This window comes from Drosophila tropicalis, unplaced genomic scaffold, assembly GCF_018151085.1.
Source record: "Drosophila tropicalis isolate 14030-0801.00 unplaced genomic scaffold, ASM1815108v1 contig_1187, whole genome shotgun sequence".
Classification (NCBI taxonomy): Eukaryota; Metazoa; Arthropoda; class Insecta; order Diptera; family Drosophilidae; genus Drosophila; species Drosophila tropicalis.
The window spans coordinates 1,832,562-1,955,093 of record NW_027172559.1 but is presented as its reverse complement, the minus strand read 5'-3'; the positions used below and the strand labels follow the sequence as shown (position 1 = coordinate 1,955,093).

General features: G+C 36.1%; 8 protein-coding genes across 13 annotated transcripts; 3 read left to right on the top strand and 5 right to left on the bottom strand.

The window, feature by feature from the left end:
* Positions 1 to 13,750: 13,750 nt before the first annotated feature.
* Positions 13,751 to 18,767, bottom strand: LOC137575651 (uncharacterized). The gene is given in 6 exon segments (XM_068288289.1): positions 13,751 to 14,221; positions 14,223 to 16,001; positions 16,437 to 17,039; positions 17,478 to 17,622; positions 17,681 to 17,898; positions 17,958 to 18,767. Coding segments are annotated over 6 exon segments (3,723 nt in total). The 5' UTR covers positions 18,621 to 18,767; the 3' UTR covers positions 13,751 to 13,906.
* A 4,396-nt stretch (positions 18,768 to 23,163) lies between these two features.
* qtc (quick-to-court) lies at positions 23,164 to 36,693 on the bottom strand. Of its 4 annotated transcripts, XM_068290334.1 has the most exons (7): positions 36,536 to 36,692; positions 33,218 to 33,670; positions 27,136 to 27,440; positions 26,169 to 27,072; positions 26,004 to 26,102; positions 24,561 to 24,656; positions 23,164 to 23,803 (listed from the first exon to the last, which is right to left on the bottom strand). In XM_068290334.1, the coding sequence occupies exons 2-7, from the start codon at positions 33,668 to 33,670 to the stop codon at positions 23,600 to 23,602; spliced, it is 2,061 nt and encodes a 686-aa protein (XP_068146435.1). In that variant the 5' UTR covers positions 36,536 to 36,692; the 3' UTR covers positions 23,164 to 23,599. The 4 variants fall into 4 exon arrangements, with proteins under 4 accessions (XP_068146435.1, XP_068146444.1, XP_068146458.1 ...); XM_068290343.1 differs by lacking the exon at positions 24,561 to 24,656 and having other exon boundaries at positions 36,536 to 36,693; XM_068290357.1 differs by lacking the exons at positions 33,218 to 33,670; positions 36,536 to 36,692 and adding an exon at positions 30,746 to 31,001.
* Positions 36,694 to 37,952: 1,259 nt separating this feature from the next.
* Rpn11 (regulatory particle non-ATPase 11) lies at positions 37,953 to 39,245 on the top strand. The gene is made up of 2 exons (XM_068288324.1): positions 37,953 to 38,115; positions 38,181 to 39,245. The coding sequence occupies exon 2, from the start codon at positions 38,194 to 38,196 to the stop codon at positions 39,118 to 39,120; it is 927 nt and encodes a 308-aa protein (XP_068144425.1). The 5' UTR covers positions 37,953 to 38,115; positions 38,181 to 38,193; the 3' UTR covers positions 39,121 to 39,245.
* A 1,389-nt stretch (positions 39,246 to 40,634) lies between these two features.
* His3.3A (Histone H3.3A) lies at positions 40,635 to 41,577 on the bottom strand. Its single transcript, XM_068287597.1, has 2 exons — positions 41,185 to 41,577; positions 40,635 to 41,058 (listed from the first exon to the last, which is right to left on the bottom strand). The coding sequence occupies exons 1-2, from the start codon at positions 41,464 to 41,466 to the stop codon at positions 40,930 to 40,932; spliced, it is 411 nt and encodes a 136-aa protein (XP_068143698.1). The 5' UTR covers positions 41,467 to 41,577; the 3' UTR covers positions 40,635 to 40,929.
* A 1,150-nt stretch (positions 41,578 to 42,727) lies between these two features.
* On the top strand, positions 42,728 to 43,249 carry LOC137575895 (gametocyte-specific factor 1). The gene is made up of 2 exons (XM_068288665.1): positions 42,728 to 42,746; positions 42,837 to 43,249. Exon 2 carries the CDS (start codon positions 42,877 to 42,879, stop codon positions 43,135 to 43,137), a length of 261 nt encoding a protein of 86 aa, XP_068144766.1. The 5' UTR covers positions 42,728 to 42,746; positions 42,837 to 42,876; the 3' UTR covers positions 43,138 to 43,249.
* On the bottom strand, positions 43,156 to 45,022 carry senju (UDP-galactose transporter senju). The gene is made up of 3 exons (XM_068288654.1): positions 44,727 to 45,022; positions 44,544 to 44,661; positions 43,156 to 44,480 (listed from the first exon to the last, which is right to left on the bottom strand). The coding sequence occupies exons 1-3, from the start codon at positions 44,818 to 44,820 to the stop codon at positions 43,547 to 43,549; spliced, it is 1,146 nt and encodes a 381-aa protein (XP_068144755.1). The 5' UTR covers positions 44,821 to 45,022; the 3' UTR covers positions 43,156 to 43,546.
* Positions 45,023 to 45,525: 503 nt separating this feature from the next.
* On the top strand, positions 45,526 to 71,960 carry tweek (transmembrane protein KIAA1109 homolog tweek). 3 transcript variants are annotated; one of them, XM_068290537.1, is made up of 19 exons: positions 45,526 to 46,148; positions 50,955 to 51,234; positions 51,291 to 54,492; positions 54,617 to 54,820; positions 54,890 to 55,439; positions 55,497 to 55,777; positions 55,834 to 55,957; positions 57,028 to 57,608; positions 59,606 to 61,100; positions 61,160 to 61,526; positions 62,349 to 62,463; positions 62,643 to 62,755; positions 62,841 to 63,632; positions 63,699 to 64,563; positions 64,630 to 66,247; positions 66,308 to 70,010; positions 70,070 to 70,273; positions 70,470 to 70,600; positions 70,668 to 71,960. In XM_068290537.1, the coding sequence occupies exons 1-19, from the start codon at positions 46,035 to 46,037 to the stop codon at positions 71,355 to 71,357; spliced, it is 15,429 nt and encodes a 5,142-aa protein (XP_068146638.1). In that variant the 5' UTR covers positions 45,526 to 46,034; the 3' UTR covers positions 71,358 to 71,960. The 3 variants fall into 3 exon arrangements, with proteins under 3 accessions (XP_068146638.1, XP_068146645.1, XP_068146630.1); XM_068290544.1 differs by having other exon boundaries at positions 61,160 to 61,577; positions 62,703 to 62,755; positions 70,668 to 71,959; XM_068290529.1 differs by having other exon boundaries at positions 61,160 to 61,577; positions 70,668 to 71,959.
* LOC137577157 (high mobility group nucleosome-binding domain-containing protein 5) lies at positions 57,627 to 59,549 on the bottom strand. The gene is made up of 5 exons (XM_068290555.1): positions 59,433 to 59,549; positions 59,203 to 59,374; positions 58,222 to 59,143; positions 57,889 to 58,117; positions 57,627 to 57,831 (listed from the first exon to the last, which is right to left on the bottom strand). Exons 1-5 carry the CDS (start codon positions 59,496 to 59,498, stop codon positions 57,706 to 57,708), a joined length of 1,515 nt encoding a protein of 504 aa, XP_068146656.1. The 5' UTR covers positions 59,499 to 59,549; the 3' UTR covers positions 57,627 to 57,705.
* Positions 71,961 to 122,532: the final 50,572 nt, after the last annotated feature.

Sequence of the window (122,532 nt, the reverse complement as noted above, 5' to 3'; positions counted from 1 at the left end):
TGCTACAAATATAAATTTATGAATAAATTAGAAACAAATTAAGTATGTTAATGAGAATGACCAACCAAATGAACGTTCGTTCGACCAAGCCAGCAAACTTCCACGATCGAAAAACAAACTTCCAAAAAAAAGACAGAAAAATACCAAAAAAAAATTGCCGCCGCTTGGCGATTTCTCTCTTTTGCTCTTGCTTTTTCGATTATTGTAGAGTTGTGGTGGTTGTTGTTGTCGTTGTGGCTGGTGCTTTGAATTATGCGCGGTAATTAATAAAATGGAATATTTATGATAACATTTATAAAACACGAAGTTGCTTAATTCGATTACCAGATTTTTTAGACATTTTTTACCGATTTCACGCACACACGAATGAAAAATAAAGAGGAAAGAACACAAAAGGCACAAAAAAAAACACAAACCAACAAAAAAAAAGTGAATAATAAGGATGGAACCGCCTCGCAATGCAGTCAATGGTAATTGTGATGAGGTGGAAACTGTGATAATCATGTTTAACAGAAAGATAACTGAAGGTAAACTCCGCCTTCCCCACCTCCACCTCCTCATAGTCTTTCGCTCTTTTAACCACATATGCTCTTGTACATTTTATGCATTTCAATGAGTTCCAGTTCGTCAAAGACAAGCAAGATGAACATGAAGCAGAAGAAGCAGAAAGACGCCAAAACAATTAATTTGCATAATAATCAAATCAAGCTTTTTATATGAAGGTATATTGGATGAGGTAGAATGAAAGGGGAGGACCCACCTTCGGGGCCAATAACCATATTAATAATCATTAATTAAGGCGACTAATTAACGCTGACATTAAAAGGCTGCATTTTAATTACTTGACCTGTACGATTTGATTTGTGATTAGTTTTTTTTTCTCTCTCTCTTAGCCTTTTTGTAGAATTCTTAATGAAATGCATTTTATTTGTGAACACAAAAAAAGGTTTTTGCAAAAAAAAATACAAAAAAAAAGCGAACTAAAAACGATTAAAGTGTTATTTAATTCAATTTAACTTCAACACAAATTTAATTACATTTCATGAGTAGCAAACTGCAACCGCAAGAAACATGAACAACTAGCCAGATTTTAAATTTTAGTTGCCCGGCAAAATGCAGGCGCATTTATTTGTATTTGTGTTTGTGTGTATGTGTGTAATTGCATGTGTATATTTGTATATGTATATGTGTGTTTCGTGTGTCGGTGCAATTAACTTTGCGTTTAATTTGCAATTATCCAAACGACTCAAACTAATTAGCGCCACTTTGATTAAACTTGGCAACAAATGAAAAACAACTACGAAAAACAGAAAACAAAAAACGGAAACTTGATAACAAAAATGGAAGGAATTTTCTAAATGAAAAACCGCAAAAATGTAAATGAAAATTCCAAAGAATTCAATTCGGTTCTTGTGAACCCATGAGCGTAAACAAAAACCAACAAATTCCTTGCAGAAAAACGAAAGACTTAGGCAACAAACTTGTAAATTAAAGTTAATACAAACATAAACATGTTCATTTTAATCTAGCTAATACACTGAATGAATTCAAATTTAATATAGTAAAAGCTCTATAAATCTATTAATTAATTGACCTCAAAGGAAATTCTCAATAACTTCCAATTCCAAAGTGCATAGTGCTTTATTCATGCTTAGATTTGGATGAAATAAAAGTGCGAGTCTAGGTGGAAAATATCCAATCGGATTTTCCCAATACCCATAAACATGTAAAATTATATAATAAGATACATATACATGAATATTGTCCTAAACCTAGTCGGTGACTCAGTGACGACATACTAAATTCTGTTGCTCTCTAATTCGAGCCCCGGCTTATTCCCCCCGATGAAGCAATACTGAAAGCTAGTTCCGTCGGGGATAATGGATGCGATTATGGTTGACATATACTGTCCTTACAAAAAACATAAAAATAAAATCAAATTCAAGTTTTTCGCTTTACCAACATTCTCTTTCATTATTTTTCGCACTATTCAATCTCATTCAATATGCTTTCAATGAATATTGACATATATTACTACTCATACACATTCATTCATTGTGTGTTTTTCACTCACTCAATGTCATTCCATTTGAATAAAACCATGCAGAAATTTATTAAACATCGCATTTCCTTATAAAGCTATGTAAAAGAGATTTGCAGAAAATTTTGAAATTGGGTCAGTTGGCAAGAAAATTTGAATATTTTTAACTTCTACCAAAAGTTAGCCCCCTGCTTTAATATCAGGGAGTTAATTAACCAAAAGTATTAAAAATTTAACTTTAAATTTAACTAACTAAATTTATTGGTAGGTACTCAATTCTTTGGGCCAATGACATGAACATTAAAAGTTCGACATTTGTATACTTTGTAATGGAATATGTCTTAGATTGAAATGACAGTTTTAGAACCAATTTGATAGTTTTGTTCAATTAAATCTCTATCAAATTATACAAAAAAAAATTCGATTTGCCTTCAACTTGTTGCTTGATCACTTCACTCTTTAATTGGCCAAATTTGTGGTTTTTGTAAAATGAATAAATTTATTTTTTTGGTTTTTGCTTTGATTTCAGTTCAAATGATTTATTCAGTGTGCGGTAAAACTGCATAAATTAATTCAATATCCAGTTGAGTTGATCAATTTTGCTGGAAAATTCGTTTTCGAATTGAACTTGTTTTGTGAACAATGAGAATGTCTCACTATAGAGAGAGAGACAGAGAAAAAGAGAGTGATGAAATGCACCTGTTTGGTTTTGGAACTAGGCCCTTATAAGCCCCATACACTTATGGAACGATACAATGATGTGATTTTTATTATTCACATACGAATGTGAGACACAAAGAGAAACAACCGACAGAAGCGAATGAATGTATTGAAAAGGAAATGAGAAACATTTGGCGCCGCCGCAATTAGTTATCAAAGACGTCGTCCATTGACAAGCAGAAGTCAAAGCACTCGAAGACTCCAAAAAACCACATTCACACACACACACACACACACACACACACACACACACACACATAACTGACAAGGAACAAGGAAAGCTATATAAAGTGCATATTTGTATATGAAATAAAAATGAGTCATTGAAGACAAAAGCAACTTACAACTTGTAAAGTACGAGAGATTCAGAAAAAAGAGAGTTTATATATGTAGTACAAGCAGCTCGAATCATCATCCTATCTAAAGTGCCGGGTTATGTTTCAGGCAACGCCCCGAATCATGGCAACGTGTGCCTTTTCCCAGAGAGACAATATTAAAACGTAGCCCAGCTAAACATTGATCCTTATCGACATGTCAGTAGAAGGTAGACACGGAGTCAGAACTTGCACTCGCTTTCTGCAATTGGTAGCCAGAACAGCAGCAGCAACAACTTAGCACGAGGCACAACCATTCCGACCACGCATCACGCAATGCAGCCAAATGGATGCCAAGATTTCCTGCCACAAAGAAGCACAAAGAGTGTTCGCATAGCGTGTGTGTGTGTGCGACAGTGTGTGTGTTGTGTCTGGGTACATGAATTTATGTCAAAAGATACAAACTTGTAAAGCATAAAAAATAAAACGAAAATTTAATTGTTATTTCCTTTCGACTGGCATGGCAACTTTTCACTGGCTTCATCGCTGAAAATTGAAATCAAATTATTTACTTATACATTTTTTAACTTACAATATATGTGTATATATAACTCCATTAAATAACAATTTGGAACTCGTATTGAAACCAGTTTCTTTTGATTGTTAACATAAAATAAAATAAAGGTATCTATGTTAAGCTCATATGGGACACCGTGGAATATTATTTAATTTTTATGGATTCTGTAACAAACTTTAACAAAGAGTGAAACAATAAACAAGTTTCTTATAAAGGCTTCTTTAAATATAAACTTATTTTATTTAAATTTTTCAATCAAATTTCTATTAACCAAATCCAATTTGAATAATATATAACAAGTCATTGATGTAGGATGTTAATTGGCAACTTTATGACGTATTTTCATAGAGTTATTGATTTCGCATTACACTAAGCTACATACAACTAGTTTAAAGAGTTAGTTAAAGGAACTCTCAGAATGTTTTTACAAGGAATATGGACTTAAAACCCTCTCTAAAAAATGTTTTTATAACCAAAAAATTGTGCAGAAATTTTAGAAAAAATAAACCTTAATGAGATTAATCATACATCACCTCTGAAAGATAGTCTTCCGATTCCTTCCTTAACTTTATTCCATTTGATATTTTTTTCTCCTTTACATATTTCTCCTTTTTCAAATTTATATTTTGCTCTCTTCTTTGTAGGAGAAAAAGTCGTTCAAGATACCCCAACAAGAATTTGTATATATAAATTTGAAAGTGATTTCATTACATTTGTTTTTTATGTAGTTTCCTATATGTCGACAAAATACACTATACTTCATAGCCCAACACGGATTAGGCTTACCTTACACAATTTCGAATTTACTTTTTTCTAAATCTATCAATAATTAATAATTAATTTGTCTTAATACGAAGACAATGTATTTTAAGAAAATCTCTTATAAATAACGTTGAATCTGACATCTTAGACACCGAGCCCAAGTACTTTCAGCTAACGAGGGACGTGTACTAGGAAAAAAACTATAAAAAAAACTTTTTCTAGAAGATGTCAATTTCTATAATAAATTTTACATTTAGTTTAAAAAATTAACAAAGATCCTATTAATAAATTATAATTAATCAACAAATTAACATAGAAACTGTAGCTCATTTTGATTTTTATCTTAAAAAAGGAGAATAGTCGATAAAGGTTATCTTTGTTTTATTTACTACTCTCTGATTACAACCTTCTATTCACTTATAACTGCTCAATTAATGTACATTAAATGTGCTTTCATATTTTAAAAAATTTTAATAAATTTATAATAAATCTTTCATATTAACGAAAGATTTAAAAAATTGCTAGATAAGAAACTAAGTTAATATTAATGCAAATTTAAAATAAATCAATTTTATACCCACATCAAAGAATGGTAGTTATTGGCATTTCTGTCTTAATTTCTTAAACATTTAAGTTTGAATTAAACTTTTAATTAAACATATTTTTTGTTTTGTTTACGAAACCCAAACATATGGAGCCCACTCAAAAATCGAATCAGATAAAAGTAATTATTGCCTAACAGCAATCGTTTTACCTACAAGTTGCCCTTAAACGATTTCATTTTCTTTACCCTTACTACATATATACTTTATATACCATAATTTTATAGTCTTTGGGTCAGTGAATAGAATTCATAATTCGAATTATATATGCGCTAATTAAATAAACATAAAAAACTCTAACCGAGACATTATCTACGCCTCCTTAAGTTATCCATCTACATATGTTAGATCCCAAATCTTTGGTTTTTTTTTTTTGGGCATCTCCATGAGTTTTGGGCATTAGCATATATATAGAAGAAGGCGGAGTAGGAGGAGAAGGGGAACCTACACAGTTAATGAGTTTTCGTGTAGGTGTTTAGCGTGTAAGATTAGATTAGGCTAATCAGCCGTTTAAGATCTCAAGAGAAATAAGCTACAAGAGATCTTCAAATTGAGGCCGCCGACTGGAGTGGAGAATCGCATTGAATGCCAAGACGTGCCGCTAGATGGCGCGCACTTATAGAGAGCAGTTGCCGCGCTAATTGCCCACTAATTAACTTGAATCGAAATGCAATTTATAATTTCAGCTTGCAGCAAATTAAAATTGCCAACAAGCAAGAATTTATGGCATTCGAAAGCCGTCCAATAGAGCAAAAGAGATAGAACTATAAATATGCAAGGCAAGAGAGAGAGTTTTCGACATGGCGAAAACATTGCGTAAAATCTGTCAAGCAAGAATAACATATTTAAAAAAATATTTGTAAATTTATGTGTACGTGAAAATTAAATAGGACGCCAAAAAACCAGCAGCAGCTGCTTGAGAGTACACTCAACAAAATCATTGGCTTATTTACATGATTTATATCTTGATACGGGCCAAACGAAAACTAACAAACAACTTAAACCGAAATCAAATCAAAATTTTGTTAAAAAATGACTGAAATTCTCAAAATCAAAATAATTTCATATCAAATTTATGTTTTTTTTATTTAAATCTTTAGCTAAAAAGTTTTCAAAGTTCGTTCAAATATATTTCTTTAAAACTAGACTCAAACGGTCTAAATTAAGACGAATTAATCAATTGAGGTAAATTTTTGGATAAAGTAAGATTTTTCAATTGCAATGGAAATGTCAGTTAAATCAGATTATTCTTTTTAAAATTGCAAAACGCATTCTAAAAATCTTTCATATTTGTCTTATTTTGATATCTAATAAGCTGCTTTAAAATGCATTCCAAATAATTTTCCATATCAAAATAAAAATTTATTAAGGGTTTCCATCTTCAATACAAAAAACTGCATTGTATTTTAAATGATATTTAGCTCGAACTATCTTTACTGAAAGCAAAACTAAGTAACTAATAGGTTAATTTATTTTTCGAAAAATCTTCCACCAAAATAGGCTTTAAATATTTTCACTAAGAAAGTAAAGTTAATTACTATGCCGCGCTGATAAGCTAATGTAAAATACATAAGCCTTTAGTCTTTTTAGAGTATTATTAAATTTGTGGTTAAAAATTTGATTAAAATAATCTTTTTTATTTGCAAGAATGTTCGCTAAAAGTCGCAAAACATAAACAAATTTATTTCTAGCAGCACGGCCTAGGATATCTAGCACTTCTTAGTCAATCTTAGTCAAATCCGATTTTAGTTCCATGCACTTTATACCACCCTAATCTGTAGATATATTTCAAATTAAATTATATGTTAAATTGTAATGTTAAAAAATGTATTATCATTTTAAAACAAATTTGAAAGGTTAAACTTTGAATTTTTTGAGCCAATTTTTCAATAGATGTGATGAAAATTTTTTAACAATAGAGTAAATTCAAATTCTTAACAAAAACAATTTTTTAACAAATAATATTCTTCTTTGTGGATTCTTCTTATTTATTGATATAAATATGTATCTTTTCTAACTTTATACTCTAAAAAGTTCATTCATTATCAGATTATTAAGGTTCTATTACTCTTTCCGACTAATAAACATGAGCCTATTTTTGAAATCTTTCCCACATTCAAAGCAAAAACTTTGTACTCTTTTTGTTTGACATTTTGTCAATGTGTATCTAAAACAAGGAATTGAGATACTTTCGTTGACATTTTCAGGCGTGCAAATATGCCGAAAAAAGAGCAACAAGTCTGGCTGCTAATTTACCATTTAAGCAAACATTTGAAGAATTTATGTGACAGACCAAAAGGTTCCAACTTAATAACTTAATGTGGCCTAAAAATTGCAAAATGTCAATTCCTTGTTTTTGTTTTTTTTTTTTGGTTTCAGGGTTCGGCTCTTTGAGTTTTTATCAACTGCTTTTTCCTTTTATTTCGCTTTTTGGTTTAATTCCATTTTTGTTGATCTTGTTGATTTTTGCGAGAATAATATTCAATCACAATTTCGCAATTACCCGATACACACAAAATCTTATTAAGTTTTGTTTGTTTTCATCATTATTTTCACGGCCGAGGCCCATTTTGCGACCATTAAGAGTGAAAATCTTGTGTAAATCGAATTATTTGTAATTTATGGTGTGGCAGTTGTTGAATAAATGGAGGATTATTACCAGTGCCAGTGCCAGTGCCCGAACTGGCAACAAGCCACAGCCAAAGAGTCCACAGTGAATGTCTATCTCTTTCGCTCGATAGCCATAGCTAAACCAATAACCATTAAGCGTGCTAAAATCAATCGCAATTGCCCCCTACTCCATGTCTCAACTAAAGATAGAGGCAGAAACACGGAGAAAGAGAGTAAGAGAGAGAGAGAGAGGACTTGATCATGGACTCCTCTTTGTTGGCCATCACCATCCTCATCCACCTCCTCATGCTCTGTTAGCTGCGGTTGCAATTTACAGACGATTTGCGGTTCAACATTTTTTTCTGCGGTTGTTTGGCTAAGAAGACTGACAACTTGGCTGCCAGATCTCTTGGACTATGGTCAAGCCACAGAGCAACCGAGCAACAACAACTGGTTCAAAAAGATTATCGATTTTCAATTACTGTGGCGAGTGTGCGGCTAAGTAGTTTGGTTTTTGTTTGGTCTAGCAATTTTCGTAACTGCAGCTGGCAAAAAGGCATCATTTAGTAAGGCAATGAAAAAAAAAAAGAACAAAATCAAAAAAAAAAAAAGAAGAAAACCAGGAACAACAGTGACTAAGACAAATAGTTTTGTATATTTCAAAGTTCTTTGGCAACGTTTAGTAAATTGAAAATTTAAGGTCCAAATACTGATTGTCCAGACTTTGGATCTCAAGAGTTATTTATTAAATCAAATTTAAGTGTAATGTATAGTAATTTTAATTTTAAATGAATAATAAATATTCTTTGCAAGGAAAAAGTATCCACATTTGAACTAAAACGGTTCATTAACTTTTAGAAAACGGAGTTCATAATCAGCAATAACAACAAAATGAAAACTATTTAGAAATTTAAATATTCTTAAACCTTCCAAAAATACCAATCTGTTAACAAATTGAATATCCTATCTATAGAAAACGCCATGATAAATTTTTCCTACTTAGATTACGTTTTTTTTAAACTGTCTTCAATGTAATCGAAATTTAAGTATAACGAATCGTTTTCTAATCAATTCAATTTAATTCATGGAATTCAGATAAAAAATATTTTATTTTAAATTCAAAAGATACCACTAAGAGAGGTTGAGAGAGTTCAATTATTTACTTTCTCAGCATACATTTAATACATCATTTAGTTTACTGAGGATTCGTTTTATTATTATTTATTTTTGGGCTAAGTCAGGTCTTAAATTTGTTCGATAAACGTGATAAATGTGTAGTTAAATGTTATTTGCCATTTATTTGAGTTTGATTCTCTTTTTTGGTCTTCTATGTGAAATTTCAGTTAATTTATTTTCTAATTCAGTGTTTCCTTTCTCTGCGAACCTCGTAAATTGCGATAAGAAGGAACGTCAAGGAAATTAAACAAATTAAGTGCGACACTCGGCAACGTGTTCCCATCGTATCTAAGCAGCTGATCATATATCTTATCTATCGAATCGTTTAACATTTTATAACCAGTTTTTGTTGTTTTGTATTTTTTTTTTTTTTTTTTTTTTTGCTATCCAGTTCGTGTGACTTGAAACTCGAGAGATCTATGAATGAAAGGCAATGCCAGTTAGAGTGTGTGTGTATGTGTGTTAGCTGTGTGAGACACGATGAAAGCCAAGTCGGAGTCTATGCTAATCGCTTGGATTATAATTAATTAATTAGTTACTCTCATCCACTGTGTTGGCATGTGCATGTTGCAAGTTCGTTGCCTAAGTCTTTTGTTTTTCTTTTGCTGTTTTCTCATTCCCGGTTGTGTTGTTTAGTTGTTTCTGTTGCCATCGAAGCGTCAGAAATTTAATCAAAAAATTTCATAAACGCTCCTCGCCAAATTGCACATTTAATGACAATAATTTGCGTAATGGATTTTCATGTTTTCGTAATTGAATTTATTTTAATTTAAACTAAATTGCACTACGCGTTACACGGATCCCAAGGTGGAGGAACACAAAGAGGCCAAGAGGGCCCAATCTCTCGGGGTAAAGTTATCAAAGGATGGGGATGTATAATTTTATGCGCTCACGCGGTCGCAACACTAATTGATTATAATTCTGTCAGTCGCCACCGTTGGGATGTTGATGGGTGACTCTCTCTTTCTCTCTCTCTGTGACTCTGGAGTGGCGTGACTGTGATGCTTCTGCTCTACATTTCGCGCATTATTTTCGCGCTCGTTAAGCGGCATTCTGGCAGGCAGCATCATCATCATCCTCGATCGACCGATCGATCGGGTTTTATTCATAGCTTTCGCTAGAGGTGGCAGCGTGATAAGCCTTTTGCATAAATTAGGAGTCGGACTAGCAAATTGAAAATGGCTATAGCCAAAACACGGAAACAATGACTATAGTGTTCATTTTCACGCTGCCATCTCTCATCATGTCGAGCCTTGTAAGTCTGGCTACCTTGGCAGGTGTGTTTTCTGCCTTTTTTTCTTTGCCTCCCCTTTTAGTGTTTTTTTTTTTTTTGGCATCGATCGATCGTTGAATCGCGATGGTTTTCAAGCTGTTAATAAATACTCATCTCATCGTGTACTTGCCAGCAGAAGGTGTTCTGTAAAATTGTTGATGAATTTTATAATACCCGGGCATTATATTTGCTTCCGCTGACTGGGCCGTCTGGTTCTTACCTCTTACCTGTTACCTGTTGCCGTTGGGTTTCGTTTCGTTGCTGTTGCCACAATTTACTTTTTATGAATGTCAATGGCTTTTTAATTAATTGCAGGCAATTTTCATGTTTCGGTTTCGCTTGATATACCTGTATTTTTTTTATGATCTATGCCATATGAAGTAGTATGCGTTTTTATCTCTCTCTATCTCTCTCTCTCTCTCTCTTGAGTATGCAAAATCTCTCTTTACGTTTTGCGATCGTTTAAATCTTTAATTAATTGCTTTCAAATCGAATCGTTAGAGATTTTTGTTTTTTTTTTTATTGTATCACAAAATAAAAAATGAAGAAAATTTAACTACATTTCTTTATGGGCCATCTCTCTAAACATAAACTATTTGAAATTTAAGTCTTAGGCTCATAATTTAAGATTGCTTTGAATATTAATTTTGTAATTTTTCCAGAACCTAATTTCCATCATCATAAAATGATTTCATTTAAAAATTATTATTGTTGTTTCTTTTCTCTGTTCATTCTCACCCATTTTCATGAATATACTCACACTCACACTTGCAGTTCATTAGAGGCGCTTAAATTGTATTTTATTGTTGTCCAACCGACCAGCCAACCGACCACTTCGCTTCGCTCTGTTCACTTGCATTCTGTGGATCGGTGAAGATCTCTTCCAGAAGCGCACAAATCCAATTTTAATGCAGAGAAGAAGAGCGCCACCAGGCCAAACAAAAAATCGACCCCCTATGGGAGTCATTGTCGTAAATCACACATTAAAATATTTATTTGTATTTTTACTTGTTTAAAAATTAGCTAAGAGCCCCCCAAGCCGAGTGCCAATGACTGGGCCCTTAGGGCCTCCGCGCCACAGATGAGATGAACCTGGTCCTCAGTTCGGTTCAGTACGGTTCGGTTCGCTTGTGTGCTTTGTGAGTGAATTTTTAATTTCCTTTTTATGATATTTTAATTTATTTCAGCGTAAATCAAAACCCAAACGAGACTTGGAATCCCTTCAAGCCGGAGGCTGCACTTTTAATAAATTAGATTACTCTTCGTATTTCAGTCGATGGGCGATGGACAACGGTTGAGGACGGCGCTTCTTCTACTCAAGCAGCCGCGCGAACTGCATAAATCTTTTTTTCTTTTTTGCTTTTTTGGTAGGAAGATGGAAGGCAGGACTCGTCTCTTGTTCCTCTCTTTCTTTCTAGGGACTTACAATTTGGGAAACACTCGGGCTGGCTGGCATGCAGAAAAAGATTGCTTTTTCACAGCTTGTGGTACGTCCGGCAGGTTATTAATTTGACGTTTCCAGTTGCTCTTGCTGTCGCTCTTTTGGCCAGATCTTCAAGACCAGTTAACGGGGTGCAACAATTTGTATACAAAATTTAATCTTGAGCCTTCTGTGTTCTTCTGCATCTTCCTCATAGTCTTCTTGTTCATTTGGTTGTTGGGGTGGGCGTAACAAAACTCCCACATTAATTACAAGACAAAAGTTCGGTTCACAAACATCCAAAGCTTTCATTGTAAGTCCAAACGCAGTGGCTCTCTAGATGGCGCCAATGAGTTTAACCCTCTTATACACTGTAAAATGAACTGAATTACTAGGGGTTGCTGGGGTAAAAGTGCAAACAGAATGAATACCTTTACTGCTAACGTTCTCAGACATGTTGCTGCCCCTGGAACCTGTTGTAAGTCTCGACTGGAAGTGTTCATTTCTGTTAAGGGGAAAACTTACCCTCTAATTGAACAGAATGAAAATGAACTTTAACAGAGCTTAAGCCACTGTGAAGACAGAACAAACACTATGAACGTCACGATAATTGGTTAAAAGGAAGAGCTACTTCCCTTTTTCAGTTAAAACGAAAGACGGCGGATAAGTTAATGTACAATCTCTGTACGCTTTTAAAAGCATATGAGGCAATGTTGTTTTTATGCCTCACTGCAAAATCTTCAACCCTTAAACCCCAACCTCAACCCCAACCCAAACCCAAATTGCAACCCCACATGAGGTCGAGGACAAGCGGCATTTGCATAAAGTACTACGATGAGAATGACGATGACTATGACGATGACGATGCCGCCAACTTGTTAGCGGACGCTTGCATTTTTACTTGCATACACATACACATATATACATATGAGAAGATAATGCAGCGACGCCCATTGACGCCCAACGGCCACGTCCTTGTCTTCATCTCCACATGTCACTGCCAGTCTCAGTCTCAGTCGTTGGTAAACTTCATCCTTCTAACCAAGCCCACTCCCCACACAATGTCATGGCTGCATGCGTGTCTAAGAGAGCACATAAGTCCACCAGAAATCTATGCTAGTTCGTGTCCTCTGTTTGCGTATGTAGAAGAATGTATTAAGGAACTAGGACAGATATTGCGACTTTCCTTCTTTTTTTTTTTTTTTTGCTGATTAATGGATATAGATGGATGGATAAATTAGGCCGTGTACTGTGGATAAAATCCGAGACTTTTTCACAAGATTGAGTCATCTTAAGGTATGAGTAAAATGTTAATTAGTGCTTAATAGTGTAGGTACTCAATGAATTCCAAATGCTCCAAAAAAAATTCAGAGGTCAAAATGCATGAAGCCGATTTACCATTTAGTAAATGCCTCTCAAAACTCCGTTTTGAGTTATACTTTTTGAGTTGTGAAAAGCCATTGAAAAAGTCTGCTAACAAAGAATGACTGTTTCGAATCAACCAAATATCTCTTTTTATATCTTTTAAAACGTAAAAAATAAGGTACTCGTAGAAAACAACGTAACTATCAACTCTTTACAATGTAAGGGATTTTTACTAAGCTTCTTAAATTTTATTCATGTCTAATTTGTTCGACTTTGCTCCTTGTTGACTAAAAAATATGTTAAAGGTGTAAGTGGCTTAATATTAACCTTCTGACATAACTAGTTGGTAAACAACTTGCAAAAGGATATTTATTTTGAAACAAATGCAAAATAGACACCAAAGAAGTTGAAAGGGGTGGGAGTGTAGATATTTTTTTCTATGTAAATCTGTTCATCAATTTTGTTTACATCAAGTCTACAAATATGCAGTTTTTATCTGGGGAGAACTTTCCTTGTAAAAACTTGTGTCAAAGCTTATTATTATTATTCTTATTATTATTCCTGTTTCTTTATGTGGACTCATGCCCTTTTCCAGTGAGTTTGTTTTTGTACTATTTAGAATAATATAAATAATTTACTTACTTGTTTACTTTCTTCACATTTTCAGTCTCTTATTTCATATATCACCCATTGTGCAGCGTGTAGGAATCAATTCAAAAGAAAGTTAAGAAAAAAGCTTGACATGTCGTCTTTGAAATTTGCTCTTTTTTTTAAACACCGCAAAAAGGATAAAGAGTACGTGAGGTTATATGCAGTTCAGTTAAGATAATTAAGGCCGTTCTTAGAGTAGCTTTTATCAGATATTTGAGAAGTATTTAGCCTTAACTATATTGTTTTAGATTAAACACTTTATTTTTAATAGATATTGAAACACATTAAATGGCATAATAGATACATTGGATATAGTTTTTCATGAGCGAGTATATGTAAATGAATGGGTATATATATAAAGTCGGTAGTTCTAATGAACATTAAAGATTTCATTGCTATTCCTTATCGTTGGAATCCTCCGAAGTCTTTTCTTCTGTTTCCGGAAAGGGTAAGTCCCGCAGACGCTGCACCATGTCCTCCAGGGTCTCTGAAGTCTTCTCGGAATTCTCGTTGCCTTGACTTGTTGTGCGCTTTCTCGCAGCATCATTTTGTCGGGTGGCAGCGCATAGATGAGCCATTGGTTTGCTGTTGTTTTTATTGTCACCTAGATTCGATTTGGTTGGCGGTTTCTTGGGTATGGCTCCGGTAGACTGTTGCTGGATGGCCAACTGACTGGATGTAGTGGTAACTGTAACGCAACAAGCAGCCCCCCTCGGTTTCGTCTTCTGCACCCACAATTCTGCTGCTGGCGATGTTGTTGGCCAAACTTGTACTGGTGGCCACCTCAGTGGCTTGAGTTTGTTCAACCAATTCGGCTTCCTGCCGCCGGCTGGCCTCCCGTTCGGCTATGCGATTAATTAAAGTGGTGCCCCGCTCTGAGGTGTGGCTGAGACGAGCAATTAGCTCATTGCCCTGGGCTTCCATTAGTCGCAAGCGCTCTGCCCGATTGGCCGACACTCGCTCAATATCTTCTAGACGCTGCTCCACTGTCTGCGAGATGCTTGCCGAGTTGTTGGCTCTTTCTCGCTCTGTGGGCTCGTTTCCATGGCGTTCGTGTAGAGTGTCCAGTTTATTAGAAATCTTCTCACCACGTTCATTGTTCTTGGAGAGCTGAGACAAAAGCTGTTGACTTTCCTGTTCCAAACGCTGAAGCCTTGCAGCTCGTCGCGATGTATAGGCCTCCTCTTCGGCGGTTAGGGGCGATTTGCCCTGAGAGACTTCCTCTTCAGTGTTACTTTCAAAGCTTCCCTCACGACTTGGTGCTCGTCTTAGGCGATCAAGAGATTTTTTTAGGTAATTGCCACGGTCTGTGGTCCTCATGATGCGCGATATTAATTGGCGAGACTCTTCCTCTAGGCGTCCCAGACGTTCGGAACGCTTTCGGGTATACTCCTCCTCTCTGGGTGTTAATGAACCCGAGGCTGGGGCTGAACTGGCTCTGGTCATTCTCTCCAAGCGCTTACGATTAATGAACTCATCCAGTGGCACTGCATGTTGAGCGGGTGAAATCTCATCTTGAAAATCGCAAAGCTGAATCTCCAAACGCTCTCGATTATCAGAGGTTTCCAAGACCTGTTGGATTAAGGATTTGCATTGCTCTTCCAGCTTTTGGATGCGGCTGGCCGTGCCCGAAGATGATGACGATGGCGATGATCCAGCGGTATCTACATGGCCGCGTAGTCGAGAGCGAGATGTATGCAATATTTTGGGAATGGCGCCACGAGATGATGATGTACCGGCAGCCGCTTCATTCCCATCCATATTATTATCGTCGATGTCGTCGTCGTCGTCATAGTCATCCGGTTCATCTACACCTTTCCGCCAACCGCAAGTCGGTGGTGCACTATTCCAACGTAAAACTATATCTTCAGCATTCTCATCAGAAGCAGCAGTTGAAACCGCAGCCGCTTGTCGTCCTGGCGATGTACTTTGCATGCGTTTTATCCTGCGTGTATGTTCAAATTGATCCCTTAGGTGCTTGCGGCGACAATTGACGGCTGCGGATGAAGATGAAGCTTCAACAACAGTGGCCGCCATCACCTCATCCACATGCACATTAGCAACGGTTAACGTTTCACGTTCTTCATCAGATTGTGGCCCCGAATCGCTATAACCGCTCTCCGCCGAATGATTGGCATCCTCGAGTTTCCTTCTAGCGAATTCACGTCGCCACGCATCACATTGCTCTTGACTCTCATCATTTTTGGCCCGTGCCACCGCCCACTTTCGCCTGCAGTACTCCAGTTCGTCCTTTAGTTCACTAAGCAAACGACGCTTCTGCTGCAGTTGGTAGCGTAATATCTGCTCTTGAGTATGCAATTGGCGATGTTGTCGTTGCATTTTTCCTACCAAATGCCAGGTTTTAGTCAACTCCAAACTAACAGCACTCAAACGTTTTTCCTGCTCATTCAGACGATAGTCCAGATGGCTGTTGAGAGTCTTCAAGCGATTGGTTTCCTTAACCAAAGACTTTTTCTCCAATATAAGATCCTGAAAAGAAAAGCAAAAGTTAGGGTTAGTTGCTCAGCCTTCCTTTTTGGCGTTTGTCTAAAAATATTGAACATGTTTTGTGTGTCAGGCAACTGACCGATAAATTCAATTATGCAGACTACAACTGGCGTCGAACCACCAGCCAATGGTTCAGCTCTCCCTCTCCATGCCACACAGAACAAGGCTCTGCAGGACGTCAGCCATAATGAAGCTTCTCCTGCTTTGGCGTGCACTTTACTAAATAAAGCGCTTAAGTGAATAATGCAAAACTTTGCAACAGCCCAAGCCAAAACACAGGAACAGAGAGAGAGAGAGGCAGACACAGTAGTAGTTGCTGGGGCGGCATGGACAGAGTCTGGGCAGCAATTCATCAGGCAACCGGATACGACAACTAACAAGCCCGATTGTCCGCAGCACTTGAACAGCAGGACTCACCTTCAATTTGATATAGGTCTTACTGACGCTTAGCTCACTGGCTTTCCCTCCAGCTGCAGTTGCTCCTGCTCCTGCTCCGGCTTCCGTTCGCCCAGTTCCAGATGGTAGCTCTTCAAGCTGCACGCGCTCAATTTTGTGGTGACTCAAGAGCTCCATCAACACTTTCCAAACTTTTGGCAAGTTGCCAATGATTTCTTGGGCTGTTGCAACTTTTCCCATAATTTCGGGCTCATGGCCTTTTAACGAAGCCACAGCAGAGTTGGAGCTTCTACGCCTCGGCTTCCTAATGGCGCCTAAAGCCTCTAGCTTGACACTATCTGTGATGTCACCAACCTCGCCGGTTTCGGTTGAGCTTTGAGTGGGTGTGGGTGTGGTACTGCGGCTTTTATCCTGCTCCTGCTGCGGTAAGTCAACTTCATTCGACTGTGCTGCCTGTTCGACCAGTTCAAAGAGCAATTTGGGCAGTGTGGCTCCATCGCTGCAACTGCCCTCGGCTTGAGTCATTTGATTGAGCAACTGGCGATTTTCCTCAAGCATTTTGGTTAGACGATCAATATCCAAATTGTTTTTACCATTAAAGCCCATCACCAGTTGACTAAAAAGCTGTAAATAAATAATAAAAGAATTAATTTCTGTACAATAAACGAATTGTCGTTATAAACTCAATACCCAAATGGTAAAAGTAGAAAAAATCTCATTTAAATTTCTGACTTTCATTTGTGTCAAATGAATTTCAAGAAAATAAATAAATTCGCTGAATTAATTAAGTATGCCGAATTTGTCTTTTATCAACAGACGTTTTGTGACTGACATTTATAACTGAATCATTTCTTATTTTTTCCTTACTATCTTATGATTCGCAACTGGTTAAAGCGTAAGCACAATTATATACCTTTGGTTTTTTTAATAAAATGTAAGATTAAATAGAATAGAACTGATTGATAAGTTTTAAATTCCTTAACTAACCTCATTATCATGCATAAGCAATGGGTCACTAAATTGATTTTTGCTACCTCTAGGTCAATATTTTATTAGTCTTACCAAATTTACAGCTCCCACTTGATCTTTGAGGGTCCGTTTCTCATACTTGTGTTCAAAGCATTCTTCACGTAGCTTGGCCAACTCCTCATTGGCAGTTTCCAGTTCCTTTATTAAGCCCTGATTACGTTCCTCAAAGCTTTTAGATCTAAAAGTAAACCACTTTAATTAGTTATAATTTCAGTGTGGTGTTAGAATTTAATTACTTTTCTTGTTCGGCTACGAGTTCATCTTTCTTAATCGATATGAGACGCTGCAAGTTTTCATATTCAGCAGCTGCCACACGTTGGCGTTCCTCATAGAGCTGACGCAGTTGCCGTATATTAACCAATTGACGTTCGTATTCTTGTCGCAGATTATTCGACATTATTTTCATTTCCCGTTCACTGAAGGAGTTCTCTATCTGCTGTAGTTTCATCTTGAGCTGTAATTAAATGAATGTTAACAGCCATCCAAAGGAGAAAAGAAAGAGTCAACTCTAACCTGGGCACATTGTTCTTCCTTGACACTTAGCATTTGCTTGCAACAGGATATCACCTCCTTGAGGGTGCCCACTTGACGCTGCACTACATCTACTTCGCCACGTAATGTCAGATTATCAGCATTGGCCTGCTGGAGAGCCAATTGGGCATTGGCCAGCTCGATATTGGCATGACGACTACGACTCGTGGGGTTATCATCATCTGGATCGGTTTCCTCACTAGCTGGACTTGATTCTTTGGTATCCTCCTTGCCCTGCTCCTTGCGCAAACGTTGATTTTCCTTCTCGGCAGCTGATAATTGTTTCCTTAATTGATGAATTTCATCACGCAAATCCTGCACAGCCGTTTGACGTGCTTCACGTTTGTGGCGCAGTTCTTCACGGAACTCTTCAAAAGTCTTTTCGACCGGTCGACTCGACGAAGGCGTAGGCGTGGGCGTCACTGAAGAAGATTTCTCTCGAGATTCTTCTATGGAACTTATTTGCTTATTTTCCATGGCAGTCGTTGCAGTGGGTAATGTTGATTGCTCTAGCAGCAGATTATCATGTTCGATCTCATGCCACCAGGGCTCGTCATCGTCTGTGACGTTCTGGTTCTGGGTCTGGGGCTGCGACTGCGATGGCAATTCATTTGCAGATGGCTGTGTCGAATCGGTATTTCCCATTCTTGTGTATAGAAACAAAGAAAATTTCTTCTTGGTATGCAATCGGTTTATTGTTCTTGTTTACTTTTGGATGCACATACGTTTTATTTACGTTCAAGTTAATGCGACTTTTCTTCTTGAAAAATGAACAAATGAAACATACACACCACACACACACACAAAAAAACGAGAAGAAGAAAAACTTACGATACGATTCGATACGCTCCGAACCGATACGATATAGTCAATAGCACACGCGAGTTTTTTTCCCCCCCGATTTCGCAATTTTTTGATTGACTTTTACTTTTTTTTAACAAGAACTGAATTCGTGTTGGGCCTTATACATATATTCCACCTTATATTTGTATATCTATATCTAGGCCGTGGAAAATAAGATTCTAACTAGAGGAAAATGTCGTTTAAAATGTTTCGTTTCGTGGAGTTTCAAGTAAATATCTAGTATACACATATGATAAAAATCTATATGTATTGCCTAAGGTGGAAAATTTAAAAAAAATTTTCTCTATCCGTTCTACACAACTTTTCGTTTGGCCTGCTCGTGAAAAACTGAGAAATATGTTTGAAAATGTTTCTTTTCTTCTATTTTTAAAATCAAATATGTTTCTCTCTAACAAATGCCTCTCGCTCTTGCTCAGCATCTCTGTTGTAGCTTTCTTCTGACATTGAGTAGCACACTATAGTTTGGTTTAATTTTTGTTTTTGGGAGTGTAATAGAGTGCAGGACTGTGTACACGGTTGATTTTCTTCCCCTCCACCCTCAACAAAGTTGCTTAATTAATTTTCATCTAAATCTTAGCATTTTGATGCATTTTAATTGGATTTCTTCTTAAATGTGTCACATGAAAGATGTTTAAATTTAGCTTGACACGTCACATTCATTAATGGTAAACAAAAGAATATTGAAACAGTTGCCCAGATTTGATCAAAGACAAGAAAAGATAGATCAAGCAATCAAAGAAATATTTCAAAGATTCATTTGATAAATATTTTCAAGAAGCAAAAACAGTTTTGAATGCAAAATCTCGTAAATGATCAAGTTGTTTTCGGGTAAAACATAATTATTGAGTGAAAAATTGATGAAACAAGTTTAAGAGAAGTTCTCTTCACTCTCTTAGTTCATTTCAAAAGAATATTATTTTATACAACATTTCAAAGCAGCTATTTTGAGAAACTTATATACTTTGCAAGGAACCCAAGTTGTCGAATTAGTCTTTCGTCCTTTTATTCAATTTTGACATTCGATTTCCATCAGGATTTCCCCTGACTTCAACGTGATCAGTCAAAGTTCAATACTCATTCGTGTCAGTTTCAACTTTACGCTATCAATCAAACTAACTAACTAAGAAATTTAATTGAGATCGATTTTGTGAATTCGTTGAAATTTAAAAAACCTACTTTATTGAAAAATCTTGTTAAATTTGGGCTTACAATTCGAAAATATAGAATATAGAAATAAGAAAAATAGAATAAAAAGTTAGAAAAATGTCTACAAAAACATTTGTAAGATAAAACTTATTCGTAATACTTGAAACTTTGTTTCAATAGTTTAATTTAGTTTCAACTTCTCTTAATTAGTTGAATTCACTCCGACCTTAAACCAGGATACCAAACTTTTCATTAAAATATTTTTATCATTTCTGTGGTATTTCGAGTTCCATCAAAATGAAAATGTGACTTGGGAAAAATCTTCACATTTATTTAGTTTTTTTATCTTTAATCGAGAATTTGTGACATAAATTTATTTTGTTGTCAATTGGTTTATAAGCACAAATAAAATTGACTGTGCCCACCCCCACACCGAAGACTGGTACAATGGGTGTGTTGGAGTGCCTAATAGCTTCTGCTTTGCTTTCGAAATGGTTTTTGTGAGGGGAAAAAGTTTTGAAATGAAAATGCATTTTGTTCTACTGCTAGTTTTGGCAATTTCTTTTTTTTTTTTTTTTTTGTCTTTTGAGTTCTTTTTCTCACACTCATTTGAAAAACGCGGGGAAATACGCAGCAATGAGTTTGAAGCGGATAAGAAGGAAGGAGCAGCAGGATGTGCACATTTGGCAAAGTGTCGCCACTGTGAGAATGCTGAGCAGCTCAGCTCAGGCTTGAAAATGAAAATCAACAATGCAATTTGCCATGTTGCCTCTTTGTTGTCCGCACAGACAAAGCGCAAGGAGAAAAAAAAAAAAAAAAACAAAATTCAAAAACAAAAAAAAAAATAGAAGAAAAACTTGAAGCGCCTGGCAAAAGTTGTAACCAGCCACCAGTCCACCGCCCACCATTGCCAGAGCCTTTGCTCTCAACTTTACCAGAGATTGCACCACGCAAATGTGCAGCAGCGAAAGTAACAAGGACCAAGGACAGTGACTGCAAAAAAGTTGTGCATTGTGTTCATTATAATGGAATAATAAACCGAAGCGGCAGGCTTCGGGTTCAGATTGAAATACCCCGTCTACTCCACCGCGTCGCAACCACGCAATGTAGAGTGGCCCCATCTCCCATCTCCACTATATCCTTTTGCTGCTTGCTGCTATTTGTGTCCTGTTGTTGTTATTGCTGTTCCTTGTCTTCATCTTTCTCAAGTTTCAGCAGTTTTTCTTTGGCTTTGGCTGAGTTAATAACCAAAATGGAACTTTTCGGCTTCATTATCCTCGCAGCGGGGAAAAGTGCATTCCCATATAGACAGATATGTAAGTACATATATGTAAATATATATACATATATGTACATATATGTCATCTACTCGGCATTCCTGTGGTTAATTAGAAGCAACTTTTGAGCCAAAGTCAAAGTAAACCTGAACAGGCAGCAGGACAAAGTAAAGACATACATTCCATTCTTATGCATCACTGAGAATAATTATATGCAAATTTATTTAAATTTAATGACCACAAATATTTCCTGTAATACCCTACCAATACAACTTTGCCAGCACAAAATGTGGAAATCTAAAACAAAAAAAGAAACAAATGTCGATAAACCAAATTTATTCATAATTTTTCCTCAGTGCATCTTATCAAGATGCAAGCTGAGACTTCAAATCATAAATAATGCAACAAACTTGCACATATTTTGCGGCTGAGAAGGCTAAGCAACACAACACAACACAATATACCAAGGGTGGTGGCTTGATTCGTCGGTGGGGGGAAGGGGGACAACTTCATTAGACAGCAACACGTTGACACTTCCGCCTGAGCTTTTATTTCCGGACGATGCCAGCGGACCAGTGTGTGTTGCTACAAAATAGACTTACAGGACTTACGTGCACATCCGTTACAGCAAGGAGATGGGGTCGAAGCGTATGCAGAATAAATGCAGCAACTTTGTTGTTGGCACTTTTAAATTTTGGCGGCAATTTCAGTGTTTGTTAAGCCGCAGAAAAGTAGGCAACACTTCTTGGAAATTGTTCTAACAGTGCACTGTTAATTTGGCTATGTTAACTTACAGCTAATTCATAACGGTTTTTTAAATTTAGACTTTTGTGCTTTTTGTCACACTAAAGAGAATATACATATGATAAAATTCTGGACAAAATATGACATTTTTGGATATATATAAGAGTATATGATATAAAATATACGGTATCTTAAATGTTTTTAAAGACTGCAGTATAGCCCAGACAAGGACTCCCAAATTTAAATAGCCATCGAGCTGGATGATTTCAAAGACTTTGATTTGAACACATTCTCCACACACATGGGTTCCTGTTTAAGAGATAACTTTCTCTACAATCCTGCACATAATTAAAGAAATTACGAGATACAACACAACCAAAAGGAAAAAGGACAGAAGCCACGTCAGATGCTCCAGATCAAGATAAAGTGTATAAAGGGAAAAAGAGAACAATAGAAATCTCAATCTAATTCAATCGAGAAACCAAGTAACAAAAAGACGAAATTCGATAGCGAAAAGACCCAGCAATCAGTAAAAACTTTTGAATATTATACTGAGATTGTTAATAAAAGAGTGACAATAACGTCACTAAAACGACTAAATCCGATAAAATACAAAAGATTACTACTAAAACTGTGCCTACATTATTTTAAGGATCCTTTTAAATCCAATTATCCTTATTTAGGGTTCCAAAGTAGTTTAGTTCCTGCTTTTGTGGTTAATCGTAGTTTTTTGGTTTAGTTTTCATACTGTTAGTTCAACATTTAATTGACTTGGAAAACGATCAAAACATCAAGCAGGTTCCCACACTTGATTCATGAAAGGTTCAAAAAAGTTACTTAAAAGGTCAATAAGTAATTTCTAGAATTATCTTTAATATTCAATACTTGTTATATTCCAAAAATATAATTTGAAGGATAACAAATCAAGTTAATCTTTCTCTAGCATCATAGCTTATTATGCCGAACTCTTGGATTTATATACCAAACAATTATCTGTTTCATATAAAAAGCCCAGTCTATCGTCTATAAAATATGTTGTAATAAATTTAAAGACACATTTATTTTTATTTTCAACTAATTCATTTTTTAAAATATTTATTTAATTAAATTTTTATTGAAACTCAATTTAGATGGATTCCTTTTGTACATCCATCATATCAGATTTAAATTTTTATTACTTACTCTCATCATTTGGTTAACTACATACAACTACGAAAAATATAATATGTAAATTTTTTTCATTCATATCATTTGTAAAATTGTATTTTCTTTTTACACATAGAGGACGTTCTATTTTCTGTCTTAAGCCTTAAAATCGAAACATAGGGGATAAATAAATAAGTAAAACACATACAAACCAAGAAAAAAATATACATAGCATAATTTTTACATGATTGAAATTTTCATTTCTGTTTTTTTGTCGCTTTTAAAAATTTAACAGAATTATTTTGTTGACAAAATAATAATGCAAATAAAATTCGTTAAATTAGGATTACAAATACAAAACAATGCATTTTAGCACAAATACTAAAGAACATAAAACATTATTTCGCGTTTCTACGTATCAATCTTTCTGCCTCTCGTTTTTTCTGTTCACTTGGGCGATCGGGCCTGATTGATCTTTTGTTTCTCCTCATCGGTGAATTCCAGGATACTTTCGATGGCCTGCAGATGACCTTGGGAGTTCTCTTTATCCGTTAGGAAATAGAAAATGGCGCTTTTAAGGAATTGTAGCGTGACTTCCGGATCAACATGAGTGCGATTCTTTTGGGCATCCAGCAAGCGGCGATAGATGGTCTATATAATAACAAGTTATAAATATATATACACATTGGAAAGCATAATTCGTGTATATGTATTGGGTTAATTGTGTACGAAAAAAGAGAGTGCAAGGGGTAAAACAAAAAAAGAGTAAAAAAAGTTATGGGGATTAACTAAACTTACTAAACAAAACGTGTGATTAGTTTATGGAAAAACAAATTAAATGGATGTATTTTATGTACAGAATCATTTGGGGGTGAACATTTAAATAATGCTTGAAATATGTAACATTGGGTATATATATATACATATATGTATGTAGATGTAAGGGCAAAAGTTTAATGGATTTACTTGGAATATAATGAACCACATGCTATATGTATGTATTAATGTACGTTTAATGTTGATTTTAGTAGGCAACGAAAATCGTTTGACACTAGCCTTTTGTTTAATATATATTAAAACAAAAACATACCTTGTACTTAGTATAAAACACTAAACAACAATATGTTTGTTTTCCAAATTAATCTTACCCCCTTTTGCCCACATCCCCAGATCGTACATAGAATGCATGAACAATGGCCATGATATGTATGTATATTCTTTCCAATGAAAGGGTTAATTATATTTATTCGATGATATAAATAAAAAAAAAAATTAAAAAAAGGATAACCAAATGTTCCATAGCCAATCAAAGTATAATTAAAACTAAAGCATTTGATTTTGTTGCTTTTTTTTTGTAAATAAACTTGGGTTAGGGGTTTTTTTTGTTTTGTTTTTGGATATTACAAACCTTACGCGCGCCAAGTACCCATAATGAAATCGCCTCCTTTGCAGTAAGGAGGGCATTATTACTGCCGCACTGCTCCCTCATTCTACAATCTGGTGCCTACAAAAATAGTTTTTGGTTTTTGCATTTTGTTTTTGCAATTGTTTTTGGTAATATAGACACAACAAAAAAAAAAAAATAGAAAATAGTTTGCCAAAAGTAAATTAAAGTATTTTAAATTAAAATTAAGTCCAACCTACATATTTAGGAAACACTACGAAAAAATCCATGCACTAATTTCGGTTTAATATTTTCTATAAGCATGCAAACTGTTTATTAAAATATACATATATTAGATATGATCCATATTATATTTTGGAACACTCAAGTTGGGGGAGCGAAAGTATATAGATTTATGTATAAGTGAAGTAGATTTATCTATAAGAGAAAGAAATGTTTCAATTTCATTGTCCCTACATTTGATTCATGTTTCAATGTCGGACCACTCTATCAATCGAATTATATATTCAGGCATTTGTGGGTAAATTTATTGGATATATTGGCAATACCAAGAAGAAGAACATGCCAAGAAATGATTCTGAATAAAACCTCAATTTACAATATAAATAGAAAGCATGATTTTTGCTGGATGAAGAAGCACTTAATATTCTAATTTGTGTAATCTATTAATGTTGGGCCAAAGGACGCTATGTCATGAAGGATTACACTAAATCTAAAAAAGTTCATGTATTTATTAGGTCTTTACTAACTTTATTATGAAAAAATTTCTTTACTTGATGATAAAAGCTGATCAAGTGAGTTAATGAACTAGTAAGTCAGTGAACAACTGAGTCACAAAGTGAATAAACGAGTGAGTCAGAAGAAACAAGTTTAGTGAACACTTTCTCTCACTCAATAAAAGCGAACAAATACTATATAGGTATGACAAAGTAGGGTCTTCCTTTCGGATACCGATTATAAACGATGATTCTAATATAAAATGAATTGAAAGAATAATACTAATACATTTGTATAAGTCTTGGAACTCTGGTAAGTCCAAAGTTAATTCTGGGCTTTCTGCTATTCTTCTATTCGATTAGCTACCGATTCGAACTCAATGCAACGAAATGGAATGAAACAAAACGTGTATATGGAAATTAAACGTTGCTTTTAATGTAGTTTTTTTTGTTTAATTGATTGCGTGGTAAGAAATGAATTAAGCAAAAAATGTTACTTAAAAGCTACATAAATAAAATATAAATTTTAATGGGCATTTCAATTAGTTGCAGCTTTTTCAGCCAGATAAAGGAGCCAAATTGAAAATACCATAGACAAAAACGAATGTGTGAATGTAAATGTGTGTATATGGTGTATGGATCGTTGGTGTCGCTGTCCTCACGATGCAACAAAATGCAACACACAAAACAAAATCGAAAATAGTATGAGAAATATATTGAAGAATCTTACGCGTATGTTCTCCAATTCATCCTGAGTGCTCTGAAGCTGTTGCAGAAGTTCATTGATCGACACCTTGCTATCCGGTTGACGTTGCGCTAATTCCAAAGCCTGCAAAATGGGAACAATGGAATGAAGAATATTTTTCTTTTTGGGGGAAAGCGACAAAAACTGTACCTGATCGGCTCGGGCAATGCGCTCAGACTCCTGTCCCTGTTGATACATGTGCAAATACATTTTCTTTTGCTTATCCTCATGCTCGATTAGCTTTCGCTGCAGATCCTCCAATTGTTTCTCCAGCTCTCTTATACGTTGCTTGGCTTGCTCATAGTCGGGCACAATGTCCGAGTAACGTGTATTGCATTCGGCTAGCTTTTGGAGCAAAGCTTCAACTTTATCATTGTGGGAACGCTTCAATTCACTGGTGGCTCCATCTTGGGTACGTATCAGCTCCTCAATTCGCCGCTCATACATACGTATGAGCTCTTGACGCTGCAGTTCATAGTTCTCCAAGTTGCTAACAGCATCGCCGCCTGCCTCAGCCTCAGCATCGACATCGGCTTCACCGTCTGGAGTGGATGCTCCACAAGCTTCACTCTGGGTTTGAGAATCCTTTGAGTGCACTGAGGACATGGTCAGATCCTCAAAATGTCCCGAATCGGCATAAGAGCTTTGCATCTCGGCTGACATTTGCAATTGCTGTTGCTGCTGTCGTGCCGAATGAAGAGGACTACACTTGGCATTCGCCTCATCGACCATATCGACAATGGGTGAAACATCCTGCGATGTTTTAAGTTCAGCTTCCCGTACAGTAACAGCATCCGAAGAGGCGGAACGTTCTTCTGGTGAGCTCAATGAGGCTTTAAACACACGCAGCTCGACAACTTCTCGAGTGAGGCGCAACAGTTCGGAATCCTTTTGCTCCAGATCCTGTCGTGCTACGCAGAGTAACTCCTTGAGGCGACGTATCTGTCGCTGGGCACGTTGCGTAGGCGTCAAATAGTCAGGACCCACCTGCCCGGCATAGTTGGAACAGTGTACAACATACTTCATTTTTCTACCACTGAATGTTGTGCCATTTCTACACAAGATTGAGACATGATTATTGAGAGATCCGCCATAAACTTAAGATCGCAGTACTCACCTGGCAACATAGGGATGCTCACAAGACATGGTCGAACGACCCGAAGTAGTTGTTACAAATGAATACATGGAATCTAAATCATCATCCAGATAGGTGCTAGGTGAATCTGGAGTCACTGGCGGTGTCTTAGGTGAGATTTTCGCTTCATGCAGTGTGGACAATTTCTTCGGGGGCGTCGCCTTGATACAATGACCCTGCCGGATGCAATTGTGTGGTGGCGTGCTATTCGCCGTGGTAGTAGCCGCAACTGCTGCCTCGTTCGTCGTCGTCGTCGTCGTGGTCTCACCGCCGTTCAACTTCAGAGACTGCAAATAATTCGATAGACAAGAAACATCGATTAGCAAAAATCTTTCTAATTTCTTTGCTTTCCCTGCGGTTTTTAGTGTCTCTATTTCCCTAACACGCTCTTCCCAGTCTTCAGTTTTTTCTTTCTCCTCTCCTAATCACTCAATCACTGTATTGCGTGAATACCACGCTGCTCAGTCGTGCATAGTTTGCAAAATTTACACAACATGGCGTGAAATAAGGCGTAGAAAAGGGAGTAAGGAAAGCAAAGGGGAACTGGAAGACCAAGTCCAATCCAAGATTCAATCCGTAACGCCCCAAAACCAATTTGTTGCCTTACATTTTACAAATCAGTTTTGTGAATGTTAACGGCGTTTACTTTCCATCTCTCTTGGCTAGCAAGCATTTTTGTGGTCAATTAACTGCTCATTAGCTAGCTGACTATGGGATTTTGAACTTTTATCTAGTCTAATGTGCCCTAGGCCAAAATGAAACCAATTTTGCAGCTAACCCACTGACAGAGTTTTCTTTTGAAGGCAGGGGCTTACCAAACGGAACAATGAGCGAGTACTTAAGTGTGCCATTATGTCTGCATTGGTCCTAAATGTCCATACAACGTAAAGTACAAATGTTGAAAATGTCAAAAAATATAATTGTTGTAATTGGAAAGTGTTCCTAGATCGATATACGAATTGAGACAGTTATCTAAATGAACATTATTTCTAGAAAAAAATAATGGGAGACTTGGGAGTTGTAACAGAAATTTAAAATAAATCAGCCTTATAAAGAAGAGAATTGAAATGTGGTGGTTGCTATGAAAATAGAAGTCGAAACACGCATTATAGACATACTAGACTAGGGTTACCACTATACTTCTACCTAATAGGTCGTAAATCTGCCCTAATCGTGAGTAACCATTTGTGACTCAAGATATAGTTGAAAAAAGCCATTTATGTAGAATATTGCGTGAAAATACTTCAGAATGTAATTTTAAACAAAACAAATTTTTGCTCTATTCAGATATAGAAAGTGGAATAGAACGTTGGTAAAATCCACATCATTTAAATAAGTCATTAATAGCCAGATGAACCCGTTTCTGTGGTAAGATAGTAGTGACAATTTAAGTTTTAAACTCTCTTTGTCTAACTAGTCTGTTTTGTCTTCATTGCCCACAACATATAAAACGTTCCTCTAATGAAATGATTCGATTATTAATCCAAAGTTCCTTTCAAGGTCTTAACCAATATCAGGCGAAATTTCATTAATTCACCTAAAAATGAAGCTCAAAAGTAGCTCTTCCGCCTTTAAGTAAGTCCCGTCCCATTAAAAAAAAATTGTTTTAAAAATACTTAAACAAAAGGATATATGATCAATTTTTCCATACTTTTCTCTATTGATTTGTTACTGTTTTAATGTTTATATAACAATTTTAAAATAAAACTGTTTGAAAAGAAACCTAAAACAGAAAACTAATGATTGAGTGCGGACATGTAAGTAAATTGACGTCAATCTATTGGCCACACTGAATGTGCATTGATTTGGCTCTGTCCCACTTCTTGGCAGTAAGTCATTGACCAACAACAATTGTTTTTCCCTCCACTGTTGTCAACACACAAACCATTTCCATTTGACTAACAAACAAAAGCCCTTTACTGTGGCTACTTTGCAGCACATGGCTCAAACCCATATCCATTTATAGCTACATACATACATACTATATATTTCATAATCATTAATGAGTCTTTTGCTCTATATATATGTACATTCATAGTTGGTAATTGGGTAATATAAAATTCTAGTTCTGGGAAATGGTTCTTCATGGTTAAGCAATTATACACCAGTATATGATATTAACGCACAAGCAAAAGCCTCTCTCTGGGCATGTAAACTTGGCTAACACGGCGTAGACTTGGCTTAAGTCAAGTACGTTGTTACGCACTTGAAATGCAAATTAAACTTGGAGGCTTACTACTTAATATCAATTTCAAAATTCAACAATAGTCACGTCTAGATGGCAATTAAGCCAAAGACTAGAGAAAAATCGATGGCTTAGAGTGTGGAAAGCCACGTGTATGCAGCTAGCAGGCAGGTGAGTCAAATGGACAATATAGCCCAATTGGCTGAATGCCAATTTTACGTCATAAAAACATACATACATACATATGTACATATATAGATTCCTATTTTATTTTGCCAACTATTTTTTGTTCCATTTTAGCCAGTTTTATTTATGTTTTAGTTTTTTGTTATTGTTTTTGCTTTCCTGCGTCACGTGTTGACAATAAGTCTGAGTTGCAAGGAAGATTGTCATCTTTTGGCTACCTTTTGTGTGGAATTTATTTTACTTTTTCAAGGTTGGCACTAGGAAACGTTTTATTGAAATCAAAGTAGGTAAATTTTCAGCCATATCTGGTCAGAGTTTATAAAGAAAATAATCCAAAAAGTCACCGTTTATCTAAACCTTTCACTTTGATTCATCATTGTGATATATTAACTTTAACCAATTGAGCTATAATTATCATTATAATTATACACATATCTGAATAATAAAACTTCAAGCATAAGAGAAAAACTTAACCGAATTATTGTCTATAAAATTTTTAAAATTCTTTACTCTAATTGAAGTGGTTTTTATAAGATTAACAGCTTAAACTATATACTAATACTTTGGTTATGTACTAATGAGAATCTAATAAAATTTTGGCCCATACTTTTTATGCAAAATTTAGAAAAATTTTTGGGACCTGGATTGACTTTTAATTTTTTTGATATTTATTTTATACTTTAGAGTGCTTATTTAATAGAGAATTTTTTAAGTACTGAATTTTTGCGCGATAAAAAAAGTATTTAATTATATTATGTCAAAAGTTTTTTTGTGTCCTTAACAAATGTATATAATACTCTTGGTTCGGGACACTTTTACTTCTGAAACCACTAAATGATGTCTTTCATTTAAATTCTTCTTTTAGAAGTTCTTTCTAGCTTACGAAACACTTTTTTTGTGCTTTGAGGGGGAAAATAATTGAAGTATATATATTTATATAAAACATTATATAATCGCTATTCAAATAAAAAAAAAAATCCAAACTTTTCTATCACTTTATTTCTCGTTCCATGAATAATCGACAAAATGCATTTATTTTTCACCTTTTTATGTGCCATAATTAAATAATTATATCGGCTCTGGGCTATTATAAAAATCAATAACAATTATTAATTTATTATGGGAAAAACATTGAGGCCAACGAACCAAATGCCGCACTTGGCCCCGTGTAAATTGAAAAACTTAAATATAGAGTGCAGAACCTTTCACCTATATAATTACCATTTATAAGCCACCATTTTGGCCCCCAAAAAGCATTTCGTCCCCCGTTGCCCGTCGACCGTTGCCCGTCTCACTATTGTTTCAATGCCTTTTTAACTAGTTTAACCGAAGCAATAAACTCTGCTAACGTTTTTAGAAGCAATATTGTTTAAACAATAAGAAGAGCAAACAGAAAAAACAACAACAAAGCACAACAACAATTGCTAAACGCGCGAATCCGACAAAAAAATCTTGTTCACGCTTTCAGTTGGAGCATAAAAAATCAACTGAAACGCAAATCATTTGGCTAAGAGCGAACACAAAACCAGGCGAAAGAAGATACCGAAATAAAAAGGAAAACATAAAAGAAGAAGCTAAAGTAACAACAATTACAACCCTCGGAGAAAAAAGAAAAGAGAAATAGAGAGGGAGAGTGAGCAAACAGAAAATGAGCATGGGAAATGGTGGGTGTGAGATTGTTTGGCATTGGGGATGATTTTTCATATTTGCGCACTTGCATTTCCTTGACGAACAGCTGTTTGTCCCCCCCAAAAAAAAAAAAAAACGAGAAACGAAACGGAAATGAAACCAGCCTGCCCGGTTAGAAAGTTGCCACAAAATTTCTGAGTAAACCAAGTGACTCTTAAACTGCACATCATTTGCATTATGCTCAGAATTATGTGTGAAAGATGACTCTTAAAAAAAAAAAAAAAACATGAAATGCAGTTTTTGCATATGGGAAAATGGGTCTTCATTTAACCTCACATTGTACTTAAAATTTATATAAGCTTAACAATTAATCAACATTTTCCCTTTCCTTACACTTGTAAGAGGTTTGCATATAATTGGCGAAGCAGTAAACCCCACGGAAATTGTTTTATAAACAATGAAAAAAGTAAATTTTCTTCTTTTTTGGGTTTGGCCCAATCTCTTTCATAATATAATATTAAACATTTAAAAGTTAGAAAGACTCAAATCATCTAATAGAGAATTGAGGCTCTTTAAGAGATTCTTTACTTTGCTATGACTATCAAATTTAATTTAAAAAATTATCTAAATTTATACATATATGGTTATTATATTTATAACTATTTGGAATGTATCAAATCTTGGATTTTAATTTTTTTTCACAGGAAAATTTATTAATATATAAATGAGTAGTGAATCTAGAGCTTATTTATTTAAAAAAAAAAAAAAAACTAATAAATTCTCTTAAATTTTAATAATTAAAACCTTGTTTTTCTAATAGTAATGCTTTGGCAATTCAATTGCCTTATTGGAAATACTAATGTAAAACTAAATCGAAAAGAATATACATAAGAAACTTTTAAACTTTTTCGGTTTAAATAAATAATAATTTTAAATAAAATAAATGAAAAATATTAAGCCTTAAGCATTAAGTACACAAAAGTAAAATGCTCATGGTTAACTAAAAATATTTTAAAAGTTGCAATTACTAAACTATTTATTCATAAAATGGTCTAACAATAAGCGAAGCTTTCAAACTGTATGGCCTCTCAAACTGTAAGCCGCTGTTATATGTAAACTGTAAAGCTTGTAAGTTGCATTAACTGAAAAACTGTTGTAATGATGATGTAAAATATACATTTAATGAAAATATATTTTATAGCTGTGTCGTGTTGGAAAAGATTCCCAGCTTTGGATCATGTTTAATTATAATTATTATTATAATCAAATTTATGAATAACTTGTTAGAAGTCTTTTTGAAATTAAAATTCAATGCTATGAGAAATGCCAATCATCTAAAATTGTTGCTAAATCTACTAAGTCAATAATTTATGCTTGAAGCTTGTAAATTAAGAATTGAAATACGCTTAGCCAATATAATTTTTTACTAAATATTTGTATAATAGGAGAATAATACATGTTTTTTCAAAACCCAAAGGTACTAAACTAATACTAATTAGGATTCGAAAACTTCTAGTTCTAGATAGTTAAACATTATTTTTTCATGGGGAACATTGGAACCATAAAAATTAAGGTTTGATGTAACTTTCAATGTAAATTAAGATATAATATTAATGTTTTCTGTTTTCCTAATACACAGGATACAGGAACAGTAATTGAAAGTCTTCCACTTTCCAGGATCCTTTTTGTGCCCCAAAAACTATTCAAAGTCTCTTAATCTAACCCGCTATATGGTTATACATATAAGAAGAATGTACGATGAGAATTTTAGGTATGTCAAATTAAAAACACCAACAAATTATTAAGTAGACACATATGCAAATTTTTATTGACACACTTTTTGCAACCCTAACAAGGCAAAACTTCATTTATCCTGCCACCCCCGTGGCGTCTGTGTGTGTCTTTGTGTCTGACCCACGCAGTTTCGTAATACGGCATAGTAGTCCTCGACCCGCCCCCCGGGCCCACTCTACACGTGTATCTACCGCCCTTTAGTGAGTTACATAGGTCAGCAGCGTCAAAGCAAAAATCAATATGGCCCAAAACACCGCCCCCATAACTTACCATATTACGCGACTTGGAGGTGTTTATAGTTGCTGGATTTCCATCCAGTTGGTTGTCCGTTGATTTGGACAATTCCTTTTGATTTGGCGTTAGGGGTGTGGGGCATAATGCCTTAGGTGCATCTTTCACTTCCGGTTTTGTGGGGGAGGAGGACGCCGTTTTGTGGCCTAAATTGCTCCAACTACGGTTACGCGTCAAGTGGTTAAGGGAACCAGCAGAACTCGAGGATCCAGATGTTGTTGACGATGATGGCTTGGTGAGCTTGGCGCGCGTACTAAAACCATTCTCGCTGCCGGTTGAGCCATTAAGTTGTTGTTCCTGTGTTTGGTTCTCGCGCAAACGCATTGAGGCGGAACGCTGGAATGGAACAACTTCCGCCTGTGGTATGCGTGTGGGTGGCAATGGTAACACCTCCTCCTTTATCAATGACGTCTCCTTCGATAACGACGTCATCTGCATATGTGAAAGTAAATAAAAAAAAAAACATGTTGTTTAGAAATCAAAGTAATATGCAAATTGCAAAAAAAAAAGAAATAATTAAAATATTTCCAATGCACTTTCGAAATGGAAAAAGAAAAAAAATTGAAAAATTGAACAGTTTCATAATTGAATGCTCGATTTAAACGTCTTAATTATCTGTAAGCCCGCTTGCAGATAATTAAAACTTTCTTCAAGCAACAATTAGCGATTAACTTTAGCCACCGCCTGACTTCGGTTTACTTCCAATGCATTGTGCACTGGGCAAACCAATGAAAAGTGAAATTAAATCAGTTTCCATCATCATCATCATCATCATTATTATGATTAGTCATCATTATCATTAAGAAGACATGCAACCACGGGATAATTATGAAATTTGTTTTCGAGATCATTTTCGATTGTCTTGTATTGTATTTCGTGTGTGTGAGTGTGTGTGGCAGATCTTTCAAGTCTTTGTCCCCGTTCTACTTGCAGTCTCGTACTTTTCAACCTTAAGTCTAATTATGCGGTTAAACAGACACAAAAACATTTGACACTTTATATGCAGAAATTGTGCAAGCATTCGATGTAAATGATACTCGACTTGGAATTTTCAGCTACCTAATATGTGAAATTTTGTGATTCACAGCAATAAGAATTAAATTCCTGAAATTCCTCCTGAAGGCACATATCTGACTGTCTATTGCATACTTTAGGGGGAAATACTTCATTTTACTATCTAAAACAGGGTGAAGTACGTAAAATTGTATTCAGTTCGTTAAATATGATTGATTTGTAATCTCACATGTCTAGTGACCGATCTTGGTCCGTGATATGGGGAAATTTGCACCTGAAAGTAAGCAATTAACAGTTCTACAGCTCGCTGTTCTGATGTGTATATAGAAATTTATGAATATATTCCTCCAAGCACCTATTCACATGAAAATGAATAAATTTGTTAACAAAATGAATACTTTTACAAACTGTTACATGCTTTAAGGGGCAGAGTTACTCCTTTTGTTGAGAGTTGAGTTGAGTTGAGAATTTTTGAAAAAGAAAAGAAAGAAAGAAAACCAAAAAATGATAATCTAGGAATGTTGTATTATCTTCTTAAACGGCATTAGCTAACACACTCAATTTTAAAATCTGAATATATATTCATAAAAAGATAGAAGATATATATAGGTATCTATGTATGTATGTGCCATATCTAGAAATAAATTTAATAACTCAACAACTTATTGCGATAAAAATAGAAATTCTAAAGCTCATTATTACGACTTCAATCACCAACTTTGATATTCTATCAGTTCTATTACATTAACAATTAAAATAGCTTATACTTATATATATGTATGACAAATAGTTCATATCGTATCTGAATAAAATAGATATAAAATAGAATAAAATAAGACCCAAAATAAAAACAAGTTAGCTAAACAATTAAATATTCTTAGAGTAAGTTTTATAAAAGAAAGACTACACTCATACATATATGATATATACAGGGTGAATAATTTTTGCATAAAACTAGATGAAAAAAGTGGTTTCAAAGTTGTCGAAGTTGTCCATTTAGAGACATTTCGCTGTATCAGAAAGCGCTTTCAAACCTTTTGACTTTTTATGTATTAGATTTGGAATTTCTCACTTTCTTAAGTTCATTCATTTTCGAATCAAACATCTTCAAATCAAACTAAGATCAATTCAACGGTTGCCAATGCAAACTCCAACATCCAACCTCCAGCCACTTATGTAACTTATGTATATCCAAACGATCAGTATAATAAATAACTTTTAATAAAATATTTAAAAACAAGTCCAAGTATAATCATAATCTACGAGTGGGTTTAGCAGGGGCTAAATTTATAATTGAAATGACATTAATAACAAATTGTTTTCGCACTCGAAGTAGATATATCCCTCTCTCTCGCTTTGCCTTTTTATAGGGGTATCGCAAATGTCAGTACTAAATTTTTAATGTTTAGTTAAAACCCTTTTATTTGATGGAAATTAATTAATTGTGAGTCTATTTCTCATTACATTCATTCAGATGCCATTACGATCTCCGAAAACTTTTCCTTTTCACAAAAACCGAAAAAAACAAGAGCAATAAAAGGAAAATTATAAATAATTACGAAAAGCCCAAAATAATTGTTTCACTCTTCAGTTGATTTTGGACTTGGATGTCTGCATGATCTCTTTTCGGCTCCATCTTCTTCATGTTTGGGGCAATTAGAGTTTGAGCCACTATCATTTTGTTAACGTATTTCCGCTCATTTCATTTCGGCCAGGTCTCGTGTCTGTCTGTGTGTGTCTGGGGCGGGGGGAGGTGGTGTGTGGGCCATAAAAGGTCAATTTCACAGCTGAACAAACGTGTTTCAGTTTCAGTTTTTTTTTTTTTTGTTTTACTAACGCTTATTTTGGTTTTCAGTTAACAAATTGTTTGTTGTTTTGGCCACGTTTATCGCATGCCATTTAAAGAGATCGAAATGCCGGATCGAGACAAACTAAAAATTATCCCAAGACAAGGTCAATGATAGTCCCCATACGAAACGTGACGATATGTTATAATAATATTAAACGATTTGTCAGAGAGCTTTATATATAAATGTATAGGAAAACGTGACAACAATTTCTCCCGCCTATCTCTCTCTCTCTCTCTCTTGGCATTACCTAAATGTTAGTTCTCCGCCTATGCTTACTTATCAACAAAAACAAAAAGCAACAATAACAATAAACCAATTTGTTGTTTCAGTTCGCTGATAAGCACAAGCAAAATAATGGAAAAAGAAGAATTGACAATTTTTTTTTTTTTCCCTCGGTCTAAGCAAAAAGTTTTGCCACCTTTTAGATATATACCTTTACTTGCGATTTGCTTAAGTGTCTGTGTGTGTGTGTGTTATTAATAACAAATATATTTTAACAATTGCAACTTATACGTCAAGTTAACAAACAATACTAATTAATCAATAAACGTGTCTGTAGTAAAATTTTACAAAATAAACGAAACGCGCGTGGCGAACGACAAAATGCAACTGAAGGCAGAAAATGGAAAATGCTCTAATGTGAAAAACTATTGTCCAATGCGGGAAAATGTTAGAGCGAGAGTTGTTTACAAAGAGTGAAGAAGCGGTCGGTGGTTTAGTCTTTAACTAAGATGTTGCAATCAAATATTTTTGGCTTTTGGGAATGATCTGATTTGGCGACTCTCCCCATCCCAAAAATGTGAAAGGAAAAAGAAAAACTAATTTTTTTGTTTTCGCATTGTTATCTTAGCCAGGTTATTGCTGTCTTTTGCCAGCGACCTCATTATTGCTGGGGGCAATTTCCCATGGGCAACTGAAGATGGTAAATGAAAATTAAAGCTGCTCGCTCTACCGGAACGTGGTCTTCGCGTTGAAATGTAAAAGTTTTGCAATCAGAATGCATTAAGAACAACGAGAATCGAGTACTTTTTGAATAACAACATTTGCCGCCAACAATCGATAACTTGCAAATATCGTATATCGGAGCTAATAGGAATATAGAAAATTATTTTTTTTTAAATAACAGCATTCTTAGGAGTGCCAATTAATAATTTGGTAGGTAAATGTTTACTATTACTACTCGGGCCCAAAACGCGCTTAAACTACATAATTTTGGTATCAAACGAAAGAGAAAAATTGCACGAGCACGACATCAGCTGCGCCTTGGCGATTTATTTCGTAGTTTTTGAGTAATTAACAAAAGAAAATTAATATTTTTAGCGGGACTATAGCTAAAAGTAGCCTTTTCCGGCTAAAAAAAGCTGTTCAATTTTGAGATGGTGTTGCCAAATGCCGAATTTTGGATACTCGAATACGCGGGCATTTTGAATCTTTTGTTCGCACTATTCTCAACAAACGAAAATATTGTTGAGTTTACAATATTTCTTGATTTTATGGAACAAATATAGTTTAGAATACAATATTCGGCTGCCAGAGCAGCCAAATATTCCTCGACTTTAGAAATTAGATTAAAATATTTGGCTACCAGGGCAGTCAAACAGTGCGCCAAATAAAAAATAGCGTTTGACAACACCGAAATCTAGCTTTACCCGATTTTTCCACTTTTCAACACTGAAATCTCGAGTAGTAATAGTAAACATTTACCAATAATTTATTCACTGATAATAGTCAACTTTTTACTTACAGTAATTTGGCTTTAATTAATTATTTGGTTTGTTTGTTATGTTTTATCATGAACTAGTTCGAACCATTGCTAAGAGTCCGCTCATGAAGGTGAACGGGTTTTTTGCATTATCGTTAAACGGTCACACTGTACTATTACTTGCACTTTGCGAACGAACTGTCAAAACGTATCAGCTTTGTGTTTTTTGTTGTTGCTGCCGAACTGAAAAATTTCGAAAGAGTGACTAGAACTCTGTAATTTAAAGACTCGAGTATTGAACAAGTTTAGAGGTGAGTTGGACTAAATAACCCGTTGAGTGCTCTGCTAATGCATAACTTACCTGCATCGCCTTCAGCCCTTCCCGCATTATGGACCGATTGCTACGTCTAGGCGGCGCCTTGCCTCAAGCCGCTCCCCCCACAGACGCCCCCGTTGTGGATACCGCCGAACAGGTTTACATTTCCTCCTTGGCCCTACTGAAAATGCTGAAGCACGGTCGAGCCGGTGTACCCATGGAGGTGATGGGTCTGATGTTGGGCGAATTCGTGGACGATTACACTGTCCAGGTCATCGATGTCTTTGCCATGCCACAGACAGGAACAGGCGTCAGTGTGGAGGCTGTGGATCCGGTATTTCAAGCCAAGATGTTGGACATGCTAAAGCAGACAGGTCGACCCGAAATGGTTGTAGGCTGGTATCACTCTCATCCTGGTTTCGGATGCTGGTTATCCGGAGTGGATATCAATACTCAGCAATCATTTGAAGCTCTCTCCGAGAGGGCGGTAGCCGTTGTCGTCGATCCCATACAGTCAGTCAAGGGTAAGGTGGTGATCGACGCCTTCCGGTTAATCAATCCCAATATGCTGGTCCTGGGACAGGAGCCTCGTCAGACCACCTCGAATTTAGGCCATTTGCAAAAGCCTTCAGTGCAGGCTTTGATCCACGGTCTGAACCGCCACTATTACTCCATCAGCATCAACTATCGCAAAAATGAATTGGAGCAAAAGATGCTTCTGAATTTGCACAAAAAGTCCTGGAAGGATGGTCTCACACTCTCCGACTACAACGAACATTGTGCGATCAATGAGAACACAGTGGCCGAGATGCTCGACTTGGCCAAAAACTATAACAAATCGCTCGAGGATGAGGAGAAAATGACACCAGAGCAATTGGCTATCAAGAATGTGGGCAAACAGGATCCCAAGCGACATCTCGAGGAGAAGGTGGACAAAGTTATGCAGAATAATATTGTTCAATGCTTAGGCGCCATGTTGGATACCATAGTCTTTAAATGAGAAATAAATTTCTTGATTGCATTTGTATATCCTGTACCTCCCGATCCCGCAAATCATCTCCTTACCCATTCTTTAAGCTATTATCCCACATACGGAAGATAATAAAATACTTTTTATTTAAAAAATATTGGAAATACATATCCAAATTGCTAGTTCGAAGAAAATATTTCATTTAGAGTTAAATCAAAAAGTGATAAGTATAAATTATAAAAATTATATCATAAATTGAAACCTGGAATTGTTGAAAAGCCAAGAGACCCATTATAATAGGATAACGCCTTCAAATTATACATACATACATACATACATATGTATGTATGTTATCCATTTGAAATTGACATGGGTGACATCCCTTTTAGTTCAGAAAAACGCGCAATCTTTATGTAAATCCATTCGTCAGGGATGGATAAGTGGATAATTCTTACAATTCTGCCGGATCCAGGATCTGACCTCGTGGGAGGTGAAAATCGGTATCAGGTATCAAAATTTCAGCAGTGTTTGATGTAACCTTGGAATAAAATTTTATTCATTTCCTCTGACGAAAATGTTAATTCGGAAATCACTAAAAATTATAAAACAAGGGACAGACCCTTGATATTTGGAATTCCGGAAAGGGTAACCAAATATTTAGTCGCACCTTGGATTTAGATCCACCCCTATCTTACGCTAAAATACAGGGTGTGCCCATTTGATTATTGGTTACCCTGTTAATATGCATGTATGGAAAAGTTTTTATTATTATTACTTTTAAGCCTACGTATGTATGTACATATGTACATATTTATATTTATGTACATATGTATGTATGTACATATATTCATAGATGCAGATACTTAAGCAAGAGCACAGGGGGTGGTACACTTAAAACTACATAATGTAGAATTCCTCTCCCATAGCGACAGCTGTTCTGTGTCAATCTCTTTCTTTCTAGTAACTGCTCTTTTCACAAAAACAATAATATACATACATAAGAATGAATATACATACATTTGTATATACATACATACAGCATACGGATGTAAAAAACAAAAAGAAGCAGTTGTAAGAATCCTGTTTCGTGTCGTCGGAATACTCTATGTATGTATGTATAAAAAAACTCCTTTCCCAAAAGCGACATAAAATATGTATGTACATATGTATGTACATCCAATTTACAAAAACATTTTCTTTGGTTAAATATTACCAAATATGTATGTACATATGTATGTATGTATACATGTCTGTATATAACTGTACATCAAACAGAACCGCCAATTGTTGTTTTCTTCATCTTCGCACATTCATTCATAAGTAGTTTTATTCCCACCCCTCTCGTATTTATAGTTTTTATTTTCCCTCGAATTACTTTTTCTTTCGTTTGTTACTTTTTGGCAGGATTCTCCTTTGAGCACATCTTTCTGTCACGTACTCCATTTAGCAGCTGTCTGTTGACATATTTCGGCCTTTATGTTTTTAATCACCCCCTTATCACTACCACTGTATATTGACGTTTTTAAAGTTAAGACTCATTGACATTTTAAGTGTTAAATTAATCGTTTTTATTAAACATTTGGAAAAAGAATTGTAGATCTTTACTTATCTGCCTAAGTATAAGATATATGTATGCATGTATGTAAAATTAGCTTAAAATTAAGCGGCGGCGGCAGCGGCGGCGGTAAATGCCGTCTCTCTCCCACTTCCACTCTGTCTTCTCTCCCTCTCTGTCATCATCCGCTCCCGCTGCTTCGATTTGTCTGTCTTTGTTGTTGTTACCATTTTTCCAATTAAAGATGGCGGCCACTGCAGATGTCGATGACGAAGACGCAGAATTTAGGCGCGCTCACCGCGAATACGTCTGGCCAGCTGAATATCCTTAGGCATAATAGTGACTCGCTTGGCATGAATTGCGCACAAATTGGTATCCTCAAACAATCCTACCAAATAGGCCTCAGATGCTTCCTAAAACGAAAACAACAAAACGAAAAAAAATTCAATATAAAATTACATGATTTCATGAAATAGCTACCACCCCTCCCTCAGCCCACAAATTTTTCCCCGCCCACCAGGCAACACCAGTTCTCTTACCTGAAGAGCTCCGATGGCGGCAGACTGGAAACGCAAATCGGTCTTGAAATCTTGGGCAATTTCACGCACCAAACGCTGGAAGGGGAGTTTGCGAATCAGCAACTCGGTGGACTTCTGGTAACGACGAATCTCACGCAGAGCCACAGTTCCTGGGCGATAGCGATGAGGCTTCTTTACACCACCAGTGGATGGCGCACTTTTGCGAGCTGCTTTGGTGGCCAACTGTTTACGCGGGGCTTTGCCACCAGTCGATTTACGGGCAGTTTGCTTGGTACGAGCCATTTTTTAATCAATTTCACTAAACTTTTCACGAAGCGAGAAAATTCGAGCAGATTGCTTTTCCAGACAAACCGTACTGTACGAAAATATTTTGTTGAATGATAGTAAAATAGAGTGGCCAACTTGTCTATGTGTTAGTAAGACCTTGGCTTAGTTCCTAGAGCTGGAAAAACATCGATGTTTGGGACCATCGATGTTTTCAACGTCAAACATCGATGAAACATCGATGTTTCGATGTTTGCGCGGTATTTTTAAAATATACCAACAACAGTTAAAGCGATACTAAACAAAAACGATCCGACTAAGCAAGATTTGGGGTTATATTTTAATTATAAGCTAAAATTTAGTAAATAACAATTCATTCATTTAGGAACTTTTTTTATAACTAACTAAAATTAAAAGAAATACGTTCTTTTAAAGCTTTTACTTTTAATTTAAATTATTGCCATTCAAAAAAAAAAAAAAAAAAAACAAGGTTAAGGGATAATTTTTGAAATTTTTGTTTAAAAGCAAAAGTTTCTTTACGACACAAGATTTCCAAGAGCAACGTCTATCCGATATTATTTTTTCTGCCGTGCTAGATAGTAGTTTCGACTCGCAGGACGATGCAGGCACACATAGAAATTTGTTGGCCATTTTTTTAAAACTTTTGTAAAGAAGATAATACTAACTGTAAAGAATTTACTTCTACTTTCCAATTAAATTGCAAAATACAAAACAGAAAACTCGTACTTATATGCTTTTCCCTCGAAGAATTGTAAAAGAAAGAAAACATCGATAGTGCTGGCCAAACATCGATGTTTTATAAAAATACAAAACCATCGATGTATCGATAGTACCATCGATGTTTTTTCCAGCTCTACTTAGTGCTCAGGGTGACCGCGCCGGACCAAACTAAAAATACCAATTTGGTCTCAAAAATATACTATAAAATACTATGATTTCGCCTTAAAAAATTCAAATTTCGCCTTAATAAATTGATTACTTCGCCTTAAAAAATTAAAACTACGCCTTAAAAAATTGATTACTTCGCAGTGTCGATACTTTTGAAATTCGTAGGAATATCGACATATTTTTGGTTATATCGATAAGTAGAAAAAATGGTCACACTTTTCATCGATAGTGACGGTATGGTTTTTCTATCGATAGCTTAAATTGATATTGTCAAAATTTGTTGCTATGTATATAAAATTCAAATATATTAAAAATACGACATTTAACTTTACCCAAATGCGGTTGAACATCTGTCTGTCTGTTTTTCGTTTTTATTATTGACTTATTCGGTTGGTATTTGATTGTTAAGGTGTATTGCCATCTCTTTCCCGCCAATTTATAACTTTTTTTATAACGGTGCTTTCAATTCATAATATCAGTCTTGATCACTCAGTTCTCATTTTTTGTAAAATCTTAAAAATGGCCGATTTACCTTATGCCACATGTCCATACAATAAAAATCATCGCATCCTGGTATTACGTATGCCACAACACGTAATTAAATGTCAAAGGAGCTACATGGGACCACCATTGAAGATCTGCAAATACAATGCTACACATCGTGTCCTGGATATGGAGAAACATCTAAGCGAATGCCGGGAATTTAAAAATTTCATGGATGTTGAGTATTATTGTCGATCGTTTGAGTGCCGGAAACAAAAAACCTCATATGATGAATAAAAACAGAAAATAACATAATGGATTTGCAATCATTTTAATCATGATTAGGCTTACAGTTAAATAAACTCCAAATACATATTCTTATATGTATGTGTAAATGTGCTAATATTAATTGTTTTTTGATTTTCTTTTAGTTAGTTATTTGATATTTATATACAAACAAAGTCATAAGAACAGGCGAATTGTCTCGATCTAAATAAATGAGGATTTCGATTCATTTTAAGGCCGGATACGCCACAACTTAAATATACATACATACATATATAATTTACACGAACACTATGAATTGCAGGCACTTCAACCAGGAAAAAATGATTTGTACAATACAAAATACAAACAAAAGTTTTAAACACAGACACTTATGTATATACAGATCTAGTGCTTAAGCTCTATGGGATTAGAATAACGATTATACCATTTCAGAGTCAGTGTGATCCTCTGGATCAAGAAGCTTTCGCTTATCCTGAAAATCGGTTAGGGGACGTACTTTACCCAAATTAACGACAGGACTTTGTGTATACAAATAGATGGCATACGATACTACAGCTATGGCCAGTGCTGTATTCATATAGATGGGTATTGAGAATAGGAAATAGCATAGAATGGCCGTAAAAAGCAATTCCAAGGCGCTGGCAAATGTCTTTAGTATGGAATTCATGTACTTTAGAAAGAAACTCGTGACTATGCCAATAGCAGCATTATTGACAATAATAATTATCACACTAAATCGCATAATGCTTATCAAATGTGGCCCACTGAAGGCATCCAACAATTCACCGCGTATGAGAAGTATGACTGCATTGCAGACAATCGAATCCAAATACATGAAAACATTCTGAACGAAAATATTAACATCGGCTCCCTTATCCTTGAGCAGATATTCATTGTAGACGCCAGCCAGGCAAGAGAATATGGTTTGAGCCAATATAAACACAGCACTGAGACTGAAATCAAAGCCAGACATATTCTTGCCCCCTCCTGAGGGCTGATCATGATGTGTTCCATTTGCTTTAGACATTTGTATAGCTGCGGCTTCGCTATCATCATTGGCGTCGCTATAGAAGCTGCCAAAATTCACTTGTTTCAGCATGCAGCCAAATGTAAGCAGAATTAATGATAGCCACTGACGTTGGCTCAGATACTTCTTGAATATCATTTGAAAGAGAATACCAGTCACAACCACACGTAGCTGGAGTAGCAAATAATATGTGGTGGGATCGAAGGTTGCGAGATTCACAAAAGCAAGATTGTTGTAGAGGCAATAGAGAAAGGCTGGCACCATATAAAGGGCCAGTACTTGTCGGTCCTTTTGCACATCTCTCACCAACGAGCGGAGATTGTTTCTAAATAAAAATAAAAATGGTTATTTAGATTAGGGGATTCCTTTCTCTTCCTTCTTTACTTACTCCCTGCAATACAGACATATGGATACAATCAATTTGAAGACTTCCGTCAATAGCACGACTGTTACTGTATTATAGCTATAGGAGTTATTCGATTCCTGTGAGGCCGTCACAAAAATTCCTAGAATAAGATGGGAGTTTTAATTGATTGTTCTTAAGTGCAACTCTATGTTTTTGGCCACGTACCCTGCCCAATAAACAATGACATGTACAGCAAAAATATGATAAAAGTCAATTTTGTAGGAAACAATTCACGCCAATTAGTGCCAGACGAAGACATTGTTTCTTTTCTGTTTTTGCAGTCGTTCTGATAAACTTCCTATGCCGTTGGCAACTCTTCCGCTTGCTCGACCCGCAATCAGTTTAGCTTGTGTTTCTTATTATTTTGAATGTAGCAACAAGCGAAACTTAAAGTATTTCTAGTTTGGTGATAAACAAATATAACTAGAACAGCTGACCAGTTAAATAGGGTGCAACCTGCAAAATAACGGGTCACAAAACATACAGGGTAACTGCAAAATAAAAAACTTAGAGATGAGCACAAGTCGTGAATCAATTCTTCGAATTGATTTCAAACGCTGAACATTTGAAAATCCAAGTTGTTTTAAATTTTGGAAATAAAATCGCAACGTTTTTTTGTTTTATGCAGAAAAAACAAAGTATTTAATATCGAAGTGCAAAATTCATTCATTTATGAACATTGTTTCTGATTTAACAATGAGAACAGGCCTGTTTAAACTAAATGCCATATCGTGTTATTGAATAACGCCACTGTTATACGGCAGAGTTTCTTATAGACAAAAGGAGAAATAGTATTTAAATGCATCTATAGGATTAAAAATATATATGAAACATATTTTACTCTTACAACGAATTTCGTCCCCTTTTTTATTTTTCGAACTCAAGTCACGCGCTATCGATGACGATAACAGTGCTATCGATTTGATTTCGGCAACCTGTTTATTGCCATCACTGTTGGCCCAAATCAGCTGATTACAAGATGGGAGTGTTTTCGTTCGCAGCGGGAATTTTTTTTAATTCATTTCGCAATTAATTTATCAATTTAATTATTATAAATAGTTTAGAAAGTGATTTAAGTGAAACACACAACTAGTTCGAATAACGGTCGCCACCCAGCCACGGTTAAAGTGCATAATAAACGGCAAATGAAAATTTCACCAACCACACGACCTCGGGAAAAATCGAACTTTGCGCCAGTATGTGTGTTCCGTGTGCGTGAGTGTGTGTGTGTATGAGCGAGTGTAATAATAAATTAAATTTAAAAATCAAATGTTGCAAACAAAGAAGCTGCCAGCCCAAAACAAAACCAAAAAAAATCAAAATATGCACATGTATATATGTAAATTAGAACGCAAATTGTTTACAAAAACAATTTGAATTGCAAAGAAATCGAAAGATTCTTTTAGGGAGGTAGTAGTAACAAGAAAGGCTGCCGCGCCCCACCCCTAACAAAAGCAACACCCGCCTACAAAAATGGATGTGGGCGAGACTAGCGACGATACATTCCCATTAGGATTTCCAGAGCCGGGCACCTGGAATCAATCCCACAATGTGCCGCTGGAGAATATGAAAATTGATGCGCCCATGGTAAGTTAATGGAATCGCTAAAAACGAGGATTATATACATTATGTACCTACTATATTATATGGCAATTTGATTAATACACTGTGGAATGCGTTATGAATCAGTCAGGGGACGTGCTTTATCACTTCACGGCTAATGGGCTGATTGCTGCCGTTTAATGGGAACATACTCACTTCACTTTACTCTCCACTACTGTCTCGACCATAGTTGGAGGCAGAAGGAGAAACGGGAAGAAGAGCGTACCGCTGTGTTGCTTATCAATCATTTTTATTGTGATATGGTCATTGACACACAGCGAAGAACATAGCCAAAGAGTCATAGTCGCTCGACTAGCGCTCGACGACTAAGTGGGCAGCTAATTCGAAGCCTGATAACCTTAATTTAAGTCTCGGACCTAGACTCAACTAACAAAGACGACATTTTAAAATGGATTTAACTACAATCTGAACGAATTTGCGAGTTCAAGGGGCGTATACGAATTAAAAAAATATTTTAGTATGAAGTCCCTACCAAAAAGGCAACAACTATTTGAAAAACATATATTTTGACGAATTCAGACCCTCAAAACTCAGCTCCTGGATTCGTAACCATGTTTACGCATCATACCGTTGAAAATTCATTCTGAGGATACAGTTAAAAAGGTTTAGATTATATCAATATGAATCAGCAATAATAATATATACGTATCTTTGATAAGATCAAATGCCTTTGATACTTTTGTTCTGATGAGCAATCTTTATGAGTCTTAGGAAACAGGTTTACTCGTTACTCAGATCGAAAAGTTCTATATGGGAGAAGACCTATCTTTATGACCCTCACAAACTTGTTTCAGTATTGCGCAGATTGCAATATTTCAATACTTATATTTAAGCAATATTCTTTAAGTAGTCATAGCTAGAAATATGAGCAACAAAGCTAACAATTTTTTATATTTATATGTTGCATTTTTGTAAATGGATAAATGTATTTCAAATTGGATGAAATGAATTCACCTAATTGGTTTGCAGCAAATCGATTACCTTTTTTAAGGTACACAATAACAGAACGGTTGAATTCCGAAAGGCGATCTAGTTGTTTTAATGTTGATCCAATTTTAATCGAGAATATCTCAATCGACACAAAATTTCAATTACTTTCTTTTGTTGTACCACAGAAGTGTTCATAATCAGTTCAGAAGAGCCATTTATCGGAAAAGGTAGCCTACATAAAGATTTTCCAATTAAAATATATATGATATCATGTAGAATAGTAAAAATTAATGAAATTTCAGATGATTTCAGACATCAGATGCTTAACGACAAAAAGGCATCAAGAATAACATTTTTTGTGCTTTGCTAAAATTATTTAGCTATTTTTATACCCTTGCAGAGGGTATTATAAAATTGGTCAGATGTTTGTAACGCACAGAAGGAGACGTTTCCGACCCCATAAAGTATATATATTCTTGATCAGCATGAGAAGCTAAGTCGATATAGCCATGTCCGTCTGTCCGTCGGTGCGTACGCGTTTTACTCAGCCATCTTAAGAGCTATCGGGATGAAATTTTTTTTGGGAGCTTTTTTTACCCGGGTGAGATAAAGTATGAAAATCTTTGGGATCGGACTACTATATCATATAGCTCTGGAACAAAAATTTTTGCAAAAATTGGAGTATCCCCATGAAATTTACCAATATAATAGAATTTGATATAAAATCTCAGATCCCAAAATTTGACCCTGATCGAATAAATAGAACACAAGTTACAGTCTATATAAATCGGTTCAATCGCTGCCGGCAGCTCTGCTTGCTGCCTACTACGTCACCATCTGTTAACAGAGCACATGCATACACACACAGACGCAACGCTACATAAACTGTATGTGTATGCGTGCGTTGCTTTGCTTAGGGAATGAGGGAAGAAGAAGAACAAATTGTACATAGTATGAAGAGTAAAATTGTTTTGTTTGTATATTAATGAATTGAGTTGCAGAAAAGAAATTTTGAACATGTGAAATTATTATTGTCAAGGACTGCAAGGGTATATAAACTTCGGCATAGCCGAATTTAACTTCTTTGATATTTTAAGTTAAGGTGAATTAAGTACAACTCTGCCCCTAAGGTGAGATTTAGTGAGAAGTAAGCAGCAAAATGAAGCAGCTTTTAACTACCTGCAATAATGTTAGTTTAAATTAAAATGAATAACTTAAATAAGTATGTACATTATTCTCACTGTTCGCTTTTAAGAGATTTTTTATATAATGTAAATGAAGTAAGTTGTCTCGCCGACTTCCGTATACCATGCACCAAGTTAAGAAATACTTCGAATTTCGAAGACCAAATCCATGTTTAATATCATATTCTGTCTCGCTTATTCTTAAAAACACACAAGTACTCTAGCTCCACCCTCATGACAGCATATTTTTGCATGTTTCTAGTTTGATTGCGATAGTCGAAAAATTGGGTTAGGCAATTGGTTGTTTCTTACTAAGCCAGTATACTTACATACCAAATTTAATGTCTCTGGCTATTATAGCCTTTAAAGTGGGCCTAATTATGCCAAATTTGGTAGTTCTGGCACGTATAGTTTCCACGATTTAGGTGATGATACGGACGGACGGAAATGCTTAGGGTCGGCTGTTTATGTTCATTAAGAATATAGATACATACATATATGCTTCATAGGGCGGGAAAAGCTTTCTGCTGCCTTTATAAAAACAATCCATTGGCATCAAAAGAATGTTTTTTACCTTGATTCATTTCACGGCTGTTGATTCATGCTAAAACCCATATTTTGTAAAGTTTTAAAATGTGAGTGGGAAAACAGGTTTCATCGAAAGCAAGCGACAAAGTTCTTTTACATCATAGAATCCTTTGTAATTTATTTTTAAGTATTAAAGTATATGTGTATAATCATCTGAATTTCAACTTATTTGAGGCCAGTCGTATGAGTAAAACTTTCATATATCACTCAAAAATTTCCTCAATTTTGACTTCCTAAAAGTTGCCGATTATTAGGTGGTGGTGGGTGGTGGGTGGTGGAAGGACGGTATGGACCTCTGGTGATTCCGATCCACAATTGAATGAATACCTTAACCTCTTAAAAACAGCGCGTTACTAGTGTGTGGGTGTATGTGGATGTCGATTTTGTTCGTTTAGTGGGGGGATCACAAAAATTCTCAGGACGTATTAATGTATATATAAGTTGCCGATCAAAATTAGGAAAATACATATATGGGAGGTAGGGGGACACATTATCCATCCGTCTTAAGCAGCCACCAACCCTGCATAACACTATATGGAGTATCGGTGACAATGGTCCCAATGAAACTATAATCCGGTGTCTCCTCCATTATAGTGCAGCCTGGTCTAGTCTTGCTTATATCCATGTTATGGAAAAAGCGAGTTTTCATTTCGTTTTTAGGTTTTCCTTGATGAAAATTCGGACGTCCTGTGAATGGATTTATGAAGTCTGCCCAATAGCCTTTATAGGCTATTGCCAGCGAATATTGTGTAGCCTTGAGAACAAAAGCTTTGATGGCGCTATTAATATCAGTGTCATAATATAAATTCAGTATGCAATAGTTATCCACATTAACGAATACACCATTCGAATGGGTGAACACATCCTTAATGCACGACGACAACAAACGGGGGCAGACGATTATTTGGATCTCTGGTAGCTTTTGCTTGCTTATGCTTGTTTGCTTCGAACTATTATTATTAACTTGAGCAAAGTGATCGGCAGTAGTCATCAGACCATGATAGGCTGGTCCCACGCTATGTGGCATAAAAAATAGATTTGAACTGCGATTGCACAAAATGGGTGCACAGGGGTCAGAGGAAAATTTCGGGTCCCTCAATTCCTCAACATCACATCCATCAGCATTTGCCAAGGGAACGGGAAAACTTCGACAGCTGGACAAACGATTAACCGTTAAATAGAAAGCACGCTGCTGGAAAAGGCAAGATCTCAAAAGAAGCAAACTGCACATTTTCTTTTCAAATAGAACTTTCGAAAAGTGGATCCGTATCTCTTTTATCTTTTTTATTTCTTTTGGTTTTTTTTTTTACTTTTGGTCTTTTCTGAAAACAGTAATGTCGAAAACGCGAAAACTAGCCAAGAAAACTATACAAGATATAACTAAATGAGATTTATACAAATTTTGAAATATATTAACTCTTTAACATAAAATATTTGTGTATATGATCTAAATAATAAAACAACGGCTGCCGAGATTCATAAAATAATTCACAAATTTCTAGTACACAACAGAACGTTCTATATCAGACTGAACAGTTACGGCAACTATGATTTTAATAAGTTGATTTGATCACTAACTGTAATGATTGAATTATTTACTTTTCGTCTGATAATATGTATGTCCTTGAAGGAGGGAAAATAGGAGGAAGAGGTTTTCGACTCTATTATGTCTATACTTTTTGATTAGCCAAGTTCATAAAGCTCAGTTAAGATCTTGTAATGTCTGAAGAATAATTGCGGGATTATCCTTTAAGGGGGAGTAGCAAATGCTATGGCCACAGGGATTGTATCTTTCAAACTTCATTAAAATCGTAAGAAATAAATTTTTGCCGATTTTTGTAAAAAAAAAAATTGTGATGATATTTGATGCCATAATTCGTTGATTCATAACTTTAAAAAATTAATATATGTACAAATTTCATAAAATGTCATTACCTTTGAGAACCAATTTTCATTCAGGTGCCAACTTTCTAAGTGATCTTGCATTAGACCCAAAAACTTATATTAAGTCCTCACTCCAGCTTAATCCAATACAATTTTCACATTTCCTTTTGTTAATCTGTTTCAGATATGGCTGCTTCTATCTCTATTCACCACGATTGTATGGGTCACCTATATAACATTCTATAACTCTCGGGTGATTGGCATGCTTATTACCAAAGTGGCAAATCGTTGGTTCATCAAGGGGGCCTATTTCAAAATTGGATCCGTAGCCTTGAATCCCCTTGCCGGCAAGATAATGTTTCGTGATTTTGTGTACATCACGTACGATTATACAATGCGAGTGCAAGATGGCTATTTCATATTCCGATGGTGGCGTTCCTATGTACCCAAAGATGTCTCCGAAGGTGAGTACAACAAAATTTCATTATATAAATATATATTAATGAAATTTCTATTATAGATCTCTCGCACTCGGATACACGATTATCGGTTCAGCTTAACGGCTACGAACTGCATATATATAATCGATCTGATTTATATGATAAGTTGGAGAAGACATTTGGCTTGGAGCCTTCGTTGTTGATACCCACGGATTTGTTAAGCACAGAGGAGCGTAATAAACTAAAGGAGCACAATATGAACGTGGAGAATGCACGACAGAGTCAACGTGTTAATGCTGTTAAGAATTCAGAAGCTATGCAGGCCACCACATGGAGGGATTTGATACCAGTAATCAAGATAGATATATGTTCTGGACGTTTTGTCTTTGGCAATCGTCTGACACCGACAACTTTATCCATTTCCATGGAGGAAGCTCATTGCACGTATAGCACGAAGCCGGCTGTATGTCAATTGGATAATTTCATGCATTTCGTTAAAGCCAAGGTGGAGAATGCCAAGGTTCTGTTTTGCCCCAGTCCCAAGTATACGGGCTTAATTGATGAACCGCCTAGATATATGGGAGAAGGATTTGTTGTTATGATGTCCAATCAAATGGATTTATATTTCTATATGGACGAGCCGGGATTAGTACCCGAACAGCCGGTACAAATAATGTTACCCAACGGCGATGTGGTCGAACCTTCGCCCCCGGTTTGGGGTATAAATGCAAGATGCTTGAAGGGAACCGATTTCAGTTATGGCCCTTGGGCGGATCGTCAACGTGATCATTTGTATAAGTATTTCTATCCATCCGATTGGAAAGAGGCTGAAGTGACACCTATCCCACAGCCGGGTGAATTGCGTAGCTATCAGAGTTTCGATATCACGCTGTGTGTACTTAATGAGGCCACCATCGATATACTCTTTTCCAAGGATAAGGAAACGAATGCCATGCATATAACTGTGGGTGCCGCTTCCTATGTGGAATTGACCATACCCTGGGTTACACTCTCCGATGGTTATACTTCGAAAATTCAAGGACAATTGTTTCATGTGGAGGCAACAACATCATTGCAATATCGTAGCTTGGCGGAATTTGAATCGCTGGAATATAAAGTGCGAATACATTACCCCACCAAATGGAATGCACCGCAAGATTGGAGTATCTCGTTGTCGGGTTGTAAGACAAGTGCATTCATTGTCTATAAACACAAGTGCTTCTTCCAGGATCTCATTGAAGATTGGGCGAATAAAGCTCGTCCAGATATACTCAGTTTTGTGCCCTATACATGCAATTTTAATATACGCCTTCACGAGTTTGAGATCCTTATGCTGTGCAATGAGTACAATTGGATTGACTGTAGTAGTGCCAATCAGGAGAACAATCATTTGGCCTTTTGTGGCGATGTTTTTGAGATGAGTTTCGCTTTGCCCTTCGATGATTTTCTGCCCAAGACAGTAACGTTGAAATTTTGGATACACGGCGAAGGCCTGGATCTGAGTCTATATGTGCCCGAGGTGTCGTCGGTGCGTCCCATAGTTTTAGCCATAGATGAGAATGCAAGACTGTTGACCCGCGAGGGTAAGCTCATTCGTCGTCCGGATCTATATACGAAAAAATGGCGAAAAATTTGCCAGCGTAGTGCCGGTTGGATTGATTGCTGGGCTGTGCCCATATTGGCATTGTCCATACAATATGTCTATCATCCGGTGCCGCCGTTGGGTCCTGATCCGCAAGCGGATATCACAACACCAGAAAAAGAAGAGATTCTGTTGAGTCCAATGAGAATACCGAAAGTGCGAAAATCTCCTGTGACCAGTTGGCAACAGCCACCGGAGCAATATAGTAAATTTGATCCCGGCTCATTGCCGGCGGATCATGTCACGGTGGAATTGGAAATTGGTAGTTCCGTGTTGATGGCCTATGGCAATGTCCTTCGGAATTTTATCAATCTCAAGGAGAATATTTTCGGTGAAGATCAAAGTTTCACCGATATGGAACAATCGAATGTCAATTTAAAGGATCCGGCCGGAATTGGAGTTGGTACAACAACAGCAAACACAGCAACCATTAATCCGAAAGATCATCTTATGTCCAAAGACAAGGAGATGGCAAATAAATCAATATCGGAGACACAACCGCCAGAGGAGAAGCGTAAACCATTTGATCCTCGCCTCTATCGTCCGTTGGAGGTCATGGTATCAGTCATTGTCCATGATATTCAAGCGCATGTGATGAAAAACTGCAATGAGGATGATCCGCCATGTCCAGTGGTACTTATTGAACGTTTTGGCTTCGAGATGAACAAACGGTATCATGAGACGACGCTTCAAGTGTTAGTTAGTCCCTCTTATTTGCTTACCTCGGACACGTTGCAGCGTCAGCAACGCGAACAGCATCTCAATCAGGGACATCTCCTCCTATCCGCTGTCCAAGTGCGTGGTCATGCCATGTTTAGTAACGAAGGATGTGCCCTGGATGAAGATACACTCGAATACTCGTGGCTGGTGGAAGTTCAACTGGGCAAACTAACGGGTAAACTGACTCTTCCGCAATTGGTTAATGTAGTTACTGGCCTGGAAACTTTAATCCTTCTGGCCATCGATCCCGAAAACTGCTTAAAGTCACCCAAAACAGTGCGTAATTGTCATCATGGTGTTCCCAGTAACCTCTGTCCACAGACTAAGGAGGAGAAGAAATACAAATGCCCCTCATCGGAGGATATCAAGTACAAAATGACACGAGTCTCTGTGGATGCAGTAGACGTGTATCTGATAGAAAGTGGCGCCGCCTTGCACGCCTGGATTTCACCGATACGTTTGGCCAATTGCAATCTTCATGGGCAAAGAGTGAAGTCTGGAATCTCTGGTCTGTTACCATCAATACTCTTGCGTCTCTTTATGCAACATGCCAATAGCTCCTCCTATAATACTAATACTACTGGCAGCAATCGCTCTGGCAAACTGCGTCGCGCCGATCAAGAATCACTGAAATCTCAAGATGCTGTTGGTGCCGGCAGTTCACATGGTTTTGGCCATAGTCGTAGTGGCAAACGTAGTTCCAATTCATTCTCACAACAACGTCGTGATTCTCGTGAAGAGGCCACACGACGATTACGTGATAGCTTCTCGGAATCCCATGCCCCCAAACGCACACCTGAAACGATCGATCTCAGTGAAAATTGGGTGGAAGTGGGTTGCACCTCTCTGGGACCCATATTGTTAGAGGGAGCTTCAGCACTGCCTATACCAGATCATGAATTGCATCTGGTACAGCATAAGTAAGTTTCGCAACCATAGCTATAGCTATAGCTAAAGATTTTTGAGGGTTTCTTAACAATTTTTTTAATACTTTACTTTATTTTACTTGATTTTATTTTTTTACAACACTTTCTTCGCTTACAGCTTTCTACGTGAACACGATGCGAAATTTAAACGTTTGTGGTTTTTGTGGTCCAACAATGGTAGTGCCTTGTCATCGAGTAGCGAAATCTCTCGATGTGGTTGCATTGGTGGTTGTGCGTTCTTTGGCAGTAATCGTAATGGTCAGAAGTTCTTTAAACCGACTGCCCAAGATGTTCATGACAATTATAATATAGCTCGTTACTTGTGAGTAGCTTTTTAAAATATACTATGATCTATTGAATAAATCTTAAACTCTCTCTCTCTGCTTTGCAGCATAATCAATAATAATAAAGACTTTGGCTTCGGCGAGAGTATACTTCATCAGGGTCAATTGGTCTTCCATACACCTCCTTATAGCTTACATTGTGTGTCCTTGTACGATTCGGCCGATTTCAATGGCAAGGGCAAACTCTATAGACCTGTTCAAAGTGACTTACGTAATGGTAGCCTTAAGAAATCTGAACATTCTAACCTACAGGATGGCACCAAGTTTAAGATTGGTGGCAGTGCCGCAAATTCCATGGAGAAACCAGAACTAAATAATCGCCACAAATCACGCGAAAGTATTGGCTCACCAAATACATTGGAGAGGCGTAGCAAACGTTACCCTTGCACACGGCAAACCTCTGTGGAGGTACCCTATGCCCGCCTTCTTGATAGCCCCTCAAAGAAATTGCAAATGCAGCAACATGAGTCGGGTGAGATAGCCACAGGAGGTAGTCATCGACGTGGCTCAGACTCGCATAGATTACGTGTGTCGCCGCCTAAAACAAGTATCTCCGATTCAAGACTGACCGGTGAGGCTCCAGATGATGAGCACGAGGTAAGTTTTTATCTTAAATAATAGAATGTTTTTTTTTTAGTGATTGCCTTTTTTTAGATGCCCGATGAAATGTCACATTCGGCACCACATTCCCATCCTTTGGAGTTTGAAATTGCCGACATTGCCTTGCATAATCAAGGGCTGGGCATTGACCAATTACCACGCGAAGTGCAGCGCACTATATCGCTAACATCGGAGAATCCCAGCGAGATGTTCTTTTCTGCCGAAGAGGATATATCGAATGTAATGTCTCAAAGAGGATCCATGAAACAGCGTAATAGTGCTAACAGCGGCTCTGTTGTCTTATCTGGCAAAAAACGTTTTTCCTCTGATTTGAGGTAGTGTATCAAATGATAATAAGATTCAAATATATATTAATTGTTTCCTCTTCCAGCATTGGTGCCCAAAATGAGAATGGAAGTCATACATTGCCCACTTATCGCAGTGATCTAGAGATTCATGCCCCAGAAAGCAATAACAAGACATTGCCAAAGAGACCACAAAGCTCACAAGAACTGGTAAAATTTGCATTAATCCGTTTATTATTTAGTTAACAATATATTTAAACACTTTAAGTCTCAGCTTTTGCTGCTTTGAAGCGATAATTTATGTTTCATTTTACGCCCATAAAAATCACAAACTCAAGGCGGCAAAACAAAATCTATTAGTTAAAAAAAAAACACAGACAGAAGAAATTTTGAATCAGTGCATGCTTTGTCCTCTTTAAGCTCTAAGTCTCTTAAATTTATTTCAATAACTCTCAAACTCTATAACTGTAAACCACACCTAAATTCTATTCCTCTCCTCAAAACTCATCCAAACGAAACAAATATAAATCGAAAATATTAAAAATAATCCAAAACAATAATTAAAAATACAAAAAAAAAAATTTTAAAAAATAAAAAAACTCATCCAGAATGAAGACGCGAGACGTATACATGGTCTTGCTACACCAATAAGAAAATTAACAAATATTTCATCACGACCTGAGTATCGACATTTTGTTCATGATGTGAGTAGTTACCAGTACCAAGAAAAAAACAAAAAAAAAAAAAAAAAAAAAAAAATCACAAACAAAAACCTCTTTCTTAACTAGTAGAAAAAAACTAAAACCAAAACTAAAATCGTTCTTAAATCTTTTTATATATTTCTTTTGAATCATTTCTCTACTTATCTGTCAAAAAGATAATTGGTTATACTTTTAAATTACGTGATTTCTAAATTAAATAACAAAATATATTATTTTCTTGTCTATTATACTTTTTTTGCATTAAAAATATCGACAAGATCGATTGTTTTAACTATTAGGCCATGATTATCTATATCCCTATTTGTAGGTTTTTCTAAACAATTATTATGCATGTGAGAAACTAAAGTTAAGCATGCGTTCTCTTTGAAGTTAGCCTTTAAGTTTAAAAACTAAGTTTCTTAATTAACTAAATTAAATGCACTTTTTTACATTTTCAAAAACAATCACAACTTAGCTTGTGCCACTTAGTTGTAGAAGCTGATATAAGAGGAGAATAACAAACATTCCTGAACTTTTTCATTTGGTTATTAAAATGGTTTTTGATTTATTTTTTCTTAGGCGGATTCACGTGGATCCTCGTCGGGAACTCCTTCACTATCTTCAAACTCTTTTATATCGGCCATGTCTTCGCAAGAGGATGTTGCTTTGATCAATCTCCATCAACAGATTAATCGACCGATTATCGATTCACCACTCCTCATGGCCAGCTATCTAAATCATTTGTCGCAGGTGAAATGTTTTAATTGGTGCGGCTGCTCGTTTCCCTTGGGACCGGATGTTTTTTCTACGCCCCTTTTTCACGAGAACGAGGATGGTGGCCTGACATATATCGGTAGCAAAATGTTGCCACATTTTGATTTGTATTCATGTTGGCGTGAAATTAAAGTAGTTCCTCGCTACGAGAATGCCACTGGCAGCAATAGTTCGGCCACATTTATGGGTGGTCCGAAATCACATCCCTGGGATCCGAGTGTTTTACTTAAAGAAGAAGAAACGGACAAGACGACAAATGGTTTTGATGATGGTGAATTTATGAGTCTACAGGCTGAAGGTGGAGCTGCCTGTACATCGGTGGTGGCCCGGCTAAAGGGTCAACTAAACGTGTTCCTAACCCCGCTGCTATTAGAGGGTTTGCAACGGTGAGTTAATCTTTTATTTGATATATTTGATCATATTAAAATATATAAATACGCATTATATATGATAAGAAAAAGACAAAAGAACGCAATAAATAAGTCAACTGCGTTTCACGCGTAAATGCGGTCGCCATTCTTCCCTCAAGGCTATATTAACATTACTTTGACTGCCCTGATCACGTGGAAATGAGTCCATTAGCTTTTTAAAATAACTTTCACCGTCATTCTAGCAATAAGAAAAGGATGTAGGTTTCCGAATTCCCTTGGCTTAGATCTTTCTTACCTCAGGTGCATCGTCTAGTTGTTTATTTTCGCGCTTGTTGCGTTTGATTTGTGACTGAAAGTATAATTGTTCTTTCTCATCTGTGCTGTCAACTTCGTATTTTTGGCATTGTTTCTGATCCTCTGCATGCAATTGTTGATCTGAGGACTCATTGTCGCTTTGAAAGTAGTCACCATTTTGGCTTTGGATTAGATAACGTGGCGGATCGCGAGCATTTTGGGCAATAAAACTGTAAAAATTATAACGCAACGTGGAATTGATGTTGATAATTTTTGGTTTGTGTGTGGTTCTTTGAATGATTTGTTAATTGGGTTCTATAATTGGGGTGCAAACCTTTCACCATCAATTATTTCTTGTTCTGTATCAGCTACTTGTTCTTTCTCTTTGCCATCGTTGTCCCCTTCCTGTTGAGGCTGCTCATCCGATGGCATATCATCTTCATCCTGTTTCTCTTGTTTAGTGGGACTCTTTTCAGATTCCTCTTTGGCACCTTTTCGTTCACGTTCAAGAGGATCATCATCGTTGGTCTGTTTAATTGATGGCTGCTCTTCTTCGGGCTCTGAATTGGATGGACTCCATGTTTGTCTCATTTTCGGGGCTACTTTGTAGTCATTCGAGTCCCAATTGGCATCCATATTCTTAGATTTATCGAGATCCATCTTTTCTTCATCCCAGTCATCTAGTTCCTTCTTGGGTTTCAGAGGATCGAGTGGTTGATCCAAGCCCTTCAATTCAGTATCTTCCAAATCATAGTCCAGAGGGAGGTCAGAGTCAGAGTTGGGTACGTCATCTATATTGTAGTCCTGCAAATTGGTCTTCTGTTGCTTGAGCCTGTCCAAATTTCTTTGCAGGCATTCGGCATCATTTACATCACAGACATTGTCACATTTTGGTTTGGTTTTTTTACATTTCTTTAACTTGGCTTTTTCTGCACAACTCGACATGTTGAAATCATCATCAAGGAATCCTCCCATTTTACGCTTTGATCCCAAATCCATGCTTTTAGTGGTGCACTTTTCTGTTGAGGGACACGTTGTCTTAGATGTTGTGGTTGGAGTAGTTGTCGAACAGGTTGTTGTACATTTCTTGGTAGATTTAGGTTCTTCTGTGCATTTAGAAGCCTCCTTTTCCTTATACTCGTCCTCTTCCTCGCGACAATTGTTACCCAGATATTCGTCATCAACAGGATTCACTTCAAAATCGATATTTTCTTGTTGCGACTTAGATTCCCTGTGGTGCTTTGCTCCTGGACTTGCTTACTTTGAAAAAGTGTAAGCTATGAATGGGTTTTGCCTTCTTATTTGGCCTACATACCGTTTTTGTGTTCTGCAATTTCATTGCCATTTTCGTCTAGCAATTTGTCCAATGAATTTAAATCACCCAGGGAAAGATCATTTAAAGTAGCCTCGATTTCGGCATTACTTAAGCCACTAGTTAGATCAGGATAGTCCGCTGGATCTGAGAGTTCGGCGGGCGCTTGATCATTCTGAAATGCAGTATCAAGGGATCTTTAACCTTTTGACTATAGTTTAACTACCACTTACCACAGGATACGCCTCAAGTGAATTGGGCAAAAGGATGCAGAGCAAACTGATGCCGAGCCAAAACATTTTTAAAAAAAGGAAAACCTCAAAAGAGTTTTAGATCTAAGATGATATTGATTTGACTTGCTTTGGAATGACTTCTTTGATTAATTTTTGTTTAATTTTTCTTATAGGATGGTTGAGGCTGCTATACCAACCATACAATCGATGCACTTACTCTCAGTGGTCAACTTTATACACACATCCTGCATATCAAAAGTGAATAACGACAATATTTTAAAGCGAGATCAAAGTCTTAGCTATTGGTCTCAAGTACATTCCAATTCGAAGCGTTCGACAACGGAACGTCATCTTCAGGGACCAGGCGATTCATTCCTCAGCGATGTCTACGAGGAGAGTATATCGACCAAGACGCAGGGATTGATTGTTTTGCCCAAGGTTAGCATAACCATGTTGCAATCCTCGATTGTGGAAGAAATCATCTCGGTGGCAGCACTTGATAATGTCCAAGACCTTAGTTGTGTTTCCTTGCTAACGTTCTACATGGAGGGCATCTCTACCAAGTTTCATTTAGGCAAGACCACACGTGCCTCGATGCACAATGTGTATATCCAACAGACCGTACAATCTGGTAATAGCCACAAAAAGGGCGGAATAATGAAGGGAACACGAGCATTGTTGGCTCATTTATCGTCCCAAACGCGTCCGGATAATGTTCAGGGAGAACCCATATTGATTGAGACATCGGAGAAACAGCTGGAAGAACTAGTTATTACATTAGATATTGGTAGAGCTCACGCCCAGTTGCGTCGCCTGAAGACCGAAGGGCAATCCTGTACCCAGGATTCACCCATTATAGTCACTGCCATACCAGAGCATAAGAGCAAAGTCCTTTTCGAATGCCTTAAAATGCCCGAGAGTACGGGAATTGAAAGCATTGGCTACATTATGTTTGAATGTGGCTTGGAGGGTGTCGGCGTGAAGATTGTAAAGCGTTCACATTTCGAGAAATCGGAGAATAGCAAAGAAGAGCTGGCCGAAATGGCAGGAGCGGCTGATCTCAATGATTTAGTAGACGGCTCAGCGACGACCAACGATGGTGGAGCTACTTCCAAGGCAGAGGCTGCATGGAGAATGATTACCAAAAAGCCACCCACACCAAAAACACCCAAAGAGAAATTCCAACATGCTCTCGATAATATAATTGTTAATGATAGTTCAACCACCGCTGCCGATCAGAGAAAATCAACACCAAAGCCGCCAGATGATGATGTGGAAAAAGGTTCATCGGCATCGAACAATCCAGCAGGTGGAGGAGGTCAAAAGTCTTCACCTAGAGACAATCAGGACAATAAAGTTTTGTCCAATGTTAAGGAAACGGATAAAACTTCTTCATGTGTAATTGAATTGAAGTCAGTGTGGTTAAATTTCGCAGCACCACCCTGTGTACCTATAACCAGAAAAATTGATTTAACCCGCCTCGATTGGAATCTGCTAAGCACGGCCTCGCCAGCCATTACAGCCTGGATGAATCCCAGCAATCGTTTGGCCATCAAAATCGTGGCACTCTGCAAGGCTTTGCATACACGGCAAACGGCTGTGGCAGCTTGCCTCATGGCCGAGGCCATGGATAATGAGAAGATTCAGAGAAATCCCAAGATCAAGAAGGTTAGTTTGTTATTTGTATTTCTTTTCTTTTAATGTTTAATGGTTGTTTCTTTATCCAGAGTCGCTATGCCAACAACTACACCTTGTTATCGAAAACATTGCAAGAGGATCCCAGTTGCCAGTTGTGTTATATTATGCAGAAACTAGTATTGGATGAGGGCGTCCAACGTATTGAGCAAATCTTCAAGCAAGGGGATGTCCCGCATTTGAATACACTGCGTCAGGGCATAATTGTATTGAGTCGTCAATGGAAGAACACACTATATAATCCCATACTATTCGAACATCAGTATAAGAATAAGCTCGCACGTCCAATCAATGTGACATTCTCGTTCCCCCAAAACGAGGAGGAGTGCGAGGGTGATGAGTGCGAAGGTGATGTTGAAATGGGCGCCTATTCGGGCGTCGGCGAGAATCCGGAAGAGAGTGAGAATGCTTTATTACTTGGGCAAACACAGCATCATCGAACTCACATTGGTATTTTTTGATTAACGCTCTCTCTCTCTCTCTCTCTCTCATTATCTCTCCCCCCTAAACTTTCTCCTTTTGGTGGTTCGCCACCGTTCCAACTCCCGCCCCTTTTATCTTTGTAATAACCGAAATTGTAGTTTGTAGGAGTGTCTGCACGTTTATTTTGAGTTTTTGTGTATGTTTTTGTGTTTGTTATTATGCAAAGGAGATGCCTTTTGCTCTTGACTGTCTATCACCTAATTTCCGTTTTTACTCACTCTATATATATATTTCTTCTTCTTTATTTTCCTACTCCTCTTCTCCATATTATATATCAAATGCTTTAAATGTTCACGATTTCATATATTGTTTGATGCTTTTATGTTTGCATTATATTACAATATTTGTGTATCTATTCTATCTATCCTATTTGGCTATACTACTACTCTATCTATATGTTCAAAATTTGATTTTAGTTTAACGATCTCTTTATGGAATCTGTGGTAGAATGAGCTAAACAATTAGAGGTCTAACCTGGAAAGATGAATATACATATAAAATGTTATTTTTAGCAAAGGTCCCGTTCTTACAAAAACTTAATTGTTTCATCTTATTGTTAAACTTAAAGTTCTTAAATTAAATATTTTTCTTTCCAATTTCCAATAATTACTTAGCTCATTGTACTTGTCCCTCTAATTGTAGGTATATAACACCACAGCAAAGAATTGTTTTCCCCACAATTATTTGTCACATTATGAAGCACTTAACTGATCAATATTCTTATTTAATTTAAACTAGAACACAATCAATACGGCGGCTTATCATATAACCATGAAGCTGGACTACATGGTGGTGGCACTGCCTCGCAGCGTTCCACTTCTACATCGCCAAATATACACAATACGCGTCGTGGGTAAGTTATCAGTTTTTGTTTGTCTTTATGTGAAGCACATCTAACCACATGTGAATGTGAATATCATGAATATATGCTTGGGAATGTATTAATAGTATATTGATCTCATAATTTGTGATCTGTTATGTTTCTTTTCATGCCTCCATTATTCCATTTTATTAACTAAAAACAAATAAAAGTTTAACTAAAGTGCACAGCAAGGCCTCGAATTATTCACATGGCAATTCATCTCGTTCTAGCATACAAATGCTGCCCATTATATCGGGGCTGGTGGAGAAGCAAGCTGAATTCGGTCTGTAAAATTGAAAATTCTTGAATCTATTTTATCCATAAGAAGTTTGTAATAATATTGAACTTTTTTCACTTCTCACACACAGAATATGGAGCATTGCAAGAGGGCTCGTTGAGCTCCACCAACTCGGTAAACAAATTTTGGCTGGGAGCTGAGAATCATAAGGAGGATCTCTACTTTTGGATGGCCAAACAGCAGGATAATAAAAAGAAAGAGCATTTCACTGAAAAGGAACATCATGCACGTCCGGTGCCACCAAAATTAAATGGTCAAACGCATACGCGAAGTGGAATAATGCAGGACTCGATTAAATTGCTCGATGCCCATTTAATCTTTGAGCCATTGCTAACCTGTTTGGGTGTGATGCCACAGCAAATGATTAATAAATTCGCCAATGCTGATATATCATCGCTAGAGAACTTTGGCACAAATCTATCACTAATTGGCACTTTTGATTCCATACGTGTTGATATTGTGGTTAGCGAAGCAGGCGATAAGAAGAACACCAGCCAAAAGCCCAGTAAATTAAATAAGAAAGCTAATGGCGGACGTGCCTCCATTATGATGGATACCCCACTCTTCCTATGCGAACGTGTAGGTGTGGAATTGGAGGTTCTGAAAATGTCCGACGGCATGGTGGATCAGGCTAGACAAAATGTTATCTATATGTCACGACGCCAACTCAAGAAACACACGAGCACTGTGATCAATTTTAGCCTTAATGTGCGTTTCATATCGCAACAGGTCAACATGCCGTTGCTTAGACTCTTGCATCAGATCTGTAATATGTATCAGAATGTAAAAGATGCTCAGAACGAATTTCACGAGCATCCCGAATTAAGCAAGAAGAGTCAGACCAAAGATGAATGCAGTTTGGGTGAGTTAAACTTGTATTTTCATTACTATTTTCATTTGATATGTTTATTTACATATGTTTTTACAGCATCGGAACCCACAGACATTTTGCCATTTGCTTCTGTTTCGGAACGTTTTGGCCATGGTGAAAGCTATTCCGATGAGCGTTATGATAAATTTAATGAAACAATGCCCACTATGACAACCGCAGCAGGGCGAATGCGTCCCGGTGGCATGGCTCCAATTATTCAGTTGACTCCCTCGCCCAATGCCAAAAATCGGCCACAAAGCTTTGCTCAAAAGCTACGTTCTACCGGAAAATCGGTAAAGGGAAAATTGGGTTACACCAATCTCAACGAATCGAGTTCATCGCCGCTAAGAGATAGTCCAACCATGTCCCTGCATGAAGCAAATATTCTAAAGATGTCCACCGAATCGAGAGCTTCCCTAAATGGTGGTTGTGCCACCAGTGTTAGTGGCGATTATCAAAACACTTTGACCAAAGCGGGCTTGTCGTCATTGGCCCCCATGTTGGAGACCCCGAATTGTTGGAAAACCATTTACCATCTATTGGAATTATACGGCACTATGCCGGAGACCAAGACAGTGGTTCAACGTAGTTCACTGAATGAGCATAAGAAGGCGACGTTCAATAACGATGAAGATGATTTGACTATTGCTCCAACGCCATTGCCACAACATCGCGAAATGATGCTAGTCGATGGCATTACCCAGGAGCGAACACGTCTAATTGTTTTTGGTGTAGCTAAAATTCATAAGACAAGATTGCTAGCCACACTTTCTGGACTAAAATTGGAATCGGAGATCACAACGTTGAACAGTACGGCCACGTGGCGTAAGAAGGCTCGTCCAGTATCTCTGGAATGTTCGCTAACTGGTCAGGTGGGTCGTGCCATGATTGTGCTTCTCGAAGGAGTTGCTCCGAGTCAACAGTGAGTATTAAGAAAAAGAGTATTCCAACCCATTTAAACCTAATGCATGTGTGTCTTTATTTTTAGAACCGTTGTTAAGGTAACAGTGGGAAAGAGTCAGACCCTTTATTCTAGTCTCTCCAAAAGGGGCAAGGATAAAAATAGTGGTCTACTGTCCATCGGTGCAGTTAATATTGATATACCACAACATCCTGTGGCTCTGCATGGTATGATGACACGTAGTTCGAAACAATTGTCATCCACATTGCAGGAGTTGCGGGTCAAACGAAATTCGGGACGTTCTACTTTGCGTTCACATACAGCGGAAGAGCCAGAGTCGCCATTTCATGCCCGCAACTCTGGAGGCACTAGCAGTGGCGGCGGTGGTGGAGGAGGTGCAGGTGCTGGCACGGGCCCTAGTGATATGCGTGAACGTACTGTCTCTGGCGGTGCAGGTGGTGGTGGTGGTGCATCTGCTGGAAGTGCAGCTGGCGCTGGAAATCAACATCACCAATCGCAATATGCAGCAGCGGCTCGACGAGCTGCTCACATGGCCCAATCGAAATCGGCCACAGCGAATCAACAAAATGGACTGCTTCAACCTCTGGTCATGCAGTTTAATGTTCTCCTCCAAAGTTTGTCCATCAATGCGGCATTATTGCCCTCACTACAGGCTCAATATCGCATGAATCATGTGAGTTCGATGGGTGTAACGGGGCAAAGAGCCAAATTTGTTATTGATTTGCCAACACATACGTTGAGTTTCAATACGAAAATCCAAAATGAAATGAATTTGCCATCGGAGGCATGCATTGGACTGCCACCAGTTCATGTGCTAGCTGAATATATACCCGATCATCGACAAGAACATGGTACCGAAACCATTGAGGGCATTGTCCTGCGTCAAGGTGGTTATGTGAATGCCAGTGCCGAGATTGGAGAATTTGAGAGATGTCTGACCACAGATTTGCTTAATCATTTGGTATTCGTCCAGAAGGTTTTTATGCGTGAGATAAATGAAGTGCTGCAAAAGGTATATGGAGGCGAGAAACCTGTGCCATTATGGATCGAAGATAGTGGTGATGCATCCAGTGTTCAAGAATCTTCATTGAAACGTATACTCTTCTCGATTAACATATCAATGAAACGCATTCAACTGACTGCCACAACACCATGCTCCTCGGCGGTGCGATTTGAAACAGGCACGTTGGAATTACAGCTATCGAATCGTGTAAAGAATCTTGGTGATCTCAATAATCGCAAGCTATTCTTTAAGGCCCACATCGATTTCAATCTTTCCTTGGGCCAGATTATAAGAAATGTTATATTCGATGAAGCAGAACCGGAATTTCAGCAATATGCCTTCTTCCATACGACCATCGGCTTGCGTAATGCCTTCCAGGATGAGCTGCTCAACGAGGACAAGGAGCTAATCCTGTTGACATTGAAGCGGCCCCTGGTCTACATTCAGCCGATAGCAGTGGATAAGGCCATATTGGTGTGGTTGAACTACAAGAATGCCTATGAATATTGGGCCGAGAAGCGTGCAAATCTCTGCTATGAGCATAGTCAGCATACGACCCAACAGGTTTTCGATCGTGTGGCATTTGGCCAAATAGCCAGCTCGAATCTTTCAACATTGTTCCTTCAATTGACGGTAGAGGATATGGGCATTTGTTTGCCACTAAAACAAGTGAATACCGTGGTAAATATTTGACAAAGCCCTGACCGATAATTGCACTATTTAATTGTTCTTCTCTTGCAGCCCTTTGGACCTCGCTCGTATCAGGACTTTGATGCCAAAGGAGCTGTTGTTATAACCCTGGAAAATACCATAATATCAGCCTGCAATTCGGGCGCTTTGGTTTCCAAGGGTAAATTCCAAGGTTTGTGTCTACGCTTTGCTGATGATTTCGAGACCAATTTGGATGATTGGAAGCCCACGAGTGGGGAACCGATTATGAATGTCTGCGTTGTCTCTGAAGGTACATTTGAGGTTTGCTCACGCACTACCGCCGCCAAGAAGGGAGAGAATGCCAAATGGCTGTTAAATGTTAAATGGCAAATGGAGGGTGTGGATATACACTTGGATGTAAATATTGGCAAACAGTTGAGCTCTTTGGGTCATACACTCACCATGCTGACGGGTTTCGAAGAGGATGAGACCCAAATGGAGTCACCCGACAGTGATGAGGGCGATCAAAGTTGTCGCGATACATATGTGCGACGGCGCGGTGACTTTGATAATTTGCCTGCTTTTGTTTTCGATCCCACAATCGATTCGAAGAAGCGTTCGTTTATGATGGAAAAGGAAATGGCAGAACAATTGAAGATTATCAATGATCTAAGAACTCTGGGCGCCTCCCATAATACTGTGGCCCATGAGGAGAGACGTCTGCAAGAGCTGCAGGCCATATGCTATAAATATTTCCGACGCGATATGATCCAAAAGTGGAAGCGACCATCGTTGAGGCGTTCCCTGAAGAACTATAATCGTTCGCATTCATATATGGGAGCAGGAAGTGTAGGAGTTGCGGTGCCAGCTCTAATAGACAATGTTAGTCACAGTTATGCTGGCAGACGCCTCGATACAATTGCCTCAAATGATGAGATTTCTAGTCTTCAGAGTACGCCCGCGTCTTGTCATTCGCGTAGTGCTTCGTTTAAGGTTCCTGGAGGAGGTGCGGCAACAGGAAGTGGTGGTGGTAGTGGTGGGATTGGCGCATTGGGTAGGGTGACATTCACAGAGGCCATGCGACAAACTTCTTTACCCAATGCCGATACAGACACTGAGACTCAGGATAATGAGCTAGACTGGACGCCCAGTGAAATGGATGTAGATGGAACATCCGTGGAGATGCGTCGCAAGCATGGACATGCTCAAAAGCAGGCTGAACCAAATATAGACTTTGAATTGGATGTAAAAGTCCTAGTCAACTCAGGCAAATGTGTCTTGCATACGAAGGAAACTGGCGAAGGCTTTGCAACTGGAGCAGCAGGCTCTAGCGGAGCAACAACAACTGCAGCGGCTTCCAGTGTCAAATCACATAAGCGAGAGCGTAGTATAGGCAATGATTGGGGCAGTCCAACACCGTCGAGGCGGCAAAGAGATAAAAGCAAATTACGCTATAATGCCAATGCCCTGCTGGCTGATCTTACCATCTTTCATATTCCTGGCTTGGATGTGAAACTGCACTATCAATCTAAAACTCTATTGGAACAGTCGGCAGGATCATCAGGTTTGAATGCCGAACAAATGGGTTCTGCTCGCCGTCTGGGCACTAAGCGGGCGACTCTGTCTGCCTGGATGACATTGCAGAGTATACCAGAGGAGACCATTATATCACCGCATATACTTGAGTTCTTGGAACAGACCCTTGAACCGATACCCACTCGCCAACAGAATAGTCAACCACCAACACCATCACACAATCCGGCTGTTAATCTCGATATTTTGCCAGCCAATTATGTGACATATACCTCGTTCCCGGTGGATGTTATTGTCTATTTTCATATGCAGCCTTCGACATTCCGATTTAGCTGTCTTCCAGTTTCTCGTGTGGAATGCATGCTTCAGTTGCCTAGCCTGGATATCGTTTTTAGTTCGAAGAAGAGTGAGGAGGAAAATCATCATCATCAACAGAATACGCAATCCCATACCCAAGGTGGGCATACTGAACAAATGCCAACTGGCGGCTTAAGTGTTACCGGTTGCCTGGCTGACTTCAATGTGTTCATTTTCCATCCTTATGGTGGCAAGAAAACATCCAAAGAAACACAGTTTTCACCTTTAAGCGATAGTGAACGCAAGGATTCACTTAGCATCAATGTGGAGTTTGTTAAATTCCATATAACAAGATGCCGCAAGGTCTATGTCGAGCCATTGCCCAGCTCTAAACGTGGTTTGGATCAAAGTCGTGCTGTCATAAGATTCTCAACGATTGTGGATATTGGAAGTGCTAGCTTTAAATATGATATGAGAAGATTAACCGAGATTTTGGCTTTCCCCAAGGCCTGGTATAGACGTCGTATAGTGCGTAGACTTTTCCTCGGTGATCTCAGTGTTCATCAGCAGCAGCAGCAACAACAACAACAACAACAACAACAGCAGCAACAACAACAACAACATCAACAGGCAGAATCACCCACAGGTTATAATCCATCAACACCAATAGAAGATCCCAGTCGAACCAAAGAGAAAATGCGTCTCGATTTCGAGTCGCAATCAACACAACAGCAACTGGGACACTTTAGAGCAGTACGCAAGTTAAAGAACATAGGGAAATCTTCTAGTGCTGAATCATCTGGAACTCCTCCATCGGAGAAGAACCACATAACCGCTTGGGAGACTTTAGTCTTATTTGCTGTGAATTTTACCAAACTAAATGTTCAAATGAACATCGGCAATGTCTGTGGCAATGTTGTATGGCTAACAAAGGATTTCCAATCGGATGGACGACTCTCTATTGGGAGCACTGGCTATAAGAATATGTACGCTGGCATTTATCTGGGTGGATCAGCTCTAGATGCCAAGGGCGGCATTGTGGGTGGCAGTTTTGAGGTAAACAAAATCAATAAACGTTTCCACATCAAAGAGGAATCTGGCATGGAACCCTATCACACCATGGGCTTGAGTTTTATGGCCCTCGAACTGCGTCTGGATTACATGGGTACTTCGGTACTGATGACAAGAATCAGCACCTTCTCCGCAGCCATGAAAGATGAATGGCGTACATCCAATCAGACTACAGCAAAGGATCAGCCCAAAGCTGTCATCTTCATACATGGAGATCTCAGTTGGGATCAGTTGCAAATCATGATCTCCAAATCAACTACTGCTGATCTACTAAAGATGTACTTCAAGCTAGAAGAGTTCTTCACTCAACAATTCAAATCTTCAAAACGAGTCTTTTCGAGTTTAGAGCCACGTCTACAGGATCGGACGGCTAGCATAAAGCGACGGCAACAGATGAAAAAGAAACCGAATGGAGACTTGGCCATAGCTGGTGGCCATGGTGGTCCGCAGTTGGGCGAGAATACTGATGCCCGTCATCATCGGCATTGGCAAAAACCCTTAAATCAGGCAATTGGTCTGATAGTGCCCTCTTTGGTCACACGACTACCCCGTCATGGGAATGTCTTGGGCGGCACTGTGGAGTTACGTGGCCAAAATATCTCCCTGGCCTGCTTCCACGGCATCAATTTCAAATCAAAATCATGGGCTTTGTTTAGCTTAAAGTCGCCGTCCATTAATTTTGCCACTGAAGCCCGTCAACTGGAGGATACACATGAGGTTTTGGTTACCCAAACCCTAACTTCTTGCCTGGGCCAGACTACCGAAGTGCAACAGCAACAGAATCACTCGATGGCCATTGTGAGTCGCATCACAAGGAATATTATCTTTCCGCCACAATTCAAGACACTCAACGAATGGTTCCACTATGCCTTTGCCAACAGTGAAATTGATGGTAAGTACTCGGAACATATTAATAGATCTTACAATTAGACTGACTTCTTTCTCCTGCAGCTGTGGATCGTTTTCCCATGCTGGAATGTGAGCGTGAAATAGCCTCCAATTCGATTGAACGTACACGGGCATCAGGCGCCAGTAGTGCTGCTGCCAAGTCCCAGGAACATAATCACAATCGTGAAGTGATCTTTGCACTGCCCAGCTTGCAGTTGCATTTCAAGACTGAACACAAACAGGGACCAACCACACCAGAGCCAAACGGTAAGAACATACCATATGGGTTATTTATGTTATTTCTATACAAATTAAGAGTATGAAAGTGAGCTAAGTTTGTGATTTGCTCTAGTAGTGCTATCAAAGAAATAAAAACTCTAGTAGTGCGTTATTTTACTCTACATATTACTTAAAATATTTTGATTAAACATTTCTTATACATTAATTTTGCTATTCATTTTAGAAACCAAACCAGAGGTTTTGTGCAGCTTTATAACCGAATTCGATGACCATATTTTTGTGACAGTCGATGCAGATGCTTTCTTCTTCCTGCACGATTTGATCACATCCTATGTCAATGAAAAGGAGAAGGTGGTAAGTGCATAATATATATTTTTAAGTTAGTTGCAAACTTAATCTGATTGGTTTTTTGTCTTGCTAGATTGGCGCCCAATCGGCACGAGCAGCCTCGCCAAATCTCTCACAGAAGACCAATTTGAAGCCCTATCTAACGGATGAGATACTCAAGGAGAAGAAGCCATCTTGCAGTACGAATTTGACACCCAAGCAGATGAGTGCCAGCAAAAGTAGCTTGGAACCCTTGCAGGGTAGTTATACAAATATAGCAAACTCAACGACAGCGAACACAGCAACAGCTAACACGACGACGACGACGGCAGCGGCGGCAGCTTCGTCGACGAATACGACTCCAACTACGACTACGACCACAACTTCCCCAAATAACAGCAAGGATGGAGCCCAATTGGGTCCAGACACGGCCACACCAAGCTTTGATATTGAATCATTTGTGCGTGACTGGAGACATTTTGAATGCCAAACGTGGCATTTAGAGCCCACAGTCCGTCTACTGTCGTGGGCAGGCAAATCTATTGAGCCATATGGTGTGGATTATATACTCAATAAATTGGGTTTCAGTCATGCACGCACTACCATACCAAAGTGGTTGCAACGCGGTTTCATGGATCCTCTAGACAAGGTTCAGGCTCTAATGATGCTCCAGTTGTTGCTAATGGTTCGCGAGAATAAAGTAGAACGAGAGAATAGCACAAGTAGTGGCGGAAGTAAACAACAACAAGAATCATCCCAAAATCATCGCCCATCAACGAATTAGCCATGACAACTGATTGACAATTATATATACATATATATATATATAAAAACCTATATATATTAAATACTTTTTTAGTTTAAGCTGCAAATTGTGTATAAAAAACGATTTTTGTATTATTAAGAAACAAAACTTAGGCAGCTGAATTGACAGCTTTTCCACCTTGTAAATGGTTTGCTCTCGTGTTACCCCTTACCCGTTCATCCCTCACCCCGTTTTTAATACGTATTTTTCCTTCCCATGTCTCTTTTTCTTAGTTCTAGATGTATTTACGATCAAGTGCTTCGTGTAATTTGCTCAATTTATTGCGCTTTGTAATTATTATATGTGTATGTATGTATGTTTGTTTGATTGATTAATTTTATAAAAGTATGTGCAAGGAATGAGCAAAAGCAATTGTGTTTAAATTATAAGTAGCTCTAATTGATCTTGATATATACATGTATACAAAACAAATTCTAAGCCTATCAATATAAGTAATAAAATCAACTATGAACATCTAAAAGAAAAAGTCCAAATACTCTAGGGATTTGACGATCTTTGTAAGGCAATACTCTCGTCAAGTAGGACAATGTTTATTATGTTATTATTGTTCAAGCAGGTTTTTTCAAACAAAAGGCCATCGATATTTCCTAATTCTGACCTCATTCATTTTAATTTTATTTACTGTTTCATTAATCTGATATACCGATGTGCGTATCTATTTAATCGATACAACTGATCTATTTGTCTAATCTAATGTTTTAATGAAATTTTTAAGTTTTTAATGGGAAACAGCCTTAATAAAACAGCTTTAGTCGATTGAAATAATCAGCGTTGTTTAGAAGATTAAGAGTCGAAAGTCTTAAGAAGTTGCGCTGTCTTTGTATTTCGAAATTTATGAGGACCACTTTCTGATATCTGTGTATTATAATGGTCATATTTTGGCAAGAAGGCTTGCTTAACATATGAGCCAAATATTTTTAACTTTTTGCCAGCAGTCTTCAACTACTATCAACTATATAACCCACCCAAAAATATATTTATAGAAGACTTAAAAAGGCGACATACATTTATACTAATCTTACTAATATTGCCACATTCAATATGGGAAATTTCACAAAATTGTTGTCTTTTTATTTTAAATTGGTTCAACAATAAGCTAATTCCATTGCCATTCACTTGCGGTTTAAAAATCCCATTTTGATAAGCCTATTGCCGGCGGCTATAGGCCAAAATTACAAAAAATTAACTGGCGCAAAACAAAAAATAAAAAAGGAAAACAGAAAAAATAAAAAGCCGAAACAAAAGAAAAGTCGAGAAAAAGAAAAGCAAGTCTCATAATTAAAAATTAAGCCATTCGCCTATTAGTTTTAACCCTCATTAACTTTAGATAAACTAATCTCCAAAGTAAACCACATCGCATTCATGACTCTCGACCCTTGGCAAAAGGCGAACCCATGGATATCTCCTCCACATACCCTTCCCAGTTTATCCCCACCTCCACCCCTTATCCTGGTTCCTTGGCCAAACAGTTTTTATTTCGCTCGCGCCTTACAGTGCGTGAAAAGCTCATCAACTTTTGTGGGAAGGGGGAGGGTGGAGTAGGCGACGATACGTTTTTTTTTTCTTTGGTTTGTTTTTCCTTACTGTTTTTGCCTTCTCCGCTTTTCCAAGCAGTGCACAAAATGATGTAGAAACACAGGCTGAACCTAATATGCTAAAAAAAAAAAAAACAAAACAAAAAATGGAGCGCGCAACAAGAGAAAGGAAAAATAATTAAAAACGCAACCTTGATGGAAAATGAAATGTTTACAAAGAGACATGAGGTTCAGGCTGAGACTCACAAAAAGAAAGGGAGAAAAAAAGAAAAAAAAAATAAAGCACAGTGACAAGAATAAGTAACAAAAACGGATGGAGAAGACGTTGAAAGGCGGAACGAAAGCAAAAACGGATACACGGAGCGGATACAAAGTTTACTCAAGCAAAAATAAAACAAAAAATATCCTATCTCTAAGCCACGACATCGACTTTTACATATCCTGTATTTAATTTGTGGACTACCAAATGTCCTGCAAGATATATTTTAGGGGATTTTAACATTAAATTCTTTTTCAAAAAATTCTCGTCTCTCAGTCACGAATTAAAGATATACTTAAGGACTAAAAAGTTCAAATCTATGTACTTTTCTTCTAAGGATACCCTGTATATGTACAAATACATATATAGATATGTATATATAAACTCTGAATAGAGACAGGCTTAAGGAATTGAAAAAGAAACCAAACCGAAGCAGAAGTCAAGCAAAAATTAACTAAGCTACATACATAGCTGATGGTTCAAAAGTGCCTGCCAAATGCAAATGACATCGACGAACTGAGAGATAGACAGAGAGACAAAAAAAAAGAGAAAGAGAGAGAAGGATTTAAGGCTTTTTTTCCTTCCTCACCAACTAAATAACTAACTAAAAACCAAATGACTTTTTTCCTTTATCATGCGTGCATTGAGGTGAGTTAAACTTAATGAGGTATATAAAAACCACAGACTGATTGTGAAAACCTTTCTTATTTGCAATCCTACTTCTACCAGTGATTCTTAGTTTGATATTATGGAAATGGAAAGTATCTTGCCATGAATGTAATTTGGAAATACTTTTCTAAAGTTCTTTACTTTGTTAACAATAATGTTGTACTGTCTGTTAGAAATAATATCTGCATTCAGTTTAACTAAAACGAAAAAATTTTGTTCTTCAAAGTTTTTTGGAAATAAAATTCTGTTGAATTTTCATAGCATACTTTTCTGCAGATGGTCACTGATGTTGGTCATTTAATACACAATTTATTTGGTTGCTATTAGTTTTCCATTCAATTGACTGCCAGCATGTTGACAAAGATTTCTCATATTTCACAAGGTGTGCTGGACATTTTTCAATTAAATTTTTTGGACAATATATATTGACACCTCGAGTACACACACACTTACACATAAAGTTAGCATCTGTTTGACTTGTTTTTGGTTTTTGTTTGTAGAGAATTTACTTTATTTTTTATTTTTTTGAAATATGATGCACAAGTGTATATAACAATTGTACAATATATAAATTTTCTTTAGCCATTTTCATTTGTATGACATTCGAGTGTCTACAAGTATATCGGCTTTCGTAAAATCGCATTTATTTTTCCTAGAAAAACTCGTTTTGTTCGACCAATTCAACCAATTCATGAGGCCAGTTGTTACCACCCCATTTTGGCCTGGTCCATTGGGTTATTTATCTATACGCATAAGGGCAATCAAGCACAGCTTGAGCCAAAAATTTATGCCCACAAACCCTTGAACGCGAAGACTCTAAATTATTTTTTAATTTCTTTGGCTTTGGCCTAAGAAAACTTTTCCGAGAACAACAAACAACATAATAATCAAGTCAATAAAAAAGTCATGAAAAACGAAAAAGAAAAAGAAACTGAAAGCAAATATTACAAAAGGCCTCTGTGTTTTTGGTGTATGTATATATGTGTGTGTGTTGTTGTGTGTGTCTGTGTGGTGTGTGACCAAGACATGCCATAGACAAATATCAGACAAGACAAGGGCAAAACGAGGAACTTGTAGAAACGATAAAGCAGACAATAAAAACCACCAAGCATAATAAAAATTACATTTTATTTTATTTCGCTTGTCTCCTTGTGAGTGAGTGTGTGTGTGTGCTTGTGTGTGTGTGTGTTAGTTGGAGATACAAGCCAAGCCAGGCAAACATTTTTAAATAGTCCAAGGCACGCACACGTCAACAGGCGGGAGAGCTTTTTCGAGTCCTCCCAGAGTCCTACGAATGACGTTAAGATATTTAGATTGCGTGGGCAGGACCCAGGCGAATCGGACGGCTCAAGAAATAGCAACAGTATTCTGTGAATAATGTCCTTGCCGTAATGACTCCCCCGTGTCCTGTGTTGTGGACATTTAACTGTTTCTAATAATTATGTAAATGTGTGTCACTTGATGTGCCACTTTTGCGGGCGGCAGCCAGCCTCAATTCCTTCTAGTACAATTATGGTGCCGCGTATAATCAACTTGATCCATTAAAAAACGGAGCAAAAAAAGACAAAGTGAACTCAGTAGTTGGACATTGTCAAATTTAATGAACTCCTGCTCTCCCTGCTCATCGTACAGACAATTGGGAATTGCCTAAGATAAATGTCGCCTATGATTAAATGTTGGCAATTTGCAGAAGTCACTTTTAGCTAGAAGACATGGCTATATACACAATTTTTTTTCGATTCCTCGAGCAATTCATTTTCGTTTTATGAATGACTCGTGCATTTGCATATTAATGGTTTGCATGCCTCTAATATGTGCACACTCTATCCTTCCTTCCTTTTCGTATTTCTTCTTCTGCCGTCTCCCTTTTTTTTTTTAAAATATTTGCATAATAATTTTATGGCTCGCTGCAGTCCAAATCAGAACGTCCTTTTGCGTTGGACCTTAGCCTTATGGCCAAGCAGAGGAAGTCATTATTGCTAAGAAACTATTAGACAAATGCAAGTGTTAAAAGAATTTCGGAGAGGGCCACCAAACTTAAGTTACTTTCGAGTTATAACTCAAACCTTTTGATTTTAAAATTTATATATTATGATTAGTTATTGTAGTTAAAAAAAAAAAGCACACACCCACAAAAGTATAATTAAATCAGATATTATATAAATATTTATGCTGGAATCTAAGAAAAGCTAAAATGAATTTAATGAAATAGGCAAGAGTTCAATGATCTCTGAAGAAAATCCCATATTCGATGAAATCTAGAAATTTTAGCAGGTTTTCGATCTAGACACTATAAAATTTAAATATTTCGAATAGTTATTGAGTTATCCCCAAAGTTTTTATACTCCAAACCACTGTACTGTTGGTTGGCTTTAATAATTCTATATATAATAAATTAAATAATGGCTTAAAATAGATTTTAGTCGAAATCCGTTATACTTGAAAGATGGATATGGATAAGAAATTGATTTTCAATTTTTACAGCATACAATACTAGATTAATTTCGGCCAATTACTCTTACTTCACCTATTTTAAGTATGACAGCAGTATAGAATAGTTATTATCATTATTATCATTATTGATAGAACTACAGATTATGTGCGTTAGGTAATACCGAGAGCAACAAATTATATGATATATATACAAAACTAGAGAAGTTATTGATAAAACTCACTTTAACTTAGCTATTTCAAATATTATATCTATTAGAATAGCTTAGAACACATCAAAGTCGTCTGAGTTACTTAGTCATTTCTAGGTGAGCTTTATGGTAAAACGATCCCACCCATCGGAATCCAAGATATTTAGAAGGTTTTAGCCTGGGGGCATAGACTGCAGATCGTCCTGAACAAGAATGTATATTATTTATAAGGGATTTACGCAGATACGAACTTTTATTAAATCTGCGTTTTACTGCTTCAAAGTTTGAACCAACTAAACTAATGTTTGTGATCATTAAATAATTAATAATAAATTTTTGTGATGAAAATTTTCATCAAGTCACACTTTGTTGCACTTTTGAGGCAAGTGTAAAATAATAATCTCTGTCCAGAATTGAATGTGAAAGGACAAAAGAAAATCCTAAGGAAGTGCTTTGGCGCAGTTCTTGCCAAAGTAATTCCATAATTATGCAAACGCAGCCTCAAGTGCACACAAAGTGTATAATTATTTCTTTGCCTTGTAATTTGTGAGTGTGGCATTTTTTTTTTATTGTTTTACTTACTTAATTCAGCAGTTGAGAGTTATATCCGTTTTACTGGCCTGGGTAATTATTTTAAATACTTGTACTTACTCTAACAATAGAGGAAAATAGGAAGCAAGTGTAAGAGGAATAGAGAGATGAAGAAAGGGAGCAGTTTTTTTCAAGGTTTTCTTATTTAATAATTAAACTGTGAATAAATTAAGTTTTATGCTTTTTTTGAGGCAAAGGACGCAATTCATGAATAAATTTTTCTCTACTCGGTTATCAGTCACTTGCGCCTAAAATGCTTAAACCAAAAAGCTTGTAATCTTAATTATATATTACAAAGTGTTAAAAATGAGATGGTAAGGAGTTGGTTGGAGGGGGTCAGAGATCCATATAATTGGAGAAAGTGGAGGAGAGGTAGCAGGGAGGTAAGCAGGAAATGAATGAATTTTTCAGTGGCATAATCCTGAAATGTGCCAATGTGCTTGCCACGCCCAGCTAACCGCACGCCATCCATCCAACCATTCAACCCCAATCCCTATGCCCTGCTGCCATCTTACTTACTTGTCATAAAATATTGTCTGGTAAGAAAAGAAAAACTTTCCAATGCCCCCAAGAGAAGCGACCTTCTCCTGTGGCAACGCACCATCACCATCTCAAATGTCCTTGGTCCGTGGTCCTCAGTTAGTGTAAGACATTGAAGTGTATAAGAATAAGTGTTGGGATTAGGCGCTTGACTTGAAAATTTTATAAAACAAAATTTTTGCATAAGCTCTGTGGAGATGCTGCTGCTTCGTCTTGTGGCTGGGTGGAGAGAGTTTTGATTCTTTTCGGCTTGGGCTTTTTGGGGGCAGTTGCTAGGTGGGGGAGGGTGTCTGGTTGGTCTGGTCTGGTTTGGTGGTTAAGCGCGTTAGCTGTTTCAAGGATTTAATGGAAAAGCGCAAGCTCGCCTGCTGGGTGGTAGGTCTAAGGACTCTTGGGAAATGGCAACGGGGTAAATCACGCATTTAATTCCAAAACATTTAACAGTTTTTTGGCTCTTATCTAATATTTTACAAACCATTTATATGATGATTAGCGTTGGCTTGCTCTCTGTCTCTCTCTCTCTCTCTCTCTGTATCTCTATTTTTGTTTCTCCTTCTCTCTGTGTCGAAAGTCATGCAAGTGAAAAACATTAAAAATTGACAAACTTTGAATAAATTACATTTTATTAATACATAAATATTTGAATATATACATACATATACAATTAATATTTAGTTTTGATTTAACTCATATGCTAACGTTATCTATTTTACATAAACATCATTATCTCTGTCTCTTTCTCTCAGTGTCTATATATTTCTTCTTGTTAATTAACTTAAATTATATATACATGAGACGAAGAGGGCAAATCCAGGCGCTAAATTTATTGCATTAGACGCGTTTTAATTACACCTGCGGCAACAACAAATCTGGCCCGGACTGTTGTTAGGCCAGGCGCTTGTTATGTAAGTATATAATTTAATTAGTGACAAGCCGCAAATGCAACTGAAGCAGGTTGGACCCATGGTTAAGACCAGCACCTGGTTTGTCTTTGTCCTAATGAAATCATGAAAATTCATGCCCTGGCATACTAATTTGATGCCCAGGTACATACATACATACATACATATACATATAGATAGATGGCTCCTCTTCTCCATTTTCGCCTTGAGTTTCTCTCATGGAATAAGTAATGGTTGTGGCATCGCAGAAAAGAAATTACTCACCAATTCGATGCTCAAATTTATTGTGTACAGTTCTGGATGTGGGTGTAGCAGATGTGGGTTGAAAGGTTAAGTACGAGTCAGGGGCGACCCACAATGATAATGAGATTCAAATCGAAGGCTGATTAATGCGTCAGAGCAAATTGAAACTAAGAGTTGGCATTTCATCTTATCCACTGATATACATACATACATACACACATATGGGCTTGACATTTTGCTAGATTTGTGCAGAAAATTTACAAAATTACCAAATGTTGAGATAAAATTACGGAACATTAATTTGCTAAAGTGATTTCTCATAATGAAGTCTTCTGCTTGATGTTCATATGTATATCGCATTGGTTTATCGGGACTCCTTAGTAAATACGCTTTGTGTCGTTATCACAAATCCTTTATCACTAACTTTTGGTTCATCTCTAGTTCTATGTTTGCTTTTATCGCCTGATGGTCCATCTCTATGAAATAAATTGTAATCAGAGCGTAGTAGGCTGGAAGAGGCACTTAAAAGACTTTACTTGGTCATACATTTCATTCGTTTCTCTAACCCCACGGTGAGCAGTTCAGCTCCAGTCCTTTTTTTTTTTTTTTTAAGTTTTTTATGGTTTCATGCGAAGACTTATTTTCATTAGCTCGCTTTAAAAAGTTTTTCCAAAAACCGACAACGTGATTTGTACTTATATATTATTTTCCTTAATACTAAACAATCTCAATAATATTAGCCAACCCAAATCGGAGATTCGAACTGCTTAAATCTCAACACAAGAGTCGTTTACTTTTTCACATCACATAAGCCATTTGAGTCACCGTGTGTTGCTTTGCTTAGGGAATGAGGAATGACATTAAAACAACAGTGAACTTTATTCAAATTGACTGTTTGAAAACGTTTGTATAGCAAAGGAAATGGGCTGTTTTAATCAGTTTCCATTTATTTTTTATTTTTAAGAAGTATTCTGCTATTCGGGGCGGAGACAAATCAAACGAATCAATAACCACGAAAACTGTTTCAGCAGATCTCGAGTTATAAGTTGTTGAACAAACCCGACTTTCACCACTCATATGTAGTACCTATATAATATACATATAATATATATAATATTGAAATAATTTATAAGTAGACTAATTTCGATAAAGGTCGGGTGACTATACATCGATCGAAAACAGTGTCTTATCAGTGACTTCGTTACTTTTAACGCGATTTTCAAAAAAAATAACATTTGTCAGCGTTATATACCTCTCAATGACACGGCCATTTAATTTAAGAAAAGAAGGACAACTAAATTATATACATAGTTCTGAACAAAATTAATGTACCCTTTTTGAAAAAGGTGATTCTTTCAGCGAAATAACTTTTTTCCATTTTGTAGCAAAAAGAGATTAAGTCGTTTAGAAGAGTAAAAACGTATATCTGTTACTTAGTTTAGTTTTGGTTTTATCAAGCGAAATTGGATAAATTATTTCTATAACGACACACAAGTTACGTTTCTCACAGTGGGTCCTTCTGTTAAACGACATAGACTGACCGGAATGCGGTTGCGGAGAGGAAGATTATTTTGCTTCACAAAGATTGCTTTCGATAAAAATTATAGACTGAATGTGGGGTCCACCGGTGCCTGCGCATGATCCCCAGCGACCACTGTGCCACAGGCGTTTTGTCCATTTCATTTTCATTTTTTAATTTGATGGCGCAACAACAACAACAACAGTGAGGAAAGAAACGGAAAAAAGGGTTTGGGCCGTAGATGGGGCTTTGCCAGTGGGTTAAGTCGGCTGTAATTACGCTACATAAATTTTAAATAAGTATCCGTTTCTTTTTGCGCCGTATCCGTTTCGGTCTCCTTGCAGTCGGTTTTTGTTGTTGTAGGACGTGTACCATTTGAAATTCCCTTTGTGTTAATTGCGCTGGTTGGTGTGATGGTTCTCCCACTTTAACTAAATACAATACCAATTTCGAGGTTCCTTGCCTCTTGACCTTTTCGCATTCGCATTTTTTATGCATGAGCTTTTCGTTTATGCCCCCCCTTGAAAAATAAGCAAACACATCCACATTCACATTCACACAAACGCACACACATATACAGAGGGAACGATAGGGCTTACATGCTAATTGTAACCAAAAATCCTGTTTATTGTGTGCACATCAAACTTTTAGTGTTGGTAAGCGGCTTAGTATTCAAATTGAATGTTATACATTTGGCTAAATTGCATGCGGATGGAAGACTTAGCGTAAAGTCGATGAGGATTTCAAGTGACTTTCGGTTGCCATTCACTTGTTTTGGGGGAAACGTGGGAGGACCTTTTTTATGTCCCACCATTTTCAGTTCTTAACCAAAAAGAAAAAAGGTCATCGTGTTAGCGTTGCTGATACTTATTATGTTTGTGGCCAATTCAAAAGGGTTGAGATTTTTATGAGCACAACCAACTACAAAAGCTTCAATGTGTAAGTACATAATGTTTATGGGCATTAGCTCTGGATTCCCCACCCAAATGGATGTTTCACAAATATGTTTCAGGTAAATTAAACAGGAACCACAAAGTACTCAATATCCACAACGCAATCGGCAGGATTTCGAAGAAGGGGGGAACAATAATGATATGATATTCGTCTCTTATGCCACCAACGTTGCACTATTGAAGCTGCAAGAAAATTGAATGACCTTACTTAATGTCGTAAATGACTAAATTTTGGCTAGTTGTAGAAATTTTGGTGATATGATACCTGCCACTCGGCTCACTACGAATGATGCTCCATTTGTCAAAAGTTCTTAATCGCAACAGGAACAACAAAAGATCTTCAAATTTCCAACCCTACCGCTGTTAAAGAAAACAGTCAAACCGAAACCCCTTCTGGTAAAAGAGCAATGCTGCAAGGTTACAGTCCTGGTGAATACCATTTCAAAATTTTATAAAATATAATGTGTTTTATAATTTGTATTTGGAACGCAAATAGCCTTCGTAACAAGGCCCCAGAATTAACTGCTTTCCCTTCGAATGCGCTCAGTTACACATATTTGGCTACGAGCATTACAATGCTCTCCAAAGTATTCGAAAGAACACTTCTTGGTAGAGTATTGGCACACGTAGGTAGTCATGAAGCCGAACCACTAATTTATCTTCAGGAGTCAGCTTGGTACGCCTGAACATGTACACAGGGTTGTTCATTATATCCTTAGTGCTTTCGAAGAAATGAAATAATGCTCTGCTGTGTTTTTAGACGTAAAACAAACTGAGTATGACATTCTGGACCACTTCAAAAAATACCCGATCTGAGCAGGATTTCCACAAGGTAGCGTACTCGGCCACAAGATGCGATGGAAGCCCTTCAACATATCTTATCGACTTTCATGCATGGACCAAACGATGATGCCCAGACATTTGCCTTCACAAGATTAACCTGCCCTGCACTAACATTCAACAATGAAAAAAACACTTTCAACACTTAAAATAATTCTCCGATTTGGGTTGGGTAATATTATTGAGATTGTTTAGTATTAAGGAAAAAAATCTATAGAACAAATCACTTTAGTTGTTCTATCTGATCACCAATGCAAATTAGTTTAAGTATTCGATGTTGAAATAAGGAAAATAATTTCAAGTTTCAGACATATGTAGGGTATGTCTGTTCATTTCAGTTGAATTAATACTTCGCTCATTCGATTTGGGCTGGCTAATATTATTGAGATTGTTAAGTATTAAGGAAAATAATCTATAGAACCGATTGGTGATTACGTTGTCGGTTTTTGCTCATCACCAACACAAATTAGTTTAAGTATTCGATGTTGAAATAAGGAAAATAATTTCAAGTTTCAGACATTGTGTACCAAAGGAGAGATGATTCACAAACATCTGGTGTCGTATTGCGATTTTGCCAGTTCGAATCTCCCCTGCACTGCTTTCTGGCTACTGCTGGGTAAAACGTTGTTTAACAACTTATGTAGGGTATGTCTGTTCATTTCAGTTGAATTAATACTTCGCTTATTCGTAGTTATATTCTGCTCCTATTCTGAAAAACTGTTTTGTGTAAGATTTTAAAAAGTCTAAAAAAGTTTTCTAGTGCGAAAAGACATCGTGAAATCAAAATCCGTGCGTAAGAATTAAAAAAGTCTAAAAGTTGCATCTTAAACCGCGTCTGCAAACGGATAAAAAATCTTGAGATTGTTCAGTATTAAGGAAAATAATCTATAGAACAAATCACTTTAGTTGTTCTATCTGATCACCAACACAAATTAGTTTAAGTATTCGATGTTGAAATAAGGAAAATAATTTCAAGTTTCAGACATTGTGTACCAAAGGAGAGATGATTCACAAACATCTGGTGTCGTATTGCGATTTAGCCAGTTCGAATCTCCCCTGGACTGCTTTCTGGCTACTGCTGGGTAAAACGTTGTTTAACAACTTATGTAGGGTATGTCTGTGTATTTCAGTTGAATTAATACTTCGCTCATTCGATTTGGGTTGGCTAATATTATTGAGATTGTTAAGTATTAAGGAAAATAATCTATAGAACCGATTGGTGATTACGTTGTCGGTTTTTGCTCATCACCAACACAAGTTAGTTTAAGTATTCGATGTTGAAATAAGGAAAATAATTTCAAGTTTCAGACATTGTGTACCAAAGGAGAGATGATTCACAAACATCTGGTGTCGTATTGCGATTTTGCCAGTTCGAATCTCCCCTGCACTGCTTTCTGGCTACTGCTGGGTAAAACGTTGTTTAACAACTTATGTAGGGTATGTCTGTTCATTTCAGTTGAATTAATACTTCGCTTATTCGTAGTTATATTCTGCTCCTATTCTGAAAAACTGTTTTGTGTAAGATTTTAAAAAAGTCTAAAAAAAGTTTTCTAGTGCGAAAAGACATCGTGAAATCAAAATCCGTGCGTAAGAATTAAAAAAAGTCTAAAAGTTGCATCTTAAACCGCGTCTGCAAACGGATAAAAAATCTTGAGATTGTTCAGTATTAAGGAAAATAATCTATAGAACAAATCACTTTAGTTGTTCTATCTGATCACCAACACAAATTAGTTTAAGTATTCGATGTTGAAATAAGGAAAATAATTTCAAGTTTCAGACATTGTGTACCAAAGGAGAGATGATTCACAAACATCTGGTGTCGTATTGCGATTTAGCCAGTTCGAATCTCCCCTGGACTGCTTTCTGGCTACTGCTGGGTAAAACGTTGTTTAACAACTTATGTAGGGTATGTCTGTGTATTTCAGTTGAATTAATACTTCGCTCATTCGATTTGGGTTGGCTAATATTATTGAGATTGTTTAGTATTAAGGAAAATAATCTATAGAACCGATTGGTGATTACGTTGTCGGTTTTTGCTCATCACCAACCCAAGTTAGTTTAAGTATTCGATGTTGAAATAAGGAAAATAATTTCAAGTTTCAGACATTGAGTGGCGATAGTGGCACCAACATTACCATATGGTAACACTATCGGGCATATGCCCTTCCTAATTGGAGCTCTGCAGCTAGCAGGAGCAGAATAGTACGTGCGAAATTCAATTCTCCAGCACGACCTGGGCCTACCCACGATATTTGAATTAGTACGCAGACATAGTAGGCGCTATAGAGACCGCCTCGAAGGTCATCCGAATCCTCTATCTGATCACCAACGCAAATCAGTTTAAGTATTCAATGTTGAAATAAGGAAAATAATTTCAAGTTTCAGACATAGTGTACCAAAGGAGAGATGATTCACAAACATCTGGTTTCGTATTTCGATTTAGCCAGTTTGAACCTCCCCTGGACTTATTAAAGTTGGAAACCATTATATCAATCACGTGTATTGTGCAAAAGTCCAATGTCCAATGGTTACTGTATGTAGGGTAATATTATCGAGATTGTTTAGTATTAAGGAAAATAATTTATAGAAGCAATCACTTTGTCGATTTTTGGTCATCATCAAACCAAATAAGTTTAAGTATTCGATGTTTAATTAAGAAAAATAAATTGTTCACCCGGATATAAAATTTTAAAGCGAGCTAATGAAAAAAAGTTTTTAAGTGCTCTCGGGAAGGTATTTAAAGCGGAGACAGTTTAGTTGACTCAGCAAATTATTTTAAAAGGAAAAAATAAAACCGATGTTTTAATTGTTGTAACCATTTTAAAGGTTAATTTTTAAAAAAAATGGCTAGACGGGAGCTGAACTGCTCACCGTCAGGTTAGATATGCGAATGAAAAATGTGAATTTGAGTGCAGGCCAAGTAAACCGATTCATCTGAGTTATTGGCCTACTGTGGTAGAAGTGAGTAAGCATTTTATGTTTAGGGATGGGCAAGCAGCGATAAAACTAATGCGATAATAGTCGATAAACAATCGACTCTAAAAGTGTGGTATAAGAAGAACCGACAACAAGGGCCAATGTCAAATGTTCAATTTGTTCTTACGTTACGATAGACAAACGATAGGAAATACTAGTCTGGTATGGTAAATTTTGATCAGACGCAGCTTATCGAAAAAACATCAATAGTGAATTAAAAAATACATTAAATGGATTGCGGAAACTTTTATGTATATATTTTTTAATTGCGTTTAAAAGAAAACAAAATTGATACATTTTATTTTTTTTCCCATATCCAGGTAACCTTTACGCTGTAGTCTTTTTTTTTTATTTTATGAAAATAATCACATTATTGCACCCTCACCTCAGAGAGAAAACGTGAGCAAGTGGCGAGAGGGGCGAAGAGTGAAAGAAAATGGGAAAGCGTATCAATTTCATGCCTTGAACAAAAATAAGTACTGCGAACAAAAAGGGAAGAAAAAATTCACAGAAAGGAGAAACAAACTCGATTGAAAGGCATTAAAAATTGTTACGTATACGACATGTTTCGTGAACTGATGATGCAAACCTCTCAACGTGGGTGGAGGCAAAAAGCGGATATTGATAAATTCACGGCAATCAATAAAAAGTGATAAATGACAATTGCGTGTACGCAAACCAACAACAGAAACAGAAACAACAACAACAAACAAAGAGGGAAAAAGCCAGAAAAGAAGTAAACTGTGTACGAGCATAAATTTAAAACTTAACGAGTGCTGAACCCACTCGGTCCCTTGTTGCTCCTATTTTTTTCTTTTCCTTCCATTTTTTTTTCGTGCCTTACCATTGGTTGTCAGGCGTTAATTGCAATTGCTTGTTACTTTGCTATCAAAGTCCCAGGCGATTGTATCGTGTGCTAATTGCTTGCTAATATCAATTTCTCAAATGAATGCATATTTTCAATGCTTCTGATTGTCCATGTCAGAAAGTAACCGTACATACGAACTTTAAACTAAAATTTATCATTTCTTTTTTGGATTCCTTCTTGCCATATTTGTTTCGTTTACGTTTTTACGGCCCTATTGTTCATCATGGCTGAGTGCATTGAGACACACACATACATACATACACCCAATACTAGTAAAGTTGCATGCAACAAAGCAGAAATCTAGAGAAAATGTTCCTTCTATTTGTTGGCTTTGTTGACACAACAACAGCATACAAAAACAATAATAAAGAAAAAAAAAATACACTTGCTTGTTATCAAATTGCTAACTAAAATAGGAAATCTTAGTTATGCCAGTGTTTCTCTATTTTGTAGTTGGGTTTTTTAGGTTTTTGTTGCAAATTTCTCTACCCTTTAAAAGAACAAATATTCATAAATTGGTTGCATTTTTTGTTCTCAAGCTCAATTCGTTATTCGCAACTCAAAGACGATCATTAGTCCTAGAAAATTCTCAACCTTAATGGTTGAAGTATTCGTATTATTAAGCCAACATCCTTAAAAGAAAATTTGGTAAATGTTTACTATTACTACTCGGGCCCAAAACGCGCTTAAACTACATAATTTTGGTATCAAACGAAAGAGAAAAATTCCACGAGCACGACCTCAGGTGCGCCTTGGCGATTTATTTCGTAGTTTTTGAGTAATTAACAAAAGAAAATTAATATTTTTGGCGGGACTATAGCTAAAAGTAGCTGTTTCCGGCTAAAAAAAGCTGTTCAATTTTGAGATGGTGTTGCCAAATGCCGAATTTTGGATACTCGAATACGCGTGCTTTTTAAATCGTTTGTTCGCACTATTCTCAACAAACCAAAATATTGTTGAGTTTACAATATTTCTTGATTTTATAGAACAAATATAGTTTAGAATGCAATATTCGGCTGCCAGAGCAGCCGAATATTCCCTCGGCTTTAGAGTTTAGATTAAAATATTTGGCTACCAGGGCGGTCAAACAGCGCGCCAAATAAAAAATAGAGTTTGACAACACTGAAATCTAGCTTTACCCGATTTTTCCACTTTTCAACACTGAAATCTCGAGTAGTAATAGTAAACATTTACCGAAAATTTCTATTTTTAGCGGGACTATAGCTAAAAGTAGCTGTTTTCGGCTAAAAAAAACCGTAGAATTTTGAGATAGTGTTGCCAGATGCCGAATTTCGAATGACAATTCCGAATACGCGGGCTTTTTGAATCTTTTTAACACTGAAATCTCGAGTAGCTTTAGCAAATGTTTACCCCTTAATAGGTATATTGATTGTCGTTTCGTTTTACAAGTATATTTTGTTTTAACCATCATTTTATGCATTTGTTAGCCATCTTTTGTCTTTTGGACTTAGTTGTACATGTGGGCTACATATCCATGTATAAGTGCATATGTATGTATATGTCTGCATGTGTGTTTTATCTTTGTCTCTCTTGCTTTGTTGCTCAATAAAATTGTTGCAAAGCTTTGACCATACATACATACATATGCCAAGCAGGCAATCACAATCACAATCACAGTTACACTTACAGTTAACATAACACTAAAAAAATTCACAAGCACACACACACATACACACAAACAAACAGTACAATTATGGCATAGAGTTCAGAGTTGAAAATAAAATGGTTGCTCATTTATTTGGTTTTATGGGAAAACCATTTACCATGCATACAATGGAAAGGAGTAACAAACAAATGTCCAATACCAAAGCAGCCTTCAGTTTTATGGCTAGCTATGTTCGCCATTACCTGACTTCGTTTATTTCATCTTAAAAATGTATTCGAAATGTTGGTTGCTGGAATTTTTTTGACAACTTTTGGGATAATTTTGCCAACGGCTCTGAAATAAATATATCTGTATTTCGTAAATAGGTAGCTTATTAGTTGGTTGTCAAGGATAATTGGGATATCCTTTAATGATTTGCATCTTCGATATAAGAAGTTGCTTTGCTATTGATATTTAGATACGGTTCACATTTTGGACTTTTATTAGAGTTTTGTTAAAATCCTATAATATTTTAGAATTATGTGTATATGCGGGATTTGTGCCCAAAAGAATTATAATTGTTGTTATATTCTTATTTTATTTAGGAAGTTATTATATTTAAGATACATATATTAATTAATTCATTTTAAACAAATTTAAAAGGTTAAATGAAATACTCGTTCGTTGTTTTCTCCAGACTCCTCGTTTTCAACTCTGCCTTGCCACATCGTCTTCTTTCCTTGCCACCTCGTCGATCAGCTGCTTCGGGAGTAGGTCTGGCCTTACAGCGTTACCATACCATCTCCACATATATGAAAATATATAATTGTTAACTAAAAAACGTGGTAAACATAAATAGATTACACATACATATCTTCTTCATTTTTATTCCACTTTGTCAATATTTTATTCATCCATTTCTTATTAGCTAAAATGAATCATTATTTGTCAACTATGAAGTACCGAACCGCTAAGTAATCACTTACATATGTACATTGACTACCACAGCAACAGCAGGAAAAAAGACCCAGAAATCTGCGAAATGAAGGTGTCTTTTGTCGGTGAAACTTTTTTGAGAATGCACAGAATGACATTAAAAATACAAAAAGGGAAAAGACAAGGCACCAAAAGGGAATGTAAAATCAAAGCGTGATGAAGTCCGGTAGTAGCTACCTAGGTCGCCGACTCCTGTGAGCCGCATTGCGGCCACAGGACAAACCAGGAGGCAAAGACAGCAACCGAGTAACCAAACTTGCCCCGCAGTCCATTAAACGTGTCAAAAGAAATGACAAAAAGCATTCTGTAGGGAACATGAAATGCAATGAAACTCACTGCCAGAATCAGAGACAAAAGGGAGTCGACTTATTTCTACCCCCCTTTGTTTCCTTTTCTATGTGTGTGTGTGTTTCCGAGTCCTTTTTGTCCATTTTCGAGGACTGGGTCTACACGTGAGCCTTCTGTTACGCACTCTTTGGATGTCGGGACATGGACGTAGGCAATTTTTTGTCTCTATTTGAGGCACCCTTAATCTTTTCATGTAATATTTTGGAAAATTGTTAATAGTCAATATAGTCTGGAAGAAAGAAAAAAATGGAACTTAGTCAAAGGCTTAAGTGCGTTTTAAGTTCATTTATTGAATGTCTTTATCGAAATGTAAACTAAAGGAGCTATGTTTATAAAAGATTTGTTCATGAAAATCGAATCTATTTTTGTTTTAAACGTTTCCGCTTAAAATAAAGATATTTTCCTTAAAAAATGATGAATTGATTGGAAATCTGCTTTGCATCCTTTCGGTTCTGTCCCTTCCTTAATAAGAGGATAAACATTTCTAGTCAAAAATTAAATAAAATAATGAATAGTTGTTAAACATTGATACTAATGGTTAGTGTTTTACGAATTTTCATTTTTAAAATTCGATGTTAGGACTTAAAATTGATCTTAATTGACTAAACTTAGGCTTCAATTAATTACCCGGAAAGTTGAAAAAGTTTTTACCATAAAAATTGAATAAGAAACGAAAGTGAATGTATTTTTCGAACCCTTTAAATAGCCATGCTTTCAGCTCCCACTTAACTGCTATAATCAATATAACTCTAAATGATATTTCAATGTCAAATTGACATTGGCACACAAAAGCGTGGTTTGTTTCATAGTTTATTTTATGCATCTATTATAAATAAATACAATTTGTGTTTTATAGATTTTTGACAAGCTGCACGATGGCAATTTATCACACAGCTTTTGTCCCAATGGATTTCAATTGTCACATCGTTTGTCACATGAACAAGAACATGGCTGAATGCTATCAGTTGGTTTTTTTTTTGCCATGATTAATATCAGTATAATAACTAACAAAGAAAAAAAGAATAACGCTAATTAGCATATAATATTTATGTCTAACTAATTATGGTTATCATAACAAATTGCGAATAATCTGTTTTAAAAGTACTTGGCAAAAAAAAAAAAAAATTATTTCAGCATTAAGTGCATAAAAATGATAATCTAATGCCATATTCTCAAATCAGACAAATTCAATTGCCATTAATGTGACACAAGCTAAATAATAAAATAATTTATGCGGTATGGTGGGAGAAGGAGATACATTTAAAACTAAAATGTGGCAAAGTATCTGTGTGTGTGTCTGTGTAGATCTATGTGGGATTTGTGTTAGGAAATTAAAAGCTAAAATACCAATTAGTGGGACTCTATGCCACAATCTAAGCTTGCCGACAACTAATTGAAAAACAAACTGAACCAGGCATTTGCCACAATATTAGTCGAAAGACACGTTTTTCCAGCTGGCAAAAATCCATTTAATAAACAAATTCTTTTTTTTTTATTCTATATTTGGCCTGCTTTTCACTCTAAAAATTATGAAATATTCAAATCTAAATACAAATATCAAGTGATATTCATGATGGTGATGTACGAGATGAGAATGGGATGTTGCTGTTTGTGTGGCCAAACAAGGGAATGCAATCAGCAAAACGTCCTGGCAAGTGGAGTGTTAAGCAAGCTTTGTGTTTGACATCCCTAGATCTCTCTCTCCCTCTCTTTATATCGCTGTTCCTGTGGCTCTCTTCTTTGCATCTGCATTTGTATGTGTGTAAACGGAAACGGATGTTGCATTTGTGCCTTTGATATGCGAGTTGAATGCATTTTCTGTTTGCCATTCGATTTCTAGCTGCTGCATCGTAACACATTTAACCCGCATTGCATGCATTTTCTAAACAATTTTTCTCCTTTCGCATGCATATTCTTTGCTTTTTTCTTCACTTGGCAAATATTTCAATAAATTTCGCCTTGCTTATGATAAGAAATGAAATAAAACGTCTTTAAACGAAGTTTTGATGCTCTGTTAGTTTTTTCTTACAAGATATTTTGTTATCCCCTGATGTGGGAAAACGAACTGCTAACTAAAGTATAAAAGGTAAAAACACATGACAACGTCTTTTATTATTTGTTCCTACTTTCTTCTCTATCTAATTAATTTATTCTCTATTGAATTACTTTGGACCTAGAGCTGAGTAATGAAAGATTGAATAGATTTAATAGATTGAGCAAAAATATTGCTTAAGATTATGGTTGGGGCTTAAAATAATCCGTTAACTAATATATCCCAACAAGATTTTTCATACACTCTTCAGACTTGAAGTGAAGCTTAAAATGAATTCAATTTGTTGGCAAGTGGATGGCAATAGTGTTAAGTCAAGAAAACGTGCTATAATCAAATGCCATGTGAAGCAAGTTGAACTTTTGAACAGCTTCCGCTTAAAGTGAAGTCATCATCAGCATCATGATACTCCATCATAGAAACAAGCACACATGACGTATGCGCAATTAATTTACCATAGTAAATACTTACAAGTACAAGATACAGCTGAAATAAAAATATTGCTTTCAAAAATAATAAAATAAATAAAAATAAAAAATGAAAAGGAAAAAATTGCAGTTACAATAACAAAATGTCAATTTATTGGATCTCATATTGCACTCTGATTAAGACTTAAACGGAATGGAGCATAAGAACGCAAAAGAGTAAAGAGTTATTGAAATGAAACACTCGCAATATGGCCAATAAAATATGTTAAAAACAAAATAAACGACGCTTAACTTCAGTGAAGCGGCAAGCACTTGGCCAAAATGTTTGCCCATATCAATGTGTTTGTGTGTGTGTACATTCATATATATTTGAGTGCGTGTGTGTGTGTGTGTGTGCATTTATAGGCAGTTATGGAGTTAAATGTAAATGCAGACGCTGACTCAGACTCACTTCATCTGGACTGCACTCAAAGTATGATAAATGAGCGTAAGAGTTAAATGCCTGCATACAAGCGGGCACAAGGCGGTATCCAAAAAGGAAGTAAAACGACCGCCGTTAAAGCTGTTTTATAGTCAAAAAAGAAAAGAAGAAGGAAAAACAGAAATGGTTAAGGAAAAACATTTATTATGGTGTATTGAAAAGTGGAGAATGATCGAATATTTTGTATCTTCTAAAATCATTTGATTTATTAAGTGGCTCATATCATACCTTAGTAGATTTTGTGCTAAAGATTTACAAATTCATGTATTAACTTTACATAAACAATTATTGGTTTTTAGTTTATTGTAACAACAATAATATACTAACTGTTCAATCGCGGTTCTAACATATTGAAATTCGTTAATATAATGGCAATTCCCATGGTTTTATATCCTGAATCATTGTAATAATGAATTGAATAATCCTTTTGACAAAATTATCTAGTCTTTATGTTATCAGCTTAAAGACTCCTCTTGATTTTTTAATTCTGTGTCTGTGTATAAAATTTATACTATAAGCTGCAGGCATATTTTTACCACAAAAAGAGATATATGTATATGGTGTTGGCTGTTTTTTCCAAAAAAATTATGCTTTTAATGCCAACATTCAATTCCATTATTTTTCTAGTTTGGCAATTGCAATAAATTGTTTTAAAAAGGAAAATAATCTAAGCTTAAATACTGCATATTTAGATATTCTTTAAGTTGATGAAACACAAAAAACTTAAAGCAAAAATGCAATTTATTTTTAAACATACCTCGTATTTGAAATGGACGTGCTTAATTCGGGCAAAGTTTCGGCCATTCTCTCTTACTCATTTTTCTCTTTTGTGGGGTAATTGAGATTTTAAATGCGTACATTTTTGCATGGCCAAATGATTGATTCGTCGAACAGCAGTCTACCCAACTGATGGCATATGGAATGCATTAAGAGGATGGGAATAACTAAGCAGCTTATAACTGTGCAACATAAGTAGCTCAAATTAAATTATTGTTTTTTGTGTTTTTTGTTTGGCAGACGCAACAAGCGATTAGATCAGAAAAGTCTTTAGGGTTTCGGTCTACGCATGTTTATGAAAAATTGCTTAAGCTGGCGCAACATGAAAATGAATTTTTCAACAGGGCCTGTCGTCTTAAGCTGTCTTAAGCAGCCAGGATAACACATAGGACTCACGACAAAGAGATGGTGAGATGGCAAGATGGAGATACTAGGATGGGAAGAGTAAAATGAACGAGAATGGAGCGTATAGAAGGTGGATGAAGTAACCGCAGTAGAAGCTAATAAATAATTGTCTGGTTAAGACAAAAGACAAAAGGCGACGGGTTGAAAAATTCTCTAGAAATGGCAACATAAATAAGTCTGTATAAATCATGCGTGACTTGGGTCTACATAGATTTCATGCTGAACAGTACAAACAGTCTTTGCGGAAAATAAACGTCTGCGGTTAATGGAGGGAAAGTGTACCATGAAAATTTAGATAAGTGAAATCATTAAAGCTAAATGCCATTCGTTCTTTGCTTACCTTAATCTTTGATCATATTAAATATTGATGTAGTTAAAAGTGTTTATCTACTTAAATGTGTGCAAGTGCTTCTAGCACTCACTGTGTCCATTGCCACTTCTAATTAATTCCAAAACATTTAACTGGCAAACAAAGAGGCGCCTCTCAGAACCTTTGGCATTCTCAAGCGACTTATCTAATATTTTACAAACTCATTTCAAAATGGATATGCAAGCAGTTTAAACGGCTTTAACGCTGGACTGGCACAATTAGCACAAAATTGTTGGCCATAATTCAAGGCAAACCATAGAACAATGGGTTAATTAACCAGTCGAGTTTGATTGTCCAAATGCCCAAGGAGGCAACACATTCAGCGCTCTCCAAACCCCCTTTCAAATGCACATAACTATGTGCATTTAAATAAACTTACTTATTAAGTATCACAATTGGAATTTAACTCTGTATTTAAGCTTTGAAAATCTCACAATGAAAACTTTATGCGACATTCGTTTGATTAACAAACGTCTATTCAGTGTTATTGTTAAGGCGCTAAAACAGAAAATCCAATTAGGTAGTCATTTAATTAAATTGCATGGTTTACATTATCGTTTCCTTGTCTACAATCCACTTAAAAATAGATAGCAATAAACTTTTATGTACAATTGACTTATTTATTGAAATCAGATTTTAAAGAGATATTAAGAAGTGTTCAAAACAAAGTTGGGATGTTTTGTGAAAAATAAGAAATAAAAACATTTTTTTGACATTAAAGCTTAATTTTTTTTTATATCTGTGGCATTTTGTGTAGTATAAGTTACGTCGGTACATAAAGAACTTTACTCAGCTCTACAATTTGATGACATCGACTCCACGTTACCTTTGACTTTATATCATGACCTACATATATTTTTTTCAATTTAAAAATCTTCGTGTTAGCATATTTTTTATTAGTCTAGTCATTTTTAACCAAGACATTAAAACATTGTCCAGAAAAATTAGGCTTTGCATCAGCCAAACTTAGAAAAATAGTTGAAGTTCAGTTTTCGTAGAATAGTGATGTTATTAAGTTGTGTTTTGGGAAAAAGTTCATTGTGATTTCTTCACTCGTGGTCAAGATCAGAACTAATGAACTTACCCACAGACTTTTGTTTCCGTTATGGCAATCGGTCAGCCCAATTCTTGGTTTGTTGTATTTAAAAAGTTTAAGCATTTGCCCCTAAACTCTAACGATTATTTGTGTGACTTGTTTTTTGGATTTTAGAGCTATTTCCTTACCACTAAACATTTGATAAATATTCTTGTAGCATTCGCGTTCTTAAGCCAGGATTGGTTGGAAAAATATTGTTTCTACAATTTGTCAATGCAATAATGAAGAAAACGATAGTAAAACGTTAAGGTCTTTTTGTCATGACTTCTGTCTTTTGGAGAAATTTGAATGTTTCTTATAGTGCAACGAAAGAGCTTTTTGTCCAATGTTACTAAACGATACCATATCTCGATAACATAAAAGTAAACCAATAACTATAAAATTATGATAAAAAATCAATTTTTTTTTATCAGAATGATTCAGCAAATACTTTTTGTTTAAATTAGTAAAATAAAAGACAAAATGGCCAACCCAAGTCCTAACGTCAATCAGAAAGTAAGATAACAATACAACACCTCTCCTTGCCATTCTTCTTGGTTCTTTTAATCTTAAGGCTGTGAGATAAGCCCACAAGCGATTTATTAAAACAACAGTACCTAATTAGATATTTTATCTAAGCATTAGCTATAACACCTACGAGACCACAACTTGAGTCTACAGGAAGAAGTTATTGCCAAGGCTGCCCTTTGAGTTAAGTGGCGAATAAGGAACCAGAAACACCCACACAGAGTACTGTAACTTTAGGATGCCGATGCTTGAGTATGTATGCATGTATGTGTACAACTGTATCTGTATGATTTTAGCAAATTAGGTAACCAAACTGATAGATATACTCCTACATGCAACATGTTTAGGCTGTGGAGTCTATGGACAGGAGACGGAGTTGGAAGCAACTACAACTTCATTAGCTAATTCATGCGAGAGTGGGGACGTTGGTAGCCGCAGTATGCCAATAAACACAATTTTACGCTAATTGGGTAACAAATATAATTGCCAAGAGCAGCGTAATAAACCACAGACAAACAACACACACACACACACACACACACATAGAAATACAGATATATGTATATATACACACACACTTGCATAAATATGGCATTCGAAGCAATGGGAACTGCTCCATTCGATAAGTACGTTTAGATATGTAGAGTGAGTTGTGGTGGGGGCACAAACCAATCAAATGCCTACCACCACGGTATTGTTTCCATTTCTCTGGTCTAAACTCAGTTTACCTCAACAGGTTCATTAACTAAGTAGCTTCTCGACATCGTCCTGGCAACTCGACTCATGGTACTCATGAATCCTCTGATTGGGACACTGAAGAATCCAATGCCTATGATGATAAGGATTTGCTTTTGTAATTAGCCACAAAGCAGCATACAAGAGAGTTTAACTGCTTTCGATTCGAGGGTGGCTTCTAAGATTCTTAGATTCTTAGGCTTAGAAGGTAACAAAATGTTTAGATGCCTTTCAAATAACCTTCTTAAGAAGTGCCCTGATTCGTCTTAAATGCAAGGTTTAGTTAACATTTTAATTTAACATTTTAAACAAGTCCATATAAAAATTTAAGAGAATCGTTTTAACGTTTGGAAATTACTTTTATTTAAATAAATATTTCAATATTGCAGATGTACGTTAAGTCGACATAAGCTTATTTGATAATTGCCGAGGCAAATGATTAAACAATTCATAATGTACATACATATGAATTCAAAGAACTTATTTTTAATAACTGAGCTCGTAAAGCAGATAAAGTCAGATAATGACACAATTAATGGATTAATCTTGGCTTTCATTTCAATTGGCAAAAATCAATCTCTTCAAATGAATTGTGAAACCAGTTGAGGCCACATTTATACATATAAATAAAATCATATCGGGTTTGAGTAAAGTGAACCCATTACTGATTTTACCCAACTCATTACCCATTACTGAATCTTATGTTTTACCCCTCGTTCCACTTGTCGTTGGATAAACGTTACCTGTTGTTTGCTTCGGCGTAATGAATTTCACATTATTCATTATTTATTAAAGCCTAAGTAAACTCGGGCTAAATTATTATCAATTCAAATTTGCCACCCGGCCATTTGCAAAAGTGAAAAATTTTCCATCAGTTCTCTTCCAAAAAACAGGAGAAAGAGGAAAAAAATAAAAGAAAGATGGAAATGGAATTGTTTGCTGTTTGGCATTTTCTTTACTTAACGCCATTCGATTTATTTATTTGCATTTGGTTAATTGAAATAATTGTCCTTAATTTGTTTGTGCCTGCGAGGCAGTGACAGGCTCAGTCTCAGTCTCAACTCTAGACGGCTTCTTTCAATCTCACACCAATCGAACTTCATCTTTCACTTCGATTTCTTTACGAATTGATTGTCTGCGATTTGCGCCACTAATGGCAAGCAAATCAATTATGTGTAAGCACTTTGGTTTTTGGCAAAAGAAATTGATTAAAATTGATTTGCAGCAAATCAAAAGCAAAAAAAAAAAAAAGAATCTAAGTAGTTGAAGAGATGAGGCAGACAGACAGTTTATAAAGAGACTCTTGATTTTAATTGTTAAAATAAAGTCTGTTTTAAATAGAATTTAAATACAATAAAAATGATATTTAATTAAGTACAAATTATTGTTTTTTAATTGTGCATAAACCTATTTGGTAAACGCTATTTGCCCTAATAGCCGTCGAACTAAGCACTAAATTGCCATAAAACTTATATAAGCCGCCAACAAAATTTTACAGTTTCCATGGGCAAAAATATAACAAAAAAAAAAAAGGAAACATAATTTTCGGGTAATTTGTGCAATTTACATTACAGGCATTCAACGAGATAGAGGCCTATAGTAATTTACAGAGAGAGGGACGGAGTGAAGTCATGGGGTAAATATTTCTGTGGTTATTAGAAATGGCTATTTAATGCATTTACTAGTAACAAGCGAACTGAAACCAAATCAATAATAGTAATAATAACGAAATATACTGTAACGTTTTTATCAACGCAATTAAAATTTACCAGCCACATAGTATCGAGTTCTTTTCTCATATTGGAAAAACATGTCACATGCATTTCAATTTAGTTTACACCCCATACTCAACACAAAAAAAAACATAGTGGAGTTTTGCTAACTAAAGCAAAAGCAATCGCACCCATACTAAACGGCGAACTATGGACATAATTGATGCATTAGCTTGGAGTCCCATGGCTGCCTGTTACCAATGTCAACTGTCGCGTTATATATTCCATAAATCAAATAAGCGAAAATGCATTTTCAATGTTGCGTTTTCCTTCTCTCATTCACTCCCTCCTCTCACGTCTCATTCTCTCGCTCTTTGGTTTATATTTTTGTATTCTCTATCTGAAATGTTGATTATGACTATTTGATATTTGGATGGGGAATTACAAAAATTGCAGTCGAACTGCGCTTAGCTGGCATTGCTAACAACATATTCATAATGCGGCTTACATGTCGTATGCGTGATGTGTTATTCTTTTTGTGGTTTAAAGGCAAAGGGGGTGGTGGTCGTAGGTTAGGCAAGTGGTAAGCGAGTATATGGTTGCTGGTTGGTGGCTTTTGCTGCGTGCTTAGCGGTTTGGTTTACTGGTTTTCAGCTTTGATGTGCTCTTACCATTAGCATTCTCCTACCTCCCTCTACCCCACCTTTTATCATGCTGCTGTCTTTATACATAGGTGTGTAAGTGTGTATTTTTGGGTTTGTGTGTCTAAGCGTGCATTCAAATTGATATAAATTGAAATGTATTTTTGGTGTTTGCAAAATTAGCAAATAATACGCTCTCGTTATTTGTGTGTATGTATGTATGTATGTATATGTGTGTGCTCGAGCAAGTGTTTGAAATTGAGTGCTTATTTAAATTTCTGTTTTTCAAATGCCCTAAGCCACCTTAAAAAATTTCCAAAATGTGAGATAAAATGGCCTTTAAATTTAATTATTTCTTTGCATTCTAAAAACTTTCCATGATTTTGTGATTTTAAATTTGTGAACTAACTGGTTGGATTTTGCTTTCTTGCTATGGAGGAATTAATAATTGTCGATCATTTAATTATATATATATTTTTACATATATTCAAATGACCCATAAAAAGGTTCTTGTTAACTGAGTATTTTAAAGTAAACTTGATATCAGTTTTTTTGATTATAAGGTTCAGTTTGATTAGGGACTTTTAAAAAATTTTTTTTTTCTTAAAAATCTATTGTATTTAAATTAGGATATCAAGTTTTAGAAATATTTTGATTCAGAGTTTTCAGATGATAGCTTGAAGGTTCCGTTATAACCTTAAATTTGTGAGAAAAATGTCAAGCAATAGTTCTTAAATAGTTTCATTAAAAAATATATACAACTTTTCTTGAAACTGCTATTAAATAAACACTTCAGTTGGTTTTCAACCGATTTTGAATTTCGTTTCTCTTACGACTTAAAATTTTGGATTATAATAAAGTTTAATCAAATTGACTTTGGTGAGGTCTTCTCCTCTACTTAAACGATTTTATACTTTATTTTTCCATCTTGCGGATCTTTTGCCTCTTTAATTGGCTGTTTATTAAACATGTTTCAACATTCAATGATATTGTAAAATCTGTCGTATGTATAGTTTGCAAGCCATAAGTGTGAATAAGAATCAAAATGGCTAAAATAGCAACTGTGACTCAGTATACTAGACACTGTTAACTTCACTTGTCATTTTGCAAATATATAGAGCTTGTAAATGGAAAACTCCGAGTATATTGTGAAAAGCAAAGGAAACCATTTAACTTTTATCAATTTTAGTTTGTCCATACAAATTTCATGCCAAGTGAGCTAAATAATGCAGCATAATAGACTGCCATAGTCTTATCAATGCTCAGTTATCGGGCAATGCCAACAGCAGCTGCCCAACTCCAACAACAATGCCCAGCCTAGACAAAGCGAGCTTTAAAAAAATCATAGCATACTTTTCTGGGCTGGTTCTCTGGCTGGAAACTTCATTCATAGCAAACATACATACATATGTGTACATGAATGGGTTAAATTTGTATTGTATTTGCATTGCCTTTTTTGTTTTCCACCAATTTTATTATTTTTTCGTTCGTTACAATCGTGAAAATTCAAGTGGCCCGCAGTCAGGTGCAACAATGGGAAGTAATAACAAGTTCAACAAAATGCTATAGAAACATGTGAGCCAAATATTAAAAAAAAAATTAAAATAAAAGAAAAAAAATATCGCAAACTTGCAAATGGAAAACTGAGCCATTCGCATTGCATTGTTCATGGATCAGAATGATTCGATTGCTTTTCCTCAATTGTTAAAGATTGCGACGTTCTTCAAATAAATCGATTGATGGTGTTAACAAAAATACAAGTGTTCCATATGGCAAATGCTTATTAAAATAGAGACTTGATAATAATACCGATTAGAAGCTAATTTTTTTCTAACTTCATTTGGTAGTTTAATTGCCAGCTTTGCGTATTTGTTAAAAAAGACCTCGATATAATATGTATAAAAGGACTAAATATAAGAAAAGTGTGTCAGATTTTCCTCAGCGTAAACGAAAAATTCCACGAATGGATTTAGCTACTTTGGCTTTCTCCAATGTAAGAAGTCCTTAATTTTATTTTAACGGGTTCTCACCTAAGATGTTAAGAGATAAACGCACACCCCTTTATTAGGTTTAGAACCAAATCGTCTTGGCATTATCAAACAATTATATAAACTAAACCGATTAAATCTGATTGCATTTACGTTAATTAACCAGTAAAAAAGCTATAAACTTGTTTAAGAGAATTGTTTGAATTTGTTTGCCAAAATGGCAAAAATAACCAAATTAACGAAATTCGCATTTTCTCATACGTAAGGGGTAACTGGGAGTTAAGATTAACGAATGATTGTTGGGTTGAGAGGGAAGGAGAAAGTAGAAGAAAGAGAAAGAGAGGGTAAACCTGAAATTCATCTGCTGGGTAAATCAGTTTTAATTGATATTTACCAAAGTGCTCCATGTACGCAAACACTTTTCAATTTGCGTCTCTAAAAGCAAATTTTACGTTACCTACTTCACTCAGGACTAGCGTAACGAAATCAAGAAGGACAAAAATTACAAAACCCTCTTTTCCGACAAAAAAAAAAAGGCAATAAATGAAAACATAGAAAAACTGGTAAATGGATTTTTGGTTATAATTTGAATTGTGTTGCTGGAATTGAAAATTGGTTGTATTTATTGTTATTGTTATGGGTAAACCGCTAGCGTTATCCACTCCCCCCGGTCTCTCTCTCTCCCTTTGTCTCTCTCTATAGCCAATGCGAGTTGACAAACTGTTGAAAAGGTGGTACTCGGTGGAAAATAAACGTTCCACCGCAAAAATGTTCACCATCGGCCGAGTTGCAGTTGCAATTGCAATTGCACTGTCAACACTCGCACACAAAAATTGTTAAACGAAAAACTGCAGGCAGTTGAGTGGTTGTCAGTGGTCACCGCCATCTGTATCAATGTGGGTGTGGCAGTGGTGTGCAACACACACATACCTAAACAACGTTGGCATAAAATGTGCATTAAAAAAGTTTTTGAAAGGAAAAGTTTTATTTTATTTGCTTAACAAATTTAGTACGTCAATGTTTTTTTTTTATTTGGTTAAGCCCCTAAAATTTACCTTGCTACGCTCCTGAACTCATGACTCTGTCTTTTGCGCTCACTCTCTCTCTCTCTCTTTCTCTCTGTGTGTGTATGTGGCTTTTGCGGTATTGCCTTTGCGCACACATTCAACGTTAATTGATCCAACAGCAAGCAGCAATAAAGGATTTGATTTTCAGGCATTGACAAAAGGCATTTCGAACTGCAGGCAGGATGGACTTTCTACCCAGGATTCGACTCTATCATTTACTTGGTCTGGCAGTCAGTCACCGAGTCAGATAGGCAGTCCGGCAGTTAGTCAGTCAGTCCGTCAGTCACTCAATCAGTTAGTCAGTTGACCACCATCAGAGGCTGGCAATCAACTTGTGAGCCATTGCCTTGTAATTGAATTTTAAACTTTATTTACTGTTTGCTCTCACCGCTCCAACGTACGAAAATTTCCTCCATCGCCCCTTAAGTTAGACAATTGTTGGTCGTTGTTTTTAGGTACTTAGTACTTACAGTTCAATTACCCACGCAAAGAAGCTTCCTCTCACTCCCTAAGGTTTTTTTTCCTATCCTTTCTTTGTTGCTGTTTCCCTTTTTATAATTTTTTTTTTTTTGGCCACACTTTGTTAGATTGTAATATTTTTTGTTTCACCGCCGATTTTTGCCTGTCAAGCCTGTCAATCAGAAGAGCGCACAGCAGACAAAGGCGGAGACAGGACTGGAAACATAGGCAGCTGCTCGGTGATTGAGTGAGTTATGGTCTGGCCCACCACATAAAACAATGCAGATTGGGCTTCAGTAGCTTAACAAAAAAAATTACCTTAAAAATGTTGAAACTTCCTTACAGTGGATATGTATTTAGAAATCGCATCGAAATGTGTAAAATCGCTTTAACAGTTCTGAAAAGATGACAGGCGTCAAATTGTATCTACTCCTTTTCGCTTTAGGCTTTTGTTTTTTGACGTGGTGTATCATTTACATGTGTACAGTGGATGAAAGAAGACAAAATTTAGTGAGGTTCAATTCAATTTTATTATTTAGCTTAATAAATTCAATGCTCAGTAAGAGCATTGAGTCACATCTTCACAAATTATATAATGAAATATCTTACTGGAGTCGAATTCTAAAATGCTCAATCTTACTATAGTTAGGAAAGGGTCTAAGATTCTATAAGGTTGAAATTAAACATAAAGGGTATTAAAGTGGATAACAAGAGTTTCTATATATGAAAAGTATGATTTTTTTTGTGATTCTCAAAACAATGTTTCATAATTTATTAAACTTAACTTATTGCCACACGAACAATTATCGTTTCCACTGTGGCGAATGTCAAACCGATTTGTTCATGCGATAAGTAAGTACCTAGATATGTATAATATGTACTTGCATAGGTACATACAATATATGTATGTATATACTATGAGCCATTCGATAACATAATAATTTTGTGCTGACTTATTGTTGAAATTTGTAAATTTTCGCTGAGCCATGACTAGACGACATGCCAGACAGAAGGAAAGGTAGACAGACAAACAGGCTGAACTCTCAAAATAATCACGAAATCATTGACAGTTGAGATTTGTTGAACAATGCAATAATAATAATAATAGAATGAAAATTTCGGCAGACAGACCACCCTTTTGTATAGAGCAGGAGAAAAAACCAAAAATAAAGAGAGGATGAAATAAATGTAGTCGAAATAACTGCACTAACGACAGGCAGTCAATACTGTGAAACTGTGTAACGGTGTGCAGAGTCAGCACTAAAATGCATTATTAATAAGTTTGTTAAATTTGCCGAGCAAACAGAATACGGGCGAATAAATAATTCAGGTGGTGTGTGTGTGTGTGTGTGAGGCAATAGCAACGTCATGAAACGATAGGAGGAGAGGAAGACCGAATGAAGGGGATGTAACGCTGCTGGGATGCAGTGCAGCGAACCGAAAGTGGAAATTATGCACATCGAACGTTAGAAATGCTGCAAGGAAAACCCGAACAAATTCTTCCTTTTTTTTTTTTTTTGGTTTTCTGCGATTACAATATTTTGAATATTTTATGCCGCCAGCGCAAAAGAGAGTGAGGGAGAGAGAAAGATATCGAATGATACCCTGGAAACGGTGGAAAATGTCAGACCATGGCTGTCAATGTGCTGCTCCTTTTGATATTGTCGCGTGCCTCAGAAGTAGCAGTTGCTCCTTGCATCACGATTCAATGTGCACAGCTGGCAATGGAATAATATCAAAACTGTGTTTATGCATTTGCAATGCACCAACAACATCAGCATCAGCTCAGTACCAGTTTCTCCATCTGCTACTTGATGTATGCAACTTGTTCTTGTCCTCAAAACTCTTTAGTGCTTTTCTCCTTTTTGTTTTCTTCGTTTTTTTTTTTTTTTTTTGGTTAAAAATTCATTTATTCTGCGTGTTGTTTACATTTGACATTTCATTTATGTTTGCTTATGCAACTGTGGATAGTATCCTTTTTGCTTTTGAGCATACATAGATAAAGCACACATACATAGATTCGATTGAGAATTCACGGGAAATTTAAGTTAAAGAAATGCATGTTATTTGAGAACTACAATCAAATTCACTTAGTTTCCTTTGTGTTGTGGCAATCGAAGTGAATTCACAAATGAGCCAACAAACAGATGGCAGGAATAAAAAGCTGTTGGCTATAGAAGAACCGAATCAAGAACTCCTTTTTGTTGATCCATGCTGTTCATTTCTAAAGTTTTAGTTTTAAGTGCGACTTAAATTAAACTTAATTCTGAATCAAGAGTTAGTTTATGTCTGATTTAAGAGAATAAGTACAATAATAGGCATGACGCTGAGAATTGGAATACTGCCTTGTCTTGCAGTCAACAAAGTGATTTTTAAATTTCGTAATTCCATCATGATGCAAAACAAATAGGTCCCAGTAAGAAATTTTTTTTACTGTAAATCACTTGTTTTTGTTTTTTAAATTCAAATGATTTTTAAGGAACTCCAACATTCTAATGGTACTAAAAATTTATTGAAGTCATGATCTTCTTTGACTAAAAGATATTAACCTTAATCTTTTAATACTCATCAGTTTTCGGTCAGTGTATGCATTTTTCCAATCCTTATGCATCGGAGTACTTCATCTGATTGACGGCATAAAATTTCATAACACTCTAAAATAAACGAGCAATGGCTTTGAAACTAAAAAGGCAAACGAAGAAAACACAAAAAAAAAAAAAAAAACAAAACTGCGGCAAACGGGTAAATGAAACTGTGTTGCCTAACTGCAAGCAAGTGTCAATTACGCCTTAATAGCCAAAGGATAACCGGAAAGGCCGCAGCAAAGTGTGGATGGGCGTGGTTAGACTGTGGTGGCAGAGTGTTCAAGCTTTTTTTCAGTTGCCGCTTCTGCTGCATCCCACACATATACCACAACAAGTGAAAGTGTGTTTGCTGAAAGAGGCAAAGGACAATCAACGCTTGGCCAGACAATATTATGGAGCTTTGAAGTGGACACTATGATGATGGCGACTACAACGACGGCTGATGGCGATAGTGATGGGACAACAACTAGAAATAGACGGCAAGAAAGAAAACGGCAAAGCCAAAGAGAGATAAAGTGACAGCGGAAACCGGAAATGTAGCAAACAGTAAATCAGTGAAGTGCATTAGAGTGCCACAGTGAGTGAGTATCGATGTGTGGAGGAAGTGCCCTTGGCATGGACTTTGGTTACTTGATTGCATTATAACAAATAAAATAAAATGATCCACTGAGGCATATTATTGCCATTTCCTTATTCTTTTTAATCTCTTTCTCTCCTCTTTTATCCTCTTTCCATTCCAAAAGAATGTTCATAAATCAACGAAAGAAAAGAACGCAAAAAAAGTTCGCATTTCAAATTTCACTTTGACATTGTCTTTGAAGTTGAAATTAGCAAATACTTGGCATAAGATTTGAAGGTCCGGACTTGGTACTTGGTGGGGTAGTTTTTGAATGCAAATTCCTGATTACGTGAGCGCCCAGCAACTCGTTCGTGCGTCATCATCATCATCATTGTCATCATTATTATCATCATCATCATCATCATCATCACCATCATCCGATGTCAAATTACCCGCAGACAACGCGGTTTGCTATTGTTGACAATTTCCTGTCGTCGTTGTGCTTGTTCTTGTTGTTCTCGCTGCCATGTGTGCTATTGCCAAAAGGGCTGCGGGGCGTGGCAGTTGCTCATCAGTGAATTGCAAAAAAAAAAAAAAAAGAAATAAAAACCAACAGAAAGGCAACGAAAAAGAAAACCACGCGCGGCTTGCTGCCAAAACAAAAGCTGCATTTGTCCTTGTTGTTTTAGCAAGCGGCTGAAGGGGTCGGCGATTTTGAACTTTAACATTTACAAAATTTCAATTTGCAAGTCACTTTTGAGAATTTTATTTGCAATTCTTTAATACTAACAAAAATGTTTTGAAATTTGCTTTTTCAAACTACCTTAAATCTTGCATGGTTTCGTGTTCAATCCAAAAATCTCTCTTATATTTAGGAGTCTAGTCATATGAAATATTTGAAAATAAACACTTTTTATTTGAAAACTCATATGAATTTGTTTATACTTCAACTGCCTTTCTAGTCTAACAAAAGCAAATGTTTACGTGAAGCAACAAGCTTTATTAATATATCAAACTTATAAGTTTAATACAACCTCCATGACCTTTTGCTTTAGTAAACTCTTTAATTGCTATGATTTTTGGTACTTTGGTACATTTTCTTATCTTTGCCTAATTTTCCACATTTCCTTATCATTAGGCAACTATTTCCATAAACTTTTATGCCCACTTCCGGCAAAGTCAAAAAAAAAAAAAGAAGTAAACTAAAATAAAGTAATATTAAATATATAAATAACTGAAAGTAGTGGCAAAATGTTGTTTCATATTTGTTAATTCTTATCCCCACTAACCCGACTGGCACGCAATACTTTGAACTGGGATAGTGGCTCAGTTCGTTTTCTGGGTGGCGGTTTGGGGTTGGGTTTGGTTTGGTTTCGTTACGTTCGGTTAGTGCGTAATTATTTAAATGGCAATACAAGATGACTCCATAATGATAACGCCAAGGCACGTTTCAGTCCCGACCTCAGTTCAGCCACGCAATCGTGGCCACAAATTAATTGCGGCCTGTAAGTTTGGTTTGCCTTTTTTCTGTCTCTTATTTATGGTAGTTATTGCAGTTATAGTAAGTACTTTTGGGTAGTTCTCTTAGCTGTTACTATGGTTTTGGAAAAACTTTTTGCGCACACTGCTTATCTGGCAGTGAAGTGAAGTTTCAAACACCCGCAAGTGTGTGGCATTAAAAACTTTTCATATATATTTACATGCACATACGTATATGTATGTACCATATACTATAACCCCATCCACATAATGGTTCTTATGAAAAACACAAACGTTTGTTATTGTGCGACTTAATTGTTTGTTGTAAAGATTTAACATACTCCCAGTAGAAGGGGTAAAATAATATCTCTCTTCTATTAACTTTACTCCTTGGCGTCATTTACACTCACATACAAGTTTCTTATGTGTGTTAATGTTAAATTAAATTTTTAATTTATATGTAAAAACTTTTCCAGCTCTTGTTTACTAGACAACATCAGAGTTGGTTAAAAAAAAAAAAGACAATTGGTTTATATGGAATTTACTTGAGGTTTGTATTTAGTTTCTATAATAATCTTTTAAATTATGTGGTAGAGAAAACAAAATATTGGGTAACAATTTGCAATTTATAAAAATAATTTTATTAGACCTCCTTCGCCAAGCAAATAATAAGGAAATTTCAGGAAATTAGAGTTTCAAATTTGAATTTTTGGGTTCAATATTATGTTTTTGTATTCTGAGTTTGGGTTTGCTTACTACATGATCAAATTTTCTTGCCCTTTAGACCGCCGCTCCACCTCTTTATAAACTATTCTTTGACTTTTCTTCCATCTACCAAAAATTTAGTGCTGAATGCAATAAATTTGGACAATTTATTAGATTTTTAACTATAAGCTGCATAAAAAAAAGGGCAGGTTGTCTGTAAAGCCATTTCATAGTTCTATCACCAGCTGACTTTGCTAAAAAATCCCGATTATGTTCTAAGATGATATTTGATGAGAATTTCTTGAGCCCCTTTCCTTTTTGTAGCTCACACTTTCTTCTTTGCATAACAAATTGTATTGATTAAAGAATTATAAGAACTTCATTTAAATTTTAAATATTTGCCTTACAACATTCAATTAAAGCAATCTATTGTATTAAAGTTTGTCAATTTCAGTTAGTAAAAAGTAATTTTAGTTGTAAAACTGATAAATTTAAGCTAGTTGTGAAATTGTTGGTTGGATTTTTAAAATCCTAATTCAAATATATTTTTGACAATGTTTCTGAAATCGACCACAACAACAAATAGTTGCTTACTCAGCGTTTCTTTGAATTTTTCATAATAATTCTTGACTAAACACAAAAGGCAAATAGCATGTTTTAGTATGCTGAGCAGTGTGCTTATAGGTTAAAAGATGTTGTTGTTCTTACCTCCCTTCCCTTCTTTTCATCTGCCATACTGTCTTCAAAAAATGAAAAAAGAGCATTACATATATTTAAGCTTTCTGTATGAATAATATTTTTGTGCAGCAACCGCGAAAAGCGAATAGCAACAAAAACAAAAGAATATTTTACACACACTGTCAACGCTTTACTTGTTAAGTTTTCTTTATGTGTTTTTTGTTTTGTTTTTTATATTTTAAAGAATATATTTTGTAGAACTGCACTTAAGTATAAAGTAGCTAAAGGCAAACAATATTAAAAAAAAAAACTGCTCAAACAGGATGGAAAGAGAAGCGACCTAACCAAGGACATTATGACATAAAAGTGCAGCCAGCTACTGTGAGGCAACCAATAAAATACATAAGAAAGTGCGGGGTGTGAGGCAAGTATGGGGAATAAAGAAAAACTGGAAAGGCAGTGAAAATTATATATGTATTAGCTGGCAAAATATGCACAGCAGGTGCAGTCCATGAGTCCACGTGTGTGAGTGTCTGTGTGTATGTGTGAGTGTGTTTAGCAAGGCGTATCCTAAGCTGCCGCAGCACTCAGCGCTTTGCTACATACGTTAATGTTGTCCAAGTGCTATACTAAATAATGTATGTGTGAACGTGTCTGTGTGTATCTACATTGCATAAGCGTGTGAGTGTGTATTGGTGTGTGTGTGTGTGTATCTATGCGCAAATAGTTTTTCAAAGTGCCTGTAGCCCAAAAACCTGGCCGCGTGCCTTGCTTGCCAGACACCACCACAACTGTAATTATGTTGAAAGTAAAAAGCTTGTGAAATATTAACTACTGCATGCCACATGCTGCCCAAACAGGAGCCACGTGTGCTTCTGTGAGTTTCGTTAAAAAAATTTAATATTTTAAATAGTTAAATACACCACACAGTCAAATGGTCAAATGATTAACTATAATTATATAACTGCAATCTCAGAAATAAAGTTATAAAAGCTATGTGACTAAACCATTTTGAATACTGTCCTTAAAACTAAACTCAGTTTTGGAAGCTATAAAATGTTATCTAGTCAGTCGAATCCGAAGAGTAGATCTCAAACATATTTATTCATGAAAGGTGACCAGATTGTTTTGTCTTGTAATAACATTCTTAGCATATAGAGTTTTACAATAATATTTGAATAAAACATTAAAAAAAGTTTGTTATTCTTTAAGCAACACTTAATAAAACTGCAAAAGAAGAACATTTTAAAAGCGGTCAACTGAGTCACACGTCAATGTGCTTCTGTGAATATTAAGTGTGATTATATAAGTTATCTAAAACAATAATTTAACTCAATTGTCATCGTCGCACTAGTAAAACACCTGCGGATACATTTTAATACAATCTTCTTCGCTGTTATTACCTAAAATGTATAAATAACAAAGAGGTTTGTGATTTTGGTTTGGCATAGTGACAGAGAGATTTTAAACTAAGTTTTTAGTTGTATTTTAAACCGCCTTGACGTGAACGTTTAACAGAAGATTAGTTGAAAGGCAACATAAAAAGGTGAGTCTGTTTATTTCAAGAACGATCTAGTTCTATCGGCAAGTGCAGACTCTTTAGCAGCAGTGCTTGCTAAAGAATTCTAAATTCTTAATCGTTAAAACAGTTTGGTAATTCATCTTAATGAGGTACAAGGTACTAAGGTTCAATTGGCCAACATAGATGAACTGAAATTATTACACATCGCATAAAGCAAAATAAGTATTTGATTCTAATTTCTTTTTAATAGTTTATGGTAAATAAGGTATCTAACAGAGATGAATCCAGAAACGTTGTCTTTTAAATTAGGTCTTTGTAAAGTTAAATATGTTGTTGAATATTTTACAATTCATTGACCAGAAAAATAAGAAATTTACGAAACTCTCACGGCTCTGAAGTCTAATGTACTCCTTCCAAGGCTGTCCACGTCTGATAGACAATAATCGAAATTGAACCGATGCTTGGCTAACTAAATCCTAATATGAAAAGTTTGCTTTGCAACCTTAGGCAAACAATAATTTGCCTTGGATGGGGCTGCAGGATATTCGCCTCGCTCAGTGGAAAATGATTTTTTTTTTCATTTTTATGGTTTTATTTATTTTCATTTTTTTTTTTTTACTTTTTCATTTGCATCATCTTGCCTGCTCAGGCTTTAGCAACTTTTCATTTAGCCAGTCGACCAACCAGTCTGCTAATAGAAATAAAAGCAAAACTGCACACAAGCTCACATGCACAGAGAGAGAGAAAGAGAGAGATAGAGAGAAGAAGGGAGAAAAAAAGAGTAAAGGGGAAAAGGGTGAGAGAGAGAGAAAAACAAACTAAGCCAAGTTAAAAGCTCAAAGGCGGACTGCTGTGTGCCCGCGCTGCAATGAAAACAAAAAGCGATTTGCAAGTTTTCTATTGCGCATAAAAGTATGCTGTGGAAAATTCTTGTTTTTTTTTTCATCATGACGTTTTTCTAGCCATGGTCGTTTCCCTTACCCTACCCCAGCTCAAACTCTTTCTCTCTCTCTCTCTTTGGTTCGTTTTTTCTTTTATTTTTCCTTTTCATAAAAACCAAACTATTAAGCCAAGTGTTAAACTCATTTAGCGCGGATTTATGCGCCCGAGTGCCTCATGCATGGGGTTCATGTGTAGGAGGGATGGCAGTGGCCTAGGCGGCATGTGTACATACATATGTGCACCCATGTTTATATGTACATACATATGTATAGGTGTGTCTGTGAGTGTGTGTGTGTGTGTGTGCGCCTATGCTTTGTAAACGTGACGTTTTCTTTTATGCGTTTTTAATAAGCCTTTTGCCAAGCGTGTCGTAGTTTGTTTGTGCCTAGCAATTTTTCACTCCCATTTTTCACATTTTCCTGGGCTTTTTGTGATTTTCTTTCTTTTGTTCTGTTTATTTTTCGTTTTTTTTTTTTTTTTTTTTTGCCTATTTACAGCTTTGCATTTTGATTGCTGCTGGCATTTGTGTGCCAATTTTTCTACAGCTTAGATGAACTTGAAACGTGAACAATTAAGTAACTCATACAAAAAAGGAGAAAAAAGGCTCTTTGTCTGGCCAGAAAACCGAGAAAAATGTTTTATTTTAAGCCTAAAAAATTCTATAACCTTGCAATTTTCGCAATTAACAAGCAAGGACTATATTAACTTGCTGGGTACTAGATAAGTCCAACTCTTTGGTAGCCAATTCAATTCTGTAATAAATAAAATAATGGCTCTTGTATTATTTATTGTTATTATATGTTGAATATTCATTATTATTATTTATTTGTTTAATTTTTAGCTATTTTAATATTCCCAATTTGATTTTATGAATTATAAGGCATTAATTGTATTATTAATGTTCAATAGATTAACATTATTTTCTAAACTACAAATTTAATTGAGTTTGATTTTTACCAAAGCCTCAAGTCTTAAAATTAACAACCTCGAATCATGTATTAAAATTTGTAAACAAATTGGAAAGCAAATAAATTTCAATTTTAAATAAAGTGTCACTTTAGTTTTTTTTGTTGGGTTGAGGAAAACTAACTGATGGAAAATTAATTGTCAGCTGCTATGAAAAGCCTGTCAAATGAGCTGCCAATGAACTCTTTAATAAGAGCCTTAAGCATTTATTACCTTAGCAAATTGGAGATTAAATTAGAGTATAAAATGCAATAAATATGCGATTGAAATTTCTAATTTGTTGATATACGATATTATTGTATTAATTTCTGATAGGCAAACCAAAATTATGGGTAGACATGACCATGTGAGGGCAATATAAAATTTCTGCATTTATTTGCTGTTGTTTCATTGTAAGTATACAAAAGACATACATAGATATGTAGGCAAATATAAATAAACTAATACATTTACAAATGTATATTAATCTAAAAGCAATACTAGCCATCAGACAAGTATTTGACATGCCTTCCTGTTGTTTACTTAAGTCAAGCAAATAACAAAACCAAGAATGTTTCTGAGCATAAAATATATATATGTACCTACATATAAATATATGCATATTTATATACAAATTTGTATACAAATTTCCTGGGCAATTTTTGCATCTCTCAATTCTCAAGTGTACCAGTCTATCATTTTGAGCTCTGTGTCCTCGTCTCCATTCCAACCGCAGGACAGAGCAGAGAGAGAGAGAGAGAGAGAACGAAAGGGGTAACGTAAGTATCACAGTCAAGTCAAACTACACTGTCCAGGCTGTCTACTGAAGTGTGTAAGGAAAAGTGCCAATCAAAGTTAATTGAAAATTCATTGAATGTTGTATATTTAAGTGAGGCATACAAAATAAATCTATTTCACAATGTGAGTATCTTGTTTCTTGCTTGTTGTTGGCAGTTCAGATTACATTGTAAGCAATTTTTGACCAGTGCATAATTGACTGAAATCGACAGCAAGTTTTAAGAAGAAATTAACAAAATTTATCTCATGTTAGAGATTCATAAATCTATCAAAATATACACATGTAACGAAATTTCAATTACAATGACAAGAATTATTTTTCATTGCTGTACATATTTAAAATGTATATTTAAAAATAGTTATTATTATTTTACTTATTGCCTGAAAATTAGTTTTGTAAATGTTTCCCAAATTTCTTACCATTGTGTATTGATATCTGATAATCTTCTTTTTTAGAAAAGACTTTTAAGATGATTATTTTCATTTCAATAATACCCTTTAATACCTCTATGATTTGTCAGATATATTGTCATCTAACGTTGATATTTTTTTCATGTATTGCAGTTTGAAGTTTACTGGCAAAAAGGTTTTTGACAGAGCCTCAAAAAATGGTACAAACATTACACTATGGAAATGCTCTGCCATTTTGTGATTTTGTAATGTGATTCGTATTGTTGTAAAATCGGGTTAAAAATGTTTTTTTTATTTGCCATTTCCGTGGCAAAGCGCAAATTGAACTGCAAATAGTGTGAGCACTTGCCCAACGTCTTTCATGCCACTTGGCATTGATGTCAGTTCCCTCTGTCATTTGCATTGCGCTAAAGTTGGTATTACACTGGCTCCACGCCCACCCCATCAGATTGGGTTGGTTAGATTGGGGCTTTGGAATTGGAAATGGAATGTGGTGGGGGTCGATGGGGTCGTTCGCGCTAAAAGTGTTTACCTTTTACTTAAGAAATTACACTTGGGCAAACAGAATTTGCGTGCCTTGGTCTGAATTCTGTGGTCGGTTGTCGGAAGTCCAAGTGGCTGTGTACATTTTTCTTACGAATCAAACGCAAAATCTTCCAGTCTCTGGCAGTGGGCACAAGGAACAAGGAAACAAGGAATAGGGAACAAGTCACAAGGCACACAGAGCACAGAGGCCTTCGTACAAATTGAAAAGTTTTTCTTACTTTCAGATTACTTTGGTTTGAAGTGTTAGCGCAGACCGGGACGTCTATGTATCTATGTGTGTGTGTTAAATTGTTGACTTTTCTACGCTAATAGCAAAAAGCAATGGCCGAGTCCGAGTTAAAAAAGTTAAGAAAAGTTCAGCGAGTTCAGACAATTTGTGGGTCTTAAAGTTTTTAATACGAGGTCAATTGATTTACATTAGGCAGGCAAATTGGGAAATGCTTTAGCGTTCTCTCATTTCTCCGTCTCCCTCTCTCCTAGTTTTTTCATTTGAAATGAATTGTGTGGTAGTCGATTGATTGACCAATGCTAGCCAAAAAAAAAAAAGAAAGAAGGATAGAAATAAGCAGCACCCCACTCAATATTTATGACCATTTTAACCGCAAACAATTGAAGCTTAAAAGCCAAACAATGAAATTTAGAACTTCCAATTAGGAGACTGACCAGCGGTAGCAGCAACAACAAAAACAACAACAATACACAATGCCATAAAAGCCAACTTTATTGACTGCACATACACATATACACATAAACGTATAACACACACACGCACACTTACCCACAAAAAGGCGTGGCCGGCAACAATAACAAGCTCATAAAATTTGTTGGTTTGGCCCACCTGCAAAAATTCAAACAATAACAAACCAGGGAAAGAGAGAGAGAAAGAGAAAACCAATAAGCAGCCATAAAAACCACACCAAAAAAAAGGAAATAAAGTAGAAAAAGAGTCAAAGGGCAACTTGGCCCAAAACAACAACTGATTGAGGTCTATGCGCAAATTGTAACTGCTTTTTTTTCCATTCTTTCTCATTTTTTTTTGGTTTTTTTTTGTCAACGTTGTCAAAGCGCAAAACCAAAGCCATTACATTCAAATCAGACAGCGGAGTTAGTTAGTGTCCATTGTGTGTGGCAATGCCAGGTTCAGGATTTGGACCAGACCACCCGCCGCATCGTCATTATCATCATCATCATCATCAGCAATAAAATGGTAAAGTACGGGGGAGAATTTCACCTTGTCGTCACAATGGTCAAATGAAATCAGATTTAAGATACACGTAACAAGAGCTTAAAATCTATCAATTGAATGTTTCGAAAATTCGAACAAAGGGCAACATTTTGGAAAGCTAAAATGTATGACTATTTTCTATAGCAATACCTTTCTCATTAGAGCCAAAAACGAAAAAAAGGCAAAAATTATAAACATGTCAGAAGGTTTTTTAAATTATGCTTCAGGTTTTTGTGAATTTCTTAATAGACGAGTTTTTATAAGTACAACAACGAAAGAAGTTAGTCAGATCTCCTGTCTCAAATTTTGTGAATAACCCTCATATTAAAAAATTTCAACATTGGCAATTACAAGACAGAAAACATTTGGAAAATATATCCAAATTATCTGTTTTTTTTTTGTAATATTTATACAGATAACTTAAATACATAAACAAAAGTTAAAAGTCTTCCCAAGGTGGCCAATCCAACTTAGAAATATGCATATGAAACCATTGCTATATCTAGTGATGACAAATAAATTCATTAATCGCTACTACGAATCTCGATTGGTCGAAGAAAGATAAAAATAGCCGATTAATCAAACAATTTTATTTAATTTTTTCCAATTCTTAATAATATTCTGTAAAGTTAATGTCAATTGAAAGCAACAGCATTTAAAAAAGACTTTGAGAAACCCCAGATGTATTTGTTTTTAGAAATAAGGAAACAGTTAGTTGTTTATCTTTTCCATTTTTTTAGTTACACAAGCACATGCTTAGTTGCTTTGATTCAACTACATAGAATCCCTTTAAAGGAACAACTTGTTTTCCGAATTTCACAAGTATCATTGAATCTTTTATTTCGTTTGACTTTATGGCTTGACCTCTAATTCTTGCAATTTCTTTTTGATAGTTTATCTATTTCAGTTTGTGTTTAGTTTACATTATCGGCATAATTGAAAAGAAAACATGTCAATGTTAGGTTACTGTTTCATAATTAGTGAGATATGATTTAGTGCCTATGGAAGCTTTCAATTGGTAGAAAAGTGCTATACATTGGTCTGAAAATCTTTATTTCCACATAATGCTCAATGTATTGTATTGCAGAAATGCAGGAAAAGTGCTCACATGCTGGAATCCTTTTGCTTTTTGTTTCGTTTAATTTTGCAGTCCCATATAGAGAGCAGATAGACAGCAGACATGAGAGCCCAATCTATTGGATACGCTCGATTGGCAGAATGTTCAATTAAAAACTGTTTGGCTTTGTTGACTTTGGTGCATCACTGCATCATTGTTTGTCCCATTGTTTACTTTGTCTTTAAAGAAGAGTCAGAATAGGAAAAACGAGCATCTACTCACAATGTGAAATGAAATCCCCCAAAAGGAGTACAAAACTATCAACCGGAAATGCAAATTGTCGTGTGGGTCTTCCGTTTGTGTGTGTATGTTCTGAATATATGCACATATATATACATATATATGTTTTTATATATTATGCATGTTGTTACAAATGCAAAATGTGCAAAAGGGAAATGCACTCTAACTAACCATGCAGTGAAACAAGTTGCGGTAATTTTCTTTGCATTTCTTAGATATCCTCTACTTTAAAATGGAGATTATACATATATTTTCGCCGAGACGCATTGGAAAGCATAGAAGTGTAGATAGTACAACTTCTCTTTTGATAACCTAATTATTGGTTATAAATTAATGAGTATAGAATTCTTGATTTATTTTTGCCATCTGAATTTGTTTGCTGTTGTTGTCCAACGAAGAGATCAAATTTTTGTATTAAATTATTTAATTTTTTTAATTGGAATTAATGGAATTGTGGTCTTATTTGTATAAATGTTTTAGGATTAAGGCAATTATAAAGAAGAATGTTGTAAAGTTAAAGTATGTATAATGTAACATTTTATGAAATTTTGTAAATCTAATCAAACATTCTTAAAGCAATATCAGGACCAACATTTCTCTAAATCTTTTTCACTATTTATGACTCTAGAAAATCAGATTACATACATTTTGAAATGATTAATTCATTGCTACACCTGTCGACTGATTTGCGAAAATAAATGTTGTATTTAAACTGCAGCTTCAGCCTTAGATGAAATATTTAAATAGAGCTTATTTTCTTTACCAAAGATAAATATGAATAACATATTCATGTATGTGTATGAATAAAGGAATTTTTGTATGTGTTGTGAGCAAAGTTTTGTGTATTCCATGAGTAAAATTTTCAACGAATTTTTCATAGATCAAAAAGAAAAAGAGAGAGAAAAAAAAAACAAAACCAGAGGGCCAAGGCTAACTTCGACCGCGTCAAAGTTTGTATACCCTTGCAACTTTTTTGGTAACTCTATCCTTACCTCTTAGCCATCAATGTGGAAGAACGTTTTATCTAAAAAGGCTTAAGCTTGAGAAAGAAAGGCCTACAATCATAGAAAATTACGAAGATATTGATCAAAGTCACTGTTTTCCACCGATCGTTCCTATGGGAGCTATATGATATAGTCACCCGATCTTTATCAAATTCGGCACAGTCATTAACATATATATTAAATTAAGAAATGTTTAATTTAAAAGCAATCGCGTTAAAAGTAACGAAGTTATTTACAAAAGTCACTGTTTTCGACCAATCGTTCCTATGGGAGCTATATGATATAGTCACCTGATCTTGCTCAAATTCGGCATAGTCGCTTATAGGCGTAGTAAACTCTCTAATATTAATATTATATTAGTTTCACGACAATAGCTTAGAAAATAACGAAGTTATTGAGAAAGTCACTGTTCGTGACTTGGCCTTTTGTATGGGAGCTATATGATATAGTCACCCGATCTTGATCAAATTTGGCATAGTCGCTTATAGGCGTAGTAAACTCTCTAATATTAAGTTTCACGATAATAGCATAGAAAATAACGAAGTTATTGAGAAAAGTCACTGTTCGTGACTTTGGGGTTTGTATGGGAGCTATATGATATAGTGGTCCGATCCGGCTGAATCCGAGATATACAACGCCTGCAGTATATACAAGCCTACGTGCAAAATTTCAGCTCTGTAGCTCTTACGGTCTAGGAGGAGTTTGCGTTGATCCAGACGGACGGACGGACGGACGGACGGACATGGCTAGTTGAACTCGTCTCGTCGTGCTGATCAAGAATATATATACTTTGTATGGTCGGAGATGCTTCGTTCTATGCGTTGCACACTTCTGACCAAAATTAATATACCCTTTTTGCAAGGGTATAAAAATAGAGACAGGAAATTTTCACTATGGTTTTCTTCTTCACCAAAGTCATATTTCTTATTTGAAAGTTTTCTCTCACACACTCGCTCTCTCTCTTTCCCTATCTCCTCTTTCTGTTGCTGTTACCATAAAATGCTAAGCTCTAAACGCGAGACGCTTTTGCATAGTTTATGCGACTCCAAGGATACCGAAATTCTCATCTTTTGGTATCGTCGACGCACTTCCGTTTCGCCGTTTCGCTAAAAGCTGTTCACAGCAGCAGCGGCAGTGTTGACTTTATTTGGTCTTGGTGTATTTGGGTTTAAGCGAGGGGAGAGAATTTCGAAATAGACACAAATAAACAGTTGCCAAAAATGAAGAAGAAACGAAAGCAAAAAGCATCTTGAGAGAAAAGCAAAACATTTTTCTTTTTTTCTTTGGTTTTAAGCATTTAATGAAACCCGTTGCATTTTTATGTATTTTGTGTTGGTAATTTTTGCTGTATTTACTTGGGAGAAAACTTTTCTGGTTTCTGGTTTTCGTCGGACATGGACGTGGACAGTAATTATAAGGCCATTAGCAATGTATGCAGTGGGAACGCATGGTTATTGTGTAAACGCATTAAGCGTTATATTAAACAGAAATGAGCTAAGTAATCGCCAAAACTCTGAAAAAGAAATACATACATATATGCTATAAGTACATTGGAAAAAGTAAGTGGTGTGATTACCTACGAAAAGGGAAAAATAATGTAAGTCTAGTTATACGTAATAATAATTACTTCAACTTTTATATTTTGTTTTTCTTAAAATGGTTTCGTCCGAGTTCTTCATTCTTCATTTCTATTCAGATTGGAAAAGAAAAGAAGAAATCTAACATTTTCCCATACACAACTTTTGTGCATTTTCCTTGGCTCAATTTATACCGCACAAACTTTTTGTTCGTCTATCAATAGCTTTGTGTTCGTTGGCTTCTTATCAAACATTTACCAGTCAAACGAAGCAAGTTTCTATGGGAATTTCATTGCTTGCTCTTCGACTGGCCAACCACGTTGCGTATACGTAATATCTGCTATTGCTTCCACTCCAGCCATGACTGAGCAAAACGCAGCCTAACTAAACTGGCAACGACACTTTGCCAAGCAGTTCATTTTTCATTCAAAGCATTCGCGCCCAGACAGAGTCAGCCAATGCAGCTCCTTTTGTATCCCAACCAGGCAGTACGAGGCTGCTTTTCATATAACAACAATATTTTATGCTCAGCTGTCTGGCTTTTTATGCATTTCCATTGCCCCTCGACCCATACTCATGCTCCAAGCCTATGTGAAAAATTACAAAAAAGCCAAGTAAGTATAAGTACATACAGACCATAGGGATGGGGAAGAAACTAAGACTGGTAGGAAGGATGCAAGCAGGGAAGGAAGGAAGGAAGGAAGATGGAAGGTTAGCTGCGGCGTCTAGGGCCAAGTGTTTGCCATGCACTTGACTGTGTTATTTTTTGCATTCTGGCCAACGCATAAATCAACCTGCTTGGGACACAAAAGCCAAACTCATGTCAGCAGTTCGAGTATAAACCAACTATTAAAGTCCCCGCAGCCTTTAAGATGACTACGCAATTTGATGCGACAAATTTTTATGTGTCCGATGAACACAAAAAAAAAAAAAAAAAAAAAAAAAAAAAACAATAAGAAGAAAGAACTTCAATATACTTTTTGTCCACCGCAATTTCTATACACTTGCTGCTATGTGCTTGCATAGAAGTTTTAGATTTCAAGACTCAGACAATGAGATAATACCATCTCCTGAACTTAACTATAAATTTATTTATGTAAAGCTTCAATTCATCGACTCTTTTTATGATGATGTTTCGGAATTCCCCAAATTCGGAATTCCCCAAATTCGGAATTCCCCCCATTCCTTATTTAATTTCATCGTTATTAGTACCTAATTTACTCAATCGATTCATATTAAACACTTAATTCGCACGAATATGTATTATAATAATTAGTGAACTAATTATTTTGTAAGAAATTGATTTCTCAGCGTTATAATGCTAACAAATTTGAAAGTAATTAAAAATGATGTGGTATAAAACACGCTTCACGATTAACCTCGACATGCGACTTTGTTTACAGTCTCTCGGCAAATGGTAAAAGTCACGACTGTCTCTCGTTTAAAAACGATCTTTTAGTCTAATTTCATGCTCTCAATTCTCTGATAATTCCAGAAAAATCTGTCTCTGCGACTCTTCTAACTGCTAATTGCTTACTCAGTAGCATTTCGTGGAACAAACTAAAATAATGTAGAAATTTAAATTTTTTTAAATGATTCATTAGTTAATTCATTTAAAGTGTTATCAACTATGGGTAAACATTTCATATTCATTCATAAAAATTTTCCCACAATAACACTAAGAACATTTACATTATTTTTCCAGATAAATATTGCCCTTGTTTTTATATACCCTGCGCTTATGAGATACATTGAAAGGAAAGTCCAAACCATTGCTGCACTCAGTAATTGTATTCTTGAGGAGCAAAAATTTAGTTAGTTTTTGTATTCTTGCAAAAAGGGTCTATTAATTTTGGTCCGCCTGATCGGATCACTATATCGTAAAAATATATCATAGAGTTCCAGTAAGATCGTTACTTGTTAGGCAGTGACTTTTGTAAATATCTTGGTTATTTTTTAAGTTATTGTCATAAAAGTTAAAATTTGCCAGTTTAATACAACTTTTAATGAATTTGATCAAAATGATAAATGTTAAGCGTAGCCCGTTCTTTTGGTATTTTTTTTATATAAAGGTTTTTCCACTTTGGCGGCTGTAGGTAAAGGTAGAGTACCAACAACGCTTGGAAGGGTATACAAACTTCGGAGCGGCAGGGTATAATCAAGACAGTAAACGAGCAAATAAATTCATTAATATTTTTGGAAAAAAATGGTCTTATCATGTTTTTTTTCCCAGAAGCTACGAAATATATTTTTAATCTCGTTATATGTTCTCTCAAATAAATTAGTGGTATGACACTTGGATTGTACCCTCATTCTGATGCTCTCAATCTGAATTAATCTTTACTCTGTCACAGTCTATATTTCTTATTATCGATTGTTAGGTCAATGAACTCATAGAAAAAGATGCAAATAAATGCATATGAATCATTCCAAGGCGAGGAATGCCAATGTTATATTATATACAATTCAGTGACTTAAATATACCCATTTACTACTACCAAGCATGCAGGGTATACAAATATTAATTGGTCTGCTGCCTTCGGTCGTGCTGAATTGTGAATGCGCTAGAAGAATTTTTATTAGATATGTGTATTTAAAATTGTTTAAATAATTTGTTTTATATTCCTAGATAAATTTATACGGTTGGTCCTGGTATTTTTCTACCTATTTATCTAAATATATACTGAATGGTTAAGTACTGGAGTTAAATTAAGAATTCGTTTTACCACCATTAAACCAAGAAAAAAAGGGTTCTCCATGTTCCAAAACTTGTATTGCATACTTTTGTTTTCATTTTCGATATGTCGCGGAATGAATACAATATATGATGAAGTTTTTGAAGACCCATGGGAGGTGAATATATATATTGAGCTTCTTCCAATTGTTTTAATGTAGCTGCGAGATTCATTCTTTTCAGCTGCCATTGATCCCATGGTGCAAACATTTGTATAGAATCATGTGCATTCTTATAAACTAAGTGCAAGGACCCTACGAAAGAGTTTGAGAAATAGTGTGAAATCACTGTACTGAACTTTTTAGTTACATCTATATCTTACCTTTTTGACTTTCAGAGAAACGTATCAATAATGTTCCAATCGGTTGTTCCTGAAGCATTTTTTGGGATTCTTGCTTGCTAACGAAACCGGCTATGAGACCTCGTTCCCACAAACTAGGCACAGAATCATCCAGTGTTATATAATAAATCCCATCATGATTTGTGTGAGTGGGTTCCAATAGCTTCAAAATATTGTAGAACCATTCCCAAAATGTAAATACGCACCCTGGTAAGAGTTCTCGGCTAAATTTTTTAAAACTAATGTAATCGCTGCCTGCGATTATCTTGAGTTTTTCACCTGTAAATAATATGTCCGCACTTTTCAAATACGTTGTAAAAATAACCATGAATTTCGACACTTACGAATAAAATCTATGTTACTGTTGTCCAAAGAGTGCCGAGTATATGTATATGCATAATTGGCCAACATTTCGGCTACCGCATCGCATCTTACTAAATCTTTCACTGAAAAGAACTCTCGCGGCGTGTCAGGGAATTCCGTGTCCCACCAAATTGTGCTCTGAGCCAAGCACTCCTGATTTGCATGGAATATCACAACGAGTGGATGCGATATGCTCCAAATACGTATCGGTTGATTATAAATTCGAATTGTCGTGTAAAAGAAAAGAGCAAACTTTTCATCCAACGCAAATTGTGTTTTTTTGTCTCGTGTTAATCTCAGTTGGCTGAAAATGGCACAACGCTGACCATTTTGATTCTTTAATATTGAACAGGAATTCTCTAGGATTCCACTGCTTAAGTAAGGCTTTGGACTATCAAGATCCCAATTTTCCTTTATTTCTTGAAATTGATTGCCTGCGAATATCGTGGTTTTGGATTACAGATTAATAAACTTAAGATTTTCTAACATACCTGATATTAACATGCAATTTACTTGGAACTCTTCGTCTTCATCCTCAGCCAAGTATGGACATTGAAATATCACCTCAAACTCTGTGTTTAATTTTATAACTTGAGGTGGTTGTTTGCTTACGTTACTCAATAATGATTGTAGATTAAATTGTTTACTTTGTATAAGTCTTTGAATCTCATTTAGTCTTTGAGTTCGTTCTTTATTTTCTGATAGACTAATCATCTTTTTAATCCGACTGAGAAGATCGTTCAAAAAATTGTACAGCAATATAAAGTGTTGTTGTTCCGAAAGACTTCCGTTTTTGACAAAATCAAATGTCAGTTTTGTTAATTCTTTGTAGATCTTCTCCTCGTCGTCCAAATTGTTGATATATTCGCATTGGATCATTTCATTTGCCTGCTTCGTATAAAGTTCTTCCATATTTTGTACAAAATGCTTTAATTTGTAATATAAAAAAATCAGAGAGGACAGACCGCAGTTGCTTAGTCGAAGTTCGAAGAAATACTGAAGCCTGACTTTGAATCTTGTGCCTTAATATAAAATTACGCAATTTGCCAACTTCTTATCACTTTTGTTAAATATACGTATTTATTCAAGAACAATAACAAATAAGTAGGGATTTTTTTTTTCTGTAAAAATACAATAAGTTTTTAGAAATTTATTTTCCA

Excerpts from the sequence above, each read along its gene's own strand:
- His3.3A (XM_068287597.1), bottom strand. The coding sequence starts at position 41,466 with ATGGCTCGTACCAAGCAAACTGCCCGTAAATCGACTGGTGGCAAAGCC. Across the intron at positions 41,059-41,184 it reads CCGCCATCGGAGCTCTTCAG|GAAGCATCTGAGGCCTATTT; the intron begins GTAAGAGAACTG and ends TTTTCGTTTTAG.
- LOC137577157 (XM_068290555.1), bottom strand. The coding sequence starts at position 59,498 with ATGTTTTGGCTCGGCATCAGTTTGCTCTGCATCCTTTTGCCCAATTCA. Across the intron at positions 59,375-59,432 it reads CACTTGAGGCGTATCCTGTG|AATGATCAAGCGCCCGCCGA; the intron begins GTAAGTGGTAGT and ends ACTGCATTTCAG. Across the intron at positions 59,144-59,202 it reads AATTGCAGAACACAAAAACG|CAAGTCCAGGAGCAAAGCAC; the intron begins GTATGTAGGCCA and ends TTTCAAAGTAAG.
- LOC137575895 (XM_068288665.1), top strand. The coding sequence starts at position 42,877 with ATGGCCGATTTACCTTATGCCACATGTCCATACAATAAAAATCATCGC.
- tweek (XM_068290529.1), top strand. The coding sequence starts at position 46,035 with ATGGATGTGGGCGAGACTAGCGACGATACATTCCCATTAGGATTTCCA. Across the intron at positions 54,493-54,616 it reads TTGCATCTGGTACAGCATAA|CTTTCTACGTGAACACGATG; the intron begins GTAAGTTTCGCA and ends CTTCGCTTACAG. Across the intron at positions 63,633-63,698 it reads CAAAGATGAATGCAGTTTGG|CATCGGAACCCACAGACATT; the intron begins GTGAGTTAAACT and ends ATGTTTTTACAG.
- Rpn11 (XM_068288324.1), top strand. The coding sequence starts at position 38,194 with ATGGACCGATTGCTACGTCTAGGCGGCGCCTTGCCTCAAGCCGCTCCC.
- qtc (XM_068290334.1), bottom strand. The coding sequence starts at position 33,670 with ATGACGTCGTTATCGAAGGAGACGTCATTGATAAAGGAGGAGGTGTTA. Across the intron at positions 27,073-27,135 it reads GAGCATCCCTATGTTGCCAG|AAATGGCACAACATTCAGTG; the intron begins GTGAGTACTGCG and ends AATCTTGTGTAG. Across the intron at positions 26,103-26,168 it reads GCATTGCCCGAGCCGATCAG|GCTTTGGAATTAGCGCAACG; the intron begins GTACAGTTTTTG and ends CCCATTTTGCAG.
- senju (XM_068288654.1), bottom strand. The coding sequence starts at position 44,820 with ATGTCTTCGTCTGGCACTAATTGGCGTGAATTGTTTCCTACAAAATTG. Across the intron at positions 44,662-44,726 it reads GTCATTGTTTATTGGGCAGG|GAATTTTTGTGACGGCCTCA; the intron begins GTACGTGGCCAA and ends ATCTTATTCTAG. Across the intron at positions 44,481-44,543 it reads ATATGTCTGTATTGCAGGGA|AAACAATCTCCGCTCGTTGG; the intron begins GTAAGTAAAGAA and ends ATTTTTATTTAG.